A 122,900-nucleotide genomic window follows, 5' to 3' on the forward strand; every position below is an offset into this window, starting at 1 on the left:
ATGAAGTAACACTATATCAGATTCACTGTTTAAACTACAAATGATAATGAAGCTTGAGCTTATAATTTATTTTGACAAATACTCCAGCTACTCATAGCCATATGTATTTAATCCAGGGCCATGCAGAAAGTCAGGATTTTAATAATGAATTCTCAACCAATCACCTAAAGCATGTCAAAGTAATCAAAATTTGTGAATGCCATAAACAAGCTTTATAGTTTTGTTTTTAAAATATAACATACCACAATTAACTTAAAATGTTCTGAATAAAAAAGCTTTCCCTATTTATTCTAGTAATTTAACTAACTGGATAGCTAATTTTTAAATTTTTTACATTATAACAGTGACATGCTAAGGCTATTAGAAAATGATTATTTTCTTCAAGGACACAAGAACAAAATCTATGAAAAAAACTTCTAATATATTTGACTACAGAAAACCCAAAAACATCTATGTGGCAAAATATACTGCCAAGATATAGATCCCAAGGTGAATACCATAATAAAGTAGTAAGTTTTTTTTTTACTATATCGAACAAAGTTTCACTCTCTTCAATATAGTTCTCATAAATAATAAGACAACTGACATCTGAATAGAAAGAAAATAGTAAAGGACAGAACACAGCATTCGCAAGAGAAACAGAATGACCAATGAACATATGATAATATTTTTGTATTCACTAGTAATCAATGAAATGTACGTGAATATAATAGGGAGGTATTTTACTTGCCTAAGGAACAAAGATAGCTGGTGTTTGCAAAGGGGTGGTGAAATCTCCACTGACAATTATTGTTGATATGAGAGTTAACAACTACCATCTTCTTTGGGGGTAAATGTGATGTGGTGACATATAAAACATCTATTTAAAAGTCATATTCTTAGATCCAAATATTTCACATATTATAAGTTTATTCTAATCAAATAAACAAATAGTTATACATTTTCATAACAATATGTTTATGGGCTGCATTGTTTATAATGAGGAAAAATAACTAGAAGCAAATTTGTAAACTGCAACAATTAATACTGTTTAAATAAGTCCTAGCAAATCTATATGATATACTATACCACAATTAAAGTCATGATTCAAATCTATATTTATTGCTCTAGCCAAGTAGTTCAGTTGGTTAGAGTGTCGTACCAGTACTCCAAGTGTGCAGGTTTGATCCCCGGTCAGAGCACATACAACAATCAACCAATGAATGCGTAAATAAGTGGAACAACAAATTGATATTTCTTTCTGCTTTTCTCTCTCTCCGCTTCCTCTCTCTCTAAAAATCTATAAATAAAAAGTCTATATTTACTGACACGAAAATGCACTCATAATAATTGATAAGAAAAGCAAGATATAGATCAACATGGTTAATACAATAACAATTTTGTAAATAAGTATATGTGCACAGAAAATACCCTGAAAAAATAGAAACTTAAACTGTGTGGGAATTTAGATATCTTTCCTTCAAAAACATTTTCCTTACCTTTTGTAAAATACATAGTTAACTTACACAACTCACAAATTAATCTACAAAACTAAACAGGAGGTAAAAAAGTAAAGAAGGAAATACAGATAATGCTTTCAGGATAATAGGTTTAAGGGAGAGGGGAGAAAGAAGATCAGAACCAAAGGGAGGGAAAATACATGAAGAGGTTACAGGCCCACAGATAACAAGGATGAGAAAGGACAAAGATCAAACAAAGGGAAAAACACAAACACACATTGGAATGCAGAAAAAAAGGTTTCAAAACTATTATAGAAACAGGTTTGAATCCGTGGTAAAAGATCATCAAAGAGACTATAGATCAAAAAAAGGTAGAGTCTAAAAACCATTTATTATCCCATTCCCAATTATATAGTCACCAATGACCTCAACGAAAATAATGTTGTTGTGGTCTGGAAAACATGGTTAATATTTCCTAAGAATCTATATGAAGTACAGAAAGATCACATAAAATAAACATAAAACAGAATGGGTTAAGCTGATACTTATGAAAGTACTTTGAAAACTGCTCAAAGCCACAACTATATTACTAATGTATAAAAATCAAGTCATGGAAGTTAGGTCAGAATGAGAACTGGCTTATAAAAAATACTTGAGGCAATGTGAGAAACTTTTTAGATATGTTTAGAGTAAGAAGAGGCCTTGTTTAGATAAACAAGAGGCCTACTTGTTTCGAATGACCTGCAACTCTCAGGAAGTTGATAGAGACAAATTAATACATATCAGCTTCTACTTTGCTTCCTGTTTCTTGCTATATATTAGAATATTCACATTGGAAAAGGTAAAACAAACACGCAAAAATGACGCTACAGGTATGATGTAGAGACATTACAGAATTCTTTAAATTCTTTGAATTAAAGGTCTCTAAGTAAAGCCAAGATCATTCTGACATAAAATATATATGATAATAGAACACTGGCAACTCAGCCTGATATTTAAACCTCCAGAAGTAAGGTTTATAGCTGATAAACCTCAGTTCGCTACAAAGAAAAGGCAATAAATGGTATCACCTAGAGCCAATGTGGGTCTCTGGTTTACAAGTACTTACTTGGGCACACTGAATCAGGGAATAATTTAGAAGAATATCCAAATTTCTTGCAACTGTACAAGATTAACTTCTAAAAGGAAGGCTCCATTCCTCACATCTGGAGGTAGACAAAGAAGATTCCAAAGAAACTGGAAAGACATGAAGAAAATGAGAGAAAGAAGATGAAATCCGTCTTTTCCTCTACCAGCAGTTAAATGTTTCCAAAGTAAAAACACTATAAGATGTACAGCATTCTGCAATTAAGCAAAGCTAAGGTACCTACTTGACCTTGGATAGAAAGTGGTCCTTAATACTCCTTTCCCACCACCAGTCCCTATCTTTATTTCCTAACCTGTTGGAGTCCATCTCTTATTCTATCAATGAGTCTCTCTTCCCTGCACCCTCATTTACTCTTCTCTATGCCTCTTTCCTAATATATAAACATGTTTAAAGGTTTTTTTAATATGTTTAAAACAGAAACCTCACTAGGCTTCATATTCCCCTTCAGCTACCACTCCATCCTCATGTATGCTCCCTGTATCCTCTCCTCCCTTTTCTCATGAACTTGCCAATCCACTCTAGTACGATAACTGTTCTTTCTACTCTACTGAAACTTCTCTTGCTAAGGTTATCAATGATCTCTAAAGTCCTAAAAATAAAATATATTTTGCAATCCTTATTTACTTGACTTCTCAAGCATTTAATACTGTCTTCTCCCTCCTTCCTAAAATTGTCAATTCCCTTGAGTTCTGAGGCCACTGTTTCTTTCTCCTGCCTCTGCATCGTATCTTTGGCTGCCCTCTTCTCAGTAATCTTTATGGGCTGATCCTATTCCTTAAAATATGTGTCTGGGCTAGGGTTCCATTATTTATTTTCTAAATAAATTTCTTTTTTAAAAAATTGTTGTTCAAGTACAGTTGTCCCCACTTTCTCCCCTCCATGCCCCCCCTCACCCATCATCGCCTCTACCCCTGTACTTAGACCCTTTGGCTTTACCCATGTGTCCTTTATGCATGTTCTTTGATGGCCCCTCCTCTATTTTCCCCATTATCCCTCTCTCCCCCTCACCTCTGGTTACTGTCAAATTTATATTCTAATTTTTCCCTCTCTATATATTCTTTAAATAACTTATATACACTCAAAGCCTCACCTATAACAATGGCTATTTCAAGCCTGCACTTTCAACTCTAGCCTCTGTTCCAAGCCATAGATACATACGGCTTACAAAGACATCTAAATAAGGATGGTTCCTAGGTACTTCAGCGGGGAAACACCAACAGAGAGACAGAGTGTAACTTTCAAATTAGTCCAAAACAAAAACAAACAAGTAACAAAACTTCCCTCTGAACAAGGGAAGAAAGCCCAAAATACTTCCATTAATCTACATGGTCATACAGAGAGAAAAAAAATATGGGAGAAAAGCAGGACCAATAGGAGGCACAAAAATAATATGTGAAAAATGTATGCTTTATAAGTTAAATTAATCAATAATTTCTACAAGTAATAATGAACAAAGCTTTCTAGTTAAAAGAAGATTATCAGACTTAACAAAAATCCAGCTATACATCTAAACTCTTGGAACACAAAATGGTTGAAAAAAAGATGAAAATCTTCCACAGATATTAACAAAATAAAACAGAAAGCTGGTATGGCTTCACTAATATCAGAGAGCTCTAAAGGCAAAATTTGTTTCTAGTTATAAAGAAAGTTATTACCTAAGACATTAATTAGCAAGATAAAACAATTCTAAACTTGTTTGCAACTAATAACATAGCCTCAACATACATACAGCAAAGACTGACAGAACCAGAAAGAAAAACATCCACAATCACAATGGAAGATTTTAAATTAGCATCCTCCTTCAATAACATTAATACTCAATAACTGATATAAAATTCATGCATGTATGTGTTAACAACGCAATTCAACAAGCTTGAAAGTGTTTGTGTATGTATAACTTTGCACTCAACAACTCTTTTCAAGCACATTTAGAACTGATCTGTTTTATAAAGCTATAAAAATTGTGTACTAATTCTGAGATAGACATACAGACCAGTGAAACAAAATAGGGAATTCAGAAATCAGTGGATGGACCTTTGTAACAATAAATACCATTAACTGAAAACTGACTATCCATACATTAAAAAGAGAATTATTTGAATACAGACAAAATAAATTCTAGATGAAATCAATTCTTAAATGTAATTTTACTTGAGCCCTGTGTGCCCTGTGTGCCCTAATTGTTGAGAAATCTATCCACCCTTTTGTGTTCCCAGGACCGAGTAAATACAAAAAGTTCACCCTGATCTCACATTCCCCTACATGACCCACCTCCACCATTCCTCAATGATTATGACTCCATGTTTACATGCCTTTATAAAACTTCAGACCCCTTCTTTTATTTTGAGACGTTCCCCATTAAAGAATGTTGTTCTATTACAACAGCCTGAATAAAATCATCTTTTTAATTGTCTGGTGCCTTTAATAGATATGAAAGGCAAAGTGGTAAAACTGTTTAAAAATGTGAGAGAAAACCTTGGTAACACTGAGACAAGTCAGGATTTCTTGACTAAGATAGCAAAACATGGATAAAACTCAAAAACATCGTTCAGTGAAAAAAGTTGTAACCCCCCTGCATTCCCATAACGTTTATAAACTGTGTGGACATGTATGTATAATTAGGGATACAAACCTCTGGGATAAGAATATGGATAGGAAGGATGAGTACAAATGTTTAGATAGATATTACCTCTTGTGAGGAAGAGAAGTAAATAGGATGGGAAAGAGCTAACAGGTCTGTCCAGAAAAAGTCCAGCCATTGTTAGTATAATGAGAACAGTTTGTGTGAAATCAATGTAACCTGGCAGCTAAGAAGAGTGGACTTGCTTGAACAAGAGAAGCTGCATATTTGAACAATGACAACTTTACTGTACTAGTCAGTGGGGGCAGTAGATGACATTGAGTGAGCATGTGTACTGGGTGGCTATCACATTCAAAATGACTAAGCAAGGATCCAAGATGGTGGAGGAGTAAGTGGAAGCTACACTATGTCACCCCAGGACCTATCTGAAATTACAATTAAATTGTAGAGAAATCATCCAGAATAAACAACTGAACACTAGCTGGAGAGGAGCCTTATAAGCAAGGACAGACAGAAAACACTTCACCATGAGACTAGTAGGGATTGTGGAGGGGGCATGAAAGGGCTTGCTGGGCTCCCATGGTTCGTAGCTGAAGTTTTGGAGAAATGTCCAGCAGCCAGAGGGTTCCCCCTGAGACCTGTTGGGATAAACCCCCAAGCTGGGCTCCCCAGACTACAGCACCAGAGCTGGAAAGGAACCCAAATAACATCCAACTGTGAAAGCAGTAGGATTTCTGTCTGCTAGGGAGAGATGGCTTGAGATACAGAGAACCTCTTAAAGGATCAATGTGCAAAATTCTGTTTGCAGCCACTTACCCTGGGCTCCAATAGAGGGAGGGAAGAGTGGACTAGAGATGCTTGAGGAGAGTGGGGTAAGTGGCTCTAGCAAGAGAAATGAAGGAACAGCCAGTTGCCTGGACTGCTGTGTGGAGTCATCTCCATACTGCAGAAGCCATCTTTCTCAGGCAGAGCACTCTTCTCCAAGTGGCATCAGCCTGAGGGGAAGCAATAGCCCTACACATAGGAATTACTATGCCCCACCCTGTGGTGCCCCACCCTGTGGTTAATATCCAAAATTTATAAAGAACTTACAAAACTCAACACCAAAAAACAAACAACCCAATTAAAAAATGGGCACAGGATGTGAATAGACACTTCTCCAAGGAGGACACACAAATGGTCCACAGAAATATGAAAAGATGCTCAACATCACTAATCCTCAGAGAAATGCAAATTAAAACCACAATGAGGTATCACCTCCCACCTGCCAGAATGGCTATCATCAGTAAATCAACAAACAAGTGCTGGCAAAGATGTGGAGAAAGGGAAACCCTTTTGCACTATTGGTGGGAATGCAGCCATTGTGGAAAGCAGTATGGAGATACCTCAGAAAATTAAATATGGATCTCCCTTTTGAACCAGTGATCCTACTCCTGGGACTATACTTAAAGGAACCCAAAATACTAAATCAAAAGAATATAAGCACCCCTATATTCATTGGAGCATTATTTACAATTGCCAAGATATGGAAGCAGCCCAAGTGTCCATCAGTAGATGAGTGAATAAAACAACTATGAGACCTTTACAAAATAGAATACCACTCAGCCATAAAAAAGAAGAAAATTTTACTGTTTGCCACAGTATAGATGGACCTGGAGAACATTATTATGCTAAGTGAAATAAGCCAGTCAGAGGCAAATACCATATGATTTCACTCATATGTGGAATCTATTGAACAAACTGAACTAACAAAGAAATGAGGCCTGACTCATAGATGGAGAGCAGGATGACAGCAAGTGAGGGGTATGTGAGGGGATGGAGAGACTGAGAAAAATGGAAAAAGGACTCATGGCCATGGACAACAGTGTAGTGATTGCTGTGGGAAGGGGGCTATAAGGAGACTAAATGGTAATGGGAAAGATACAATAAAGATTAAACAAATATTAAATAAAAAGTAAATAAAATTAAATAAGTGAAATTTTAAAAAGCTAAGTGAGTAGAGCAATGCATCTGCATCAAATTTTGCATTAGGTTTGGACATTTCTCCATGGAAAATACTTGGATGACTGAGAAGGCTTCCATGGACAATGCTATGGGCAACCAGTGATTGGCAGCTTCACAGGATAATGTGTCCACTCATGCAACATATATTATGCAGAGTTCTTTTGCAAAACATCATATCAGCCAGGTGACTCAGCCCCCCTGCAGCCCAGATTTGGTGCCCTGCAACTTCTGGCTTCTCCCAAAACTAAAATTACTTTTGAAAGGGAAGAGATTTCAGAATATTGATGAGATTTAGGAAAATATGATGAGGTAGCAGATGGCGACTGGGAGAACTGTGTGATATCCCAAGCTGCCTACTTTGAAGGGGACTGAGGGGTCATTGTCCTATTTATGGTGTTTCTTGTATTTTGTGTCTTCATTACTAAATGTCTCTATTTTTCATATTACATATCTGGGTATCTTCTAGACAGACTTCATATATGTTTCTGTTAAAAATATTTATAGGAAAGTTTTAAGAATTTTATTAAAATGCGGATTGAAATTCAATAGGATTGCGGATGGGAAAGTGCTAAAATTCTGCATTTCTAATGTTTCCAGGCTATGCTAAAACTGCTGGGCCATGGACAATGGACCACACTTTAGATGTTTGGATCTAAAGAAAATATGGGACTTCCAGCAAAGATGGAGGCATAGGTAGATACACTTTGCCTCCTCACACAACCATAAAAAGGACAACAACAAATTTAAAAACAAAAAGTAATCAGAACTGCCATAAAATTGAACTGTATGGAATTCTGACAACCAAGGAGTTAAAGAAGAAACATTCATCCAGACTGGTAGGAGGAGTGGAGATGGGAAGCCAGGTAGAGAGGATTTGCAACAAGGTGGCAGCTGGCAGAGTGGGCAGTCCCATATTTACATGAGAATAAATCGGGAGGAACAACTGGGGAGTGAGACAGACTATGTGACCAAGGGTTCCAGCATGGGGAAATAAAGCCTCAAAACCTCTGACTGAAAAAACTGTGGGGGTTGAGGCAGCAGGAAAAACTCCCAGCCTCACAGGAGAGTTCACTGGAGAGACCCACAGGGTCCTAGAACGTACACAAAACCACTGACCTGGGAATCAGCACCAGAATGGCCCAATTTGCTTGTGGGTAGCAGAGAAAGTGACTGAAAGCTGGTGGAGAGCTGAGCAAGCAACATACTGTTCCCTCTTGTATCTCTTCCCCACATAAAGCACCACAATGCAGTGATATGTGTTGCCCCAACCTGGTGAATACTTAAGACTCCACCCTTTCCTATGTAACAGGTGCACCAAGACAAAGAAACATGGCCCAAATAAAAGAACAGATCAAAGCTCCAGAAAAAATACAACCAAGTGATGAAAAGATAGCCAACCTATCAGACACACAGTTCAAAACACTGGTAGTCAGGAGATGCTCATAGAAATGGCTGAGTATGGTCACAAAATAGAGGAAGAAGTGAAGGGTACGCAAAGTGAAATAAAGGAAAATGTACAGGGAGCCAACAGTGAAGGGAAGGGAACTGGGACTCAAATCAACAGTTAGTACCAGAAGCAAGAAATAAATATTCAACCAGAACAGAATGAAGAAACAAGAATTCAAAAAATGAGGAGAGTCTTTGGAACCTCTGGGACTTTAAACATTGCAACATCCAAATCATAGGGGTGCCTATGAAGAGGACCAGCATTACTGAAAACATAATGAAGGAGAACTTCCCCAATCTGGCAAAGACTTCCAAAAAGTCCAGGAAGCTTGGAGAGTCCCAAAAAAGTTGGACTCAAGAAAGCACATACCAAGGCACATCATAATTAAGTTATCCAAGATGAAAGATAAGGAAAGAATCTTAAGAGCAGCAACAGCAAAGGAGATAGTTACCTACAAAGGAGTTCCCATTAGACTATCAGCTGATTTCTCAAAAGAAACCTTACAGGCAAGAAGGGGCTGGAAAGAAGTACTCACAGTCATCGAAGGCAAGGACCTACATCCAAGATGACACTATCCAACAAAGCTATTATTTATAATGGAAGGGCAAGTAAAGTGCTTCCTAGATAAAGTCAAGTTAAAGGAGTTCATCATCACCAAGCCCTTATATGAAATGTTAAAGGGACTTATCTAAGAAAGAGAAGATCAAAGCTATGAAGAGTAAAATGACAACAAACACAACTATCAACAACCAAACCTAAAAAACAAAAAACAAAAACTAAGCAATTAGAACATGAACAGAATCACAGAAATGGAGATCACATGGAGGGTTAGCAGAGGAAGAGGAAGGAGAATAGAGGAAAAGGTACAGGGAGTACGAAGCATAATTGGTAGCCATAAAATAGACAGGGGAGGTTAAGAACAGTACAAGAAATGGAGAAGCCAAAGAACTTATAGGTACAACCCATGGACATAAACTAAGGGGGGGGGCACTGAAGGACGGGGGATTGCAGGGTGGGGTAGGATAAAGGGGAGAAAAGAAATTGAGACAACTGTAGTAGCAAAATCAATAAAATATACTTAAAACAGAAAGTTAACTGTAAATTTATGCTATTGAATTATTGTCATTATCTAATCATTAAGATAGTACCTGATCCTTAATATACTGTGATAATGAGTAATTTACCAAAATGATATACAGTGCATTTGTTATACTTAGGTACACTCACAAACTAAGCATTTTTTAAATGCTTTGTTTTTAAACCATACAATTTCCTTAAGCAACAGGTAAAAAGAGATAAAAGACATAAACTCCTATTTGTTAAGTATCACTGTGTCCTCCAGGGATGTCAAACTCATTTTCACGGGGTGGGGGGGGAAGGGGGGAACACACGCCACATCAGCCTTGCCCTTGCCTTCAAAGAGCTGAACGTAATTTTAGTACTGTATAAATGTAACTACTCCTTAACAGTTAAGCAAGAGCTCAGCGCTGCCGCTGGGTAGAAACAAAGTGTCGAATGGGATAAAACAAGGTGGAGGGCCGGATTTGGGCTTCAGGCCTTGGGTTTGCCACCTGTGTTCTAGGCATTGTATTAGTTACTTTACATTTCCTCTCACTTAGTCTTTCCAAATCTGGCAAAGTAAATATTATTTACAGACAACATAGAGAAAGTACATGAAATTTAAATAATCTATGCTAACTGCTAATAATGGATAGAGCCAGAATACTGAATCTAACTCCAGGGCCCAGAATCTTACATTACTCTATTATTGATTCTTTTTTCAAAAGATTTTATTTATTTATTTATTATTAGAGAGAAGGGAAGGGAAGGAGAAAGACAGGTAGAGAACCACTAATGTGAGAAACACTGCCTCTTGCTCATGCTCCAGTGGAAGACCAAACCTGCAACCCAGGCATGTGCCCTGACCAGGTATCGAACCAGTGATCTGTCACTTTGTGGGATGATGCCCAACCCACTAAGCCATACCCATCAGGGCAAATATACATCTTGATTCTTAAGTATAGACAATATATTACTTAAATTTGAATAAAAGTTTTAAGTTTAAAAGACATTTGTATATTTCACTGATATATCCTTTTTTTTTACTATCTTTACTTACACCTGTTTCTTCCTCCTTTGAGAAAAAGAAAAATGTAATATAAGAATCAGTCTTAATATTTATATGAGTAGATATTTTCCCTAAAATATACATCCCTAAATTGTCAGAAATATATTACAGATTAAATGAATGCAAACTGATTCCTTAAATCCTTTAAAATCCAAATATCCCAGTCATTTACATATAGTTTTCCCTCTTTTATGATAGAATACATATTTATATCACTAATGATGATATAAATCCCTTTCAATCTAATACCTTTTGCTTTAACACTTAGCCAAGATTAATTAAATTAAGGGAAAAGGAGGTATAATTGGTGGCTGGGAAAGAGAAAATAAAGAACAGATTATCTGGATATATTTAGGCCCATGTGGAATGTGGGAGAAAGTACAGGCACAGAAGCACAAGGACTCCACAAAGTCTGCACTCAGTATCTGGCACCTGGGCTAGTATGGCTGAATAACTGGCAACCAACATCTCTTTCTCCACATGGCCTCTTCGCCTAGCTATTTTGTACTTTCCTATAGATGGCAGACTTTGGGTAAACTGACTTCTTATGAGGTAGTTGACTTACCCGGAGAAACCGTTTCAAGATAGAAAAGCTGCAAAGCTTCTATGACTTTGCCCTGGAAGGCACACAGAATCCCTTCTGTTATAATTTAATAGTCAAAGTAATCATAAACTAGCCCAGATTCAAGAGAGTGAAGGAATAGACTCCACCTCTTAATGAAGAAATGTGTGTGTATAAGAAAGTAACAACTGATGGTGGCCACTGTGGGGCCAGCTACCTCAATAACATTTTTGAGGCTATATAAAACAAATTTCTTAAAAAACAACAACGAGAAAACCTAAATCTTACTCCCCAAAGGAAAGGGAGAAGAACCACAGTCAGACTCATATTCGGATTATTTAATTTTTAAAATATGTTCAGGTTAAAAATGTATCTGTATTATATCTCATTTAGCCAAAGTGTTATGTGTGCTCTTGTCAACCTAAGTGTTCTTCCTAAACCAGTAGCATAAGCCATCACCTGAGAACTTGTTAGAAATGCAAAATATTGGACCCTACCCCAGACCTAATGAATTAGACATATATTTTTACCAGATGACCAGGAGATTTATATGCTTATTAAAGTTTGAGAAGTGCTGACTTAGGCCATACCCATCCATATACTAGTATACACAGAATATCCTCAAAGTTGTCATCTGAAGAAACCTAAAGAACATGAAGTGCTCTTCTTCCAAACTTGGGAGCATAGAAGAATTGCATATTTTATTTTGGGCTGTTGTTTTTAAAAATATTTATTTATATTGTTCAAGTGTAGTTGTCTCCATTTCCCTCCAACCACTCCCCCCTGCCCCACCCCTCCCCACCTCCCACCCTTGATCCTACTTGCCTTTATTCTGGTTTTAAGTGTGAAAATAGCTAAAACTTGATTGCTCCTAAAAAATCTTTGACAAGTTGGAAAATGCATGTGTGGAGGAGAAATCTTGTTTTTATCTGGAACATTAAGGATCACCACTATGTATATGGGAAAATGTAGGGTCTATAACAGATTTTTATATCACTAGAGAAGTAAGGAGAAAAGACCAAAAACACTGCAAACTTCCAAACAGATAATAAGTACCTTATATTACATTTAGCTAATTACATGTAAAGACACAGAAATTTTGTTTGCTATTATTAGTGAGTTACTAATACACAGATGTTCCTCAACTTTCAGTGGGGTTACATTCCAATAAACCCATCATAAGGTGAAAATAGGATTCCTAATTCAAAAATGCTTTAATATACCTAACCTACTGAATATGACAGCCTAACCTTGTCTACCTTAAACCTGCAGAACACATTTTCCAAAAAATGGTGGCAACACTGTACACTGTATAGTACCAGCTGTGTACCCTCAGGATCTTGTGCCTGAGTGGGGGCTGCGGATTGCTGCTGCTGCCCAACCTCATGACAGAGTATCACACAGCACATCACATATCACTAGCTCAGGAAAAGACCAACATTCAAAATTTGGAAGTACAGTTTCTCCTGAATTTGTACTGCTTTTTCACCATCATAACTGGAAAAAACGTAAGTCGAACCATTAAAAGTTGGGGAGTTCCTATATGTTTGGGCAGAATAGCATCATTGTCTTGCAAGTTAATTTTGTGTAGTTTATCAGTTTTTAGATAAGATGAAGGCAAATTTAAAAATAAAACTCTCCTTTAAAATACCAGTTAGCTTTAGAAAACATACCATTTTCTTCCAAAAATATGTTCAATCCATTCATAATTTCTTGCCTGTTTCTTCTTGTCATTCATTTCTATGATCTAAATTATAAAACATAAGTAAAATGCCCATGAGAAAGTTCTTAAAGTAAGTTCAACATTGAAGGTAATTCTAAATCTCTCAACCATTAACTGATCTTGTTAAGCATCTGAACCTAAATGCTACCTGGAAAACTATACTTGAATATGTTAAGTCCTTTATAAATAAATATACAGGGTCTGGCACAAATATTGCCCTTTTTAATTATAAAATATTTTATTACAAAATCATAAGCATGTAATTCTGTAACAACAATATCACACTCAGGCACACCATAAACATTTTGGGCAAAATGTTCAAATTAAAACTGTAAAGCATTGCACCCACATTATTACCCTACCAACCACACTCACACAGGCTTTACGTCTGACCCTCTATTTCATTTAAGGAATGACTAGAAACTATAGGTTGGTTTCCAAACGGCCCCAGATACAAGTCTAGGTTAAAATTTAGACACCAGATTTAATCATCTTTTAAAAAGATACTGATTTTTCTAGTCTGTAAGGAACTCAGGACTGGCTGAAATCAAAGGAAAGGCAAATGATCCTCCATTCTTCCAGTAATCCATTACCACCATGAATTAGCGAAATGGGGAGAGATAGTATTTCCACTTTAATTTGATTATAGTATCATCCCAGAGACTTAAAAGTGAAAACTCATGCAAAGCTATGAAGACCTCAATGTCAGGTACGTTTTGTCACCACAGAGCCTTTCTCTCTGTTTGGATCACTCATGTTGTCTGAATTCTCAAGTAGACCACTCACTTGGCTAAAGCATTCTGGACTTACTGTGTCCTTTCCTGCTTAAAAATTTTAATGGTTTCTACATTCCTTAGGGGAATATTTCCCAAATCCTTAGAGGGTTATGAGAACCTTTATGATCAAGGTACTGCCTATCATCCTAATTCAACCTTCCTTTACTCAAGATCTAGTGATGAACTGATAGAATTCCTTGCACTCACCAATGCACTGCCACATGCTATCCTGTCTACTTGTAAGGCCCTTCCTTTCTTTCTAGTTTCTTCCCTAGGTTTCTCCAAGGTGAAAGTGGGTATCACCCTTCTGTTTCCACAGTATATACCACATATCTACATAATACTTATGTTACACTGCAAGTTTCCCTCCTCTAGAGGGCAAGGGATGTCTTCTCTCTATATTGTGTTCAGCACTTAGTGCGACATTCAATAAATGTCATTGAGTAAACAAAGGAATAAATATGCCCGTACACCTAAACTAGAGATGGAATTTATTATAGTGATTTCAAGTTCTATTTGAGTAGGGTAGAAAATGACTTTCATTTGTTTAAAAGATTTTATGGGAAAAGTGAGCTGGTCAGAGGCATTTAAATATGGTCAACAGTAATGTAGTGGTGATTAATGAAAAGAGGTCATTTCATTTCTGCTAATAAATATTCAAGAGAATAGGAAGAAAACAAAATTACAGAATCTTAGAAATGACTGTGTACCGGGGGTCAAATTCAACATCTCCATTTCAGAGATGAAGAAATAAATGTCTAGAAGAACAATCAGAGTAAGGGCTTCTAAGTTTTGGTTTCTCCCCTCTGCATGGTTCGGCGTCAACCCTGTCCTATAGCCTGGGCTAAGACGCAAAGCGCTTGGGTCTTAAGAGCACTTCGGTGTATTCACACCTAGTCTTCCCTCTCCCCGGCCGAGCCCCAACCTGATGAGAACTGGCAGTTGTGGTGAAGCCACCTTTCCCTTCCACATATCTGGGCCTCACCTTTATTTCCCAGAGCCATCTCTCCAGCCTATACCAGCCATTACCTACCCCCTGGGGCCCAGGGTTTCGTCTCCACCACTGCCCACTCATTTTGTTAAACAGCGCGGGGGGGGGGGGGGGGGGGGGGGGGGGGGGGCCGGGGGGGGCNCGCGGTGGGGGCCCCCCCCCCCCCCCCCGCGGGATACTGCAAGGGCTTGTGGGAGTTGGGGAGGGCCAGCAGGGTGGCTCATGGGGGCAGAGCTATGGCCTTCACCACCATGGGAACCAGGAGGCGGGGCATTGACTAAAATGGCTCTGATCCCACCCATTCCTGTTAGAAAAAAAATCCCGAGGCCTAAAGTTGATCTAGTGTTCCTAAATGGTGTCAGGGAGTTTACGCTTTTCGTATTTCCCCCCAAATACTTACGTTGTCCCTAATGACTCCTTAGGGCCTATACTTCATTGCAGTCAGCATAAAGGTAAAGAACATGAGTTCTGGGATTCTCAATAGTACCTACAATCCTGTTGTGAAGATCAAATGAGATCATACAAGGTAAATGCAGTGTAACCAGCAAATGGATGGTAAATACCTGCTGTCATTACTACTGACTTGATTTGGTAGAATCCAGAATTGGAAAGAAAAAGGAACATGTTTATTCATCTAAGAGGCCATTTTAGGATCTCTTACTAAACAGCAACAGTATCAGCTGGAAAAGGACTCCCAAATTTCGCTTAGGGCTGGTACAAATGTATGATGCAAATTTTGTCATCCTCTGCATTTCTGTGAGTTTCTCTTTCCTCAACTTACCCGGTAAATTAAAAAAGGATTACTGCCAGAAAGGTCTGAGAAGGGCCTCCAATTTTTAAAGGGGTTATTGAGGAAGAAATAGTATTTAAGTTATAGAAAAAAGGGCAATGTTCATAGAAGAAAAGCCCGGCTACAGGCAGAACTTCCAGGTATCACAATTTGCACCCCCTATATTAGAATCTTAAGAATTAAAAAATTCTCCTCGAGAAATATGGAAGGTGGTGTGAGTGTGGACACTGTATCCAGTATATTTTACTTTATACAACAAATACATTTATTGAAATCACGTTCCATCTTTTTGGTGTGTCTTGATGTACTATGGGACCTAGTTTTTCAAAGGACACATGAAAAATGAATAATCTTAACCTAAATTTTCTGCTGAACATGTAGATCTTCCCAAGGTCTCTGATGAATTTTAACCCCAAAGCCCAATAATTTCCATGAGACAGCAACTTCTAAACTGCTACCACCCCCCAAATAGAGGTAAATGGTAGAATTCCCAAAGTTGTTTTCCTCTTCATTTTCTTACTTTCTCCCACTTCCTGTCTCACCATCCTACTCTGAACAAGGATTGGCAACTTCTGTTGGATGTCAGCCGAGTCTATTTCTACCTGCACGAGACTGACCCAGTAGCTCATGCTGTCATAAAAAATACTAGACTAGTACTTAAACTACATATATTTTTCTGAGTTCTAGAGGCTAAAAATCCATGATCAAGGCTGGCTCCTGAAGGCCATCTTCTCTGCATATCCTCACATGGGGCAGGGGGAGAAAAGAAGAGCAAGCAAACTCTCTGGTGGCTCTTCCTGTAAGGGCACTAATGCCACCATTAGGGCCCCACCCTTATGACTTCACCTAAAACTAATGACTCCAAAGGTCATTAGTTTTACCATCTTCAAATACCATCACATTGGGGGTTAGGGCTTTAACATGAATTTTGGGGGTACAATTCAGTCCACAGCACCTAGGACATCAACCACCCAAAAATACTAGGTATTTTCCATTTTGGTGTTTAAACCAATTATAATAAAGGCTGGGTCTTCAAAATAAAATGAAGAGTCTATGTTAGCTTTTATTTCAGTTTAAAACATTTTTTTCAATATACATACAAGCCAGTGAACCCTCACTTATAAAATAACCATTTAATACAGTACAGACATAGTTTAAAAACTAATTTGTATTTATGACCAAATCAATTTTAACAGCAATTTTCTCAAACATGTTTAATCATGTATCTTCTGGAAGATGGGTTAAATGATGGAAGAATGGGCGACCATGAACACACCCTTTAATTTCATTTCCAAATTGCTGCTTCATTCTGCAGATGATGTCCTGGATGTCCTCCTTTGATAAGTACATGGGCAACTGTCTAGATAGGCGCACTGCTTCTCCCTACGAAGAGAAAGCCATACATTTTACCATGATATACCCTAAAGAAGAAATATAAATGTTATTCCTGTCAAGAAAGAAAATTGATTATATTTTTTATTATTCATTCACTCAATATTTATTAAGCACAAATTATGTGATAGTTAGACTGTTGTAGGTTCTAGCATATAGCAGAGAACAAGACAAATGAGATCTTGCTCTGGTGGAATTTACCTTTTAGTTCAAAGAAACAGAAAATACCAAAAGACAAAGAAAATTTCATTTAAATGTATGAAATCAAACTGAGCAACATAATGGAAAGTAATTGTGTGATTAGGAAAAGCTTCCTGGAGGTGACATTTAAGATTTAATTTAAACAAGGAACCAGGATGCAAAGATCATGGGTAAAGAAAAGCATTTAGGCAGAGGGAACAGAAAGAATCAAATGATCAGTATTAGTGCAGCATAGTTGTTACTAAAGGGAAGAATGGGACAAGAAAGGTAGTGAAGCAGGAAGCAGATCACGCTCTGAGGCAGGGGGCATATCACCCTTTAAGCGGGTAAAAAATCTGGGTTTTAGTCTGAATGCACAGGGTAGCACCCAGGGGATTTTTAAGCAAGAGCCTGACTTTGACTTTACGGTTTGTATCTGGCTGCTGTATTAAGCGTGGTTTGAGAGAATCGCTGTAGTCCTAGTAAGTGTTTTTGACTAGCAGGACAGTGGTGGAGATGGAGGGAGGTGTAAAGACTCCTGACATGAGTTGGAGGTAGTCTAGACCTGCTGATAAACTGGTTATGAGGGATGCAGAATCATGGATCGTGTCTCCATTTTTGGTATGGTTGTGTTCTATTCTGAGACGAAACTAGTTGGAGGGTAAAAATAGTATTAGTGAAGCTGGCTTCTTTTAAGATTTGAAAATATTTTTTGGGCTTCAAAGATCTTGAATTCTAACATTCTCTCTCTACCATACATCCTACCCTATTAATTCCCCACCTACTCTTAAATTTTTTGCCCTACTCTTTGATTCCAACTAACCTATTCTGTTTCTTTAATTTGATCTTTAATCTCCACAATCCCTCCTCCCTCTCCTGGCCCACCAGCACCCTTCTGCCATCTTTCCCTATGTAAGATATGAATAATGAGTAGGAAATAAAGGATACTATATCTAGCTTTCTGCATTCCTTTTAGACTCCTACTAAAACCTTTATATCCTTCTCACAATTGAAATAGTTCCTCGTATATATAATGTGTTCAAATTTCTTCACATACCCTTTTGTTCTTCCACCAGTCATGTTGCTATGCCCAACCTTTGGGTAAATCTACCAAAGACTGTTGGGGAATGACAGAACTCCTGACTGGATCCAACACCGATGTTAGCTCTTAGGAGCCCACAATGTTAGCTTTTAGGAGCACCTGAAAATCTTATTCTTCTTTAATCAACTTCTCTTAGAGTGCCGACAGCTCTTATTTTCAAATCTTTTCTACTACACCCAAATCCCCAATGTTTCTACAGTGCCTTCGCTCTCAGTAGATAATTCTCCTTGTCCTTTAGCACATGGATCACGCATGACTTCTGTCAAGTTTACCTCAAAATATTTTTACATTCACTTTCCCTCCGCTCTTTGTCCTTTGATTCAAAGAACAGTTTCTTCTCTCTAAAACTTATATCCCATCTTTCTTCCTGCCTCTTTGGAACATCTGCTCTCCAATCTTTTTATAGTCAGTCTTTTCTACCAAATTCAATACACACACACTAATATCTATTTTCTCCCTTTCACCATCATATCACTGTTTTACCACTACCCCGCTCCCCGACCACTGGCAAATGGATGTCTTCCGTCTCTACTATTGCTCCACTGTGTGTGTCCTTCAAGGTTATTACTGCCACTTAGCAGTCACACCCCTATGGTCTTCTAGTAACTACTACCCTCTAAAAAATGTGATACTGCTTAACTATATTTAAATTTCTTTCTTCCCTTGACTTTTTATATCCACCCCTCTCTTGGTTCTCTTTTTAGTCTTTTATCTTTCTCAGTTTCATCTAATTCAACTTGACCTTAAGTGAAGCATTCCTGTAGTTCTGACAGAAGTTCTCATTTTTCCTAACCATCCTCTTTAAGAATTACATCTACTATTACCTTAACATAATGAGAGGTATAATATTAGCAAAAATATTTATATCTAATCCCAACACTTTTCTGTCATTTCTGAAAACTTACTTCTTCTCAAAGAGTTCTTCAGTACACAAACCACTAACTACAACTCCTTCAATCTTTATTTAAATTAAAACTAACTCTCACAAAATAAACATTTTCTTCTCCAACTCTAGAAACTAGCTATGTTGAACTGCCTCGAATAAGCTGGGAAGTTCCACAAGACAAAGTTTTTGAAGGACTCACAAAATGCTACTGAATACAATCTTCAGAAATGGAAGAAAGTGGACTTCCCTATAGAGGAAGTCTGACCCTCAGAATGCAATGGGCAGACGACGACTGTAGTCTAAAATGAAAACAGCTCATTTTTTAAAAGGGAGAAAACAAATTTTATTAAAGATCAGGCTTAATTTAAAAAATAATACCTTGAGGGATAAAACCTTAAATATGGAGACAATTACTGTTGTTTTCCCATCACTATCATATATTTGGACATTTAAAAGTTACAACCCTCTATCACCTTTGAATTTATTTTTTTAACCAACTGTTACATTCCTCATCTGTGGTAGACACTGCTAGAAAACTAAAATTTCCATTTATTTAATAATCTGTATCAGGGGTGTCAAAACTCATTCTTACCGGGGGGCCAGGCCACATCAGCCTTGCAGTTGCCTTCAAACGGCTGAATGTAATTTTATGACTGTATAAATGTAACTACTCCCTAATAGTTAAGTGAGAGCTCGGTGCTGCCACTGGGTAGAAACAAGGTGCTGGGCCAGATAAAAGAAGGTGGAGGGTCAGATTCGGCCCATGGGCCTTGTGTTTGCTACCTGTGATCTACATCTCTCATTTTCCCTGTTCTCTTTTGCTCTTGAAAAGATCATGGCTTAAAAATTTCATTACAGATCTTTTTAAACAAGTATTTGGTATAAAGGTGGAGCAATTTTGAATCCCTTCCAAAATCAAAAACCAGACAACAAAAAGAACTCCACTAAAAAATGTCTCATAGGTAAGGCTTTTTCCTCAATACATACTCAAGGGATAATGTTACAGTAAGGATCCACAACAGAGTTTACTACAACCAGTCAGTCTTAAAGGAGTTTTCTTTTTTTAATAGTATTTGCTTCTTGTAAACAATAATAAATCCTTTAGGAAATTTACTATTTTGAAACCACTTATTATTTTATTACGAAACAGGTAAATATCTCAAAACCTAAGCCAACCTACATAATGAAATAATGCATACCTCTAAATAACTTATCACTTTGCGAGGTCTACATTCAAAAACTTCTTTTGCATTTTTGTTGAAGATGGCATTAAGAATTTCTTTTAAATCCATCACTCCATAAAATGGAAGACAATTAGCCATTCCTTCTATTTCCAAGTAATTTTCAGCAATGGAAACTCCTAAAAGAAAAAAAATATATATATATATCATTAGTTTAGTTGTGTTTAAATTACATTCCAGAAAAATACCTTAAAAACAAAACCACTGTTTTATTTAGTGAACCTTTGTTAGAATGTAGTCAAAGACAAAGTTTAGTTTCTTTTTTGGAGGACAAATAATAATTTCCTGTAGGATTTCATATTCACATTAAGTCATAAGTGTTCATAGATACCACATGAGCTTTAGATCACTGAATCTCAGTGACTGCTGTTCTGTTCCCTACATTTGTTTAGAAGATTTCTTTCTTTGATGAGAAAATGGAGTCCCATGATATTTATTAAAATAAAACTGCTCTAAGTGTTTTAACAACTGTTGCTGTTCAAATTCCATCCTGCTGGCTTAATATCTAACTTAAAGACATGGATTACTTTAATTTACAAATCATTATAAAAATACTCATACAGGAACTTCTTTCCAGCTTTACTGAGATATAACTAACATTGTGAGTTTAAGATGTACAATGTGGTGATTTGACAGACATATATTGTAAAATGATTACCACCACAGTGAGTTACTTATTAATATATTAGTAATTTGAGGAAATGAAATACTAATGTTTACTAAAAATATTTTACTAGGACAGTGTTTAAAACCGACATGTTATCTATTATTTAACATACTCTGAATAAGTTAATGATGAAAATAGAACTAAACACTAGCTATATGATTGAATATATAATTAGGTAAAATATTTATAACAGCACACATTCCAAAGCATCAAATTGGGTGTTAGAATGCCTTCTGATTTTGGAAAATAGCAAAGACTTGTTTTCTTTGGCTATACATGTATAACAATGTTCTTAATATTGAAGTCTATACAATGTTACCTTGAAGTTAAGAGAATGAGATAGTCCAGTGGAAAATGGTATAAGTTGTAGCTATAAATGGAGGAATTAAAAAAAAAGAGGAGTGATATGGCTCGAAGTGTTTCACATCCTGGTACATCAATGATCCTATCCCTAGTCTATTTCCAGTTACAGACTCATTCCTCGATGTGATGGTAGATGCAACAGCAGTATATTAAACAGAGCAGGCATCCTAATGTTTTCCCCAGGATGCACTTGGAGAGTAGTAGACGAAGATACATAATCATTAAGTGACAAAATACAGAGTTCAATGAACAGAGACAAAATGAGAGTCGGAGCAAGCAGTGGAACCTGAATGGGACTCGAGACAAGGCTTAGACAGGCAAAGAGGAGGTAGCAGAGTAATCTAGTTCACATCTTTTTACATATGATTCTATACCTATATAGATAGATACAGAAATTTACAAAATACCAATCAAGAACTGTTGCTGGTTCTATACCTTTTACAATATGATTTGGTTGAAAAGCCTAAAACTGACTACATTTGCCTTGGAAAATTATACACATTTCACAGAATTACTTGTGGACATGGGTAAAAAGTATTGGGCAACAGATGGGGAAACAGAACAATATTTTAATCTCTGTCTTGCAAAATTCAGATATGGAAAACTTAAGAGACATTTGGAATCATGTAACAATAAATTTTCAAGAAGTTTCAAAAAAAATTCTGTGAAATGCTTCCCAATTTTCAGGGAAAATACTCCAACTTAGTAAGTGTTTTGACAAGTTCTCATTTCCTAAAATACAAAACTCTTATTGATGCAGAACAAAAAGCTATGTACATTAATAAACAAAGTTCTTAGAGTCATAGTCAGAATCTTTTGCCTCAAAACCAGATGTATTCTTCTTGTTTTTCATGTGTCTTTATCTGTATTCAAAGATGTTTGTGAAAACTGGCAAAATGTTGACCCAAAGTTAAGTCCAATACAATAAAACTCTCAAAGTACTGGCATTCAATAGGACTTTAAAAACACTCCCTATAAGCTAAGAGCTGAAAGCATCTGTCAGACTGATACTTACTCAAAAATAAACATGGTCTTGGAATAAACAGGGTAGTTATCCTAACTTTAAAAAAATCACTGTGATGACCTCTTTGACCTCTTTAAAAAAATGGTACCAGCCACCAACACCAAAGAGTTAAATAGAAAAAATACCTTGCTACACAACACACACGCCTTGTTTCACACTGCAAATAAATTTAAAAGATGCTAGGGATCCCAAAGAAGAAAACTTTCTACAAGGACTAAAAGAAATTATGACAAGTCAGTTTAGATCAGAAAGAAGTGCTGGAGGGTGGGAAGAAGAATATCCGAATACCTAACAGTTTTGAAGACCTGTTATTGCTACATACTATGCTAATTGACTGATACAAGCATTTTTTGTCTAGTTGCCCACTACTTCATGAAGCAAGCATCTCAATTTTAATAGGAAAGCAATATAACACATTTATTAACAGCTAGGCTATACAGGCAGACTGTGTGGGTTCAAATCCTGGTTCTACCACTAACTGCCCCCTTAAGCAAACTTAACTTTCTGTGCCTTGATTTTCCCACCTGTAAAACGGGGATGGCAATAGAGCCTACTTCCTAGGGCTATTAGAAAGATTAATGAATTAGTATATTAACATTAAGAGTAGTGTCCTACATAAAACAATTATTGAACAATTACTAGTTGTTATTGCTGAGGAAATATTTAGGCTAACTCACTTTCCCACAAACACAGTTCTTAAATGGCAGAGTTGGGATTTAGACACTGTTTATTCCAAATCTAAATATCCGTGACTGAGGCAGGAGGTAAAAAGTTTAGAGTAGGTACCCTTAAAACTGGAAAAGTCAAGTAAAATTAAAGTTTAGAATACCAAAGTATTTTTAGTATATATCTAAATTTCATGGTTTTGTACATTATTACTATTTTTTGAAACTTACTTTCTTTTCTGGTCTCAGTAGAACATTCCTTTAAAAATCTTTTGGTTGAACTTTGTTTTTATACACTTTGGTCAAGACAAGTTTCAACGTGGCTGGGAAGGGGGGAAGAGTAGGATCACTTTTCATGGTGCCTTTGCACCCCTTGATACCAATGGAGAAAGCTAAGGCAGAAGGCAGAATGGAAACTACGAAAAAACAGAGAACAAGCCACCCAGGAAAACCGAGGTCCCCTAACCAGGATTCTTTTTTCTCCCCACCCAATGAATTTCCATAGCAAACAGTGTTATCACATAGTCTTTTTAGCAAAGCCATGAAATCAAATCACCCACTCTCCAAATAGTAAAAGTACTGATGTTAAACATTTAATTGACAAAACAAGTACATGATTTAAAAAAAAGAAAGATGTGTACTGACTGGTGTGGCTCAGTTGGTTGAGCATTGTTCTTGCAAAGAAAAAGATGCAGATTAGATTCCTGGTTAGGGCATAAGCCTGGGTTATAGGTTTGATCCCTGGTTGGTGCATGTAGAAGAGGCAACTGATTGATGTTTCTCCCCCTAACTTCCCCTCTCTCTAAAATAAATAAATAAAAATAGTAAAAAAAAAGATGCCCATTTTTGTTAGGTCATTTCAGTAAGCTGCATATTTACTTATGCTTCATCATCTAAAGGAGTATTAAATAACGTAGCTAAACAAAGGCGGTGTGAATATTGTGACAAAGGATGGCAAAAATTACAGTGAAGCTACTTGATTAGTTATGAAAGTGAAAATGCAAGGCAACGATCTGACAGAGATGCTAAATGTGCTTATTTCAGACAGATGTGACATGTTTGAATATGACTATTTTTACACCACTGACATACTTTTGGAAAGACAAAAATACACCATCTCTAAATTATGAAACCCAAATGTGTCTCCTGGAACATGATTTATTTTTCCAAGTCAGGAAATATTACACCATATCATCATACCTGGTATCAATTTTATCTTGAAACCATTTGCTGTAAGACGAGGATCAGACAGGTAAGTTGATCCACTGGATGTTTGGTCATCTGCTGTCATTTTATATAAAATCTCTAAATAATGAGATCCATTAAAAAGACTGAAAAAAAAATAATGGCCCTTTAACTTATTACATATGAGAAGAAAATTAAAAATTTATGAAAAAAGTTAATCCAAGGTCCTTTTAAAAATTATTATTACTAACCAAAATACAAAGATATAAATAGCTGTGTAAGGAACTTCACTTTTTTACACTTTTGTTAATATGCTATAGACCTATTACACATAATTTACATAAGGAGGAAGAACTGATATGAGAAAGTTTTTATCTTCTAGAATGTTACAAATGAGATGTAAAGTAAAAAAATGTGCTCTAATACAAATGATCACTTTATTTATAAATGCCATTTATACCTTTAAACAGACACAATAATACATTATCAAGTTACTCAATCGGTCCACCCTACAAAATTTTCAATTGTTAGTCAAGGTTTCTTCAATAATAAAAAGGTAAACATATTACCTTTTTCTCCCAGGAATTTATAAATTTAGTAATTCAGAGCTTGGGAGAGCTTCCTTTAGTCTACTATAGATACGGCATGTGTGCCAAAGGTGGCATATGAGATAGTTCTGAGTAGTACAGGCTTTTAACAAAATTCTGAGATAGCCAAAGATTATCTAGGACACAAATTAACCTTTTATGTTAGTTTTAGGCTTGATCATAATGCTCAAACATGTTTTTACAATAAAGTGTCTGTTGAGGTTGACATGTGAGTGGTTACCAATTTCCCATTTAGTCAATGAATAATTTGGGTGTCTACCAAGTGACAGATACTGTCTTAGTATATACAAGGTACTGTTCTATGTTCCAGTACAAGATTATAAGTTGCTAGCTATTTCTTCATTACAATCCTGTACCCTTGAAAAAGTAAATGCACAGATGTTTTTGCTTATCACCTTTAAAAGGTAGAGGATGCCATGGGTTGTGGAAGCAGACTGTCATAGAGGAAAGCTTTGGCTCCAGATCAGGTGTGTTCTTGCTGGTCTAACCAATATGCAGAAAATTAATCTCAGATTCAGTGGTGATGATGATACAGTGTAGCAACAAATGGTACAGGCTCTACAGTTACTGTCTAGATTGGATGACTGAATCCAACTATTTAATAGCTGTGTGAACCTAGGTAAGTTACTTAACAGTTCTGTTTCAGTTTCCTCATCTACAAAATATGGATAATGGTTGTATCTCTCTCTCATAAGGTATAAAGATCATGAAATCTTTACACCTTGTAAGAGGTATAAAGGGCTTACTTAATTAAGCTCCTATCATAAGGCTCAATAAACATTAACCATTGTTATTACTGAGATCTTACTTTGTATTTTATAGATATCTAAATTATGCTCTTCAGATATAAGCTACATAATCCTTCTTAGAATTCTAGTGAGAAAAACTGAGCCAAATCCATAATTATTGTCTATAGCTCAGTTCCAAAAAACTTAAAATTAACTGTGATGGGGATGTCACATTTCAGAAAATTCCAGACACACCCTAGTTCTTTTTAAGGGAATAAGGGAAAAGTATCACCTATTTGTTTGTATTGTTTTAATACAGCCTAAGGCTGCATTAATTCTTTTTCTGATTCATTCTTTGAAAGTGTCCTAAGCCAATCTACTGTAAAAAAGATGCTAGATTTTAATGATTAATGTTGCCTTAATTATAAAGATAACTTCAACAAATGTTTTTCCGTGTTTTGGTCCCCTTTCTTCCCTTTCATGTGACAAGGTCTTTAACACAAAGGTTTTAATATATTTTATAAATAAATTTTGATTTATTCTTAGAAGTCTGAAGCATAATTATTTAGTGATGTGTCCTGGAGAACAAATTCTAATTATCTTTATAATTTCAGGTTTTTATCTCCTTTTGTTGTTCACAATTCTCTTCTACCTGTGTCAGACTAAAAAAGAAACAGTATAAAAAAGGGGAATATTAATGTTATCAGATATTCATTTTTACAGATAATAATATCTACATACAGGATATGAAAATGAAATTCCCTGTTTTATAATCTATTAATAAAATTAGTTCAGGCAATAATAATAAAGGATGAAACCATTAAGTGGGAAGGTTGACAGAAAACTTTAAGGTGGGGGATCAGGAGCTGAATCCAGTGATAAGTGCCTTTTAATGTGATGAAATATAAAGCACATAGCACCATCTATTAAGCAGTCTTACCAGAAAGTAGAACCTAAAACCATTCAATCCTCCTGAGCTAACTTTCATTTAAATACAGGAGAGGGAAAAACAAGTTGACTACCATCACAAGGGAGGAAAGAGACAAAGAGACAAAACATTCCAATGAACAAATGTCAGAATCCACAAAAAATGGATGGTGTGGTATTAAAAGAAATTTGTGAGCATTACAAAATGTAGTAATTGATTTGTTTAGATCCAAATTAAAAAATTTAAAGCTATAGAAAAGACATTTTGAGATAACGAGGAACAATTCTGAGGAATTATTATTGCATAATTATGACAAAGGCATTGAGATTAGGTAATAAAATAGCCATTTTTTGAGAGATGTACACTGAAAGATAGGTAGAAATTGTTCTAAAATACTTTAGCAAAAGAAAGAAAATAAGCACACATATACACAAGTCCAGACACAGGAAATGTGGCAAAATCTCGAATATTGTTGATATAGGTATTCATTGTTTAATTCCATTCTGGTATATTTTTAAATGTTAATGATTGCACTATGAAGAAGATTTATGTTATCCTAACTTCAAAATTAGGATAAGGAAGTCACTGATGTACAGGAGGAGAACTGAACTTCATATTTATGAACTGTAGAACTATGTAGAATATTTTCTAATTATTTATTTAGAAGAAATTAATTCCACTAAAAATTAGAAATAAAGTTTTTTAAAGGTTTAAGTGAATTTCACTTTACTAAAAAACACCTTCAACTTTTCAAAAATTTTTATGTATTGATTTGAGAGAGAGAGAGAGACAGACAGACAGATATCAACTTTGTTGTTCTACTCATCCACGCATTTGTCAGTTGACTGCTATATGTGCTCTGACCCGGGATCGAACCCACAACCTTGGTGAATCAGAACAATGTTCTAACCAACTGAGAAACCTAGTCAGAGCAACACTTTCAGCTTTTTACCTTCAATTTCTAATCTAGTATAGATTCATGTCTTTAGAGTTATTAAAAAGATTATATTACTTCACCTTACCTCTCTGTTAATATAATTGGTTTTTCCAGTGGTTCTGCAGGAAGCTTATGATTCTCAATAAGTCTTTTAAACAGCAGGGCTTCTTCCACTCTATATGGATTTAATAACATTACCTCTGTTTTGGATGTAACCAGCCACGCATCAGGAAACTTGAGATTGTGGATCAAGCAAAGTTCATCCTTTTCTTCTAATTCAAAGTTCTTGTATTTCTCAAAATTTTTTTTAAAATTTTCCATAGAAAAGGGAATTTGAACTATTTTAATGTTTTGGTTCTTTTTTTTTTCAATTTGGGACTGAAAAAGCTCATCAAGTTTTGGCTGATTAGATAATGACGGTTTCAACTTGTGTTTCTGTGCTAAATTCCACGAGCTGGAGGGCTTTATCTTTTTCCTGCTATCTTGTAATGAGATTTGTGACTCCTGTTCAGTGGCTCTCTTGATTTGCCTATTATATCGTTCCAAGTCTTTAGCAGCCCTCTCTTCATATCTATGAATAGAGATAAGATAGAGTAATGAGGCTGTAATCAGAAATATATAAAACATGAAATAAATTTTATAAAAAATATAGTTGACATTCCAGGTCTGGTAATGATGAAAGCTAATATTGGACTATCCCTCCCACATATACTATATATATAAAACCCTCCCATATACGAACAAAATATAGGTACCTTTTATCTATAAATATCTATCAATATCTAAATAAATAAATTTATCTATTTATTTAAAAGATTAGTACCTTTTAAAATAGGCAGAGAAGAGTACCCAAAAGCAGGCATAAACTGAAATGGGTTCAACTCTTAAAGAGAACCACATTTATACAGCCTTTATTCAGAGAGCAGTGCTCAGCATTAAGGGAGAAGGGCAAGAGTTCAATCAGAAAGCTGCACACTTATTCACTTGAGTCAGCAGAACACAGAGCTCTTTGCTTCCAAAACAACTGAAAATTAAAAGAGAAAATCCCATGTATGGAAACCAAGAGGAAAACAATTGCTAGAAAGATAAGTGAGCTAAACTGAGATTTCAATGGCTACTCATTGCAAGAAAAAAAGAGTTTGGAGTTTGAATTCCACAGAATTACATGGTATAGTAAACACTTTGGGCTTTCAATTAAAACTGAAGGAGGACCACATCTTAAGGGTAAGGAAAAAACTGTACTGAACTATGGAAGCTACCCTAGGACTAAAGGCAAAATTTAGTCTCCCCAACAAAGTATCAAACAAAGCCTTCACAAGCTCAAGGTGATCTCTCAATAATTGAAATGACTGGCAGAACAAAATACAACATTTCAGAAGAAAATAGAATCCAGAGTTTTCGGAGTTTCCGTTGTCGATTATTTGTGTATAATCGGCAACGTATCAGTCACAATGTCGATTATACACAAAGCTATCACAAAGCTACCAACAATAAAACAGGAAAATAAGAGTCCTGGTCAAGAGAAAAAGTGGTCAGAAGAAACCAACCTCAAGATGACTCAATGTTGGAATTTGCAAAGAAAAAATTTAAAAATAGGTTTTTATAAATATTTAAGGACTTAAAGAAAAATGATTATAATGAGAGAATAGAAGGGGGAATCTCAACAAAGAAGAAAAATTATTAAAAGGGCCAAATGAAAACTAAAATTTTAGAGCTATAAACACAGTATCCAAAATGAAGAATTCACTGGGTAGGCTTTACAGAAGATCAGAGATGGCAAAAGAAAGGGTCAGTGAATAGAATATACATCAATAAAAATTATCCAATCTAAACAACAGAAAAGTGATTGAAGATGACTGAAAAAACACCTTAGTGACCTAAGGCACAACCAGCAACCCAGCATATATGTAACTGAAGTTCCAGATAAACAATAAAAGTGAGGGGGAAAAAGATCTGAAGGAATTATGGCTGACACTTAACTAAATCTGGAGACACATATTTTACACAGCCAAGGTCAGTAACCCCCAAGCAGGATAAATACAAAGAAATCCACAGCTAAGTATATTATAATCCAACTGCTGGAAAAACAAAAATAAAGATAAAATCTTGAAATCTGTCAGAGAAAAAAAGAGGTATTACATTCTGCTGAAAACCAAAGGTAAAGATAATATCCTAAAAGCAGTCAGAGAAAAAAACACACTACAAAAAATAAAAATGATATAGACATTTTCATTTTCATGCCTGCAACCCAGGCATGTGCCCTGACTAGGAATCGAACTGGTGACTGTTTGGTTCACAGCCTGTGCTCAATCCACTGAGCCACACCAGCCAGGGCTAAATTATATTCTTTTAATTTGAAGAAAGCTGCTTCCCACAAAAAGGAGGAAGAGAGGAATAAAAAGTAGATGACATAAACAAAGCAAGAAAATGGCAGACCTAAACCCAACCATGCCAATCATTACATTACATAGACTAAATATTCCTATTAAAAGGCAGAGACTGTCAGACTGAATTTAAAAAGCAAAATCCAGTTATGTGTGTCTATAAGAATTACACTTTATAAAGGCACAGACAGTTTGAAAGTAATAGAATGGAGAAGATACACCATGCAAATGGTAAACATAAAAGTAAGAGTAATTATAGTAATGTAAAATAAAATAAATTTCAAAACAAGAAATAATACCACAGATAAAGAGGAACATTTCATAATGACAAAAAGGACAATCACGAATGTGTGTGCACCTAACAACAACAGAGCTTCAAATTATATAAAGTGAAACTCACAGATCTACAGGTAGAAATAAATCTAGAATCGTAATTGGGAGATTTTAATACCTCTTCCTCAGTTAACTGACATACTAAATCAAAGAATAAAAATCAGTAAATCTACAGAAAGTTTAGCAATACTATCCACTACCTTGACTTAATTGATATTTTGGAATATAACATGTAACAACTGCATAATTCGGATTCCTTTTAGGCATACATGTAACAAACATTCATCAAGAAAGGTCGCATGCTGGGCTTAATCCTCAACAAACTTCAAAAAATTGAAATCTAACACTGCACCTTCCCTATTCATGACAAAATTAATTAGAAATCAGTAACAACAATAAATAACATTCAAATACAATAAATAAAAACTCAAATATTTGGAAACTAAACAATGTGGCTTTATTTATAATAACATCAAATTGGAAATAACCCAAAGGCCCATCAACTGAACACTGAATAAACAAATTGTGGTATAGCCAGGCAACGCATAACGATGTTTTGGTTAAAAAAAGACAGCATATACGACAGTTAAACTGGAGGTAAAAAATTCCTGTGCCTTGTGATGTAGCAGTTGCTGTCATGTCATAGTGGCAACACATTACTCACATGCTTGTGGTGATGCTGGTGTAAACAAACCTACTGTGCTGCCAGTCATATAAAGTACAGTACATGCAAATATGTACAGTACATAATACTTGATAATGATAATAAATGACTGTTACTGATTTATGTATTTACTCTAGTATACTTTTTATCATTATTTTAGAGGGCACTCTTTCTTCCAAAAAAATGTTTGCTGTAAAACAGTATGCCAAGTTGTACTGTCAGCAGCCTCATACATCTTGTATTTATCAAGTCTCCTGCATCATTCTCCTTTGTACTTGATTTTGTCTTATGTTTTATAAATTTAATGTAGCCTAAATGTAGTGTTTGTAAAGCTTACAGTAGTGTCCAGTAATGTCCTAGGCCTTCACATTCACTCATCGCTCACCCAAAATTCTATTCATGGTAAATGTCCTATATAGGTGTACCATTTTTAATCTTTGATACCATATTTTTACTATACCTCCTTTATGTTTAGACATGTTTAGGTATACAAGTACTTACCACTGTGTTACAGTTGCCTGGAGTATTCAGTACAGTGACATGCAGTATAGGTGTGTAGTCCAGGAACAACAGGCTATACTATACAGACCAGGTGTGTGGTACACTAGAGCAACTGGTTTGTGACACAACAAAATCACCTAACAAAGCATTTTTGAGAATACATTCCCACCATTAGTAGTGAATGACTGTATATTTATAAAATTGAATATAACTAATTTATTTAAAAAATGAACTATATAGATTCAACAAATATGATGACAATCACTAAAATATTTTGTGGAGAGGAAAATGCTAGGTATAAAAGTACATACGATTTTATACATATCAAGTACTAGCAAAAGTAAGCTAGTATGATGGAAATCAAGAGAGTGTCTGCGTATTGAGATCGGCTGCTAAGTGGCATAAGGTAACTTTCTGAGGTGATGAAAATGTTCTACATATTGGGATGGTGGTCACATGGGTGTACACATGTGAAAATGCAATGAACTGTATATGTGGTTAAGATCTATGCATTTCACAGAAGCTATATTTTACCCAATTTTAAAAACCATTTAAGGAAATATTGAAGGCACAGGCACTAGAAAAACAACAAAATAGTCAATTCCGGATCTGTAGAGTTCCTTATATTTTTGCTATTAATCAACATGGATTAAACAATTCTTTGAGCACCATAAAAGAAAATTTACATACATTAATTAATACTCCATTTATTAATTAGGTACTTGTAAAACTGAAGTTACTATAACAACATGCAAAATAAAAATTATGATTAATGGTTTCAACTTTCAGCCAAGAGGTGTAGGTAGGTACACTTTGCCTCCTTGCACAACTAAAAGAAGGACAACAAATTTAAAAATAAAAAGTAACCAGACCTGCCAGAAAATCAAACTGTACGCCTCTAACAATCAAGGAGTTAAAGACACATTCATCTAGATGGATAGCAGGGGTGGAGACATGCAGCTGGGGTGGAGAAGACTCCTGGCAAGGCAGCAGCTGGAGGACTCTAGCAGGAGAAGCAGTGGCTGGTAGAGCAGGTGGCCCCACATTTGCATGAGAATAAACTGGAAGTAACAACTGGGGAGGAAGACAGATCGTGAAACTCAGGGTTCTAGTGCAGGAAAACAAAGCCCCAAAACCTCTGACTGTAAAAACCTGTGGAGGTTGAGGCAGCTGGAGAAACTCCTAGTCCCATAGGACAGTGTGTTGGAGAAATCCATAGGGTTCTAGAATGTACACAAACCTACCCACCTGGGAATTAGCACCCAAAAGTCCGAATTTGCTTGTGAGTAGCAGGGGAAGTGACTGAAAACCAGCTGAGAGCTGAGTAAGCAGCACTGTTCCCTCTCAGGTACTCCCTCATATACAGAACCACAATGCAGTGACCTGGGTTGTCCCACCCTGGCAAATACCTAAGGCTCTACCCCTTACTTCGTAACAGGCATGCCCAGACCACCCCCCCCAAAATAGTGCCCAAATGAAAGAACAGATCAAAACTCCAAAAACAGAACTAAACGATGAAGAGATAGCCAATCTATCAGATGCACAGTTCAAAACACTGGTAATCAGGATGCTCATAAAAATGGTTGAGTATGGTCATAAAAGAGAGGAAAAAGTGAAGGCTATGAAAAGTGAAATAAAAATATACTGGGAACCAACAGTGACGGGAAGGAAACTGGGACCGAAATCAATGGTTAGAACCAGAAGGAAGAAATAAATATTCAACCAGAACAGAATGAAGAAACAAGAATTCAAAAAAAATGAGGAGAGGCTTAGGAACCTCTGGAATAACTGTAAACATCCCAACCTCTGAATCATAGGGGTGCCAGAAGGAGAAGAGGAACAGCACAAGATACTGAAAACTTGTTTGAAGACACAATGGAGGAAAACTTCCCCAATCTGGCAAAGGAAATAGACTTCTAGGAGGTTCAGGAAATTCAGAGAGTTCCAAAAAATTTGGACCCAAGGAAGCACATACCAAGGCACATCATAATTAAGTTACCCAAGATGAAAGATAAAGAGCGAATCTTAAAAGCAGCAAGAGGAGAGAGTTACCTACAAAGAAGCTCCCATAAAACTATCAGCTGATTCTCAAAAGAACCCTTGCAGGGAAGAAAGGGCTGGAAAAAATACTCAAAGTCATGAAAGGCAAGGACCTACACCCAAGATTACTCTATCCAGCAAAGCTATCATTTAGAATGGGAGAGCAGATAGAGCACTTCCCAGATAATATCAAGTTGAAGGAGTTCATTATCACCCAGCCTTTATTATATGAAATATTAAAGGGACTTATCTAAGAAAAAGAAGATCAAAACTATGAAAATGATAACAAACTCACAACTATCAACAACTGAATCTAAAAAACAAAAAGGAACTAAGCAAATAACTACGACATGAACAGAATCACAGAAATGGAGATCACATGGAGGGTTAACAAAGGGAAGCGGGAGGAGGAGAATAGAGGAAAAGGTACAGGGAATAAGAAGCACAAATGATAGGTAGAAAATAGACAGGGGGAGGTTAAGAATAGTATGGGAAATGGTGAAGTGGAAGAACTTAAATGTACGATCCATGGACATGAACTAAGGTGGGGGAATGCTGGTGGAAGGGATGGTACTGGGTGGAGGGGAATAAAGGGGAGAGAAAAAAAAGGGACAACTATAATAGTATAATCAAAAACTATATTTAAAAAATTAAAAATAAATTTATAATGGCTACATAGTTGATTGAAAAAATCACTCAAATAAATTGAACAAATCCAAACCATGTAATTTAATTCAAAGGTACAAAATAATGAGCATTTAAAAATTTTAAAATTATACTGAGTTCTAGGACAATTGTTATCTCAACCTTTTTCTTAAAAATTGAGATGCCTAGGTCCAACTCTGTTTCTAATGCTCCGGACCTAGGTTAAAGTCAGGCAGTATTGGTTTTAGAGTTCATGGTTGATTCTAATGCATACCCAGAACTGAAAACTACTATTATTGTGTTTGGCAAAGTGCAGTGACTAAGAGCACAGACCTGAGAGACAGACTCCCTGGCTTGGCTTTGCCCTGCCCCTTAGTAGCTCTACAAACCTTGGCAAATCATTTCATTTTCCTGTGCCTCAGTATGGCTAATTTACAGCTATTTCATAGTTTTGATGTGAGGAATAAAATGTACTAAAATGTCTCAAGTACTTAGAATAGTACTTAGCACATAGTAAATCGTAACATTTGCTATCATTATTTTTTATCAAAAAACAAAATAAAGGGAACACAATCTGACTAATGGTTAATGATTATTTAATCAATCTTGTTAAATTTTTAAGAAAATTCAGTTTTAAATTTCAGACTTGAGACTGTTATCTTTTGTTTTAAGAAGCTTAAGAAACTGGCTGAATTCTAAACATTTTTAAAAGAGAAATTTGAATAGATTTGTGTTAGAAATGATTATTATTGGAAGAACTGTATTAAACATTAAGTGAAACTAAGAGACAAAAGACCATACAGCATGTTGTATACTTTGTACTTACTTAGTACATGTTTGTGTAATAAAAAAAATGTTAAGAATAAGAATGTAAAATAAGAATGTTAAGGATAAGAATGTAAAAAAAAGACCTTGTTTCTGTAAACTAGATTAAAAAATGCCTCTTTTGGTTATTTACCATGTCATATTCATAATCTCTTGCATTATTTTCTCTCATTTCTCCTTAGAATCTGAACTTCTGAATTAGCTATATAAACACATTATTAGTTTACTTTCAACAGTACTACAATTAAGTATTTTTAGCTCTTGGACACTCAAATTCAAGATTTCCTGTATAGAGGAAAATGAGTTCAAGATGATGGTCACCATTTGTAATTAATTATAAAGTGAAAATTTTCACATATGGTACTAATCTTTTGATTTACTCAAGAACTCATGTTATTAGTTCCTTGAAAAATATAAAAAGTTATGTCCAAAGGAACATTATGTGAATGTTAAGTAAAAACAGCTGCTACCTTTGACTTAATGTCATTAAGGGATTTAGTAACTTAAATGTAAAATACTAATTCTAATTTGACAAATAATCAATTAAAATGATGTTTTTTTGTGACTAAAGATTACATGTAATTATAAAGTTTATTTACCATTTTCAACGAATACCCTAATTAGAATTTATTCGTAGTTATTTTGAGTAGCAGTATGTTCATACCCACTTCAAGTTACAGTTCAAGTTAAAGTGACTGATACCCCAGTGGTAGTGCACATGTCTTAATCTGGTTTCTAACCCCCTATCGAAGAGAAAAACAAGGCAGGGGAAGGGAGGGACCCAGAAAGGAAGAAATGAAAAATGAGAATACCCCTACTCTACAGTCTCTGTCCTAAGTTCTCAGCAGGAAAGATTGTAGTTTTTTTTCAAACTTTTTGTTACGGTTTCAGAACCCTTCCATGACCTGGCCTGCCTTCCCCATCTTCCTTTACCACACTCCCCTATATTCAGTTCGTATCATAGAGGGCATCTTTCAGTTCCTGAATAACACCATTCTACTTCTAGTTTCTGGGCCTTATTACATACTGTTCCTTCTACCTAGAAAATTCCCTATAGCATTCTGACTGACTTCTATTCAGGAAAGCATTTTCTGTCCCACAGATGAGATTAAGACCACCTATTTAGGTGTTTTCGTGATTCCCTATAAACACTTTTTTACTTTAAAACTCATCGCATTCTATGATTACTATTTTTTAATTCTTTTTCTACCTAGACCGAACCATTTATAAGTAGAAAATGTTTATTTACAACTGTATCTAAAGTGACTAGCCAAAGTACATAGAGCCTTATAAAAGAATGCTTACAATATGTATTCCCCAATTTAAGGAAGGAAAGAGAGAAGAAAGGGAGGGAAAGGACTGTGAAAGGAGGAAAGGAAGAAAGAAAAAAGTGAGGGAAGAAGGAAGGGAAAGAAACAATAAAATGGAACAGGGAAAAAAAGAAACAATAAAATGGAACAGGGAAAAAAAGAAGCAAAGTGTTAGTGTCATATCCCTAACACTTATGTAGAATTTAGAATCATGGAAAGAATTCCAAAATAAAGACTACAAGTGGTAATGTTATTAGTGTGACATTTTTGTTTCACCATCTCATTAATAATGATTTTGGACACAGCCGATCATGGTCTCAACGCCCTTGGCTCTGGAAAATTCTAACACAGTAATGTGTGATATAGAGGAAGCTCTCTGCTTTTAAGATACCTATATTTTCTTCACAAGCTTCTATTTCTGGTCTGCAGATTAAATTTAACATTGACAAAGCAAATAAAAATAATTTCAATCACAACAGAGAAATTTCTTTTTCACAGATGTAAAATCTGATTGACATCACTGACATCCAGCACACTAACTATGTGCCAGTCATTTACCTTGTATCATAACACACAATCTCTTATTTAAACCTCACAACTATGGGAGATACAGTCCACACATTTTTACAAAAAGCTAGCAGAGAGAAAGGGGTTAGAATGTAAGTACAGTTTCAGAGGTCTGCTTTTGACCAATACTGGCTCTTTGTCTGCCCTATAGTGGTAAGATAGAGAAAATTTTGGATTCCAGAATATTGCCTGATGACAAACTTTCAGGTGAAGCCTATTAACCATAACCCTTGTTCCCTAACACCTTGGGACCTACAAGGAGAAATAATGCTGACATTCCCCTCAAACTAGAATACTTGCTATTGTGATGCTGCACAGTAATAGCTATCTTAGGCCGTTACACTGTCTCTAGTTCCATGAAAACCAGAAATATCTATGCTTTCATTTTTGTTCACTGAGGAAGCTATCAATTCATCACCTCCTTGGCCAATGCAATTCAACGTTTGTGGGTTTACATAGGCCTGCAACCAAGACTACTCTACCCAGCAAGGCTCTCAATTAAAATAGAAGGTGAAATAAGGAGCTTCCCGGACTAATCTTTGCAGATAATCTTGCACTAATCTTTGAAGATAATTCCTTGTGACCCTTATTTGCCTCTTAATTCAAGTAGAGAAACATGACAACCATCCACACTGGAAAAAAGTGTGAAAAGAGAAGTCAATTTACATTAAGTTAACAAAATCCCAGCTGATATGAAGGTTGGAAGACAAAGAGTACACTGAAAACAGGTGGTAAGGAGATTTTGTAGGCCACTGGGAAGGTCTCCGGGCTGTGGGTCAGAGACAGCTGCTTTCCTGGGAGCACTGGAGTAGAGCAGGGCTAGTGACAGACATCGAGTGGCTCCCTCCCCTCCAACAGCAAGGAAGTCTCAGACCTGCACCAGCAGAGACCTGGATGCATAAAGTCACTGTGGGGATAAAAAGGCAGTAAGTGACACAGAGCCTGTGGCGTACCCAGCTGGGGTAGTGGTCCCTGGCTGGCAATAGTACCAGGGAAAATGGAGAGCTGGGTGACACCTGGAGCTGGGATAAGAGATGGGCTCTGACTCAGATAGACTCTGGGCTGGTCAGAGAGGTGGACTGTGTGGAAAGCCCAGTGCTTGTTAGGAGTGGCAGGCAGCACCTCTCAAAAAAAGAACTGAGCAGCTATGCAGGGACCTCCCGTAAGCACAGTGCAGGGCCAGTGAGGAGGGAGGAGAGGGGGCGTGATTTGCTCCCACTCAGGGTGCCTCCTGGACTGATAGAAGGGTTGAAAAATAAGGTGGATTATTGGTGCCGGCCTGGTGCAAATGTGCAGAGTGGACAGTGTGGGCCACACAGTGTTCTGAGGGCATGGGCTGGAAACTGGGCACCTGTAATTATTTGCAGTCCAGACTGAGCCTCAACCGTTTTGGAACTATAGGAAAAGAAAAAAACTGAGCCCAGCCCCCTTCTGTCTGCAGGATCAGGGAAGGCTTGCAAAATGGGCTTGGCAGGTTTAAAATCAGCAGGAGGCTTTTTCCCCCCTTTCAATAAGACCGGGCGGGAGCTGTGAGAAAACCAGAGACAGATCCAGAAAGAAGTCAGACTGTGAACACCAACAGCTGAGACAAATTTCACCTTGCTATCTGTCAAAACTTGCACCTTTTTTCTGTTTTGTTTCTTAGCCTTCGTTCTATCCCAACTCTTATAAATTCTCTTCCCTCTTACCACAAAAACACATTTTTCCTTCTTTTAGTCATCTCTTATTTCCTTTGTCATATAATATCCACAATCTCTCTTTGCCTTCATTGATTTTAGTTCAATTGTAGCTGAAATTGCTGATATGGTAGGGGGATTCTTTTTGCTGCCATAGGTTTGGTTGTCTGATAATACTGCTTTGTTAACCAGCACCTATAAAACAGGATACCAGACAAGGTGGGAGTTGTGAATGCCAGTAAACACACTGGAGGGGAGAACCCACTAACAAAGGAGACACCAGCAGGTAAAGCCCAAGTACAACAAGAGAGCCCACACAAACAGAAGACAGGGCAATCCTAGAGCATCTAGAAAAGGAGATCAAAGACACTGTACCACTGAGTCCCACAGAACCCCTACCACAGAAGTTCTCCCTGTGAGGACAGCTGGCAAAGAAGAACATCTGGAATTGTGGAAACAAACAAAAAGAGTCACCTAAAATGGGAAGACAAAGAAGGAACCCATAATCGAAAGAAAAGAAAGATTCCTCAGTAAAAGAGTTAAATGAAATGGAGGCAAACAAACTATCAGATCCAGAATTCAAAAGAATGGTTATAGGGATGCTCAAGGAACTCACTGAAAACGAAAAAGAACTGTTTGGAACTATAACAATATGAAAAAGGAAATAGAAGCTATAAGTAAGAACCAGGAAAAATGAAGAATACAATATCTGAAATTTAAAAAATATACTAGAAGTAATTACAAGCAGGCTGGATGAAGCAAAGGACCGAATTAATGAGATGGAAGACAAGGCAGAAAGAAATATCCAAGAAGAGCAGCTGCATGAAAAAAGACTCAAAAAATATCAAGACAGCTTAAGGCAAATGCAGGACAACACGAAATGCTAGAAGGAGAAGAAAAGGAGCAAGGGATAGAAAACCTGTTTGAAAAAATAATGGCAGAAAATAACCACGCAAGTTCAGGGACCACATAGGGTCCAAATAAGGATGAACCCAAAGAAGCCTACTCCAATACACATCACAATAAAAATTCCAAGTTTTAAAAACAAAGAGAGATTCTAAAGGCAGCAAAGGAGAAACAGGAAGTAACATACAAGGGAGCTCCAACAAGGCTAGCAGTTGATTTCTCAACAGAAACACTACAAGCCAAAAGGAAATGGCAAGAAATATTCCAAGTAACGAAAAACATAGGCCTGCAACCAAGACTACTCTACCCAGCAAGGCTCTCAATTAAAATAGAAGGTGAAATAAGGAGCTTCCCGGACAAAAGAAGCCTAAAAGTATACACTTCCATCAAACCAGCACTGCAAGAGATGCTGAAGGGACTGCTTTAAGAAGTGGAAGAAAAAGAGTAAGAGAGAGAGGAACATAGGTACAAAGGAGGAAAAATGAGTAAGTATCTATCAATAATAATCTTAAATATAAATGGATTAAATGCTCCAATCAAAAGACACAGGGTAGCTGAATGGTTAAGAAAACATGACCGTCACATATGCTGCCTACAAGAGACCCATCTCAGAACAAAAGACCTACACAGACTGGAAGTGAAGGGTTGGAAAAAAATATTCCACAGAAAAGGAAAGGAAAAAGAAGCTGGTGTAGCAATACTTATATCCGACAAAACAGACTTCAAAACAAAGGCCATAAAAAAAGGCACAGAAGGACACTTCATACTCAAGAGAAAAATCCATCAAGAAGACAAACATTATAAACATATATGCACCTAACATAGGAGCACCCAAATATATAAGGAATATCTTGGAGAACTTCAAGAAAGACATAGACAACAACAAACTTATAATTGGGGATTTTAACACCCCACTGTCAACAATGGATGTATCTTCCAAACAAAATATCAACAAGGATATTGTGGCACTGAGCCAATGCCCTAGATCAAATGGACTTAACTGATATATAAAGAATCTTTCATGCCAAAGAAGCAAAATACACATTCTTTTCAAATGCACATGGAATATTTTCAAAGATACATACACCACATGACAGGACACAAAACAAGACTCAACAAATTCAAGAAAATTGAAATTATATCAAGCATTTTCTTGATATAAGACCACAAGGGCCTGAAAATAGAAACCAACCTCAAGGAAAAAACTCAAAAGCATTAATATATATATGAGAATTGAATAGCATTATTATTAAACAATGAATAGGTTAACAATGAGCTCAAGAAACAAATGACAAATTTTCTGGAAACAAATGAAAATGAACACACAACAGTCCAAAACCTATGTGATACAGCGGAAGGCAGTCCCAAGAGGGAACCTCATAGGATACAGGCCTACCTAAAAAAGAAACATTTCAAATAAACAACTTAACCTAACATCTACAAGAACTGGAGGAACAACAAGAAACAAAGTCCAGAGGGAGTAGAAGAAAGGGAAACAAGCAAGATCAGAGCAGAATTAAAAGACAAGGAGACTAAAAGAACAATTCAAAGGATCAATAAATTCAGGAGATGGTTCTTTGAATAGTTAAACAAAATAAACAGGCCTTCAACTAGACTCATTAAGAAAAAAAGAGAGATGGTCCAAATAAACAAAGTCAGAAATGAAAGAGGAGAGATTTTAACTGATACCACAAAAATATAAAGAAGTGAAGAAATTACTACAAACTATATGACAAGAAATTTGGAAACCTGGATGAAATGGACAAATTTCTAGAAAAATATATTCTTACAAAACTGAATGAAGAAGCAGCAGAAAGCCTAAACAGACTGACAGCTGGTGAAACTGAAGAAAAAAAAACTCGTGGCACACAAAAGCCCTAGACTGGATGGTTTTACAGGAGAATTTTATAAAACATTTTAGGAAGAGCTAACCCCTATCATTCTAGGACTATTACAGAAAATCCAAAGAGAGGGAAGACTTCTAAACTCTTTATGAGACATCGTCCTAATCCCCAAACCAGATAAAGACACAACAAAGAAAATAACTACTGGCGAATATTGCAGATAAACATAGATGCTAAAATTCTCAACAAAATATTGGCAAACCACATCCACCAATATATTAAAAAGATTATACACCATGATCAAATGGGATTTATCCCACAGATGTGAGGGTAGACAATATTCACAAATCAATAAATGAAACACATCAGATAAATAAAAGGAAAGACAAAAATCACATGATCATATCAATAGATGCAGAAAAAGTATTTGATTAAGGTACAGAACTCATTTATGATATAAACATTCATGTCCACTCTCACCACTTTTATTCAACATAGTATTGGAAGTCCTAGCCACACCAATCAGACAAGATAAAGAAATAAAAGGTGTCCAAAGTGGAAAGGAGTAAATACTGTCATTGTCTGCAGATGATATAATAGTGTACATGGAAAACCCTATAGACTCCACCAAAACACTACTCGACCTAATAAGTGAATTTGGCAAAATAGCAGGACACAAAGTCAATATTAGGAAAACAAAGGCATTTTTGAATACCAACAATGAAATATCAGAAAAACAGAAATTGGGGGAAAAATCCCATTTGCTATAGCAACAACATAAATAAAGTACCTAGGAATAAACCTAAACAAGCAGGTAAAAAACTTGTACTCAGAAAACTACATAACAGTGAAGAAAGAAATTAAAGATGACACCATTAAGTGGAAGCATATACTGTGGTCATGGACTGGAAGAATTAACATCATTATCAACTTGATGATTTCCGGCCAACACAGAGGAGTAGGTAGACACACTTTTGCTTCCTCGTACAACCAAAAGGACAAAAACAAATTTAAAAACAAAAAGGAACCAGAACTCCCAGAAAATTGACCTGTGTGGAAGTCTGACAGACAATCAAGGAGTTAAAGAAGGCACACTCATCCAGATCGGCAGGAGAGTAGGATAGGTGGCCAGGGTGGAAAGGATTCATGGCAAGGTGGAGGCTGGTGGACAAGGCAAGGCAGTGGCTGGAGGAGTAGGTGGTCCCATATTTGCATGTGGCTAGACAAAGAGGAGAAACTGCGAAGTGAGACAGACCACATAGCCCAGGATTCCAGCACAGGAAAATAAAACCTCAAAACCTCTAACTAAAAATCTGTGGGGGTTGAGGCAGTAGGAGGAACTTCCAGCCTCATAGGAGAGTTCACTGGAAAGACCCACCAGGTCCTAGAATGTACAAAAAACCATTCACCCAGGAATCAGCACCAGAAGGGCCCAATTTGCTTACAGGTAGTGGAGGAAGGCTCGGAAATCTGGTGGAGAGGTGAGCAAGTGGCACCGTTCCCATTCAGACCCCTCCCCACATACAGTGCCAAAATGCAGCCATGTGCGTTGTCTTGCCCTGGCAAATACCTAAGGCTCTGCCCCTTATTATGTTAACAAGTGCACCAAGACAAAAAAATATGGCCCAAATGAAAAAACAGATCAAAGCTCCAGAAAAAATACATAAGCAATGGAGAGACAGCCAACCTATCAGAAACAGAGTTCAAAGCACTGGTAATCTGGATGCTCACAGAAATGGTTGAGTACGGTTGCGAATCAGAGGAAGAAGTGAAGGCTACGCAAAGTGAAATAAAAGGAAAAGTGCAGGAAACCAACAGTGAAGGGGAATAAACTGGGACTCACATCAACAATTTGGAACAAAAGGAAGAAACAAGCATCCAACTGAAATAGAATGAAGAAATAAGAATGCAAAAAATGAGGTGAGGCTTAGGAACCTCTGGGACATCGTTAAGTATTGCAACATCTGAATCATAGGGGTGGCAGAAGGAGAATAGGAAGAACAAGATATTGAAAACTTAATTGAAAACATAATGAAGAGACTTCCGGCCAAGATGGAGGCTTAGGTGGAAACACTGTGCCTCTTCACACAACCAAGTTTAAAGACAACAAAGTTTTAGTAACAAAAATGCAACCAAAACACAAAAAATTGAACCCTACAGAAGTCCAACAACAACAAACCATTCATCCAGATCAGTAAGAGGGGCAGAGTCAGTGGCTGGTAGAGCAGGGTCCCGCAAGAAAAAGCAGCCGGACTGGACCGACCCAGGCGCACAGGCAGCTGCTGGCAGAACCCAGGTGTGGGGTGGCAATGGGTGGACCCAGTGGGGGCGCAAGGTGGCTGGCTGACCGCAGTGAGACAGACCGCGCAGGCTAGGGCCCCAGCGATGGAAATTAAAGCCTAGAAGCACCAACTGGAAAAACTCTCGAGGTCGAGGTGCCAAGTAGAAGCTCCCAGGCTTACAGAGAGTTTGTTGGAGAGACCCACAGGGTCCTGGAGGGTGCACAGGCCCACACACCCTGGAGCTGGCACCAGGGGGACCTGGTTTGCTTGTGGGAAGCTGCAGAAGGGAGCGAAATCTGAGAGAGAGCAGAACAAACACCATTGCCCCCCTCTGACCCCGCCCCCACATACAGTGTCACAACCCAGCAACTGGGTCACCCTGCCCTGGTGAACACCTAAGGCTTCGCCCCTCATACATAACAGGTGTGAACAGACTAAAACACTATGGCTTAAACAGAAAAACAAATCAAAGCCCCAGAACCAATACTTTTAATCGACCAAGAGATAGCCAACCTATCAAATGCACAGTTCAAAACACTGGTGATCAGGATGATCACAGAACTGGTTGATTTTAGTTTCAAGTTAGAGGATCAAATGAAGGCTAAACTAATTGAAATGAAGGGAAATGCACAGGAAACCAAACCAATAGTGATGGAAAGGAAACTGGGACTCAAATCAAGGGAGTGGACCAAAAGGAAGATAAAAATGACCAAACAGAAAAGTATGAAGAAACAAGAATTCGAAAAAATGAGGAGAGGCTTAGGATCCTCCAGAATATCTTTAAATGTTCCAACATCCGAAATATAGGAGTACCAGAAGGGGAAGAGGAACATTTATTTGAACAAATAATAAAGAAGAACTTCCCCAGTCTGGCAAAGGAAATAGACTTCCAAGAAGTCCAGGACGCTCATAGAGTCCCAAAGAAGTTGGACCCAAGAAGGAACACACCAAGGCACATCATAATTACATTAGCCAAAATTAAAGTGAAGGAGAGAATCCTAGAAGCAGCAAGAGAAAAGGGGACAGTCACCTACAAAGGAGTTCCCATCAGACTGTCAGCTGATTTCTCCAAAGAGACCTTACAGGCAAGAAGGGGCTGAAAAGAAGTATTTCAAGTCATGAAATCCAAAGACCTACAGCCAAGATTGCTTTATCCAGCAAAGCTTTCATTTAGAATGGAAGGGAAGATAAAGTGCTTCTCAGATAAGATCAAATTCAAGGAGTTCATCATCACCAAGCCCTTATTATATGAAATGTTAAAGGGACTTATCTAAGAAAAAGAAGATAAAAAATAGGAACAGTGAAAGGTTAGCAAATTCACAGTTATTAACAACCACACCTAAAACAAAAGCAAACTAAGAATACAGCTAGATCAGGAGTGGAACCATAAAAATGGAGCTCATATGGAGGGTTAGCAACAGGAGATTGGGAGGAGGAGAAGGAGGGAGAAGGTACAGAGAATAGGTAGTATAGACAACAGGTAGAAAATAGACACGGGGTAGGGCAAGAGTAGTGTGGGAAATGTAGAATCTAAAGAACTTGTGACACATGGACATAAACTGAAGGGGGGGAATGATGGGGGAGGGAGTGTGCAGGGTGGAGGGGCATGAAGGGGGGAAACAGGACAACTGTAATGGCATAATCAATAAAATACATTAAAAAGAAAAAAAACAAAATGAAGGAGAACTTCCCTAATCTGGCAAAGGAAATAGACTTCCAGGGAGTCCAGGAAGCTCAGAGTCCCAAAGAAATTGGACGTAAGGAGGAACACACCAAGACACAGCAAAATTAAATACAAGGAGAGAATCTTAAAAGCAGCAAGAAAAAAGGAAAGTAACCTACAAAGGAGTTCCTATAAGATTACCAGTTGATTTCTCAAAAGAAACTTTAGAGGCAAGAAAGGGCTGGAAAGAAGTATTCAAAGTTAAGAAAGGCAAGGAGCTACATCCAAGATTACTCTATCCAGCAAAGCTTTCATTTAGAATGGAAGGGCAGATAAAGTGCTTCTCAGATAAGGTCAAGTTAAAGGAGTGCATCATCACCAAGCCCTTATATATGAAATGTTCAAGGGTCTTATCTAAAAAAATGATAAAAAATATGAACAGTAAATGGGGGAATAGGTACAGGGAATAAAAAGCATAAATGGTAGGTACAAAATAGACAGGGGGAGGTTAAGAATAGTATGCGAAATGGAGAAGCCAAATAACTTAAATGTATGACCCATGGACATGAACTATGGGAGGCAAAAGATGGTGGGAGGGAAGTACAGGCAGGAGGGGAATAAAAGGGAGAAATAAATGGGACAACTGTAATAGCATAATCAATAAAATATATTAAAAACAAAGAATTAACATCATCAAAATGTCCATGCTACCCAAAGCAATTTAGATTCCACACAATCCCTATTAAAATACCAATGACATATTTCACAGATATAAAAAAATTTTTCAGAAATTTATATGGGACCCTAAAAGATCCTGAATATCTGCAGCAATTTTGAGAAAGAATAACAAAGTAGGAGGGATCACAGTAACTGATATCAAACTGTATCACAAGGCCACAGTAATTAAGAGAGTCTGGTACTGGAACAAGAACAAACTCATAGATCAACGGAAGTGAACAGAGAGCCCAGAAATAAGCCCATGTCTCAATGGTCAATTAATATTCAACAAAGGGGGCAGAAGCATAAAAAGGAGTAAAAATAGCCTCTTCAATAAATGGTGTTAGGAGACCTAGAAAGCTACATGCAAACAAAATGAAACTCAACTACCAACTTACACCATACACAAAATAAACTCAAGATGGATAAAAGACTTAAATATAAGTCACCACAGCATAAAAGTCATAGAGGAGAACACAGGCAGGAAAATCTCAGATATTCCATGTGGCAATATTTTCACCAATATGTCCCCTGGAGCCAAGGACACAAAGAAAAGAATAAACAAATGGGACTTCAAAATAAAAAACTTCTGCACGGCTAAAGAAAATATCAGCAAAATGAACAGGGAACCAACTGTATGGGAAAATATATTTGCCAATGATACTTTGGACAAGGGTTTGATCTCCAAAATATATAAAGAACTCGCATGACTCCACTCCAGGAAGACAAAAAACCCAATGAAAAAATGGGCAAAGGACCTGAACAGACACTTCTCTGAGGAGGGCCTACAGAGGGCCCAGAGACATATGAAAGGGTGCTCATCATCACTAGCCATCAGAGAGATGCAAATTAAAATCACAATGAGATACCATTTCACACCAGTCAGAATGATCATCATAAGCAAACAACAAGTGCTGGTTAGGTTGTTGAGAAAAGGGAACCACAGTGCACTGTTGGTTGGAACACAGACTGGTGCAGCCACTGTGGAAAATGATATGGAATTTCATCAAAAAACTAAAAATGAAACTACTTTTTGACCTGGCAATTCCACTGCTGTAATTATACTCTAAAAATCTTGAAACACCAATTCAAAGGAACCTATGCACTCCAATGTGCACAGCAGTGCAATTTACAATAGCCAAGGGCTAGAAGCAACCTCAGTGCCCATCAGTAAATGAATGGATCAAAAAACTATGGTACATTTACACAATGGAATACTACACAACAGAAAGAAAGGAGGAGCTCCACCCTTTGGCACAGCATGGATGGAACTGGAGAGCAATATGGTAAGTGCAATGAGCCAGGTGGTGAGGGACAAATACCATATAATCTCACCTATAAGTGGAACCTAATCAACAAAACAATCAAGCAAGCAAAATATAACCAAAGATAATGAAATAAATAACAAACTAACAGTAACCAGAGGGGAGAAGAGAGGGCGATAAGGGGAAAAAGAAGGGGAATGGCTGTCAAGGAACATGAATAAAGGACCCATAGACGAACCAAGGGGGATAGGATTGAGGGGGTAGGAGGGGGGGTTGGTGTAGTCAGGGACAGTGGTGCAGGGGAAAATGGAGACAATTGTACTTGAATAATAAAAAAGAAAGAAAGACTTTTGAAGGGAGCCTTGCTACTGAATAAAGGACAGCTTTAATAGCACTGAATTAAATCTGCAAAAATGTTGAAATTTTTAAATAAATAGTTAAGGCTTGTACCAAAGCAAAAAAGCAAAACTAAAAACCTCTACCCAAAAAAGTGATGCCAAAAAAAGGTAGTTTAGCCAAGTCAAATGGCATTTTCCATTCTATTTTTCTGTAAATAAGAAGTTAAAAATATTTTGTTAACCCAGTAGATGGAAATATCTGAACATTCAAGTCACATGAAAACTCTGGAAACTTACTTCAGTTTTTCCTCTTCACTCAATGTCTTCCACAGTTCTTCAATTTGTAGTGTTGCATCCTCCAAACTGGTCTTAGAATTTTCTGTGAGAAACTGAACACGATGATCTTGAACAAAAAGGGCACTTGCTGACATGGGTTTCTTGATTACATGACTGCTAATTAAATCATAAGCTGTAAGCTGTCCAGATTTTTCATCTACCACATTTGATTTTTTGTTACAGGAAACTTCACTGAGATTCTTTTGTTTAGGGCTTGGATTATTATTTTTACTTTCTTTACATGCTGAGTTTTCTTGAGGCACTAAAAATTTCACAGGTTCAATGTTCTCTCCCACTGAATTTTTGAGTGTATTTCCCTTGCTCCAGTCATCTGCAGAAATTTCCAAAGACTTTGCAGGAACTGGTTCTTCCTCATTTTCTCCACTCTCATTTATATGGCCTTTATTGCCAATTTCTGATTGGGCATGTTTAACAGAAGGTACAAAACAAGTTTCACTATAGTTCTTCTGGTTGTCATCACATAATAAAGTATTCATTGGGATCTCCTGAGATTCATTTTTAGTGTTCTTATCAATGTTAGAATTTCCACTAATAAAATGATCACCACAATGGTCACCAATGTATATATCATGATTTAAACAATTAGTGTTTTCTACAGATTCATCGTTATGAATATCATTTTGGAAAGAAATGCTTGAAGTATCAACATCTGAATAATTACTGCCAGATGATTCCATCTTATTAAAAAGCACATCTGTTTCTGCTGTGTTACTAACAACCATGTCAGCTGAGGAAACATCTGTTTTCTTATTTTCATAAGAATTTGTACTAGGTAGTGATCCGTAACAAGTCGTCATCAGATTTTCAAGAGCAATTAAAACAGATTCCTAAAGACACAGATGAACATGTTAAGATAAATTATAAAAATAACAGATAAGATTTAAAATAATACGTTAAAATATGTATAAACAAGTAAAAATCTTTGTCACACAAAAATGGTTATGAGTGTTTAAGTTTATAAATAGCATAAATTCAAAAAATTATCAGAAAAAGATACCTTATTCTGTAATAATACTTGACTTTTATCCGGTGTTAAATTGACATCCACATTAGCTGTAGGAACATCAATTTTCAGAACGAAAATGGGATACAAACGAGTAGATTCCTTTAGGCACTTCAGATTGTAATAATGTCGAATTAACTAGAAACATATGTTATGAAAAAAAGACAAAAAACTCACATAAATATATATTGCCATCCTTAAAATACTACCAAAAGGAGTATAATCAACTGAGTCGATATAACTGCTTATTAGAAAAAGCAGTATCTCAATAGAAATACTCAGAGGCCCTGATCCTCTATGAATGAAGTACCAACATTCATCAAGAAGTATAAAGATCCAATGGAACTGGCTTCATAGTTAAAGATCTTAGTGTCAAAGTCCAGAGTTCAAATCCTAACTCTAACTTCCTGGCTATGTGGTCAAAAAAGTAACTAACATTTCAGGTTTTCATAACAAATAAGGTAAGTACTATATCACATAGTTGAAAAGAGTCAATCAGACACCGTAAGTAAGGTACCTACAACAATGCTTAATAAATGTTACTGTATTTGTTCCTCCCCTTTTCCTTATTTTAGAGCAAAGTCTTAGATGTAATCCTTGTAATAAGTTAAGAAGGATTAAAAATAAGAAATAAAAACAACAGAGCTAGTTTTTATTTTTGACACAAGCGATAACTTTCTTAAATAGATTACCTTTAATATGTCTTTTTGGTGTATTGGTCGATTGTTTATAAAGATAAAACTCCTTTCTGGGGTTGAAAGACTCGTGAAAGAGTGGTCTGCATCATGCTTTGGAAGAAATCCACTTAGGTGAATCTGTAATTGTAATAATCACAGAATTAATATGCATTGACAATAATAAATGTGGTTCCATGGGTCTGGTTATACACAGTATGATAAAAGTTATCAAAAATAAAAAAATAGATTTTCATCTTATGGTCTGAAGAGACATATACTCTCTGATAGCCATGTCTTAAGAATTAACCTTAAATAAAATATTGAAGTATGTTAAATTCACGTTGTCTGCCTCTAACTCTCTTTCTGCAATTCTACTTTAAGGAAAAATTGGCATTCATATAAGCTTCATGAATGGGCATACATATATCTGACTGCCACAAGACATAAATAACTGCCACAAGACATAAATACTGTTCTTTGCTCAACTTTAAATTGTCTTGTAAAATTTTCTTTCCTCATATTGTGACTTTCCCCTGGCTGTTTTTCCTTTCTTTTTTTAATAAAGATTTTATTTATTTATCTTTAGAGGGGAAGGGAAGGAGAGGAGAGAAATATCAATGTATGGTTACCTCTTGTGAGTTCCCTGCTGGGAACTGGCCTGCAACCCAGGCATGTGCCCCGACTGGGAATCAAACCAAGATTGTGTGGTTTGCAGGCCCGTGCTCAATCCACTGAGCTACACCAGCCAGGGCACTGTTTTTCCTTTCCTTTTTAGCTACCTTTTCCTGTGAAGATGTAGCTGTTCCTATAGTTGTTCTGAGTATGCTATACGAAGCCAATCTTACTGGGTTTTCATTTCTGGGTTAAAAATCTCTTGCTCTTTGACACAGATTGTAGTGTTGTACTTTACCTTATTTTTTGTTTAGAGAACTTTTCTACAAACAAGCCAATTATTTTTATGCATTCTTTCTTTGTACAAATGTATGAAGAGAAGGAAAAAATGAAAAAAAGATCCCAGAAACAAATACCAAAAAAGAGATATTAAGGGAACAGGAGACAAGAAAAATGTTCCTACTTTTACCTTTAAAGATAATGTAATCCTTAAGAGTACAGTTTAGAGCCAGGGCACATGATTTAAATTCTGGCTCTACTACTAGCTATGTGATCTTGGTCAACTTATTTAAAATCCAGTGGGCGAGGCCAGCTCAGAAAAACCAGGGAGAGGCTGTGGACCATGTACACCAGGCTGCTCAGAAAAACTGAGGTGAGGTGGCGGACATGGGTGCAGGGCTGGCTGAAAGTGAAACTGAGACTCAGAGCTCACTGTGGACTATAGTGGGGGTTGTCGAGGTGGGAGAAACTCCCAGACTCACACAAGAGTTCGAGTTTGTTGGAAATCGACAAGCAGGCAAGCTGCATTGTTCCCTCTCTGGCCCCTCTCCCACAGGCAGCATACAACACAGCAAGGAGGATTGCCCCCTTACAACTTAACAGGTGTTCCAAGACAAAGAAATATGGCTCAAATGAAAGAACCAAGCAAAATTTCAGAAAGACAACTAAGTGATGAAGAGACAGCCAGCGTATCTGATGGAGAATTTAGAGCCCTGGTAATCAAAATGCTCACAGAGCTGACTGAGCTTGGTTGAAAAATGAAAAAAAAAAAAAAAAAAAAACCCACACAAATGAAAGATACCCAAAAGGAAATAAACTAAAATATTGAGGGAACTAACAGTGACAGGAAGGAAACCAGGACTCAAAGCAATAATTTAGGACAAAAGGGAAAGATAAACATCCAACCAGAACAGAATTAAAAAATAAGAATTCAAAAAAGTGAAGAGAGACTTACAAACCTCTGGGACAACCTAAAATGTTCCAATATCCATCCGAATTATAGGGGTACCAGACGGAGAAGAAGAACAGCAAGAAACTGAAAACATATCTGAATAAATAATGAAAGAAAACTTCCCCAATCTGATGAAGGAAATAGACTTCCAGGAAGTCCAGGAAGCCTAGAGAGTCCCAAAGAAGTTGGACCCAAAGAGGAACACACCAAAGCACATCATAATTACATCAGTCAAGATTAAAGACAAGGAGATAATCTTAAAAGCAGCAAGAGAAAAGGAGAGTAACCTACAAAGGAGTGCCTATAGGGCTATAAGCTGATTTCTCAAAAGAAACCTTGCAGGCAGGAAGGGACCGGAAAGAAGTATTTAAAGTCATGAAAGGCAAGGACCTGCATGCAAGACTATTCTATCCAGCAAAGCTTTCATTTAGAATGGAAGGGCAGATAAAGTGCTTCTCAGATAAGGTCAAGTTCAAGGAGTACATTATCACCAAGCCATTATTATATAAAATGTTAAAGGGATTTATCTAAGCAAAAGAAGATAAAAATATGAACAATGAAATGACAACAAACTCACAACTATCAACAAATGAACCTAAAAGAAAAGAAAAACAATGAAAACAAAAACTAAGCAAATAAGTAGAACAGGCACAGAATCAGAGAAATGGTATCACATGGAGGAATTTTAGTGGGGAGGGGGAAGGGAGGAACAGGAGGAAAAAGGTACCGGGATGAAGCACAATTGGTAGGCATAAAATAGATGGGGAGACGCAAAGAATGGTATAGGAAACAGAGGACTCAAAGAACTTATATGTACAACCCATGGACATGAACTAAGGGTGGGGAATGCTGGAGGGTTGGAGGGGGCAGAGCAGAGGGAGGATAGAGGGGGGAAAATTGGGAAAACTGTAATAGCATTATCAGTTAGAAATACTTAAAAAAATAAAAGAAACCTTACAAGCAAGAAGGGGGTAGGAAAAAAGTAAAAGTCAAATACAGGCTTATAATTTCTTGCCTGAAACAACTGGAACCAGATGTGTTATTAATCTGTGAAAAAACTAATAGTAAAGTTTCAGCTTTAGTTTAGAAAAGCAGAGAATCAGCGGGGGTGCTATTTTTAGTTAAACAGAAACCATAAGGCTCCTTAACACAGCCTGTAGGCTGCCACCTATGTCTATGGCTATCACTGGGCTTGGAAATAAGTATTTAAGGAAGACGTATACCAATTTTAGAACACTAAGTGCATTATTGTCACAGTGCCAAACTGTGTCAATCTTAAAAAGTAAATTAATAAAGCTGGATAATCCACTACAAAATGATACTACTTAATTAACTGTAAAACTTCACAGCACTTATAAATGGTTGTATAATTAACCAGGTAACATGAGACCCTTCTTAAAGCACCTGCTCAGCATCAGGGGAGCCTATGTAGTCTCTAAAAAACTTACTGGGCTTGTAAATTAAAAAAAAAAAAAAAAAAAGCCTGCTCCAAATAGGTAATTATGAAGAACAAAATACCAAAGTAATTGTTAATACTGCTAGTGTTTTCCTTTCATACCACCTTGGTTGGCCACTGAATAATTACTATTACTTCCAAAATACTGAACTTTGAAAAATGGGTTAGGATAATGTTAAGAACTAACAAACTATATTTTAGTTATATGAAAAAGTAAAATCAAACAGCACAATCTGATAAAATGCTATAAAAAGTGAAAATAAGGCTTGTTCATGGAAAAGAATGTCTACAAGAAACCAAATCAGTACAACAAAATAAAAAATTAGATAAAGAGCCTTGCTACTTACCAAACCAGTCAAACCCCTTTCCTCTCTTCTACCCTGATTCTGTTGAAGTAACCCTGACTGGTCTGCTAACACTAGTTTTTCTCACATTTCAGTAAACCTCTAGAACACCATGGAGTTATCTTTCTAAAGTAATAATTTAAATACTTTGGTCAGGATTATGGAGTAAGTCATGTAGAAATTTCATTCTCCCCCATCCCAACTGCAATAGTTAGCACTGAGAGATAAAATAGGTTTTTACAATAATTTTGAAAGACCTAACCAGTTTTTTAAATGACAAACATAAAGATATTATGTTTGCAAAATACAACAGGGCATGATGGGGATATCAAAATGTAACAGGGCATGATGGCTTTGTGCTCTAGCATTTTAAAAGGTGTGGAACAAGGTCCAGAACTTGGGGTGTCCAGGAATATAGGTTATTCCCCATAAACTTGGCTGGGGGATGGGAGACATGAAGCAGGGCCATTGAGAGTTACTTTGCATTATCAGTAAACAGCAGTCTAGCTTCACAGTAATGTTGAATAGTTTGCCTGGGCCAGGGAGATGGGTGTGACTTTGACCCATGATGTAGCTGGGTGGCAGCTCCCCAGGTCACAGCAACTGCATGAGAGCTTGGAAATAGTTTGCTCAACTCCAAGGGGCCATACCTGCTGGGACTAACAATGACAGCCCAGAGGGATGGAAAATGCAGGAGTGCTAGCAGGTATAGCTGATTCTGGGAAGAGATGGAAATGGGGTAAAGAAAAAGGATGCAGGCCAGGATTTAAACAAAAAGCTTGGCAGCCATGTGCCACAGGACCTTGCTAAACTGCATGGCTCAAAAGGGGATGGAAAGACCCTCGCCAGATGGCCAGAAGAAATGCCACACAGTTTTGGATTAAGAACAGGAGATCATGGCAACAAGGCTGGTAGTGCTGGTAGCTGTGGAAGGCCTGCCCAGCCCAGCATGGCTTACTGGGAGGCACAGGGAGAAGTGAGCTGCAAACTTCTGTTGTTTTTTTTTTAAATTTCCTGAAAGGTGGTACCTTCACCTGGCATGCTCTGAGCCAGGCAGGGAGATGGGGGTGGGGTGGGGTTGGGGGCAGGACTGTATGTATTTGTGGGCATTCAAAGGGAATGGGACTTAATGGAAAATTCCACCATTACGCTAAACCTGTATAACTTTAAATTAAGTAATTCCTTTACTGAAGAGCCACAGTTCTTATTGGTGGCAAGCAAAAGAACCCAGAGCAACAGACCCACAGGAGGTTTCTATTAAAGCATCAGAAACTGGCTATGTCAGCTGGAAATGAAATTCTGGTATGGAAACAGATAGAAAACACCTCCATAAAAAGCAGGAAATTGAAACCAGTCTTTCCATTTGAAATGGGTGACTCAGAGACCCTTTCTCCACTCCATCTTCCCAAAATGCTTAATAAACACTGTGACTACTGTTTGGAGCTGCTTGCAAGAGTCACAAGAAAGAACATACACAACTCCAAAACAAAGAAAAACACTAAGCCAAGTCAGCTAGGAAAACAGGTCCCTAAACTCTTGGCAGGATGAAAGGCATAAACTACTAATACAGAACACCTGATTTTGAACTGGGGCTGAGAGAGGGGTGGTTATCTGCCAAATTATAAGGAAGGGAAAGCAGGAATGGAAAAAATCAAAATAAAAAATGATAAACCTGCATTCAAGGTGATTTTGTAAATTAAAATTTCAAAGCACATAAAATAGCAGAGAATGAGAATATTTTCTCAGGAAAGTAGATATGATAAAGCAACATGAAAAGAACTTTGGAATTAGTATGTGTACCATGATCCACTTAAAAATAAGCCAGAAGATAAAAAATAAAAACTAATAGCTATAAATCAAATTTAAAAGAGGAGAATGAATAAATTTTGAATCCTAGGAATAAGGTATATAGTTATGGGAATAAAAATCAGGGAGTACTGAGGAATTCACCCAGACTTAGCAATGGAGTATTGCAGAGAAAAAACTATTGAAGCGAAGACAGAAGTAAAAAAAAAAAGACTCAAAACAAAACTGGAAGAGCTCCCTCGAAACAACAAAGCCATACTGGGAAATACCTAACAAGTGCTACCACAGTAGTGTATAGCTAAGGCCACCATCCATAATTAGGAGATTCTTCTCAAGATAAGTTCCTGCAGAAAGAAAGACTGACCTTTAACATTATGGAAAGAGATATATCAAGATTCTCTATACCCAAAGTTTCCTATGGCCCATGTATATACCAGCCCAGGCCAGTGAAGGGGCCTTGGTGACTAAGTTTCACAATTAAATGCTGTGAGACGGGTAACCATTAGCAGCTGGCAAACAACTTAAGACTGCTTTTGGCCAAAAATGACAAAAGGTCAAAGAAACTCTGATATAAAACAACTCTCCTTCCAAGTCCAGAACCCATAGAATGGTGATGGTTGCCTGGTAACAACATAAAATAACATCCATTTAGACACACAGTGAATAACAGAAGAAGGTATTTGATTAGATAATTACTCTCACCAGAGAGACACTAAAAAAATTTATCATTCTGATAGCCATGGAATTGGAGCCACTCAGTAACACATGCTTCCCAAACTCTCCCACTCCTCCATACAAAAATAACCGCATGATAGTGCACCAAAACTTTTGGTATCTATCATATCTTACCAACAGCCCTTATGCAATTCTAATTCAAGAAAAGATATTTCTTTAAAAGTCAATGGGCAAACATAGATCTGGCAACACATCTCAATCAATAAAGATCAGAGAAAAAATTTCCAACGGCAGGACTGAAAGATAGTCCTGCCAACACATGGAATCATAGCTGACCAAGGTCTAAATGAGTACCCATATTCCAGTGTGCACCTGGAGATATGGAAAAATTGTTAAAATTCAGATTCTGATTCAGTGTGTCCAGTATGAGGCCTGAGATTCTTCATTTCTATAACAATTAGCTTCCAGGTGATGCTAATGCTGCTGGTCTTCAGACCAAACTATGGCAGTCAGAATTTCTAGAGCATGGTACCCTAGATGTCAAGTATGGATCTCCTGTCACAAGCTTCCTGAGTTACCAGTATAGGCAATAAAGTTCCATGAAGCCACAGGGAGCCCATGGGAATTTAGACAATACCCTTACTATCCCAAGTCAGCTATCATAACCAGTCTAAGGTGGCATTCACTTGGGTCAAAACTATGAAGCTACTACGCAAGTTCTGAAAACAAACAAACAAAAAAACCCCAAAAAACACAGGATCTATTTCAGATTATTACCATGCTCCACGCACTACAACTGACCACTAAGGCTGCCCTGAACTCTTAAGACATTAATTTAGCATAAGATCCCATCCAAGACTCAATTAAAATGATAATACTGCAAAGAGAATAGGAGGGAAACCAGTAGTAGAATAGAGATTCAATAAATTAAGAAAAAAGGGAAGAGTACAATAGAGAGCTTTTAGGCTTAAAGTCAGCAGACACCCAAGAAGAACATGCAAAAAGGTTGTTCTATATAGAAAATGAAAAGGGGCAATATTCCATAAACCAATGATACTTTAATTTAGTGCTGGGGGGAGGGAGGAAGGGAAACAGAAAAGGGAAGGGAAGGGAAGGGAGAGAGAGAGATAAAATGAATTTCCCAGGGTACTTAGTATGGTTTCAGAGTAAACCTCAACCCCAAAAGGGCACTTGTGATCCCCCCAGACTCCAGGAACAGGACCAGGATCTTGACTACTTACTATGTAAGTGGAGTGTGACAGTAAGTCCAGCTGCAACCACTGAGTTCCCAATTAGATTTGCTATTCAGAGGAAAAGACGCAAGAGAAGGAGAAGCTTGGAAGAAAGAGACCTGGTAAGCAAAATAAAACTGACATCCTAAGAAAGACAGATTATTCAAGGGAACAATAATTAAAAAACAGAAGCAAAGACTTTATATCCATAAAGCAATAAAAAGTTATGAAGAAGCAATCAACCTTAAAATGCTCTTTGAAATTAAACATATAACTTCCAGAATAAATAAAAAAATCAGTAGAAGGTATAAAAAAATCAGAGAGATCTCCAAAAACTTACAGAAAAAAAAGGGAAAACTTAAAAAAAAAAGAGGTCCTAATCACAAGGCTTTCAATAAAAAACAAAAAATTATGAAAGTGATGACAGATCAAAGTATATAACCCAGAACTGAAAAAAAAAATTAGTTTAGATTCAGAAGGTCTCATGCCATGAGACCTTACTAAGCATAATAAGTGAATGTATAATAAATTCAGGGCAGCCTTAGTGGTCAGCTATAGTTCCTGGAGCATGGTAATAATCTGAAATGGATCCTGTTTTTTTTTTTTTTTTCCAGAACTTGCATAGTAGCTTCATAGTTTTGACCCAAGCAAATGCCACCTACACACATTCTTGTAAAATTTAAGAACAAGGATGAACAGCTGAAGTATTTTCAGGTAGAAAAAAATATCTAGAAAGAAAGAACTGGAATTTATTAATCTTCCATTAGCAACAATGGATGGTCAAAGATACTTAATGTCTTCAAACTTCTGAAGAAAGATTTTTAATTTAGAATTGTATGTCTACCAGAGTATCAAGAACAGAAAATGCAAACTGAAGTCATTCAGACATGAAAGTTTACCTCTCATGTTCTCTTTCTGTGGAAGTTACACTGTAATTGAACAATGAAAAAAATGAGAATATCAAAAAAGAGGAAGGCATGGGATATGGAAACAGTCAAAACAACCAGTACTTCTATGAAAAGAAAGTCCCAAATGAGCATTGTACAGAATGCCTTACACACAAACACTCTAAATGCAAAATGAGTGGGTTCTAGGAACAATGTGTTAAAAAAGAATGGATTGAAATGGGTTACCAGTTACAGCTCGAGTAACTAAAAGAGCTGGATTTTATCGCTTACATGATGAAGACAGTTTCTTCACTTAGTACAAGAAAACCTTTTGGAAAGCCCAGAAAAAAACAATGGTAGAAAAACAGAGATTCCATTTAATAGGGACAATAGAAATATTCTCATTTTTATGGCATAAAGACATAAAAATGGATCCTTACAGAGGAAATGTAATTTTAGCACATATTTGGGTTTACACTGAAGGTTACTGATAGTCATTAGTAATGCATACTTCATATAAACTTCCAACTTTTAGAATAAATCTTTAAATAAAAGATGGGAGATTTAAAAATTATTATATAAGAAAATATAAGCTTGATAACATAAAAATAGAGCTGACATGACTGAGAGGAAAAGGCAAGTGAAAATAAGAGTGGGGGTTTTAATTACCACATCCAGTATTACAGGGACTCAAGAAACACTGTCTGAAGGTGACAGGTTTTTTTAAAAAAGTTGTAGTACATATTTAGAACAAGAAAGGGAAAACAAAGGTAAGAGCTCAACTTTTTCTCTCACAGTGGAAAGTAAATAGATAAGATCCTAAATTGAAAACCATTTAAAAAATTAATGTAAGCACAACAGTTAAAGTTAAAAATAACAAAGAGAATATACAAAAAGGAGAAATGAGGCAAGAAGTTTAATACAAAGCTTTGTACTGTCCTGGCTGGTGTGGTTCAGTGGACAGAGCACCAGCCTGAGAACCAAAGGGTTGCTGGTTTGATTCCCAGTCAGAGCACGTGCCTGAGTAGCGAGCCAAGTTCCCAGTTGGAGGTACGTGAAAGGCAACCACACATTGATGTTTCTCTCCCTCTCTTTCTGTCCTTACACTTCCCCTCTCTAAAAGTAACTAAATAAATAAATGAAATCTAAAAAAAATTTGAAGATTTATTTTTAAAAAAGTGCTTTGTATCCATCTTGTGTTTTACCTTATATACATATCTGATAAAATTGTTAAAAACAAAACAAAAAACCCTCTTGACACTCCAAACCCCCAACAGAGAAATACGTTAACAGTTTCATTGGTAAATTCAAAATTTTAAAGAACAGTTTTGTTGTATACCTGAGATTCTTCGGAGTGGTACTGAAAGGACTCCATGTTGCCCATAACAGCAGTCCCCAGAACAGATGTGAGAGCCATCTTATGATCTGATACTCTAGTTTTCTGCCAAAGAACTGCCTTGGGACAAAAGACACAGATAACTTTTAAAACAACTTAGATTTACCATACTCAAGTATTTATACCATTTATTTCTGTATTTAGACTTCATCCTAGTTTATATTTTCTGTATCATTTAGAAGAGATGTATACAAAGTCTGACAGAGTGCTGGTTCTGAATCTGTGTATGTTGCAGGGTAATCTACTTTATTTCCCTTACCTTCAGTTTTCTCCTCTCTACATCACCAAGAATATTTATCTCCCAGAGTTGCTGAAAGATGAAAATACATAATGGTAGCAGACACATAAGCCAGTGCCTGGCATAAAACAGTTTCATTAAATATTGATTTTCTTTCTCTTCTACAATTCAGAGTATAAATTTCAGAGTATATATAAATTAAATTGTTACTCCAAGGTATTACTTTATTAAAGATGGAGAGCTACACTGTAAGATTTATGTAAATAGTCAAACTGCTATAAAAATCTGTGATAATGCATGCTCTTTAAAATTACCTTTGTAATTTTATATACAGAGAATTTACAAAAAGCTACCTGAACTTCATAAAACTCAAAAGTTGAATAAGGAGCTTGCATTTTTTTTCTTTCACTGCAAGTATGTAGTAGGGTTGTTTAAGAGAAGTATGGACCAAATTTTGGCAGTGAGGAGCATGATCGGGTATAATATATTACAATTTCTTCAATTAACAGGGTCCAATTACAGTTAAATCTCTTGAGAAACCATCAATTCGTTCATTCAACAAATACTCATTTATCACCTCCTAAATCCACAGGAAAATGTGTAAAGGGGCTAAGAGGAAACCAACATCAACATTCGAGGGGCAGGCAGACTGAAAAGGAGTGTCCACAGAGGCAGGAAGAGGCACAGGATAGGACAGTCCAAAAACAATGATGTTTTTAAGGAGAAAGAAATAGAGGCCAAGGTTACAACAGAGATATGGCCACAGGATTTAGCAATCACAGACTAAAAAATATGAAATCAACTTGATGTGACACAGTGACTGCATGTGAAGGTGAAGAAAAGAAGAATCAGGGGTGTGACTGAGTCCCTGGTACCAAGAACACTGTCAAGATAACCAGCAGGGCCCAATAAACACTAATTTGCTGAAGGAATGAGGAAAATAATACATTTTTCTTGAGGAAAGTCAGTCAAGTGGAGTTGAGAACTAGTTTTTTGTTTTTAAAGATTCAGACTGCTGGTTGAATCACATTAGAAATTATGTTTTTACTTTATACACATTAGAAATTATGTTTTTACTACTTTGCTTTAGGAAATTCAAAGCAACCTTTGCTTCTCTTTCTTTTTTAAAAAAATGTAAGTTTTATTGAGATATAATTCACACACTATTACAATTCACCCATATTAAGTGTATGATTCAATGGTTTTTAATATATTCACAGAGTTGTGCAATTACCACTAATTATAACCTATATAAATTATAATATAATTTTAGAACAATTTTATCACTCCAAAAGAGACCCTGTATCCATTATCTGTAACTCCCATTTCCTCACTTTCACCCTAAGTAATCACACTAAATTATGTTCTGCCTCTATAAATTTGCCTACTTTGGGTATTTCATATAAATGCAATCATACATTCAATAATCACAAATCTTTTTTGAGTGGCTTCTTTCACTTAGCACCATGTTTTCAAGGTTGATCCAGGTTGTATCAGCATTTCATTCCTTTTTAATAGCTAAATACAGTTTCATTGTATGGATATACATTGGATATATAATTACCTTTCACTGGATGACGGACATTTGCATTGTTTACATGTATTGACTATTATAAATGATGATGCTGCTAGGAATATTTATGTACAAGTTTTTGTGTGGACATGTTTTCATTTCTCTTGGGTATATACCAAGAAGTGGAAATATTAGGTAATGCAGTAACTGTTTATTTTTTGAGGAACTCCTGGACTGTAATCTTGGGCTTCCTGTGTGTTTGTTTGTGTAAAAAGACAAGTAAGTGCTGGCTTCTGCTATTACAGCTGTTATTTTAAGCTAGCCAGAGGATGGTGCATTAAGGGGCAACATTCAACATAACAGAAAGTAAAGTTCTAAATAATCTGCGATTATATTGGAGAGAGATGCCCCTGCTTCATGCTTTCCATTTCAAAGGTTACTTTTAACTAAAAATAGTTGAGCGATAAATACTCATTCATAGCCCTGACAGGGTGGCTCAGTTGGTTGGAGTGTTGTCCTGTACACCAAAGGTTGTGGGTTCAATCCCTGGTCAGGGCACATACCTAGGTTGCGGTTATGTTTCGATGTTGGGTTGGGATGTGTATGGCAGGCACCCAACCAATCAATGTTTCTTTCTTACACTGATGTTTCCCTCTCTTTCCCTCTCCCTTCTTCTCTATCTCTCAAATCAATAAAATATATCCTTGGGTGAGGATTAAAAAATATTCACAGAAAATTTATCTCTTCAAAGCTATGCTAGCTGATGCTGACATACATATATATAAAATATATTTTAAAAATGAAGTAAAGGAAGTATTTCAAGAAAAATTATGTTTTAAAATTCCTGCACACCGAATACATCTATAAAGCCTGGGATACTTCTAATGTAAACATCATATTGTTTAATTTATATTAGAGTGCTGCCTCAGGTGGTGCCTAGAATATAAATCTTTGTTGATTATTCAGGAAATGGATTCTAAAAAGCTATGATACATGAGAACCACTGAATGTACACAAAATTGGTTTAAGTCAACACTGTTGGAAGTTCTGGAACATTATTTCATATCAGGCAATTACTGCATCAAAGGGGCTAATTTAGAAGTATTTTTAAAACTAGTTATAGTTGTCCTAGCAATAAATGATAAAAAAAGTCTACCAACAAATTCAATCTTTGCAATTAGGCAATTAAGATTCATTTTCAAAACATTATTAAAGAACTGAACAAAAAATGTGATAATTAAAAGTGAAGGACCTAGAAGAAACTGAACTTTTAAATACATTTTCTTCAGCAAATAGTTTTTAGTTTGCTTTACCATTTAATCAATCCTGTATTATTTTCTAAAACAGAAATTTCTTGTCACTTCCTGAAGTTTTTCATATATTTTGCTATTAGGCTGAAAGGTTAATGTGTGCTAAAAATACACACACATGTCCCCATATGTTTTCTATTTAGGTCACACAAAGTTGAAGCATCTGGATGTGCCAAGTAAGAATCCGACTCTAGTCAGTATGATGACAGTGCAAAAAACACCTCAATCAAAAATATATTATTACATGCACACCATGTAGTTAATTGAAGATAATACGTAAACATATCTTGCCACTATTCCTACTTGACATATGCTATTTGAAGAAAATAAAATTAGATGAGAACACTCAATATTTAATTAGCAAGCCTCAATAGTGAAGGCACTTTGTGATAATGGTGAAAAAGAGGATGTACACAAATGATACATAATTAACTAAAAAAATGCAATACCAATAAGACTGCCTGGGCAAAGGAAACTCCTTCATTAATACAAAATAAAAAGTTTACATATTGGCCTAGAGTGCAAACAAACTTTTAGTGCAAATTATATGTATAGATGTACTAAGAAGTTTTTTGAACTTTTAAAAAAAGATTTTATTTATTTATTTTTAGACAGAGAAGAAAGGAGGGAAAAAGAGAGGGAAAGAAACATCAATGTGTGGTTGCCTCTTGCCTGCCCTCCACTGAGGACCCAGACAGCAACCCAGGCATGTGCCGTAAATGGGAATCAAACCAGTGACCTTTTGGTTTGCAGGCCGCACTCAAAGCACTGAGCCACACCAGCCAGGGCCTAAGAAGTTTTAACTACTTCCAATGTCATACAAGTTGATACAACTCATCTGCATCTACTGCTACCTACTCCAGGATATGTATGTGTACTGACTCTGGTTCAGAAAAGGGCAGGGACACAAAAAATGATAGGAAACAGGAGTGTTTTTCCCCACACTGACAATATGAAATGATATTACCTATAGAAGCTTATTGCTAACAGAGTACTAAACATTCTGAATTCAGTATAAAATTATGTATCATTCCATCATAGTATCAATTTCTATTAACATAATAAATTATGATTTTATTCTTGCTAAGAAACCTCAGACTTCTGAGGAGAATTCTATCTTGGTAAAATATATTCAGTACAATTCTGAATTTAAAATCTCTTATCACTACTTTTACTCTGCTTAAATGTTTCTTATTTTATATTCATTTTTAGAATAGAGTATGCATAGTTACTTCCCCTGAAAGTTACAAGAAATTGGTAACTTTGCCATTTTGGGGAGGGGAGGATGATGGTTGCTTTTAAGAGCTGGGCAGATGAAAGACAAAGATGAGCTAATTTTTTTACTCTACCTTTTTTCATACATTTTGGTTTTTGAATCATGTAAAGATATGATTTATTTTAAAAGTAAACATGAATGTGGTGTCAAGAAAGGCCTAAACTAAACACTTTGCAGCGCTTTACTGCCCTTGAATATGTCTTTGGTATAGGAGCTGCATAAGTAACAGTGTAAAAAAAAAAGTAAACAAATGTTTAAAAACATAATCTTAGCATAAAATTCAAAAGGACACTGTAGACACTCACTTTGTGTGGTCTTTAAAATAAGAAAGATTATTTCCAATTGCACATTAAATTTTATTGTATTGACATCAGAAATGTCTTTCTTGCTAGATATTCTTCTTCATGCGATGCTCTGTGCAACTACCTTGACTGCTAAACTAGTTTCATCAGCTACACAACTATTAAACATAATTCGGCCTATCCTCCAACTCCTATGAGAATTATTTTATTAGTTTACTACCGAAACTCCTCATTTTTATTCCCTTTTAGCCACCTAGCAAGAAGTCCAAATTCCCATATAAGGTATACTGTTGTGGACTGTTCTGCCTGATTTTAGGAATTGTATCTGTACCCCTTATGGCTAAGGGTGAGGGGTGACCTTTGGAATGCTAGCCACAGGAGACAAAGCTTGTCTCTGGTAGCAAATGCTGCCTCAGTTTCCTCTCTTTGCCCCCAAAGCTTGGTCGGAAGTCAATGACAGATAAGATCCCTCACAGCGGGGTGCAACCTAAGGCAGACTGGATCACTTGGGAGGCTTTCATGGAAGGACTAGGGTGGCTGTAACAAAGAGCAATGGACTCTCATGCCCCGCCCCCCTTTGTCAAAGCCCGAGTCCTGGCGTCTTCTGGGAGAAGTGCTTCCTGGCTCTAATCCCCTTAGGCCTGAATACCTGTTGGGGAGGGGTGCAGCTCCTTCCCTTCTAGAGCGTGTGTCCTGGGGAAAAATCTGGCATCACAAAGACTTGCTGATAAACCTGTGAAATCTGCTCTGCTAAGAGTGCTTTCATTCACATGCTAAGGGTCCCAGAGGAAATGAGCATGTCTCCCAAAGTTTCTGCAATTCTCTTCCTGACAGACAGTGATGCCCTCAGATAACTTTGAAATGTTATCTACTGTTTGATCCTTGCCACCCTGTATTCCTGTGTATTACAACCCAATAAAAGGCTATGGAGCAGGGGGCTCGGGGGCCATTTTCCTCCTTGGAGAGACTGGCTGCACCTGGCCTTTGTCTCCCCTGAGAAACTGGCCACAGCCCACTCCTCCTCCCCAAGCAGATCACAGCATGTCTTGCTTACTATTCACTCTCGTCCGTGGCGCTCGGGGGGACGAGAGAGAGAGAGAGAGAGAGAGAGAGAGAGAGAGAGAGAGAGAGAGAGAGAGAGAAAGAAAGAAGTCGCCCCCACAGTACACAAAGNGAGAGAGAGAGAGAGAGAGAGAGAGAGAGAGAGAGAGAGAGAGAGAGAGAGAGAGAGAAAGAAGTCGCCCCCACAGTACACAAAGTCCTTTAGATAAGAATGTGGACCCAAACAACTTTTCCAGACTCATCTCTTATTTTTCTAAAACTGCGTAATTAAAGCAGGGTAAAGAGAGAACTGAGGACAACAGGGATAAAAAAGTTAAAAGGCAGAAGATCAAGAATAACAGGTCCAACAGAGTCAAATGACTTTTTTGTAGGGAGTAAACTGGAGAGACAGGAGGTGGTGGTCAGTGAATAAAACAATTAACACTGAAATTAGGGAGGAGGTACAACTTTTGGCAATGACTAGGTCTACAGTTTAGCCACAAGAATTAATGGCTGAGGCAGGGTACATAATAAAATCACTGGGGAAAGGGGTAAAAGATCTGAGAATTTATAGAAGACTACATATAAGGATATTAAATTCACCAGTGATAGCAATCTAAAAAACTAAGAAGCAAAATCCAAAGCTGAATGATATTTTTTGACAGAGGAGAAAGAAGGGTCTGAAGTTGCAATGAGGCACCATGATGTGAGAAATAGGTGTGAGAACACTATCGGTGGGGATGCAGAGTGGTGCAGCCACTGTGGAAAACAGTATGGAATTTCCTCAAAAACTTAAAGATGGAACTGCCTTTTGATCCAGTGATCCCACAGTTGGGACTATGCCCTAAAAACCAATTCAAAAGAACCTATGCACTCCAGTATTCATAGAGGCATTATTTACAACAGCCAAGTGCTGGGAACAGCCTAAGTGCCCATCAGTAAATGAGTGGATCACAAAACTGTGGTCCATTTACACAATGAAATACTATGCAGCAGAAAGAAAGAAGTAACCCCTACTCTTCGAGACAGTATGGATAGAATTGGAGAGTATTATGCTAAGTGAAATAAGCCAGGCAGTGAAAGATAAATACCATATGGTCTCACCTGTAAGTGGAACCTAATCAACAAAACAAAGAAACAAGCCAAAAAGAACATGGAAATAAAGAAGAAAGTGACAGGGACCGGGGTGGAGGGGCATGATGGGGGAAAGAAGGGGAACATGTACAAAGGACCCATGGACAAGGACAATGGGGAAGGGATTGTCTCTGGGAGCAGGAGTTGGACAGGGCAGGGGAGAGCAACAGGGAGAAAAACAGGGACAACTGTTAACTGAACAACAATATAAAAATTAAAAAGATAAGACAAAAAAGAAATAGGTGTGAGAAATCAGTCATCATTTAAACAGGCTACAGGGGATACGATGCTCTCAGAGACAGCCAGACTTCAGTTAGAGCAAGAATGTAATAAAAAAAAAAGGCTAAGGGCACGGGAGCTTTTACTTGACTTACTATGAATGGGGCATGTTAGGAGATAGGGATGTGCAAGAGACAGAGTTAGAAAAAGTAATACTTTGTATGAGAGTAAAAGTCCAGGGTGATAAGGAATTATTCAAGAGACCAAAGTTCCTTGTGTCGATTGACATAAATAGGAATAAACAACATGATGAGACTAGGAGTTAAAAAGCAGTTAACAGTTGTAAGATTCTGACTTTTAAGTTCTTGCCACAAGAGTTCTGGGAAACCCATTTACCACCTGCAGATGGAAGCATGGAAGAGAGAGAAGTTGTCTTTTTTCCACATATTCACGATGAAGCCTTCCCTGACTATTCTAGCCTGAAATGTTCCCTCCGCTCAATTTCTATAGTATTATCAATACCATTAAACAAGTTTTCATCTATTTAAATGTTCATACACTTTTACATCTACTTTCTCACTTATACTGTAAGCACTTTCAGAGTATAGGTCATATCATAACTGTTCCAGAGCACCTAACTCAAGCTGTGTCTAGATGCTGTGAAGAAGTCAAAGGAGAATGAACGCTGTATTAAAATTAACAGATGTGAAATTTAGGTCATCCTCTACTGAATTCAGCATTTAAGTTATTAGACAATCCAAACTCTTGGGTGATCACATGAAGATAAAATGGGAATAGACAGAAATAAAAATACTTTATTTATTAAAAGATTTGGGCATGACAAAAATGGCTTTCAGTACCCTCCCCAGCTGTAAAGATCTAGAAATTCTTATATCTTCTACTATTTTATGACTTGATATATGAATCATCTCATTAAACCTCTAAGTGAGAGAAATGTGGAATTGCCTAAGATATAATCATATATTCTTATGGCCTTAGAGATCAGTTTACCAACTTTTATTGGGCTAAGATCAAAAAGCTAGATTTGTACAGAATTCTCTGGGTGTTGCTGATCAGAAAAGAAATCTACTGTGTTGGAGTAGAAGAATGTGTTAGGATAAACTGTAAGTATATAAAATGTATTTAGTTAGAAGATCTGTAAAGGAATAATTATATGGTTCTAGTTAACTAAGTCAGTAGAAATAACACACATTAAATTGATGGCTATTAGAGACTGTGCCACTGTTAAGTGTTTCCTCCCATTGTGCCAAAGTCTTTATATATTGTATTTCCTGACTAAATGTAATAAAGACATTACTGGTGACTTAGATGTCAGAAAAAAATAATAAACTAGACTAATAAATGTGGATACAAGTGAGAATATACTCTGTAAAAACCTAAGAGGTCACTGGGGAATCTGAAAGAATGAATCCTCAAAAAATATTCATTTTATGAATTAAAAGTATGAGAAAGATTTGAAAGAGGCCACAGTGTTCAAAACTGGTGCTATATAAATTTATGTATTTTTTTAAATATATTTTATTGATTATACCATTACAGTTGTTCTATTCCCCCCCTTCAATCCCTTCCACCCACACCCTCCCTCCCCCACCATTCTGCCCCCCTTAGTTTATAACCACGTGTCTCAAGTTCTTTGGATTCTATATTTCCCCCACTATTCTCGCCCTCCCCCCTATCTATTTTCTACCTACCATCTATGTTATTTTCTGTGCCTTCTTCCCCCTTCTCCCCCTCCCACCCCCCTGTTTCTAACCCTCCATGTGTTCTTCATTTCTATGGTTCCACTCCTGATCTAGCTGTCCTCTTGGTTTGCTTTTGTTTTAGGTGTGGCTGTTAAAAGCTGTGTGTTTGCTGTCCTTTCACTGTTAATATTTTTCATCTTCTTTTTCTTATATAAGTCCCTTTAGCATTTCATATAATAAGGGCTTGGTAATGATGAACTCCTTGAACTTGACCTTATCTGAGAAGCACTTTGTCTGTCCTTCCATTCTAAATGAAAGCTTTGCTGGATAAAGCAATCTTGGCTGTAGGTCTTTGGATTTCATGACTTGGAATACTTCTTTCTGGCCCGTTCTTGCCTGTAAGGTCTCTTTTGAGAAATCCGCAGACAGTCTGATGGGTACTCCTTTGTAGGTGACTGTCCCCTTATCCCTTGATGCTTCTAGGATTCTCTCCTTCATTTTAGTCTTGGCTAATGTAATTATGATGTGCCTTGGTGTGTTCCTTCTTGGGTCCAACTTCTTTGGCACTCTCTGAGCTTCCTGGATTTCCTGGAAGTCTATTTCCTTTGCCAGACTGGGGAAGTTCTCCTTTATTATTTGTTCAAATACGTTTTCCACTCGTGGCTGTTTCTTTCCCCCTTCTGGTACCCCTATAATTCGGATGTTGGAACGTTTAAAGATGTCCTGGAGGTTCCTAAGCCTCTCCTCATTTTTTTGAATTCTCATTTCTTCATTCCTTTCTGGTGGGATGTTTTGTTCTTCCTTCTGGTCCATTCCATTGATTTGAGTCCCCGTTTCCTTTCCATCACTATTGGTTTCCTGTGCATCTCCCTTCATTTCAATTAGTTTAGCCTTCATATGTTCCTCTAATTTGTGACTTTGTTCCTCTAATTTGTGACTATAATCTACCAGTTCTGTGAGCATCCTGATAAATAGTGTCCTGAATTGTGCTTCTGAGAGGCTGGCAATTTCTCGGTCGCTTAGAGTTATTGGCTCTGGGACTTTGAGTTCTTCTTGTGCCATCTTTCGGGTTGTTCGTGCCTGTTCCATAGCAGGATCAGAGCCCTAAAGTGTTCACTAGAACAGGGCAACTCAGTCGCTGGGTTGTGACGTTGTATGTGGGGGCGGGGTCAAAGAGGGACAATGGCTCTCACTGGTCTTGCAGGGCAACTAAGTCGCTGGGTTGTGACGCTGTATGTGGGGGCGGGGTCAAAGAGGGACAATGGCTCTCACTGGTCTTGCAGGGCAACTAAGTCGCTGGGTTGTGACGCTGTATGTGGGGGCGGGGTCAAAGAGGGACTATGGTGTCCTGTCCGCCGCCTGCCGCCACGGCCCTCACCGGTGCCGCAGTTGCTGCCGTCACTGGGCCCACGCGTTTCGTCCCACTGCACGCGAGTGTGCCACCGCCGTCAGCCCTCGATCCCTGGGGCCTGCGTGGTCTGTCTCACTGTGCGCGAATATGCACCCGCGGTCTGCCCCGCACCCCAACTGGTTCCCGTCTGCCTGCGCGCCTGGGTCGGGGGCCCTGTCCTGCCCGACCCTGCTCGCTGCTGGCTCCGCCCCTCTTACCGTCCCCGTTGAACGGTTAGATGTAGTCGGACTTCTGTATAATTCAATTTTCTGTCCTTTGGTTGTGTCTTTGTTTCTCCAAACCTTTGTTGTATTCAAACTTGGTTGTGGGAGAAGGCACAGTGTTTCCACCTATGCCTCCATCTTGGCGGAAGTCTAAATTTATGTATTTTGATTTCAGCACTAATTCATGTAGTATTCTACTCTGTACTATGCACTGAGTAAAGGAAATACAGATTAGATGCATCCCTCCCTTCCAAAAGAGGTTGTTGAGAAAGGAAGACAGAATGCAGTTCATTGTCAACAAATTAAAAATGACAAAATAGGTCTCCCTTGCCTGAGTGCCAAGTTGCCCTACTTATATGGGGAAGGAAATATACTTTAGGAAGAAGATGGATGCTCATTGTTGAGGCGTTAAAGCTCTTGAGGAGCAGACATTTGTAATGAAGGAAATTTCTTTAATATACAATGCTCGAACTTCTACAGAGTAAAAAATAAGGACATCCAACTTCCTGCCAAGATGGAGGCATAGGTGGAAATACTGTGCCTCCTCGCTAAACCAAAATTAAGGACAACAAAGATTTAGAAACAAAAACACAACCAGAACAGATAGAAAACTGAACTGTATGGAAGTCCGACAACCATTCAACCATACCGGTAAGAGGGGTGGAGTCGGCGGCCAGGGAAGAGAGGTTGTGGCAGGAAAAAGTGGTGGCTGCCACACCTGGGAGCACAGGTGGCATGGGGCTAGCGGGCCCTGGGCTCAGGGAGGAAATGAGCAGAGCGCACAAGGGAGCTGGCTGACTGTGGTCACACATTCACACACAGATAAACCAGGCAAAAAAAGGACAGTGATAAAGTCCCCACAACCCAGGGCCCCAGTGCTGGGAAATAAAGCCGAAAAGCACTGATTGGAGAAACTGTGAGGAGTTGAGATGCTGGGAGAGACTCCCAGGCTCACAGGAGAGTTTGTTAGAGAGACCCACAGAGTCCTAGAATGTACACAAGTTCACTCGGTAACCAGCACCAGAAGGGCCCAATTTGCTTGTGGGAAGTGGCAGAAGGGCCTGAAATCCGAGAGAGTGGAGCAAGCGCCATTGTTCTCTCTCTGACCCTGCCCCCACATACAGCATCACTACCCAGCTACTGGGTTGCCCCACCCTGGTGAACACCTAAGGCTCCGCCTCTCATACATAACAGGTACCATCAGACCAAAACATTATGGCTCAAGAAGAACAGCTCAAAGCCCCAGAGCCAATACGTTTAAGCGACCAAGAGATAGCCAACTATCAGATGCACAGTTCAAAGCACTGGTGATCAGGATGCTCACAGAACTGGTTGATTTTGGTCGCAAATTAGATGAAAAAATGAAAGCTACGCTAAGTGAAATGAAGAAAAATGCACAGGAAACCAATAGTGATGGGAAGAAAACGGACTCAAATCAATGGAGTGGAGAAGGAAGAAAGAAACAACCAAACAGAAAGGAATGAAGAAACAAGAATTCAAAAAAATGAGGAGAGGCTTAGGAACCTCCAGGACATCTTTAAACGTTCCAACATCTGAATTACAGGGGTACCAGAAGGGGAAGAGGAAGAGCAACAAGTGGGAAATTTATTTGAATGAATAATAAAGGAGAACTTCCCCAATCTGGCAAAGGAAATAGACTTCCAGGAAGTCCAGGAAGCTCATAGAGTCCCAAAGAAGTTCAACCTAAGGAGGAACACATCAAGGCACATCATAATTACATTAACCAAGATTAAAATGAGAGAATCCTAGAAGCATCAAGGGATAAGGGGACAGTCACCTACAAAGGAGTTCCCATCAGACTGTCAGCTGATTTCTCAAAAGAGACCTTACATGCAAGAAGGGGCTGAAAAGAAGTATTCCAAGCCATGAAACGCAAGGACCTACATCCAAGATTGCTCTATCCAGCAAAGCTTTCTTTCATTTAGAATGGAAGGGCAGATAAAGTGCTTCTCAGATAAGGTCAAGTTCAAGGAATTCATCATCACCAAGTCCTTGTTATATGAAATGTTAAAGGGACTTATTTAAGAAAAAGAAGACAAAAAATAGGAACAATGAAAGGCCAGCAAACACATAGTTATTAACAACCACACCTAAAACAAAAGCAAACTAAGCAGACAGCTAGACTGGGAGCAGAGCCACAGAAATGGAGATCACATGGAGGGTTAGCAACAGGGGAGTGGGAGGAGGAGAAGGGGGGAGAAGGTACAGAGAATAAGTAGTATGGACAGTGGGGAGAAAATAGATGGGGGAAGGGCAAGAGTAGTGTGGGAAATGTAGAAGCTAAAGAACTTATGATACATGGACATGAACTAAAGAAAGGAATGTGGGTGGGAGGAGTTGCACAGGGTAGAGGGGACTGAAGGGGGGAAATGGGACAACTGTAATGGTATAATCAATAAAATATATTTAAAAAATGACAAAATAGAAATATGCAGAAAATGCTATGGAAAAAGTCAATAAGTAACTAAGTCTGGCTGGGAACAGAGGGAGACTCCAGGGACTCCTTTAACAGTGTGCATAAACATCAAACATAGAAATCAAATACACTAAAATCAGATTTATGTATATCTCCCATCTCTACTATATCCAGAGTGGGGCAAAAGTAGGTTTACAGTTGTTCAGATGGAAAATAATAATTAATAAATAATAAAAGAATAAACTATTTTGTGCACTCACAACTGTAAACCTACTGTGGCCCCGAACAGAATAGAACACGAGAACCACTTAAAAAAATTTTAGTTATCAGTAATTTAAAAGTAGCAAAAAAAAAAAAAAAGGAAAAACACCCAAAGCAAAAAATAAAAAACCTACCAACCAAACAAACATGACTGATAATCAGCCCCAAGCTAACTTTAAAATATATCTGAAGAGACATCTGCCTTCATCAAAAAAAAACCAAAAAAACAACAAACCAAACCAAACACTCAAACTTTCAAAGTTGGAACTAAAAGAATACTTTCTACATAAGGAAGGGACATTTAAATGACAGTTCATCTGAATTGGAACTTCTCTTTGACTATACTGCTTCCACAACCATGGCTGGGATGGGGGAAGAGGGTGTGCCCCCCCTTTAACAATGGTCTAATTGTGGGCAAAAGACTTTTCCTTGATTCCTCATAGCACAGCGGAAACAAAAGTGGGACATTCAAAAATAGTGGAATAAAAGCTAAAAGATGTAAAGAAGAGTAAGATAAAGAATGCAAAGACAATACCATAAATGTAGGGGATACAGATTATAATAAGCTACCACTGATTTATCTTTAATTTACAATTCAATAAATGTGCCCCTTCCTTCTCACTCTGGGCTACCAGCCCCTCCAAAGTCTATGGCCACCATCACAAAAGAGGACCTTCCTAGAGACCCAGAACCTGTGTCAAGAGGGAGCCACTACACCCACTACCATAATCTCCACTGCCAGTTTTCTGAGTTTCTGCTGTTGGGTAAGGCCCTGCCTCTTCCCAGATTGATGGAAACACAGCTCATTAGGGCTGTGTCACCATTCTTCCAAACCTCAAAGATATACAAAGTGATCCCAATAGCACTGATGTTCCATGGAGGTGGGAAATGCGGGAAGTCATTCCTTCAATTCTCTTTTGTACCAATTAAAACCTTAGATAAATGATAACCAATTTAGCTTATGCAGTACCAGTGGGCTTCTAATTATTAAGACAAAAATTCAATTCAAAATTTTTAAAACTACAAACAATATTTTTTGCAAAACAAAATATTCACAAAAGTCAACAAGTTTCTTTTCTCCAAAATCATACATTTAGCATTATGTTCTGAACTCGTGATCTATAGACTTACTCATGAACCTATGAAACAGGTAAGGATACTATGTTGGTTTCAGATATTATCAGACTGAGAAAAACTTCTAATTTTGGAAAATATCTACTTTATAAATGAAAATATATGCAACAGGACTTCACAGGATTTCAGTTATTACAACTAAAGCTGAAAACTGCAGTGCTCATCCGAAGGAATAGTTCTAGTATTTCTCCAAATAATATCTACTTTAAATAAAGTCACTGAATCCACTTGTAAATTATTTCCCTTTGGCTGTCACATTATTCAATATGCTTTCAAGGAACATGATGATGAAAGAAGAAAAACACCTCTTTCTAACATAACCATACTGGCAAGAACATCAACATTATCAGTATTCAAAGAATGTCTTGGCAGGTTAAACCTTCATAAAAAGAAGGAACACTATCTAATCCAAGATGTCAAAATAGCAATAGTACTTCTCATATTATGTGTAATGCGATTGTTTGTTGCTAATGCAAAAGAAATTTCAAAACAAAAAGAAAGAAAAATGCCAATATTGTCATGTTTAAATTTTAAGCAGAAAAAATTCTTCAGAAAGCACATAAAATATGATGAAGTTAGCATGTTTAAAAGAAAAAGACCAAGACCAGAACTGTACTCACTGTTCAAAAAGGTTTAATAAAATGTAGCAATGTAATTTTGGGAAGTTTAACAATATACTTTAAAATTTTAGGCATAACAGCACTATTAAAATAAAAAAGTAGAAAAACAATTTATACTAAGAAAAAAAAAATGAAGATAAGACTGCTTGATGTATTTTAGTCTGTGACTTTGTTGTGTAATAATAGCTAATACCTAATTTTACTGTAAGATTTTTGATAATCTTACATGGTATAACACTCTCCAGGACCTGAAATTACTGAAGGCCACTGAGGGACTTATGTTTGCTCAATATACTGTAAGTTCAGAAACACTGTCCTCCAAAAATAATAAAATGCAGTATATTATAAAATCCTTCTTTCCATTACCCAAAGAAAACACCTATACTGATGATTATAGTAGCTGGGAAAATAATATAAACTTATCCAAAGCTTTTGATATATATATATGTATATGTATATAAATATATTGTAAACTTTATATATATGATACACATACTTGACTTTTATTCATTTCCATTACATGAAGCAATAATTTTGTTTTATTCTTAGATTGTTTTCTCTTATTCAACTTTTCTCTTTAGTTGTACTCACTTTTATAAATATATAGTTCCTATCTTAACATTTTAGTTTTCCATCTATTTTCCCTTCCTGATCATTGTTTCTTCTGTCTTGGAGCTTTTTTGGAGCTTTTCTTAATTGGGTAAACTTTTAGTTACTAACTGCCTTTTGGATCAAGAGGTCATAGGGTTATTCATATTAGCAGGATGAGCCTCCATCCATCAACATCTTGAGGAATCATAGCATGGTAGAGCTGGAAGGGACCTTACAGTATCATCCGGTTGAGCTCTATGCCAGAAGGAACAGGTGGTTGACTGTTTTTTATGCTTTTTTCTTTTTAATATTTTTATGACCAAAGATTTTATCATAATATTTCACAGGAGCTTGGTTCAATACCAAATCTTCTTAATAACATGTAAAAACACATGGAGTAGAAAGAAAACTGGATGAAAATGGTTATGACCTAAGCACTATCTATCTATATTTACTTACTAGAAAATATAAAATGATTTTTTGATTACTCTGAGAGAACTCCTTTGATCACTCTAACTTCAAGTTCCCACACAAACAGAAATAATGCTGTCTAATTCACAGTTATTTTAAGTGCTCTGAAACCTGGAAGAGAACTATATAAATAAAGACCGGCAATTCTGTAGGCATGTTAGTTTAAAATTCCATCACAGTAATTTACTAGCTGTGCAACACAGAGAAAAGTACTGAACCTCCCTGAGTGAATTTCAGAGGACAATTGCAAAATGGGTATGTCCTACCTTACTTGATTGTGCCTGTGGATTATAGGTGTTTAATGCACCTGCATAGGTCCTGGCATTATGTAGGTCCTTAATCAATGTTAATTCCTTACTACCCATCAGACTTTCACACTTCTGCTATGGTTCTGATCTTCTTCTGTTAATTTTTTTCAAGGAACACATTTAGAATTTTATGAAAAAGAATCAGAAATTATGTAAACCTTTCTTTCCTCTGAGATTTATCAATCAACAAAAGTTCCTCATCAGCCCTGCTTTGAAAAATGGAAAAAATGAGGTAGTGATTCCTTTAAAATACAAACTCTTCCAAACAAGAAATAGTATGGAATAGATGATTAAAAATGTCAAGTGTGAACTCTTAGAGGAAAAGAACAAATCTTTATTTGTCTTCATATTTATGAAGCAGTCAAATATTCCTTGGATGGAAGAGTTTGTTGGTGGAATGCAGATCTTAGAAATCAAGAACTATAGATTCAATCAGATTGTATATAAATATTAGGTAAAGAGTCTTTATTTACTAAGATTAAACTAAACAAATGCAGGAAAAATTTTGAAGATTAAATATCTATCTGATTTAGATAAAAATACACTGTCCCTTTATTACATATACCCCCCAAAAATCTTATAGAAGAACAGTAACACTTACCTTGTTATGAATAAAGAGAATCCTTAAGTCCGGTTTAAGTATTCCATAGCTTATGAGGAGATCTAGGACCTTTTTTATTTCATCTTTACATTTTTTAGCAGTGGAGTAAAATTGCTTTCTTACAGGTAGATTCTTAAACAATCTTAAAGCAGTTACGGTTGTACCTATTGGCAGATAAGAGGAAAGCATATTTAGATGTGGAGGGAACTCCAGATCTTCAAATCCATCCACAACCAGTAATTAACCCTTTCTGTCACTGAAGCTCAGTCCTCTTCCAACTTTGGCAACCCAAGGAAAACTCAACTTTCCAAGCTATTCTGATTCTGTGCTAGATAGACTCAAGATAGTCTTCTCTTTATAACAGAACTGACCTACTAAGAATGATCTCTTGTATATGGTATAAACAAGAATAATCTTATTTCTACCACTGCAGAGAAACATGGGTAGAAATAATCTTATTTCTACCATGCAGAGTTCTCTCCGTTGCATGGCCCAGATAGTAACCTCTGAGACTCATAGCCCAGTGGTTTGTAACTTTCTGAGGACATGGACTGTGACTTCTGCTGTGATACCACCCTGTATCACAGCACACTAGAGGCTCTAAGTTTCCACCACCCAAACAGCGGAGGGAATTGACCTCTTGTGGCTACATCGGCTTCCGCCTTCCCTGGGCACACCCTCAGTTTTATGGCAGATTGAGAAGAAAGCTCAGAAAATGATGAAGACCCTGTCCTCTCTGCCAACAGAATGTAGTATCTTAAAAATTCTGCTGGTATTCAAACTACCTGGGGATGCTTATTCTACACTTTAAAATACAACACATAGGCATCTATATAGCATACATGATAACCTTCATTATTTCACAAAAGATTCTTTAAAAAATTTTTATTTATTTATTTTTAGAGGGGGAAAGGAGGGTCAAAAAAACATCAGTGTGTGGTTGTGTCTCGTGCATCTCCTATAGGGGACCTGGCCCACAACCCAGGCACGTGCCCTGATTGGGAATTGAACCAACGACCCTTTGGTTCACAGGCTGGTTCTCCATCCATTGAGCCACATCAGCCAGGGCTCACAAAAAATTATCTGAAATATCTAATTGCCTGACTTAATTTATGACCATCATCTTCTGAACAAGTACTCAAATGGAATTTTTTAAACTGTGAATTTATTTAACTAAAAGTTGAATAACTAAGTGTTGAATAAAAGCTTAAATAGGTTTAAAAAATTATATTACATAATTATCAAGTTAATAATTAGCTTTTGTTTAAAAAAAAAACTTGAAATCAAGACCATTTTTCTTCCAAATTCTTTAGCATAACAGTTGTTCTAAAAGTTATTATCTGCTAATTCAAATATCTGGATGATCTGTGAGTTTGGTTATGTGAACTATTTTTTCTCTTGACTATGAATCCCATTTTCCTTTCTTTCATGACTCTCAATATTCTTATTTTTTGCTAGACATTGTATATAAAAGAACATTAGATTATGAAGTTGATACCACTTTCCTCCAGAGAAGGCCCTTCGACTGTCAAACAGCTAGAATGAAGAGCTGATCTTTTCAATATAATCAGGAGTTTATTGTGTTGGACCTAAGTTGCCTCTTCACTTACTTCCAGTTTCAAATATCTTGAAGATGTGAATATGGAAACAGGTCTATTCCTCTAGCAAGGCTTTGGGACCTCAGCACTGAAAGACTCTAAGAGCTTTCTTTCTGTCTTTAGCTCAGTCCCAACGTTCTTCATCACTTGCTTACTCAGTAAAACTCCTGAGATTTGGCATCTGGGGTGAACTAGCAGTGTTTGAGGATTCCATCTTCTAATCTGTCAAATCAACTCACGTGTGGCTATTAAAAGTTCAACTGGTTACTCCTACGGCCATAAAAGGTCCCTTGCCTACAGCAGGTCTGCTCTTTTGCCCGCTATGCCTCCAGACTCTGTTAATGTTTCCAGGGATGCCAGTGGCCACCAATCTCTAGTCACAGAAGAGGCCATCTTTCTTTTCAACTTAATTCACTTAAACTTCTTTGTGACATAATTCTTTAGTGGGTTTTTAAAAATACAAATTTAAAAAATTGCGTTTTTCTTCTTGCTACACAGAGAGCAAAGGTCTCTTGATATCTACATCCATCAGTCTTCTCTTGCTGAAAGTGTATACTCCCATCTCTTCTGAACTATCATTTTCAAACTCAAATGTTCTTTTCTGCAAATTTTGCTAAGTTTCCTCTTGGCAGCTATTGGCTGCTTTTTACTATTATTACCTATTTACTCATCTGTGGCCTCTGCTAGTGAGTTCCTTTATTCATCTGGGTTCTCTACTAGCTTGTGTTCTCAACTATACTGGTGTACACTGTACCTGTGAATAGATGGTGTGTAGAAGGGCAGGGAGAAATCAGCAGCGCAAAATATAAATGTGTTCATGAAAGAAGAAATATATGTTGATTTTTAAAGTATGTTATATATCAAAGACCACAATATACATCATCCATATATTAATTGATAATTGCTTTAGCAGCTAAAAATATCTTCAGAGACCAATAAGCCAAGAATTATATGTTGAAATAAAACTTAATGATGGAAAATTTTGCTGATTCCAAATAAAATATACAGCCTTAAAAAAAGTACCAAGTGATACTGACCTATAGGGAAGAAGCTCTGGTATACTATCATATTTTACAAGAGAACTGCTCAGCTCTCTAACTTTAGCACATTCTAAAAACACCAGAATTAAACGGCAGCTCTGTGATATGCTTCCTGTTTTATTTTTACACAATGCCTATGTTATGCCATTAATATAGGCAGCTATTTATATTCCTAATGTCAAGACTTATAATTGCTTGAATATATCAGAGTTTCCTTAAACTATTTAATAAAGTTCCATTCTCAAGATTAAAAAAATCTTTCAATACATGCACAATCAACATAGCAGGGATTTACAAAGAACATGATGCTCTATTCTAATAACAGGGTAGGGAAAGGAAATAGCCTCATTGGAATACTTTAAATATACTACTTTTGACATCCGAGAAATTCCTAAGGCACAAGAAGAACTAGGAGGTGTTAAAAGAATTTTTCCAGGACGGTAAATCAATTTAGAAAGCTTAATACTGATTATCTAGGGTAAAGGGAATAGAAATGATGACAAAAATAAATAACTAAAACAAATATTAGAGTACTTGGTAAAAGAATTTAAAAGCTGAAGACTTATTTTTATATTTACTTTTTTAAATGTGTAAGTGATCTCACTTACTAAATAACATACTATTAAACACATAAATCATTCTAAATGGCCAAATTATCCCATTAAACAGATACCTATACCAGAATTGGAATCTCTGGTAAACTATTTTTAGACATTTTTAAACGTTTTTTTTTAAAGGAGTAATAAACTTTCCAATGCTTAAAAAAGATTCTCTTGCAAGTTGTCCCTGCATCTACAGGTGTCATGTTATCAGATGATCTGAGGAGTAACTGCTAAGTAAGGATATTTACACGACAGCAGAAATTAATCTACAAGAACTCTAAATGCACAGGTATTAATTAAGATGGCTGAACTGTAGTTTTATCTTACACAGAAAATATTTAAATGGAAACTGAATGACAGCTGGTGGTGAAATGTGAGTCCGTGATTCAATCACTCAAAAACTATCAGCAGGAAGGCAATATAAATGTAAAATGCTTTTGAAAGTGTTTGTGGATTTCTATAATATGTCCGCCTTGAGCAATCTGAAACTAAGAGCTTGATTTTTTTTGTTGTTGTTTTCCCAGCCAATCAACTGTAATTAGGAGAAAAAAGTGAGCTATGAAAGGCAATTACTACTAGTTTAGCAACTACCGGATTTCCAAGTATGCTGTTCTGTTTCTTAAGGTGAAAGAAATACTGCTAAAGAAAGTATGGTTCATTTATCGACTGTGGAAACCCCTTAATATGCATATCTGATCTCACTTACTAAAAATAGAAGACTTAAGTTAGAAGAAAAATCAATCAGAAAACAGGCAAAGATCGGGGTTCCATATTTAAGAATTGTTATTTCATAGTTCTCATGGAGATGAATAAAAGAAAGCATGAGAAGTATGAGTGATGCAAAGCCACTGGCCATCCAGATTAGACTGGCTACTACTAAGATAAAAATAAATACATTTAAGTTTTATAAGGTGACTAGATTACCTCAAAGTACTCTACTTGATAGCCACTCAAATATCTCCTAATGGTTTCCTAATTTGAACTCCTAAGAACTAGGGTCAGAGCATTTCTGGAGAGGAACCATATTTTAAAATGCCTCTCTTTGTCCTAATCTTCCATATGTAAAAAGAAAAAGAATAACAACATTATTCTTAAATAAAATACATAAATTATTATACATCAAATTAATCAGTAATCAGATGAGCTCATTTCTTTGAATTGAATTAGAAAAAATTTTACTGTGTTTTCTTAGGAGTTTTATTAACTCTTTCCCCCAGGTGGATACAAAAATGTTATTCCTTAAAAGAAATAACTAATCAATAACTAAATGGAGGTATATAAAAAAAGAATGAGAATTTGATATCAGTGTTAAGATACAAGAAAATAAATTCCAATGAAGAGAGACAAGTCATTTGAGAAATAAATCCAATAATTTAACATTAAAACTGGAGGGAAGAAACCATAAAAAAATATAGTACTTTGATAAATTACAGGGAGGCACCACAAAACTAAAAGTGAATTTACAATACAAACTGGAGGAGGAGGGCAGACAAGAACAAAAACACAGGTCCCTTTTCAGATCTAATAATTCTTTTGGATGGGACTCCAGAGAAGTCATACCTTTAATATTCTTTCAGCTTTATACACCCTATTACCAAAAGTTAGCAGTGTGAAGAAGATTAAAGGAGATATGTGAAATGCAAGCCTGAAGTTCCCCCCCCCCATTAGAGGTACTTAGATACATAAAATGTCAATTACAATACAACAAAATTACTTAAACATATAACATACTAAAAAACTAAATGACCAACAGCAATAATAATTAATATATTTATTTGCTTTAAATAATACAGCAAGGGAGAAAGTAGATGAGGGAATTACATGAAACATCAACAATGGGCTAATAATTGTTTAAACTGAGTGATGGGTACACTCTCCAATCGACTTATACACTTTTGAAGTTTTCTGTAAATAAGTATATTTTAAATTATTTAATCACAGTATCTTGAAGGTATGGATTACCATAATTACTAAATCAATAATGTTCTAGGCATTTCACTAAAGTATTATTGAAGAAGACATAGTAGTCCATTAAGAGTAAAATAACTGCTCTCACAGTTTTCATGGAAGAGTAAAAATCCACATTGTTATCTGAAGTCTTTCACACAGTTCCTCTTGAGACCAGCTCTAAGTATTTAGAAGACGGGTGGCTACAGTACAGGCTGAATGTTCACTTGGAAGTGAGCTAGCTATTATCAAGCCCAAAGCAATACATCTGAATTTCAGGAGTGAGAATTTTTAAAAACAGACCATTAGAACAGAAAAGGCAAAGAATGCTATAAAGCTACTCTCTTACCTTGACCAAGATGTGAAGGTTTTTGAGAAACTATGTGGCCACAGCCATCTAAAACATACTGGGTGCTAAAGTTATCAGCAGCTGTCCTTGTTGTAATTAAAACCTGGAATTAAAAAAAAAACCTCTAATAAATGTGTAATTTTTGCAGAGATCTCATTATCAAACCAGATTTAAAATAATTACCATATATTTACTTAATATTAAAGAGTTTCAGTTAATAAATTCTTATGACCACTTTTTTGTAATATTGCTTCAAGTTACATAAGAAGCAATATATTTTTAGATTAAATTAATGATTTTTAAATACTTTAATTAAAATACTCATCTATAAACCAGTACACCTGAAATGGCTATTTTTACTATATATACTGTGTGACTCATTTGTAAAAGCAAATACCTCAAATGCATTAGATAAATTTGCTTTTTAAGAGACTATTTGCATAAATTTATTAGTAAAGTACATAATCCTTTTGCAAAGTGATCATTCCCTCCTTTTGTAATTTGTATAAAACTACATCTCTGTATTTCAAGTTAGTGGTTCAAAGGAATAAAAACATACAAATCAATACATACATATGTACACCCATTTTTCTTAAACCCAACCTTTGAATTGTTTAAATGTAAAATTTTTATTAATTAAAAAACTTTAGCATTGAAACATGTAAGTATAAGAAAGAATTTCATTCACTACGAAGCATTTCCTAAGATTTTTAGAGTCACAGAAATATAAACTTGAGAAGATCTGCATTCTCCCCCAGCTTTCTGCTTACATGTACCTTGGGATTTGTAGGAGAGTATAATAACAGTAAACCATATCCTTGCCAGAAAATACCATAGGCAGGGAGGGAGTGGGGATGCTGGCAAGAACAGGGTGGATTCAGAAAAGGGTAGCCTCCTCACACTTCTGGTGAACAATGATGACCTCAAACTGGAAGCAATCTTTCTAGGTCATCCTCAGTCTGAGTAGAGCTGGTTATCTTATATCTTAAATCTATATAGCCCTGAACAGTGTGACTTAGGTGGCTGAGCATCATCCTGCAAAACAAAGGTTGACAGTTCAATTCCCAGTCAGGGCTCAAGCCTGGATTGGGAGTCAGGTATGAAAGGCAACTAATCAATGTTTTTTTTTCTTCCTTTCTTTCTCCCTCCCTTTCCCTCTCTCTAAAAACAAGTAAATAAAATCTTTAAAAATATCTATATAATTTAGAAAGAAGCTGCAACTCCACTGCTAGAACTTAACTGGGTCCAGTTGAGTCTACATCTGATGGTTCTGTCACCCTGTCCTAATCATGCACCGATTTACTGTAAGCCATATGGCTCTGTGGAACCTGTGGGTACCATGCAGGGAACTGCAAAGTCACCAGGAAAAAGTATGGCTTCTCTAGAGGACAGTACTAGTATACTTTATTAGATTTTCTCTGAGGGTGATATCCACAAAATCCTTACTAGGGGTATTACTTCAAGCTGCTATTTTTGCAATAACTGTTCTCTAATAATCTTAAGTAATTATTTTACTTCTTCCAAAAATATAATCCATGTTTCAAAACTGTATAATTTAATTTTTTCCCAGTAATTAATCTCCTCTGCTACATCACAACTCCACTGTGTCCAATAGTGATTTCTTCTGGTAAAGTCTGTCAAAATAAAGAAAAAAGATTGCTAGAAATTTTCTTTGTCTCTAATCACTTTATGATTATCCCTTTAACAACAATTCTACATTTAACCAATCACTTCTCCAAAATGCCAAGGTCAATTGAATTCTATTTCTATTCTCTAAAGAGCTAGTCACCTGACCTAAAGTTGGTGTCACTGAGCAAAGGCAGCCCTGGAACTCTGAGTTCTAGCACTAACTCTGCCAGTGGCTTGCTAGATGGTCCTGAATAGATTACACTATCACCGTTGAGGGAAGGGTGATGATAAGATAAAGATGATGCTAATACTCTATAAGGTTACGTGGGTTTTGCTTGAACTACATCAAAGCCCTTTACAGATATTAACTTGTTCATCCTTTAAAAACATTAGTGAGCAGTAAATATACTCCAGCCTAGATGAATAAATTGGATTACTAAAAAGCAAAATAGGACTTATAGATCACACTGTGACATTTATGTTAAATAAAAAAATATAACACAATATTATTTTCCAACATTAAACTTTTTAAAATTAGACTGTGTAGAGTACTATGAAAATTTACTGAGATAGAAAATGCTTTGCAATTCACTACTAAAGTCAGTGAAGGATATAACACATAAGCATGTTTCACAAATTCATGAAATACAGTGTGTTCCTCAGAGGAAGGAATTGTATTTCAAGAGTCCATTTCATCATATGACCCTGTGTCCAAGGCAGGAAACCTTTTTTTGGACCAGGCACAGGTTCAGAATGTGTAAGCAGTCCAGCAGCTAGCACATGAACTTGCAATAACTCCACCTCAGAAGTATCTCTAATATTACATAGTATTACCGATGCCTCTTAGTGGAGACATTGAGGAATTGTGGCAGTTAATGAATCTAGTGGTGTTAATAAAATAAATAAGAAAAATTATTTAAAGAATTTTGAAAGGAGGTTTATTTTAAAAGTTGTTTTAGAATTTTTTAGAGGACCTTAGAGTTCTCAGTTATCATCTCTCACTTATTTAAAAACTGACTCTGGTTCAGTTACTGAGTTTCAAAAAATTATGCTACTATTACAAAACTCAAGTTACATAAAAGCATTTGAAGTTTAGATAAGCATATTTTTCTCAATGTTTTAGATAAAAAGTAAATTATAAACTTAGGATATATCCTGGTAATTCATACAAAAAGTCCTCCCTTAACAAAAGTTCATTTTAGATAATTATGTTACAGTTTTGTTGTTTGTTTTTACTGACTTTTGGAAGAATGCCTCAAACAAACATGAGTCTGAAAACTAAAGTAAATAAATGGTCCTCCTGATTCAACTGAAATATGGAATTTGCCTGGACGACTGAAATGTCTTTTTCTTACTCTGTGTCAGTATGCCTGCCTGCCTGCCTGTGCATAGGTGTACGCTAATATAAGCATTCTGACATCAGAACCTTCTCCCTGATACTTCACTGGGGGAAACCAGCAACACAGAGTCTTGGCTCTGTCTTTTCCCCTTTTCAACAGTTTTCTGTTGTGAGGAGGCTGTATTTAGGAAGCAGAATCTTCAAAAATTCCTGTGCTTATTCTAATAAAGCTCTACTCTCATGGCTCTAAAAGACATAGAAAGCACTCTACACTGTGCAGCGAGAGGCAGGAGCCATCAGAATTACACAAGGGGCTTCCTCCTACCCTTTTACAGCTAAGTGGGCCCATCAAGAAGGGAGTCTCAACTTCACCTGCAAAACAGAATGACTCAGCTTCTCATTCTACCCCCTTGAAGCCAAGGAGGTTTAATGCAATGTAAAACAATAACAAACATACAGATCCCTTAGTAGCTCATCACACAAATAAGTACAGTGAACTTGACAGATCAGAACACCCAGTGCACTGTAACCACTTCTAGAAATGTTGGATGAATAAATCAATAAACATGAGTATTACACAGAGGATGGCTGGCAATTCTAATTCTTCTGAGAGAAAACCAAAAGGAAAAAACGGTCTTATGAAACACAATAAAGACCTTTGGTGAAAATTAGAAGGAATTTACCTAAAAATGGCTGTAAAAATTTAAAAGGATTTCCCCAAAATATTGAGGAGTTTGTATAAACTTTGACAATTGAGGTGAACTACTGCTTGCCAACAGGGTGATGAGCAAGGCTGATGACATCACCACCTACATGATACAGCTGCATACCACTTTCCATCTTCAAGCCCAGCGTAAAAATAGCTTTCACTGTATGGCACGTGACAATATTCAAGATACTCGAATATGTATTATTTTCTTTGACCTTAAAATTATTATATTACTTTATAAATTAAAAAAAAACTCTCAGAAAAGTTAACCTGTTCTATGCCTTTGGTCAAGTCTCTTATGCAAACACTTTGGAATGAGAATTAGGTTTCTGACTCCCAGTTCAGAATTTGTTCTGATTTTCAGAAAACAAAACAAAAAGGTTCTGCATTCCTCCTAAAACTTAGGTATAAATTAGCCTCCATTTAAAATCCAGGTCAAAAAACTTCTGAGCTTTTTAAACATGTCTTTGGAGGAAAATGTTATTTTAATATAATGTATGTAAGTTATCTACTTATAAAGAAGTAACACATTATTACTGTTTCATTATGTGATAGGAACAATATACGCAGTATTCATTAAAAAATTTAATGAATAGATTAAAACAGAATTTTCACTCTTGAGTTCATTCTACTTAGTATGCTTAATAATTAGTATTACAAATTTATCACTGAAGGATGACAAACACAGCAAAATTATTACTTTACAAACAACAATAAATTTCAAGAGAAGTTATGCTTGATGATATCATTTAAAGAAAACCACATCAGTGAATTTCTGCTAGTCACTGTATATTCATCATAGACTATGAAATCAGTAATTTCATTTTAAAATACCAATAAGATACCCTATAGATATAAAGAGAGTGTTTTTTACACTTTTGGATTGTTTGATTCTATGATTGAAAGTCATTTTATTATTGACAAACTAGAAAACTGCCCATTCTTTTAAAGTGTATAAAGAGTAAAGAATTAGATGTATTTTAAATTTCTCTGGCCAATTTTGCTGAAAGTCTAGATTTTTCTTTTTATAAATAAAATTATTAACACCTTTAAAATGATCTAACAAAAACTAATTTCAACAATTGGAGTTTTAGGGGAATAGTTGGTTAATATTGCAACAAAACAGTACCCCAATTACATAAACATTGGGGCAAAGATATGTTTACCACTCTTTGTATGGATAACAATAGCAGTTATTATTAGATGATAACGTAAGAATAATCTGTGCTTCCTGCTCACAACCATAAACCTACTTTTGCTCCACCCTGTATTATCAATCTGATAAGCCTGAGATGATTTATATCTGTATGACTTTAATATTATCAGCATAAGTTAGTTTGGCAGATAAAATAACCAAACCATTAATTTTTATTATATAATTGCAATCTCTATCCAAACATTCAAAATAAATTGGAGCCTTAAAATAAATATGCAACTTCTATAAATGAGACTTCACTTGAGTGATGAAGAATATTCATTAAGTTTAAAAAGTGAATTTTTCCCAAAAAAGCACTCATTAAGTCTTCCTAACAACAGTATTTATTTTTAAATGTAATTGACCTTAACTAGCATATATTGCTTTCTGAAACATTATTCAGAATCCTCCCCACATAAGTTCCAACTTGACTTCTCCTAATAACTTATCTATTGAGCTTACCATTGCAGGCCTGGGATATTTATTATTTAAATATGAGGTACTTTAAATTTATGAATACCTTTCTAACACTAATAAGAAGGCAGCATGACCCACTGTGGAAAACTCAGCATTGGGAGCATGAAACTGGAACTGAATTCTCGGTTTCACCATCAATACAGTATTTATCCCAAAATAAGTCGCAATTTCTTCTTTTCCTTGCCCTTCCCTTCCTTTCCCTTTTCTCACTTTCTTTCCTTCCCTTCCTTTCCCTCCTTCCCTCCCCTTCCCTCCTCCCCCCCCCCTCTCTCTTTCTCTCTCTTTTTGAATCTTTATATGCGCTTTATTCAGGTGGTCAGCAATCTGAGAAGACAGCAAGTTTGTACCCTAACACACCATCTTACAATTTTCATATTCCACTTTTACATCACTGTACACAGTTCCTCTGAAGTAAACTTCTTAGCACAGCACTCTACATACGATGAAATATTAGCCAACTGATTATGAGACTGTTTTGAAGCTGGTATGAAAAGAATTGGCATCTGGTCTTCAAAAGACCTCGGTTTCCTTATCAATATTATGAGACCGAACCATAAAACCTTACAATGTGTAATGTTGTAAGGTTTAATGTGTAATGTGTAATGTCTTTCTTCACGTGTAATGGCTTACACATGAAGTAGACCAAGATGGAGACTAGTGTGGGCAGTTACCAGGGAGTGTTCTAGGATGATCTCCCATGGGGACACGGGAGAAAGAGAAGTGAGGCAGCGCCACAGTCAAAAGGCCTTGACTGACCCCAGGGGGACACTCTTGAGCACAGATAGTATGGCAGAGTTGCAAATTGGAATGAGGCCTTTACAACCCCTTATCAACCAGTCATGGGTGTGGGTGTCCTCTATGCTATGAGTAAGGTAACTCTCTTTAGCTGAGGTAAGGGCAAACTCCAGAGGGAGACTCAGCTGTGAGCATTCAGTTGCCAAGACTCTTAGTAGCTGGGAAAATGAGTGCTCACTCCTGAAATGGGGTTCTGGGCAGTGACTAGGGTCCATCACTACTACCACCAGAGTCCCGTATTTCCTTTGGCTTTCCAACCTAAATCATCACAAAAAAATTTGTCTGTGACAAAAATAATACATATAGTAAGATTCCATTTAGATCCAGTTCAAAAACAGGTAGACCTAATCTATGTTGATTAGGTCAGAGAATCTATATAGAATCTACAAGAATCTATATAGGCCAGAACAGCAACTACTTTGAGGACTACTGACTGCGAGTGGGCATGAGAGAACCTTCAGGGGTGTTGACAAGAGTCTGTATCTGGAACCAGAGTGTACATTTATAAAAACTCACAACACATGTATCTGTGTGTGGTTCCCCCAAAGATTTAAAGCACAGAGATTCTACAGAATGTTAATATTTTCTACAAACATTTGACAAGGCAATGTGAAAACTGAACATGATTTTTTAAATTTATAGTTTTCTATTATTGTGATACTTTGACAATTCTTTTACTCCTTTTGTAATTTTGATGGGCAAACATTATTTTAAGTATATTCAAGGCATTCAAATGCCTCAAAAATGAAAAAAGACAAAATGATAAAAATAGGTATCAAGTGGGTTCAAGTAATCAAATAAAGAAACAAAACAGAGCGTACCACTGGATATGGACTTGCAAGACAGCCACCTAAAACGAGAACTACAGTGTAGATTTGGATAAATCATATGGCCTATGTGCAATATACTTTAAAAGACTAAGTACAGTGCTGCCACCTAGCAGACAAAGCCAATAATGACTAATTTCAGTAGAAAGGTTCTTAGAAAATATAGAAATGCTAAATTACATATGCCAAAATAAAGCTTAAAGACAACCTACCGAAGTTGGACAACAGCTAAAAAAATCAAATCTTATGTTACCAAACAAATTATATGACTTCTAAAATAGTCACCAAGAGCTTAAACAATAGTAGTACTGGAAGCTACTAGTACTGGAACAAATCCCATCCCACTTTTAAAACAGGCTCTTTCTCCAAGATCCCAGGGCTATAGCTTCTCATATACAGTCTCTGAGGAGAATGACAGGCAATGTCCAACTATACCCTCTACTCACTCCTTCCTAAAATCTCTTTGGAGGCTCAGTGAAGTTTAAATAAATCTAGTGCTAAGAAAAATAACACAGGTTATGCTAGTTTTGGGATAAAAGTTTCAAGAACAGTGCACTTAAGGAACAACAAAGTCTTCCCTCCTTTAGCAATGTCTGAACATCTTGCTTCTAAGCAAGGGTGTACCATCCGCTGTGCTAGAACAGCAAAATTGGCTACTTTAAACTCCACCTCCTCTCTCACCCATAATTTTTCTTTCGTATTTAGGCGTCACCTTACAGAACCCCACCATCAAAGAGTAAATGAATACCTAGTTAGGACCCTATCCACAGAAAATGGAGAAAACCTCCCCTATGGCAACACTCTACAGGAGGAAGGGCAGAGGGAAGATCACAATAAGCCTGGAGAATGTATCAGTGCTGGGGAGACCAGGCTACCAAATAGATGTCCAGAGACCAGATGAGGAGACAGAAACAATGTCTCGTGTCCATGATACTTTTCACAGACAACAGGTGTAAAATCCTATCATTTTATTGCATCTGAAAACTCTCACCTAAATAGAGTGTGCCAGCCTAAGCACAAATGAAGGTTTACACGATCTCTGGATAAACTCAGGCACTTAAAAAGACCCTCACAATTACCATGTCTCTACTAGCACACATTCACTACTACTCTATAAAACAGGCAAATAGTATAGCACAGAGTAATGTGACAAAACATAGCGGGAAGTACACGCAAATGAAGAAAACAAGGTTCTAGATGAGCTATGCCACAAACTAGATGAACAATCTATTGCAGGGGCAGGCACTGTACAGTTGGTACTTGGCAATCAAGTGGGTCAGGCACTGAACTCAGGGTTTTGTAAACACTGAAATCACCTAACCATCAGCCAGGAAAGCAAAATTCTAGGGGGTTAAGCCAACCCAATCACATCTCTAGGACATAATCTAATTATCTGTACTGAGTAGATTCGTATTTCCAGAGTGTATTCCACAGAACAACAATGGAAATAGTGATATACTTCTCAATAAAAGGGTTTCATAGTCAAGTAGCTGGCATGGAAATGTACCTACTGTAAACCACTTAGACATTTACAATATGCTTTAATACAGTTAAGGCTCTGAAAAGTGCATATTGTTAAGATATCTGTTTAATTTTATCGAATACATTTTTTCAAGACAATGGGCCACTGAAACACTTCTTCCTCTTCTAAATAAAAGCACTGCAACACATACTTTGTCATTCCTCAAAAAATTAAACAGAAAGACATGACCCAGCAATTCCACTTTTGGGTATATGAGGTCTGTCTGAAAAAAGCCCAGCCATTGTTAATATAAGAATATTTTGCACATCAATGCAACCTGCCAGCCAAGAAGAGTGGACTGGAATGTGCATGTATGAAAAATGATGACTTTATTGTACTAGTCAGTAGGGGCAGTAGATGCCATTGAGTGTGCATGTATACTGTGTGGCTGACGCATTCAAAATGACTGAGTTGAGCAGCAAATCTGTATCAAATTTTGTGTTAAGCTTGCACAGTCATCCATGGAAACTATTCAGATGATTCAAAAAGCTGCAGCTATGGGCAATTGGTGATTGGCAGCTTCATCACAACAATGTACCCACTCATGCATCCTGTCTCATACAGAGTTTTTTTGGTAAAACATCAAATCACTTAGGTGACTCAGCTTCCCTACAGCCCAGATTTGGTGTCCCATGACTTCTGGCTTTTCCCAAAACTAAAATCACCTTTGAGAGGAAAAAGATTTGACTGTTGATAAGACTCAGGAAAATACAACAGGGCAGCTGATGGCAACTGGGAGCATTGTATGAGGTCCCAAAGTACTTACTGTGAAGGGGACTGAGGCATCATTGTCCCATGTACAGTGTTTCTTGTTATTTTTTTCAGTAAATGTCTCTATTTTTCATGTTACATGCCTGGGTACCTTCTGGACATACTTCACATACTCAGAAGAAGCAAAAGCAGGAACTCAAACAGACCTTACCAACATTCACAGCAGTATTATTCACAATAGTAGCCGAAAGGTGGAAACAACCCAAATGTCCATCCACAGATGAACAGGTAAACAAAACGTGATTCAAGCATACAATGAAATATTATCAGCTTTAGGAAAAGATGAAACTCTGATATATGCTATACGTACAAACTTTGAAGACATTAAACTAAGTGATATAGGCCAGACATAAAAGGACAAATACTGCATGATTTCACTTATGTGAAGTACCTAGAATGGTCAAACTCACAGAAAGAGAGAAATATAGTTATCAGAGGATAGGATGAAAGGAGAATGGAGGCATAGTTTAGTTGGAGATGATGAAAAAGTTCTGGATTTGGATGGTGGTGACAGCTGCAAGCAATGTGAATGTATGTACTTACCGCCATTCAACTGTACACTATAAAATGATTAAAATGATGATGGAAGACTAGAATCCAGGTGGTAAGGACACAATAGAATACCCAGATGTTCTAAAATTGAACACCTGAAATTTTTATGTTACTAACCAGTTATCACAATAAATTTAATTTAAAAATTGGTTAAAATGGTAAGTTTTATGTTATGTATATTCACCACATTAAAAAATTCTTGATCGCGGTCCGATTCCCAGTCAGGGCACATGCCTGGGTTGCAGGGCAGTTCCCGGCAGGGGACACACCAGAGGCAACCATACATTGATATTTCTCTCCTTCTCCACTTCCCTTCCCCTCTAAAGATAAATAAATAAAACATGTTTAAAAAATTCTTTGCTAAATACTGGTTTAGTTTTTCTTAATTCTAATATTCTGTGATTATAAAATCATTAAGAGTCAATATAAATTACCTTACCTCAGCTACGCAGCATATTGATCCCAAGGCTTCACCGCGAAAACCGTAAGTTGTCAAATTTTCAAGATCTGCATGACTATTTATTTTTGAGGTATAGTACTTCACTGCCATTACAGGTGCATCAGTGGCCTTGATACCTTCACCATTGTCTCGTACTTCAATTTTATCAAAACCATAATTCTCCTATACAAAGTTTAAAAATCACTTTTAGTATACAGACATTAAACTGTTAATACTTAGAAACAGAAGCACAGGTAGAATAACTTTGTCATTTATTTTTCTTTTATGGAAACATAGTTTTAAGGAAGTAAAAGTTTAATTTTGTAGTTATGGTACTATGGGCAAGTTCCTCATTTTCCTAGGACTCAGATTTAACTATAAAACAAGAAAAACAGTCTAATCTTTAAAGTTCCCTTGAATTGTCTCAGTATCATAGGTATCATGTTTAAATTCATGTTGAAACTTGAAAAAAAATTCCTCTAAATTATAAATACCTCTGTATACAAATCTCTCAAACAAATAAAACAACACTATAACCAACAAAAATAACACCCACAAAGAGTCTAGCACTTACCATTCTTCAACCTGGGTTTTTAATACTTTCTCCCTTGAACTACTTACTGTTTTCATAAGAAATTTAAATACTTACATTAAAATTTAATTCTTTCTGCATAGTGGCCTAACAAGAAACTGCTGAGAAAATATATATAATTGGGCAATTTCAGTGAGTTTTTAATTTAAAAAATCAAGGAAAATCCCTCAATTCATAGCTTAGTATCTGTTTTCTAATACTAAAAATATGTATACACAGCATAAACAAAATCTAAATTCCTATAGTGATCACTTTCTATAACTACTACATTCTAAATTTGATACTAAACTTCTATTATAAACTTGATTTCACAAAGTTTTATGTGTATGACCATAGATGCAAATTTTAAAGGCAATAAAATCTTCCCACAATTATAATGACTCTGGTTATTCAATAACCTATAATTATTTAATACTATTTATGTCAGTACTTTTTAGATAAAATAGATATACAAGGTGTTGAAGGAAAGCACCCAAGATTCAGTTCCTCATCTCTCTTCAATCTAAAATCATTAACTACAGAAATGCAAATCTTTCAATACAAATAACTCCAGTCACCTGAGAAACACAAAAATCTGTTTCAAATGTTTTAAAAAATGTCAACCTGATTAACTAATTAGGAAAACATTACTAGCCAAGATAATTATTACTGTATAAAACCATAATAAAACAGGCCTTATTCTGTATAACAACACAACTGTTTATTTTAAAACTTTACAAAGTGGAGAAAGAGAAACTGATGAATGTCGAGGGAATAAAATTAGCCAGATAAAAATGTGTACTTCCATTTACTTTTTAAAGAGGACTTCTGTTTGTTGGTTTTGTAACACAAATTTTAAAAACTCTTTTTCTTCCACAGAACTTTAAGAACAAGGTATGTTTGTCTGCTTAAGATTCTTAAATGAAATGTCAGACATAATTATCTACTCATATTTAATTACTATCAATTGTATTAGACTCAGACTAAAGTGCATGCAGGAAATTTCCCCCTCAAAAAAAGATTATCTTTCTTTGGGTTTAAGAAATTTTTTTATTAAAATAAATTTTGTTATTAAAATTATTAATGTTAATAAAGCTTATATTTAAAAACAAAATACAGGTTTAATATGGTATACTATAGCAGTTCTCAGCAACCACTAGAAATCTGTCAGAAATGAAAATTTGTGGGCCCCACCTAGAATCTGAAATTCTGGGGCCCAGTAACAAACTTCTTTAAATTAGTGTGATCACCCAAACATTGTGAGAACCACTGGCACACAAGAAAGATCTTGAATGGGATTTAGAGTCAGAAAGATCTGAATTCCAATGTCAGCTCCCCTACTTGACTGACAAATTGACTCTGAGCAAGTTCTCAAAACCTTAATTATTTGTAAGGTAGGTATAGTAGTAGCTAACTCAGAGTTTTTATAAGGATTTTATAAGACATAAATCTATATATGAAAAGGGTAGTCTCTTCCTACAAAGATTTGTATCAGTATTATTTCTAATACTGTAATACTAGAAATAATATAAATATTTGATAATTAGATTACAAAAATGTATTCTTACATTCCCTCAAACAAATTTATTCACCGCCTATGCACTATTTATATACCATTTACGTAGCAGGTACTAGCCAGATACAGTAGACACAAAAATGAAAAAAATATGTACCTTGCTTCTGTAAGCTAGTAATTTATAATAGGAGAGGTAAACATGTCAAACAACTGTAATAAATCATGAATGTCATGCCATATTAATCAAATTTTTTAATATATAGCACTTAAATTGAAAAGTTGAAAAACTATCAAGCAACAAACCAGTTCTGAAATAAGATTAGGCAGAAAAAATTAAATGCAAATAAGAATATATACATAAGTATATGCTAATAACCTAGGATAACTATTGGTAGAAAATACAGACACATTAAATTCATGTAATGGAGTCCTAAATATAAAGGACTCCATTCATAATTTTCTTTCATAATTTAGTGTTACTAATGTTGATTTAAGTTAAAATTTACTTTTAAGAATTTACTATTAAGACAAAAGGTCCAATGTCCTCCAAATTATTTACTGGTACCTGTAAAGAAAAGAAAGGTAATAGATATAAGGAGAAAATACCTGTCAGCCTTTTTTGTTTCAAGATATTTGGCTTCTCAGAGACACTCACCAGTTTAACATCTATGCTTGTGGCTCCTGCATCCAAGGAGTTTTCAACGAGCTCCTTCACGACACTGACCACTGAAGTGATTGTCTGGGAACTTGAAAGGAGGCGAACTGTTGCTGCAGGTAACTGTTTCATTCTAGCTTTTAGCAGAGTAGCTAAAAGATAAATGTAAGTCGTAAAAATAAAAACTATTAAATATTCCTAAAATAACTAACAACACCAATTATAATAACAGCAGCTCACATTTATAGAGACTCACTGTATGCCTAGCTCTACTGTAAGCACATACAGTATTAAATCATTTATTTCTTTAAAATACTCTTTGAAATAGGTGTCATTATTATCTCCATTTTGTAAGACTATAGCACAGAGAAGTTAGTTGGTAAATCATGTTATGGTAGTAACTGAAGAAGGATAAGCACGACTGTGCTCTAATGAGTGTGCTATGTGATCTGCCTGGCTAGGGACGACCAATGGTACTGTCACTTTGGGATGCAGATGTCAGTCATGTGCTTTCCTGGGAGTCTTGCTGAAACAGCATTAGTCATCCATATGTTTTGATGAGTTACAAGGTCTTGTTTATCTATGGAGCTCTTTGGGAGCTAGAATATCTAGACCCTAGAATTACTATTAATCTGAATTAGTCATGTATCAGACATATCAGGTAACTCTACATTACTCTGCCTAAAACATTCTAATCATGTGGCTCCCCAAAGCCAAAATATGATAAAGCTCAAATCTCTGCGTTGGTATTCAAGTTCCTTTACATGCCAATCCAACCCATACATCCAAAGTCTCTCTGCTAGTAATTGTTTTAGCTATGAAACCTTTTCAAACAAAAAACAACAACAACAAAAATCTCATATGAAAATCCCACATGTAAAATATGCAGGGTGCCCTGGCTGGTGTGGCTCAGTGGACTGAGTGCCAGCCTGTGAATCAAAGGGTCACCAGTTTGATCCCCAGGCTAGGGCACATGCTTGGGCTGTGGGCCAGATCCCCAGCAGGGGGCGCATAAGAGGCAACCACATATTGATGATGTTTCCTCTTTTTCCTTCCCTTCCCCTCTCTAAAAAGAAATACATAAAATCTTTAAAAAAATATGCAGGGAGTTGGGTTTGCATCCATCTTAATACCTAACTTCAGAAAAGATTTCAGGAAAATATAAAACATCAGCTTGACAACATGCAGTTCTGCTAGGGTCAAGGTTTCCTTTGACAAAAAATGTGAGGTAGAAACTAGGTACATCCTTAATTTACCATGACTAGTTGCATGCTCACATGATAAGATTATCTTATGGAATCTAGGTCCAAAAAAAACAGCAATGCCCAAAACAAACATAACCAAAAGGTATCCTTTTAGGATTCTTTCTCAGGCAACCTAAGACTAGCAGAGTCACATAAAAGAAGAGTCACTAACTAGCAAGAAATGCAACATAGTCCCTGTGACAATTACATAGGATTTTAAGGGATACATTTCTGGGCCAACATACTGAATTCTAAGTGGTTCCGCAATTAATAAATATAAGGACATTTTGTCCTATATAAGGCAAAGATGATTAGCACAGTAGAAAAATCTGGTCATACCAGACCAGAGTTTAAAAATACAGGTTTTGGGGTTCATCTTTATTACACATAAACTGAAGCAAATCACTTAAATCCCTCTACAAAATCAATTTATTACCTGTATAAGTGGAGATAATGCCTCACTGGTCTGTTATGAGGGTCAAATAAGAAAGCATATATAACATGTTCTGTAAATGATAAGGCCATATACAATGTACATTATTATGACAGTGACAGTTGATTATGTACACACATACTGGGAATTCTTTTTTAATCCTAACAATTACCTTCTAATTATATATTTGACTTAGTTTGATGGATACCCAGTTTTAAGGAAAATAGCTGTGAACAACTACCTCCCAAAGGTTTTCAAAGGTAGGGAGGATTTCCCAATAACTCAGGAAAACAGTGGATAGTCAGGTTACTTCATTACCCTAACGTTCATACAAAGTAAGGCTATCACAAGCAAAAGGCATCCTCTGCACTCTCCCCAAGCTTCAGACAGGCCTCAGATCTAAGGATATAGAGCTGCATTGTCCAATATGGTAGCCACTAGCCATATGAGCCCTTGAAATGTGACTACTCCAAATTGAGACATGTTTACACAGTCTGGATTTCAAAATCAGTATAGAAAAATAATTTATTATTTTTTACATTGATTATAAGATCAAATAATACTCTGGATATACTGAGTTACAATAAACATTAAAAATAATTTTATTTTCTAAAACTTTTTAATGTGCCTACTAGAAAATTGAAAATTTTATGTGTGGCTTACAGTACAGTTCTGTTGGACAGTTCTGGGTAAGGTACTTAACAGAGCAGGTTCTGAAATTATATTGCTTTTGATTCTATCCCAGCCCTTATACTAATAGCTATATAATGCTGAGGGAATTAAAATCTAAAATTCATCTAATCTACAAAATGGAGGTAATAATGATTATCATATGGTTGAGGTAAGAAGTAAATAAAATACTTATTACAGTGTTGGGCATATATATGTTAAAAGATCCCAATATACCTGAACTAAATTGAGTTCCTTGTAACTTCTAAATGAATTTCTTCTCCCTGTCCTGAAAGGGGCCAGCATTAGGTTAAGCTTATGTTCAAGGAGATATCTATCTTAGTTTTCGAGTCCCAAGAACTTAAGAAAAATAATGATCAATCAAGCTTTGAGGTATAAACCTAGCCTCACCTCAACTTTCGCTGTTTCTGGGCAATCTCTTCATTAATATCACCATCATCGTCTCATTCTCTACAATCCCTCCTCAAAGTCTTCTATCACTCTCCTGTCCCCACTACCCAGTTTCTAATTTGATCCCAATCTTCCTGATTCTTCAAGTTTACTGAGATCAAGGTAGCATGAACTCTATCTTCACATATACCTTCTTTCTTCCACACCACTGTCTTCTGGTTTCTTAAAATGCCTGCACCTGTATCCATACTCTTCTTCCCTCAGTCTGAGGTCAATGTCTCTTCCTCCAAAGCTAACACTTACAACCTACCTTCTTTATCCAGCCCTCCCACAGACATCTTGGCCTTGATAGCAAAAACAGAGAACTTCCAGTCAAGATGGAGGTGTAGGTAAACACAGCTCACCACCTCAAACAACCACATTAAAATTACAAGTAAAATACAGAACCATCACTCAGAACCACCAGAAATACAGTTTAATGGAAGTCTGACAACTACAGAATTAAAAAAACCACATCCATTCAGACTGGTAGAAGGGGCAGAGAAGCTGAATTGGCTAGTCCCACATCCACATTTGGCGGACAAAAAATTGGGAGGGATATCTTAGGAGGGAGGAGTCCCAGCCCCATACCTGGCCCCCCAGTCCAGGAAGGTAGGTCTCCACAACTTCTGGTGGCAAAACACAGCAGGGGTTGAGTCAATGAAGAAATTTCTGGAGTCCCAAGCAGTTCCCCTTAAAGAACCCAAACTGGACTTACTCAGACTCACTCCCTCTGAGCTCTAGTACTGGAATAGAAGCTTGAAAGGTACCAATGGCATACAGGGAGGAACTGAAGTATCTGGCATCAAGGTGGGAGCTGGGGGACAGCTTTTTCTCAGACAGAAAGGTGGACAGAGGCCACTGTCCTATTTCTGAACCCTCCCCGCAGAGAGCCAGAGCCAGCAGGCTAGGGCCATATCTGAGACTCCATCAATCTGGCTAACATTCTTTGCCCTGCACTGGAGATCCCCAGAGACTCTGCCACACCCAATTTACAGGCCCACTCAAGCTGTTAACCATGACTTTTCCATTTGAATGGCTGGCTTGACTCATCCTTCACAACTTGCTAAATCCTATCAAATAATCGACAGATCAAATAAGCAACAGCCAGCCGGTACCTCTCGATAAGCGGCCCCAGACCCAGCACTAGGAGCAGTCTGCCTAGATTCACAGCTTGGCTTCACCTGGGAATCTTCAAGTTGGGCACAAGTAGTAGCCATCTCAGACTGCTTTATAGCTGAGGCAAGGTGGCCCCAGGCAAAACACAGGTGGGGGCTGACCTTGGCCTGCACCATCTGGGAAACCCCAGAGCATCTGCACCCAGTGGCCAGCTTCAGGTCATGTCAGAACATCACCACCCTATCCCTGCACAACTGATCCTCCACAGAGGGTAGAGGTTGGTGGTCAGCAGTCACACTCAGTCCTTGCAGCTAGCTGGCTTATGTAAATCTCTCCTATTGACAGGCCAACAGCAATCAAGGCTCAACTACAAGAGCACAGGGTACTCAGCCCACCCAAAGGGCCCACCTTGAATACCCAGCTTGGGTGATAGGGAAGGTTGTGTCACTGGACCCTATAGGACACCTACTAAATTAGGCCAAGCTACCAAGACAGGAAGTCACAGCAGCTCTACCTAATACATAGAAACAAACTCAGGGAGGCTACCAAAATGAGGAGACAGAGAAACATGTCCCAAATGAAATAACAGATCAAAACTCCAGAAGGAGCTAAGCAAAAATAGAGATAGGCAATCTATTAGATGCAGATTTTAAGATTATAATGATGCTCAAGGAACTTAGTGAGGACCTTAACAGCATGAAACAGATCCAGTCAGAGATGACTAATACACAAATTGAAATAAAAAACAATTTATTGGGAAACAACAGGAGAGTGGATGAAACTGAGACTCAAATCAATGATTTGGAACATAAAGAAGCAAAAGCAATGAAGAAGAAAAGAGAAAGAGAAAGAAGAAGAAGGAAGAAGAAAGAGGAAGGAAGAAGAGGAGGAGGAGGAGAAGAAAGAATCCTCCAAAATGAGGATTTGTAAGCAGCCTCTGGGACAACTTCAAGAGGTCCAACATTCACATTATAGGGATGCCAAAAGAAGAACAGAAAGAGCGAGAAACTGGAAATCTGTTTGAAAAAATAATGAAAGAAGACTTCCCTAATTTGGTGAAGGAAAACAGACATGCAAGTCCAGGAAGTACAGAGAGTCCCAAACATGATGGATGCAAAGAGGCCCACTCCAAGACACATCATAATTAAAATGACAAAGGTTAAAGATAAAGAGAATCTTAAAAGCAGCAAGAGAAAAGAAGTTAGTTAACTACAGAAGAGTTTTCATAAGACTGCCAGCTAGTTTCTCAAAAGAAACTTAGCATTTTAGAAGGGACTGGGAAGAAACATTTCAAGTCATGAAAAGCAGTGACCTACCTATAGCCAAAACTGCTACACCCAGCAAAGATATCACTTAGAATCGAAGGGGCAGATAAACAGCTTCCCAGACAAGAAAAAAACTAAAGGACTTCATCATCAATAGACCATTATTATATGAAATGTTAAAGGGACCTATTTAAGAAAAAGATAAAAACTATGAACAATAAAATGGCAATAAATACGTATCTTCAACAATTGAATCTAAACAAACTAAGCAAACAAGAGGAAGAGAGACAGAATCATGGATACAGACAGCATTTCGATGGTTGTTGGATGGGAAGGGGTATGAAAGGGGAAGAGGTGAGGGGATTAGGAAGTACAAGTAGGTAATTACAGAATAGCCATGTGGATATGAAGTACTCCATAGGAAATGGAGTAGCCAAAGAATCTATACAATGAACCATGGACATGAACAATAGTGTGCAGATTGCCTTAGGGAGTGGAGGGGGCTGGGTGGAGGGGGACAAAAGGGAGAAAATTGAAACAACTATAAGAGTGTAATCAATAAAATATAATAAAGAAACAAAAATGCTTTCCTCAACACTTTTATTCCAATAATTTCCACCCTCCCTTCCTTTCTGAAACCAAAACTTGACTAAGTAATCTATATTCCCTGTCACCAATTCCCTACCACCACATCCCTTCTAAAACTCTTGCAAAATGGCTTATACTACAACCACTGCCAGGATTCTCTTCAAGTTTCCAATGACTTTCCAAAGCACGACACTGATGATGCTCCCAAATTCTCAAGGATCTTTCCATCTACATCTCTTTGATCTCTTCATGTTTTCTTCAATCTCCTCCCAGAAATATGGGCATACCCCAATCCCTCTCTTCTCTTTTTAGACATCTTAAAACCCAAAGTCTCAGTTATAGATACCTAAATCTATTATCACTAAAAGAAATCTTTCTTCCCAAGTTAAGACAAGCATTTCTAACAATCAGTATCACTGCCGCTTCAAAATAAATATTTCTAAAACAGAACTTATCTTCCTACTCCCCTCCCCATGCTTTCCGCTAATTTTTTTATTTCTCTTAATAATACACTGATCTTAGTGACCAAGGTCAAAAATCTCATTCTTTCTTTGCCAGTAGTCCCACCCCATACGCACCTCCATTTCCTCCTAATGTAATCCTGTTATTACAGAACCAGTTCCAGGAGCATCTATAACACGGTCCTTTTGATCACCGGACCAGTAAGTAATGACCATTCCCTTCCATTAAATTCCTCAAAAACTTGGCTTCCATCACTCACTGGATGTTCTTTACACACCCTTGTCTTAACCTACACAACTTTTGAATGCAGAGTTCTGTATGCAACACAGAATAATCAGAGTATGTCACTCATAGCAAACATTTCATTAATAGTAATGAAGGGTCATAAAAAGAATTTTATCAGCACCTTCCTGATGCCAGTGTAAACATTAGGAAGACTGTCCTCCTTCCCAGCAAGTCACCACTGTCTTAACTCCTTCCCTTTACATATTCTATTTTAACTGGTCTCTAGTATCACCTAACCAGGCTTTTTTCTAAATTCCAGAACAGGGCCTGATTACCAAGTACCTTCAAAATACCATTATTTAGATGACTTAGAGGCATAATAAACTTAACATGTCGCAAACTTGTCTCTGAATCTTTTTCTAATTAACCTGCTTCTTATATTTCTTTTTGATAAAATTTGTAGCTAACATAAGCAACTTTATAGGAGGAGGGGCCCAAAAAAGAACCAAAATTATCTTCTAGAGGGAAGTACAGCCTTCCCTCACTAAGTGAGTGTTCTGGGAACCCATCTGTATCAGTGTACCAACTGGCCTTGTTGTGAGAGGCTGCATTAGGCTTGACTAAAATTTTTTTTTGAAGACTCTTTCAACATGCTTGCCCATTGCACGGTGGGTGATTTATAAGCATTCCCACCACACGCAAAGTGTTCAGCAGTTTTTGATAAAAAATGGCATGAGCACTTCCACCCTGGGGTCCCATCCTCCCTATGTGCCCTATCTTACCCTGAGAGACTATTTTTTGTTTTCCTGGATGAAAAAAGTCTTCAAAGGGAACTGTCTTGCCAATCTGGAAGAGGTAAAACAAAAACTGGCAGAAGCACTAAAAAGCATTGAAATTGACAAGTTCAAAAACTGTTTTGAGCAGTGGAAAAAAGCATTTCAATAGGTGTACTGAATCGAATGGACAGTACTTTGAAGGTGACTAAAGTTTAAACATGACAGAATAAACACACAATTCTTTACAAATAAATTCTGGTTTGGGGGGGTCCCTCCTCCTATATATAATCCTATTTAGTCCTCACAACACCCCTACATATATTATCATTCCTCCATCATAAATGGAATTTAAAAGCTTAATAACTTGTTTCAGATCACACAACTAGTGACAGATGTACAATCGTACACTATAGTATGTTTGACTCCAAACACCATGCTCATCCAGTCTCACAAGGCAAAATTAGAAACCTTGAAGTCATTCTACAAATTCTCCTTACTCTCTACATCCTGCCACCAAATTTTAACTATCTTTACTACGTAAGTATTTCTCAAACTAGTCCTCTCCTTCCTATACCTTATAGCTACTGCCTCTGTTCAGCTCCTCAACATTTCCCCCTATACTTTGCAATAACCTCCTAATAGATATTTTGCCTCAAATCTCAACCATCCATAGAGTTCTGTCTATAAATCTTATCATGTTGCTATACTACTTAAAATTTTCTAAAGATTTTCAACTACTATTAAGACAAAGTCCAAAGTCCTTAACAAATAGACCTCCGTCTTTCTAATCTTAACGCACTATTCTCCAGATGCGCAGTAGGAAAGTCATACCATACAATGTCTCTCTCTTAATGTGGTTGTTCTCATTACTCCTTAGCTCACAAGGTTCCCTTCCTTCTCAAGGAAGACTTTCTCATGGTCCTCCACCTCCACCCCCAACAGATTAAGCATCTTTTCCTCTGTATTCCTACAGCACCTTTTCCTTATTTCTAACCCAAAACTCACCACAGGTTATTCTAACTATTGTTCTTCTGTCCCTTCCTACTGGTTCAGAGTTCTTTGAGGACAGACATTTTATATTAATCTTATATTCCCTAGCATAACTTCTGGAACACAGCCAGCCTTCTACCGTATGTGCAACAAACTGCATATTTGGAAAAGGTGAAGGGTTGATATCAGGCTTAAAAGTTACAGCACGCAGGGGTGTCCAACCTGCAGCCCTGCACACTGCATGCAGCCCAGGATGGCTATGAATGTGGCCCAACACAAAATTGCAAATTTACTTAAAACATTATGAGATTATTTTTGTGATTACGTGTTGCAATGTATTTAATGTGTGGCCCAAGACGACTGTCTTCCAGTGTGACTCAGACACACCAAGTTTGGACACCCCTGGATGTCAAGAATCAGTGTTCCATGCTTGCTGAGATGGAAATCAAAACACTACTGAAAGAGTGCTAATGACCAGGAAAAGTGATTAAGGAAAACACTTAAGGACAAATACCTTAAGGTATTTAAGGTATTTAAGACCACCGTTTTAATACCTTAAAACACAATGAAATAATTTAAATAACTGTTTCACAGGTTCAACAGCAATGCAAAATATACACATATAGTCAACATTCTCTTACACCAATTTTGAAATGTTGTTGAAAGGTATCAACAACACAAATGACAAGCTTTGTGCACTTCTAAGTAATGTCATTCGATTTCATACATGACTCCAAATAATCTGATTTTTCCTCTCCGTTCTCAAATACAATCAATTTTTGGTACCCATATTTCCTCAGCATGTACCGTAATATAGATGCCTGACTTCAGCGTGTGGAGAAATCCAGAAAGACACTAATAAAAATTATTAAATGAAAAGAGTTTGCTTACACCGTTTGTATGATGCCACAACACACAGTATTATAAAATACCACCCGCAAGACAAGTTATGGCTGTCAGGGGTTGGAGTTTATGCCTGGCAAACAACAACGTTGAGTCTTGCACCCCGAAGGATCTGAGTAATTGGCTGCAGCAGAAGCTTAAACAATTAGTCTGTGAAGACCAAAGCTGTCGGGCTCAGAGACCGCTCTCCAACAGTGCGCGCCCGCCGGTCTAGCTTCGCCGACCTCCCGCCCCAAGGTGGGGGCGGGGGAGGGGCGCCCACAGAGGCCAGCGGCGCTCGCGTACGGACAAGGGGAAGTTGCTGGCAGACGGGCCCAAGCAAATGGGAACAGAAGAATGAATGTCTCTTAGCGACACGACACTACCTTCTTGCTCGCGCGANTGGCTGTCAGGGGTTGGAGTTTATGCCTGGCAAACAACAACGTTGAGTCTTGCACCCCGAAGGATCTGAGTAATTGGCTGCAGCAGAAGCTTAAACAATTAGTCTGTGAAGACCAAAGCTGTCGGGCTCAGAGACCGCTCTCCAACAGTGCGCGCCCGCCGGTCCAGCTTCGCCGACTTCCCGCCCCAAGGTGGGGGCGGGGGAGGGGCGCCCACAGAGGCCAGCGGCGCTCGCGTACGGACAAGGGGAAGTTGCTGGCAGAGGGGCCCAAGCAAATGGGAACAAAAGAATGAATGTCTCTTAGCGACACGACACTACCTTCTTGCTCGCGCGAGGTGGGTAATTACCATCCACTAGCAGAACAGTCTCCGTCCGCCCTCAGCCCAAGCCCGGCTCTGCGGACGCCGGATAAGCCCCTCAGCGCGCGCGCAGCAGAGCGGGCTTCGGCGCGCAGCATTTAGTCCCGCCCCGCTCGGGAAACGTGGGATTGGCACTGCAAGCAGCCAATCCACTGACAGCGCGTTCGTAACTGAGGGCTTCCGCAAACTAAGCTAAGCTGCGTTGGAGCTGACCACTCGCCTTCGGTCTAGAACAGACGTCGTGGTTGCGGAGCTGGTCTTCCTCTGAATCGGCAGCCGGGAGTGGGGACGGTGGGTGAGTGGGCGCGAACGGCTCCGGGGATGTGCTTCCGCCAGCAGCGAGAGCGATGCAGTTGGCCTAAGGGGGAAGAATGGGCTCAGGCTGCGTCCGCACGCCCTGTCTGGCGGTGCTGGCCAAGTGGCCCCTGAGGCTTGCACCCCAAATGATTGTCGTTGTGCCTCGGCACTGATCGCGGTGCGGCTCTGGGAAGTGAGGGGTGGTCGGGGATGTGCTGCAGGGGTAGCAGCAGGGGCTTTTGCTAAATTCCATTATCTGGGGAACTCCGACAGTCGGGGAAGGCTGCTGGTGGCTGACTGGCAGGCAATGGACCCCTTGTCATCCGCAAGGAACCGTTAGGGTCTAAGCCAGGAGGCTTTTCTCTGGCTGAAATCATTGTTTAAGGGTGTCACGGGAGACTCCTCGGAAAGGTTTTCTGAACTGAGGGTAGGGTCAGTACCACACCACCTTTGCCTTCCAGCTCTTTGGAGCATTTTCCCCCCATATGGAAAGTGGGAAAAGTCATCTCGAGTGATTGTATGTTCCGAGTATAATTTACCGTGTAAAAATAGTGTTTGCTACATAGTGGGTGTTTAGATAAAAAATACGCCTATAGATGTGAAATTTTAGCTTCGTTTTAATGTAACCAACTGCCGTCCCTGTGAGCTTTGATGCCTTGAATTCTATAGATATTTTTTTGGAAAGGGAAGGGGACATTGTACTCCGAAAACACTTGTTGGATGGAGTTATGAGAATTACTCTCTCAATGCCAACTCTGTAATTGAAAGGGTTTATATATTTTCAAATCAGATCTGTTCTAATATAATCTTACTCTCTTTTCCCCCCTCCAACCTCACTGGTCAGTGTTTTGACGGGATGATGGGCATTCTTCCGGACAGTTTTATTTTGCTTAAGGTACTCTTAGACTCAAGCAAGCATCATCATTAAGATAACTGAGACCTTATTACCAGTTCTTCCTTTGTTGTTCATCTTGAACGCAAAAGGGGAAAAGGAGAACCTAAAAAAGAGGGAAAAATAGTTGATTAGAGTTAAAATATTCAGAAGAAAGACTATTGTTTTGACTTAATTTTATCAGGAGACTGAGAAACAAACCTTATCCCTTGACCATGTAAATTTTCCAGCACCTTGTGTTCCTCCCAGTTTCAGTATTCAAAAGGAGTGATTTGAACTCGGACTGCTCCTTGTGGATACAACATTACATGAGCTATGAGTCAGGCTACTTGAAACAGACTGGCTGGGTCAGCTCTGCTTTCTTTATATTAATTCTGTTGATAGATTTAGCCCTTGAGTTTTCTCTTTGCTCTCCTTATATAAGAAAATGTAGGTTTTCTCTTTCAGTTTGAGCGTTCCTGCCCATTATTTCATTTAGTAAAACCGACATACTAGAAGACAAGTTTTAGGGAAGGGGTTTTTACTATTTTTTCACTGAGAACCATAAAATAAGTCTTGTTTGACTTACCATAAAGTCAGATGTTAAGAATTCTTTACTGCCTTTGACAGCATCTGCAAGTAGCATATTTTGGAGGGTGTTCAGAACTAGGAAAAATAATCCTAGTTAACACACTTATTTCATCAGGCAGAATTAGGAGTATATAAGTTTCTAGTTATGTCACGGTTGATTCATTTCATTGCTTTCCCACAGAGTAAACATGAATGTTGGAGTTGCCCACAGCGAGGTGAATCCAAATACCCGGGTAATGAACAGCCGGGGTATGTGGCTGACATATGCACTGGGAGTTGGCTTGCTTCATATTGTCTTACTCAGTATTCCCTTCTTCAGTGTTCCTGTTGCATGGACATTAACAAATGTTATACATAATCTGGTAAGAATTTCACCTTATAAAAAACACTTGAAAGCTTAAGGTTTAATTGTTAGGGACTAGGGGAGGAATGGATGGGGTGTTATTGTTTGATGGGTACAGTTTCAGTTTTGCAAGATGCAAAGAGTTCTGGAAATGGATGGTGGTGATGGTTGCATAACAATGTTAATGTAGTTTATGCTACTCAACTGTACACATACAAATGGTTAATATGGTACATTTAAGTGTATTTAAACACAATTTTTTAAAAAGCTTTAAGTTTTCTTATAAAGAAAAATATGCGACTTTTTAAAGAGTTTTATAAGATAATTTACATAATATAACATTCGCCCATTGAAAGTGCAGTTCAGTGATTTTTAATAAATATGATAGCTTTGAAGAATTTAAGTCTGGAATGGGATTGTATTTTCCTGTGACACTTTATATTTAAACATTGGGCCCTTTTTCTAAGTAAGACATTTTTTTCCTTCTGGTTTTATAGAATCTAGAAAATAGTAGGTCATTTTAGCAAATATGTTGACACTAATTAACCAACTACATTATATTGATAAACCAGAATACTTCAGAAGAAGTAGTTACTTTTTTTGGTTAATAAATTATATAAGTATACTTTCCTACTTCTGTATAGAAATTTTGAGCTTAATCATATTTTATATGATTCAGCATCTTATGGTACCTTAGCCTCTTCCTGTTGGTTATCACTCTTTTATGTTATATGATAACTTTACAAAGTATCAGAAGTTTGAGCAACTCTACTGACCATATTATGCGGCCTTGGGAATTGTATGTTGAAAAAATAAACCTGATAGTGACTCTTCTTGTCTTTAACAGCTTATTAAATTGGAATGAAAGAAGAGAAATCCAGTTAATTGAGACTTTTAATTGAATCCAGATTAACTACATATTTGTTTAAAGATATCCAAAAAGTTAAGAACTTAGAATTAAGACAGAAAAATGTAAGAGAAATAGATTTTTTAATTAATAATATTTATTTTATTTCTTCCAGAGAGTATTTAAAGTTGACTGGAGAAGGACAAGGATGATTTAGTAGAAATATGTGAATGTGCACTTAGTCCATTTTCAGTAATAGACTTTGATAGGGCAAACACTGTTTTTAAATGATAATCTCTCTGAGATATTTGTCATTAATCAGATCCTTTTATCGGAATTATTTTCCTTTGGTTTTCATGTTATTGCTTTTTTCTCTATATATTTCCGATCTTTTCTGTTTCCTCTTGCACTTCCTGCCTTGTCTTTTCCTAAGGTTCTTTTCTTCATCTCTTCTGTATATTCTAAGTTATTCCATATTTTCAGTTTCTATGTGTAGAAGAATGATGCCCATATTAATATTACTGGATCACCTTGCACATTAAACCAAACAAGTGTAAATTGAACCCATTCCTTATCTATTCCTTTCTACCCACAATTTGTTCCTCTGACTTTGTTCCTAATCTAATTTAAAGGCACCACTTTGTGTCCAGTAAGCCAAGCCAGATAGCTGAATGTCAAAGGAAAAGTGATTAATACAGTATATTGTCCAAACTGAGACTGGAGTAGAGTAAAAGGGATCTCTGGTAATAACTACTCCAACAGAATACGTGTAAGTCAGGGTTGTCCATACAAACCAGCAGACATGGTCACCCTAGTCTTAAGGTAACTCATTTTTCTATATTTTATTACTCATTTAGGCAAATCCTTGTCTGTTCCGCTTTACTATTTCTCAATTTGATCCCCACCGGTGTTGCTATAATTCATTTTTTTTGTCAGTCCCTCCAGTAGTTCAGCAGTTTTCAACCAGTGTGCTGCAAGAATTATTAAAACATGTTATATCTGACTATTTAGTCAGGGGCATTGACCTCTTTTCCCTTAGATTATCAAATAAAAAAAAGGACAACAGCCAACACAACAATAGCTGTGGTGTGAAAGAATCAAAATTGTACTTATTTTTTGTCAGGTCAAAAAATATAATAAATTTTTGGTGGGTTGAAGAATTGTAGTAATTAGTTTATGTGTGACATGAGATGAAAACGTTTGAAAATTGCTGCAATAGATACATGGTCTCCTTGGTGCCCCTCTACTCTCGTCCATTCCAGCCTGGTAGAGTGATAGCTTTAAAATGCGTGTCTGCTCAAGTCACACTATTTAAATTCTTCAATGATCCCCTGTTACATTCACAGTAAAATGCTAAGTTCCTTGTGTGGAATATAAGACCAGTTGGTAACTGTGTAAGAGGCAAGAAAGGGACTTAATGTCATCTCAGCCTATTTCCAATACAAGCTGTGTTCTAACAATACTGGAAATCGTCTTGCCCTCATCTCTTTCTTTTGCTTAGGCTCTTCTATTTTATTTTTTTAAGATTTTATTTATTTATTTATTTACCTTTAGAGGGGAAGGGGAGAGGGAGAGAAACATCAATGGTTGCCTTTTGTGTGTCCCCTGCTGGGAGTTGGCCTGCAGGGAACTGGCCTGCAACCCAGGCATGTGCCCTGACTGGGAATGGAACCGTGATCCTCTGGTTCGCAGGCCTGTGCTCAATCCACTGAGCTACACCAGCCAGGGCAGCCTCTTCTATTTTAATACCCTCCCTTCCTCCTGCTCTGCCTGACTAATTCCTATTTGTTCAGGAAAACTTTATTCAATTATCACCTTATCCAAGATGCCAGAAAACTCACATGCTGTATTCTTATATCATGTATGTATGATAGTTTTATAATAGGTAGTTTATCTCTTTTGTTTTTAATTGTTATATCTCCAAATACCCATTTAAATTTTTATTGAATAAATTAGTTGTTCAATGACACATTTATTAAATATACTTTAGAACTCATTTCACCTCCTCATGTTTTCAGTTTGGTTGACTGAAATTGAGGCACAGGTAATGGACAAAGGGTAGGAAATAGACAACATGTAGAGAAGCAAACTGCTGACTTCAGGACACTAAAAAGCTAACTAACCAGACATAGCTGTAGCAATTATATGACTCCAAATTTAAATTTCTTTTGAAGACAGCCTACATTAAACCAATTAAAAATGTGAAATGCATGCCAAATACTTTTTAAATATGGGAAAGTAGACCTAATTGTTATTTCTGCTTAGAAAAAAAAATACAGTCTCTGCCTTTCTAAAACCATACAGTAAGTAGAAATCTGTAGTGAATGTTTTTCTTTGGTGCTACCATTCACCTTAGAGGCATTAATACTTGGCTGAATGTTTTACCCACCTTTTAAAATGAATGATAATCCCTTTCATTTTGAGTCAGTAAATATTTCTCAAATATTTGAGCTATATACTTTTTTCCTAATTCTTTTGATGTGGATATAAATCATCATCACTAAAATTTCATAGAAAAACTATTAAAAATAAAAATAATGGAGTAGAATATTTGTGGTCAGATAAGGTTTTATTCTTTTTCATTGAGAAGAGTATATAAAATAAACAGAATATTACATATATTATGACTACTGTGAGTCCATGTGGTTTGAAAGAAATAATGAGAGGGTTGTTCTCTTCGATAATTCTAATACATTACATGGTCTAGAGTATAGACTTAGCTTTTGGTCACACGCTCTTGGGAATTTGAAAGCATACAGTTTCTGTTTATAGTTTCCTTTGAAGCCTATGTGAAAATGTTTTCCTTGTGCTTACGGAATAGACATTCCTTCGCTTATATTATCTTGGCTTAATATCTAATACTTGCTGTATACCAGCCCTTGTTCCTGAGGTATTCAGGCTAATGGGAAAACAAACATAAACTATTCCAACACAATGTGTGTATTGTGCTATGGTAAATGTATTAGCAATAAAATTCAACCACGCAGTTAGGAGGTTATTACTAGCAAGAAAGGCTTCACTAAACAATTGTCATTTGAGCTGAACCTTCAAGAATGAGATAGTTGACAAGGTAGCATCAGGCTTTTGCCTCGGCAACAAGGAACTTATTCCACCTCTGCATTTCCTGAGTACCTTGATTGTAATATTCATAGCAATGCTGCCCTACATTCTAGCTGTTTATGCATCTTTTTTTCCCTTTGCCAGAGGATTGAACATTTTTAAGGCTATGTGTTTTTGTTCAATTTCATATATGCATGCATGTCCTGTGTCCCATACATTTGATCAACTTATTAAATGTATGTTGAGCTAAATCCAGTTGAATGTTAGTCCATTTCTGTATAGCTTAGCTGTTATTGCAGCTAAACAGCTTTTGAGTTGCCTAATGGAATAACGAAGTAGACTAAGTTTTGAAAATAAGAGTTCTCTTAATCTATAGGAATAATATAAAATTTCAAATCACTAATTTTTCTCCTTTTCCCCCATATATTTGTTAAAAGTGGTAGTAGAAAAAAATGACATAAGTCATGACTTCTAGTGGGAAAAATTGTTTCATGATAATATGTAGGCTTTATTGTTGTTACCAGTTCCTCAGGCGGTGATCCTGTGATGAATCACTGCCTATCCATTTGAATGGATATCTAACCTCAAGGAAACCAAATTTGGTATACATTGTTTTTTTCCTAGTTAACCACAAAAACAAGATGTTTAAAGATACCACTAAACAGACTGACTTTCAGTAAACTTGTTTTTAATTTTTAAAAACTACAATGGAAACACCATTGAGACTCAGTAGTGACCAAAAAACTGACAGGTGAGGTAAAAGCAAATTGAATTGACATTACATCAAACCATCTTTGTTGCTTTGGAAGAAAAGTATTGAGACAAAAACAGTCAATATTAAATATTTTCAAAACCATTTTTCTGATAAAGACTTTATTTGCTTATTTACCCATTTGTATATTTTAAATCATTTTATAAATATCAGATTTACTAATATGACATTCTAAACTATCCTACACATTGGGGGCCAGGATTAGGTATATCCTAATAGGAAAGGTGCTAGAAAATCTAAAGATGGTAATATAAGGTTACTCTGATGTTACTTTTTCTTTATTTTCAATTTAATAAAGGGTGAAAGCAGGTTACTTCCGGTTGACCTTTTACTGGTTTTCAATAAATAACATTTATATACCCCTGGAAATTTTATTTTACTATGAAGAAACTGTCCACAGATTTTCAAAAGAATATGAAAGCGTAAAACTTGACCTGTGAGTTAAATCATATACCTTGTCACAAATAGTCTGGAACTATCTTCATGCTTACTGATAGATACCAGTTTTGTATTTGATGTTAATTATATATTCCCTTGTTTGTTTTCCAGGGAATGTATGTGTTTTTGCATGCTGTAAAGGGAACACCTTTTGAGACTCCTGACCAGGGAAAAGCAAGGCTCCTAACTCATTGGGAACAACTGGACTATGGAGTGCAGTTTACGTCTTCACGGAAGTTTTTCACAATTTCTCCAATAATTCTGTAAGTGGTGGAAATTTGTAGGTATGAGGGGGATTGGATGAAAGGAAGCTAGTGTTTTATTAAATTGATTCGAATTAGAAATAATAGTTTGTTGAAAACCTCTGTCAATAAATAGCTACAGATAGAGTACAGACTACAGGCAAATTCTTTAACAAGCTGGTAATAAATGGGTTTTCACTCTAGCCAATAACATATGGAGACAACATTACATGCTCATCAGTGTGCCTAGACACATCTAGGATATACAGATCAAATACATTTTGGTTCGTTGTTGGAAGTTGCTTACAAGAAAACTAAACAAGGAACCGTTTATATTCTACTATCAGATTAATCTCTCTAAACAAGGATTTGGATGTATTCAGACAAATTTCGTTGACCACCTGCCCCATTTGGATGTTCAAACTGCTTTAGAGAGAGAATAATTTAGAGCAGCAATTTTCAACCTTTTTCATCTCATGGCACACATAAACTAATTACTCAAATTCTGTGGCACACCAAAAAAATTTTTTTTGCTGATTTAACAAAAAAAATAACTATAATTTTGATTCATTCGCACCAAGCAGCTATTGTTGTTTTGGCTGGTGTCATTTCTTTATTTGACATTCTAAGAGAAAAGAGGTCAGTACCCCTGACTACATAGTCAGGTATTACATGTTTTAAAAATTCTCACTAGTTTAGAGAAAAGAAAAGTTAGCCTTTTTATTATTTATAGGTCAGATCTGGCTTGAATCCTCTACCACTTAGCCAGTTTGATATGCTCACAAATAAAAATCTAGCCCCTGACACCTACTCATTCTGATGCTATAAGAAATACATGATACAACATTTATATGTAAAGCATTTAACCTTGTATCTGGCGTCTAATTTTCTATTACCTGATATTCAGGGCCCTCCACAAAATGGATCCTACCTTATTTTTTAATGTTCATATCTTAGCCCCACCAAACTCCAACTGTGTCAAGCTCTTCTGAGCAGCATTTCTTGAGTACTTTGTGTGTAGTTCTATTTCTATGCCTTTGTCCAAATCACTACTCTTACCTGAAATGCCTCCTTCTTTCTTAATTTATGTCTTATTGTTCTTTCAAGATTTGAGTTCTAGATCTTCAGTGAGGTCTTTTCCTGAGCACCCAACCTTTAACCATAGTTCTCTGCTTTGAATTTCCATAGCAGTTGTTACATATCTCTTGTTTATGGACTTTATATTATGTGTTATTATGTTTTATTTCTGCAAAGAATTTGTCAGTACATAGATTGCTCTGAATTCTACACTTAGTACATTTGCTTACATGTAATAATACATGTTTCACATATATTTTCATCAAACTGTCTATACCACATAGCTTATAGATAATGAATAGAATCAATGCAGTGTGCAGTAGCCGGAAAGACTTCTTGGAAGTGTTAGAATTCCTTAAACTGAAATTTAATGGAGGTTGGGTTTTGGATAGGTGTTCAAGTAAGGGAAGGCATTTCAAATAAAAAGAATAAACTGATCATAAAGTAGTAGGTTCATTTTTTGTATATTTATAGCACTTTGAGGAAGTTTTTAAATTTTTGTTTTATACAATGAAAACAATTGCCAAAAGAAAAACGATTTGTACAGTATAACAAAGTGAAATACAATAACAAGAATAATGGTTATTCAGACAGCTTTAATTTTGGATATTAGCTATACTGCTTTCTAGCTATGTCACTTGACCATTTTCTTGAAAGCCTCAGTTTCCTCATCTCTAAAATGTTGAGGGTTTAATTATAATACGTGTATAAAAGCCTGACATGATGAATTTTCAGTAAATGCTATCACAAAAGTGGTGAACTGAGATGTACCTGTGTACAATATCAATATTTCTATTTTTTCTTTTTTTTAAATTGAATTTATTGGGGTGACATTGGTTAATACAATTATTTAGTTTTCAGGTATACAGTTCTAGAAAACATCATCTGTATATCGTATTGGGTGTTCACCACCTAAAGTCAAGTCTCTTTCCGTCACCATTTATCCCCCTACACATTGTTTTACTTCCCCCAGCCCCCGTCCCCTCTGTTAATTACAATGCTGTTGTCTGCATCCATGAGAGTTTTTGTTGTTGTTGTTTTTGTTTCTTTATTTTTTTACTTATCCATTTACCTTTTTTTCTTTTTTTGCATAAGCCAGGGAGCAAGATCTCAAATACAACCTAAAAATCTGTTTCACTAGCCAATCTTTTCTTTCTTCTTCCCTTCCTTTATTATTGTTCTGTTCAGTTACAGTTGTCCCACTTTTTTCCCCATTGCTCTCCCCTTATCTTTTTTTTAAAGATTTTATTTATTTATCTTTAGAGGGGAAGGGGAAGAGAGAGGAGAGAATTATCAATGTATGGTTGCCTCTCATGTGTCCCCTGTGGGGAACTGGCCCACAACCCAGGCATATGCCCTGACTGGGAATCGAACCACGATTGTGTGGTTCACAGGTCCAAGCTCAATCCACTGAGCTACACCAGCCAGGGCCTCCCCTTACCTTTTTTACCCAGCCCCACAGTACCTCTCCCCTCTGGCAGCTGTCAGCCTGTTCTCCATCTTTGAATTTATTTTATTTGTTAGTTTACTTTGTTCATTAGATTCCACATATGAGTGAAATCATATGGTACTTGTCTTTCTCACACTGGTTTACTTCACTTAGCATAACACTCTCTAGGTCCACATATGCTGTCACAAAGGGTAAGATTTCCCCTTTTTATGGCTGAGTAGTAGTCTGTTGTTTACATGTGCCATAGTTTTTTAATCCACTCATCTGCTAATGGGCATTGGGACTACTTCCAAATCTTGGCTATTGTAAATAACGCTACAAAGAACATAGTGGATACATATATTCTTTGGAATTAGTGTCTCAGGTTTCTTTGGATATATTCCCTGAAGTGGAATCACTAGATCATAAAGCAGATCCTTTTTAATTTTTTGAGGTAATTTCATACTGCTTTCCAGAGAGGCTGCACCAATCTGCATTCCTACCAACAAAGTGTTCCCTTTCCTCCACATCCTTGCCAACACTTGTTGTTTGTTGACTTATTCACAATAGCCATTCTGACAGGTGAGGTAATATCTCGGTGTGGTTTTAATTTGCATTTCTCTGTTGATTCATGACTTTGAGTATCTTTTCATATGTCTGTTGACCATCCATGTGTCCTCTGGAAAAATGTCTATTTAGGTTCTTCGCTGACTTTTTAATTGGGTTGTTTGTTTTCCGCTATTGAGTTTTTTAACATGTTCTTTATAAAATTTTTATATTAACCTTTTATGAGATACATCACTAGAAAATATGTTCTCCCATTTAGTGAGTTGTCTTTTTATTTTGTTGACTGTTTTCTGTGCAAAAACTTTTTAGTTCAATGTACTCCCAATTGTTTATTTTTTCTTTTGTTTCCCTTGTCCAAGGAGATATATCAGAAAAAATATTGCTATGAGAAATGTCTGAGGTTTTACTGCCTGTAGTTTCTTCTAGGATTTTTATGGTTTTGAATCTAACAGTTAATTCTTTAAACTATATTTCTAAAAGTATGTTTTTGATCCATAGGCATGATTTCAAGTATTGTTTGATTAAATTCCTTACATAACTGAAGAAACAGCATTAAAATCACATAGCATTGATACTTTTCAGAGTGCTTTCACATTTTTCTATTTGATCATTATTTGTCAGGTAGGTGGATGTGCAATGTTATCCCAGATTTTTAGATAAAGAAACAGTCTCAGGTACATTTTTTGCCCCAGACCTTGTACCTCTTTGGAGTCAATAGCCCTGACGGATCTGTAAACTTCTAGCTTCTACTACAGTCTCTTTGCAGTATATCTTTTGGCAGATGAACACTATTATACTGATTCCCACTTAGTGTTTCATCTTCTTAGAAGCTTGTCCAGTGTTTTTAAGAATCAAGTAGTTTTCATATAATCTCTATACACAGTTTCCATTAGAAGATATAAAGGGAATATATGCTACTGTATGATAAGGAGAAGCCATTCTGAGAATATTTATTATTTTCAACATACCAGATTATAGAGTAAAACCATAATAGTGATGGGAAATTAAATAAGCTTACTAAATGCAAGTGGTATCTAATTTTGTTCATTGAAGTATAGGAAAGCAGGAAGAAAGGGTTTAGAGTAAAGATTAAGGAATGTGGATTATTCTCAAGAAAGAATTTTCTGACTATATGATTTGTGAAGTGGAAGATGATAGAATTTCTCAATTTAGATGGTTTTGTATACAGCTCTCCGTTTTTTTTATTTTTTTATTTTTAATGATTTTTTAAATTTACTTCTAGAGAGAGGGGAAGGGAGGAAGAGAGGTAGAGAAATATCAATGTGTGGTTACCTAGACCTGGCCTGCAACCCAGGCATGTGCCCTGACTAGGAATTGAACCAGCGACCCTTTGGTTCTCAGCCCACACTCAATCCATTGAGCTGCACCAGCCAGGGCTGATATTTTTCATGAGGCTTGAAAATAGCTTTTCTTAAAAAAAAAAAAAGAAAAAAAAGCTTTTCTTTTTTAACTATATCTAAATACTTACTTCCCCTTATGAGAACCTAAGGATGGTGCTTAGCAGAGAAGCTGTAAGTATACTTTCCTGTGTACTCTAAAAATACAAATTAGACAAACAACCATATACAAACTTAACTTCTTAGTTATAATGTTTTATTTTTTTAAGTCCTGTCTATATTAGGGGCCAGATGATGTGTCTGTACTTTGATGTACCCCTTGGGTAAAACTAAACATTCTGACTCAATGATTTATGGTCTTACAGATGGCTTAGGCTTGTTAAAACAAATTCTCAAATGTTGAGTGTCTTTGAGTATGTATGTGTGTTCAATTATAGCAAAACAACTGTAATTTTACAAGTGTCTTTCAAGTTTCCAGTTAAACTGGTCATAGACCTGTTTATCAACAGAATGGAAATGAGACCATTAAACCGGCAATTAAGTATTTGTTTTCCTTCAAAGATATTAATTGTACTAATGCACTAACCCCATTTTTCACTGCTTTACAGTTCTTAATCCTTTGGTGGATCACAAAACCCTCAAGAGAATATGGTATATCTTTTCGATCTGGATCTTCTCTTCAGAAACATACACATAAATACAAAATGCCTGAAATTTAAGGGATGATATAAATCCTAGTTTGAAAGCCTGCTCTAAAGGATGCTAAGTAGCAAACGTATTCTATTAAATGCATTTAACATAATTGCAGAAGTACAAAATGTGCATATATGGCTCTATTAAAAAATACTTAAATTCTAAATAAAATTAATTTAGGTCCTCAAACTGTTTTTTTTTTTCTAGTGTTCAAAAATGGTTCTGCCTTTAGGTATTTATGTTTCAGTGGCCTTGTTTTCTACTTTTAAATTTTAAAAAAATTCTGGTTTTGTTTTTAGATGTTACATATACTCTTAACTTATATTTCTACAGATATTTTCTGGCAAGTTTCTATACGAAGTATGATCCAACTCATTTCATCCTAAACACAGCTTCTCTCCTGAGTGTGCTAATCCCCAAAATGCCACAGCTACATGGTGTTCGGATCTTTGGAATTAACAAGTATTGAAAGGTTTTGAAACTGAAGAAAAACTTTTACAGCTACTGAGTTGCCTGTAATGAAGGAGTGGTTAGTAAACTGCACTGTTTCTATGATGGTTTGAAATGAGAGGTATTTACATTGGAGAGCTTTTTTGCTGGTTCTTCATAAGCTGTTTTGAAGTGCAGATTTTTACTAGAGGTTGCTTGTGTTTAATGCACCTGGTATAATTCTGATGAGAGTCTTTATAGGCAGACTGGGAAGGCCCAGCTTATAAATTAAATGGCTGTAAAATGAGGGTGAAGTAGATAAATACAAGAAAATAGGAGATTTATAAGAAATTAAGACCAGCTTAGCTTATAACGAATGGGCATTATGTTAGGAGAAGAAACTTTCCAATCACTCAGGTTGGTTTAAGCTGACTTATATGTAAATCGAAATCATCTCTTTACAAGTTTACTGTAGATCGCTTTTATTACATATACCTCTTGTGTTACATAAGAGGATATAGGTACCCTCTTGTTTCATACAAACCAATTTCTACCTTATGAGTGTACTTTTTTCGTTTTGTTGATTCAACATTGTATGTTGATGGATAAGATCATTTTTACATCTATAAAGTTACTGAGTTTATGAAGGTCCACATTCACAGCTGCTTGGTGATAGAAGATAACTAGGCATCTTACAAACAGCCTCTGAGTCAGCCTTCTAATTTTGAAACAAAGCGGGTTTTGCTGCCTTTGCAGACATAAGGCTGCTAACTACTTCAGAAAATAATTTATTTCATACAGTTAAAGTATATGGTAATTTAAAAGTCTCTGCTTCTTTGATTGAGCAATCTAATTATTAAAGCCTGCTATTCTTTAGAAAAGTAAATATAAAATGGACAACTATATAGCCAACCTGTGGTCTGGCAGCAACTACTTTTCCAGCAATAGTACCAAAGTAAATAATGGAGGCTTTTTTTAGCAGATCTGCAGTAAAAGATAACAGCATCCTTTCTTAGTCTTCCTGCTCTCAATCTTCATACTTTATCCAATAGCATTTTGACTTTAAATATATAAGTCTTTGTGTAGATAATCCAGCTATTTCCAAAGCAGCAACCATACTGAATTCTTGTGACTTAGAAAAACTTCCTGTAATTTTCTGCAATTACAAGAAATAAATATGTATACAACTTTGAGAAGTAAATACATCCAAAAACCAAAATTCTGATCTTTGTGGTGAAACTGAGAAAACCCAGTAACATTTGTAAACCAAATTGAGTGAAAAGAATTATAGACCAGTTTATTAAAACAATAAACTGACTTTTGTGGGTAATGATCATTGTTTTGTATTTCAAGAGTATTGACTTTAGAAATCAGTTGTATGATAATTTCTGTGTATTTTTGTCTTTTCCCATGTGTTTTTAAATAACCAGTAATCTATACTTCAATAAAACTTCTTTTGGTGTAGGATTATTGCGAAGTCTTTCCAAATTTGGCCATCAACATTGCACTTTTATTATTCAAGGTTTTACTTTAAGCAACAGAATTTGTGAAAAATTAAGGTAGTTAAAAGTACTCCTTTATTTTCACTTTTAAAGTTATCTCAGAAAGCCTACATTTTTTACACATACTTCAGAGATAGAAATCTGGCTCTAACCTAGACCTTCTGCTACTTTTCTTACTTTTGCCCTTCCACATTTTAAAAATATTATTCAGTAGATATTTGAGAGCCCACTTTGGTTTAGGTATAATGGGTACAGTTTGTAAACAAGACAAAACAATCTCCCTTATTTATATTCAAGTTGGAGAATAGATAAAAAGTGAGTAAGTAAATACACATCATTTCAAGTAGTAATAAACGCTGTGGGAATCGGGGAGGATTAAGCCAGTGAAAGACAAGGGAGTCTGCTTCAGGAAGGATTTTCTTACAGATCCTAACTAAGGTGGCCTTACTTTGTTAGATCTGGGAAAGGCCTTAGATCTGGGAAAAGAGGCTCCTAGTGTAATGAAGGTAGTATGCTTGAGAATAAACAAGACCATCACTGGAGCTAGAAAGGAGTAATAAGGAGGACGAGAATGGTAGCAAATGATGTCAGAGAATTAGGTAGGAGTCAGATCATATAAGGCTTTACAGACCAAGGTAATGAGCAAATTTTATACTAAGCTTGACAAAGCCATGGGAGGGTTTTACAGAGATTATAGGGATCTGATTTTTTTTTTAAGGTTAGGGCTAATATTGAGAATAAACTGTAAGGGAATAAGAAGCAGGAAGAATAGTTGGGACACTACTACAGGCAGAAAGTACAATAGCTCAGGCCAGGGAAATAGCTGATAAAGTGGTGAATAGTAGATTTGGGCTGTATTTTGCAAATACAGCTCAAAAGATACTGATGTATTGAATTCATGATGCAAGGAGGAAACTACATCACCCCTAGTTTTTTGGTCTTAATACGTAGGCGAACGGTTGTGTTAAATATGGAAACTGGTTTCAATTTCATAAGTTGGTACAGTTTAATGTAAAAAAACTTTAACAATCTATAGTAACTATTATTTGTAACAAAATCATTGTCCCAAATAATTGTTATGCTATAATTGCTCCTAATTTAAAGTCAGGAGATACAATGACAATTTCTAAACAGGCACAAGCTCAGAAATGCCACTAATTTTAGCATTCCTTGGGGAGTCATTCCTGCAGCAGTTGTTAATGTGACGTCCCAGCACCAGCTTTCTATTTTCTGTATTCCTTCTACATTTATTTATTGGGATTCTTCTGTAAGAAGATTTTTCCCTTTTATTTATTTAATTTATTATGTTACTATAGATTCATGTATATTTTATTCTTTGGTATATAATCTGTTACTATCATCATTATTAATTTGTTGCCTCAAACTGTCTTCCAGCTTTGGCCTTGGGAGTGAAAGTTCCCAAGAGAACTTTCCAAGTTGGCTCCTGTGTCCTTTTGACCTGCCCATTCTTTTTTATTTTTTTAAACATCGAACTATATTTTTTAGGTTTATGGCACAATTATCTATTATACTGTGAAGATCCGAACGGGCATAACAATATCCCCTTAACTAATATCTGTGTTAATTAGCCTTATAGAGCTGTATGCTGCAGTGAGTTTAAAAAGAGGTCAGAGGCTATGTAATTCAACCCTCTACCATGCCATCATTCAGTTCTGGGTTAGTGCCAGTAGAGTAGGACTTACAACTTACAAGGCTGTATTTTTGTGATGGGATTTATAACTTCTTTTACACTGAGCAATAACCTAATCCTTATTTTATATATAACTATATATTCTACAAACTCAGCTATTTAACTTTTAAATGGTTAACAATAGAACTAAATAAACATTAGCTGAGCCTTCACCATTTTTCATATGACGTGGTTTCAAATTTCTCCCACCATCCTGGTAATTCTGCTATAAGTTCATTATACTAAGCCCTGGAGCTAACTACAAGAAGTGACAAGATGTGATGTCACTACAATAGTACCACTTTCCTGGTACTATTTTTTTTAAAACTTTTGTTGTGTTTTTTCCATTACCATTTAGTCTCCTTATACTCCCCTCCCCCAGCAATCCCCGCACTGAGTCCATGTGTCCCTTTTCCTTTTTGCTTAATCCCTCCACCCCCTAACCTTCCCGTAACTGTCATCCTGTTCTTTATGAGTCTGTCTCTATTTTGCTTGTTCAATTTGTTCATTCGATTTCACATACAAGTGAAATCTTATGGCATTTGTTTTTCTCTGACAGGTTTATATCACTTAGCATCGTGTTCTCCAGGTCCCTCCATATTTTTTAAAAATGCAGTCTAATATCATTTTAGCTATTTTGAAAGCCGCTTTCACTGATTTGCTTTCAAGAATCAATGACTAAAACCTCAAGTCTTCAACATGTGCTATTAAATGATGGTTTTCCTTTCATGTACTTATTTAATGGAGTTATTAAACCAAAGTCTAAGGTTTTTTAACTATAGAACCTCACCTTGTTAGATTTTAGCCCATTGATTGATCTTGTCTAGGTCTTGATTGTCATGCAATATATTTCTCCTATATATATTATGTCCCCTATGTTAATATATGTCATCAGTAAATATGACCCCAAATACTGTCATGCTAATTTGAAGAAGACAAATGCAGCAATCCTATATACACCAATGCAATTTAATAATCTTTCTAACAGAACAGATAGATGACTAATTCCTGAAACAATTACATGGGTATTACATATTGATGTGATAAATGTAAACATGTTCAGTGCTGGGAAGACTGGTCTAGGTAAAATACTCTAAAAGGAAGTTTGAAGTAGCATTGGGCAGGGAAGGGAGGTAGGCAAGACTGTAACAAAGATTAATTCCCTTTCATTTTGTTGTCAAAAGCAAAGTAGTGAGATGTATCTGAGTTTTATTTTACTCTCTAATCTCAGTTTCAGTTAAAAAATGACAACAGATAGTTTGCTACATGGCATTTAAATTTTTCTCATTTAGTACAAATGAACACATGAGAATATAAACATCAAATTTAGAATACTGCATATCTTGGGTATACAGTATATAATTCAACTGTATTTGGTTGTTTTAGCTCTTGTTGGATTCACAGTTGATTATTTTATGCTTAATACTTATTCAAATTCTAGAAAAGTTCATAATTTTAAAAGTTTAGTAAAATATTTGAATTTTATGTTTAGCATAACTGTAATTTATTCCATTTATTGGTTCATTGAAGCTCATGATAAGCAGGTAATAGTTGTGAAAGTGACTCAACCTGTAATTCTAAAGATTTATATAATTTTAAGTTTAGCAGATAAGCTGAGTTTATCACAATGTGCTTTCACTCTAACTGCATAATTATGTTGTGAAAGATACATTCTTCTCAAATACAAGAATGAGTGTAAAGAAACATCATTAACACTGTGGAATGAACTCTTTTTAAAATACAAAATAAGAGGAATTTTATAGTTATATACATTTTCATAATTATATAACTAGAAATTTTTATTGACAACACATTTTGAAAAGCCTCCAGGTTTTGCAAAAATTATGTATCTATGTTGCCTATATTATCAAAAAATAGGCATACATTACTTTCTTCATTTTATAATTTTTTTTAAATAGGAACAGAGAAGCCAGATGGTTTATTAGCTATCGTCCAAGAAGATACCAGTCTACCACCACTGCATGGAAACCTCCTATAGTAATCCTGCTTTGACACATTGGCCTATCAATGAATTATCAAACCATGTGCTTCTATCCTGGCATCTAACAACCATAGGAAGTATGTGAGAGGAACAAAGAGATTCACCCTCTTCCTCCTGTGCCTAGACACGTGAACCCTACACACTTGAAAAATAAGATCATCTGAGTATGTCAATTCCTCAAAAAATTGAACAGAATCACCCCATGATCCAGCAATTCCACTTCTGGGTATATACCCACAATGAGTGAAAGCAGGGTTTTGAAAAGATACTTGTACAACCCATGTTCATAGCATTATTCACAGTAGTTAGAAGGTGGAAGCAACCCAGGTGTCCATGGAAGGATGAATGGATAAACAAATGAGGTATATAAACACGATAGAATATTATTCAC

The 122,900-nt window shown here is 36.6% G+C and overlaps 2 protein-coding genes and 1 non-coding gene across 7 annotated transcripts; 2 read left to right on the forward strand and 1 right to left on the reverse strand.

Annotated features, from left to right (window-relative positions):
* Positions 1 to 14,976: 14,976 nt before the first annotated feature.
* Positions 14,977 to 104,374, reverse strand: PMS1 (PMS1 homolog 1, mismatch repair system component). Of its 3 annotated transcripts, XM_037043765.1 has the most exons (14): positions 104,261 to 104,374; positions 94,437 to 94,588; positions 91,695 to 91,877; positions 81,440 to 81,542; positions 75,904 to 76,067; positions 59,074 to 59,190; positions 49,507 to 49,629; positions 48,809 to 48,952; positions 47,752 to 48,638; positions 27,580 to 28,065; positions 24,309 to 24,439; positions 20,348 to 20,508; positions 16,865 to 16,971; positions 14,977 to 15,402 (listed from the first exon to the last, which is right to left on the reverse strand). In XM_037043765.1, the coding sequence occupies exons 2-14, from the start codon at positions 94,566 to 94,568 to the stop codon at positions 15,306 to 15,308; spliced, it is 2,835 nt and encodes a 944-aa protein (XP_036899660.1). In that variant the 5' UTR covers positions 94,569 to 94,588; positions 104,261 to 104,374; the 3' UTR covers positions 14,977 to 15,305. The 3 variants fall into 3 exon arrangements, with proteins under 3 accessions (XP_036899660.1, XP_036899658.1, XP_036899659.1); XM_037043763.1 differs by lacking the exon at positions 14,977 to 15,402 and having other exon boundaries at positions 15,882 to 16,971; positions 104,261 to 104,372; XM_037043764.1 differs by lacking the exon at positions 14,977 to 15,402 and having other exon boundaries at positions 15,882 to 16,971; positions 47,752 to 47,843; positions 104,261 to 104,371.
* Positions 63,550 to 63,698, forward strand: LOC118986041 (small nucleolar RNA SNORA13). The gene has a single exon (XR_005066276.1). It is a non-coding gene; the product is annotated as a small nucleolar RNA SNORA13 (small nucleolar RNA).
* A 92-nt stretch (positions 104,375 to 104,466) lies between the features above and the next one.
* On the forward strand, positions 104,467 to 118,779 carry ORMDL1 (ORMDL sphingolipid biosynthesis regulator 1). Of its 3 annotated transcripts, none has more exons than XM_037043768.1 (4): positions 104,467 to 104,596; positions 106,242 to 106,422; positions 111,632 to 111,783; positions 117,220 to 118,779. In XM_037043768.1, exons 2-4 carry the CDS (start codon positions 106,249 to 106,251, stop codon positions 117,353 to 117,355), a joined length of 462 nt encoding a protein of 153 aa, XP_036899663.1. In that variant the 5' UTR covers positions 104,467 to 104,596; positions 106,242 to 106,248; the 3' UTR covers positions 117,356 to 118,779. The 3 variants fall into 3 exon arrangements, with proteins under 3 accessions (XP_036899663.1, XP_036899662.1, XP_036899664.1); XM_037043767.1 differs by having other exon boundaries at positions 104,467 to 104,592; XM_037043769.1 differs by lacking the exon at positions 104,467 to 104,596 and adding an exon at positions 104,659 to 104,776.
* The last annotated feature ends 4,121 nt before the right edge of the window (positions 118,780 to 122,900 follow it).

This window comes from Sturnira hondurensis, unplaced genomic scaffold (assembly GCF_014824575.4).
Source record: "Sturnira hondurensis isolate 20B ecotype Veracruz unplaced genomic scaffold, ASM1482457v3 Scaffold0004136, whole genome shotgun sequence".
In the NCBI taxonomy this organism is placed as follows: Eukaryota; Metazoa; Chordata; class Mammalia; order Chiroptera; family Phyllostomidae; genus Sturnira; species Sturnira hondurensis.

Coding starts and splice junctions, on each gene's coding strand:
- ORMDL1 (XM_037043768.1), top strand. CDS start 106,249: ATGAATGTTGGAGTTGCCCACAGCGAGGTGAATCCAAATACCCGGGTA. Junction 106,423..111,631: donor CAAATGTTATACATAATCTG/GTAAGAATTTCA, acceptor TTTGTTTTCCAG/GGAATGTATGTGTTTTTGCA. Junction 111,784..117,219: donor ACAATTTCTCCAATAATTCT/GTAAGTGGTGGA, acceptor ATATTTCTACAG/ATATTTTCTGGCAAGTTTCT.
- PMS1 (XM_037043765.1), bottom strand. CDS start 94,568: ATGAAACAGTTACCTGCAGCAACAGTTCGCCTCCTTTCAAGTTCCCAG. Junction 76,068..81,439: donor ACCTTCACATCTTGGTCAAG/GTAAGAGAGTAG, acceptor ATCTGCCAATAG/GTACAACCGTAACTGCTTTA. Junction 24,440..27,579: donor CCAATTATATTAACAGAGAG/GTAAGGTGAAGT, acceptor TTTTTTTTTCAG/TCTTTTTAATGGATCTCATT.